This window comes from Peromyscus eremicus, chromosome 16_21, assembly GCF_949786415.1.
Source record: "Peromyscus eremicus chromosome 16_21, PerEre_H2_v1, whole genome shotgun sequence".
NCBI classification, from domain to species: Eukaryota; Metazoa; Chordata; class Mammalia; order Rodentia; family Cricetidae; genus Peromyscus; species Peromyscus eremicus.
The window spans coordinates 11,716,095-11,837,990 of record NC_081432.1 but is presented as its reverse complement, the minus strand read 5'-3'; the positions used below and the strand labels follow the sequence as shown (position 1 = coordinate 11,837,990).

Sequence of the window (121,896 nt, the reverse complement as noted above, 5' to 3'; positions counted from 1 at the left end):
TTTTGTGTTCCCTCATGTGCACTAGCAGTGCCGGTGATGTGCATTTTTCTCAACGGTCGGGTTCATTAAGAGCAAAGTACTCAGCACACTGAAAACAAACACTTCAACCAGAACGGACCTGTTTGCCTGCGAGAGAAAAACCTAGAACGAGGGGCTCCTGCATGGATCACCCGGCAGCCCTTACCTTCCTAAGCAACATCTCGCAGCGCAAAACGCTTGCAGCTACCAAAGTGGCACGGCCGGCTCGCCACCGCGCCTGCGCAGCCCGGAGACAGCGGGCGCCTGCGCAGTGGTGGGCCAGGGTGGCGACACGGCGCGTGCGCAGGGAGTCGTCCGGAGGAGGGGAGGGGGGCGGCGCTGGCCGGCCAGGGGTGGATCAGGGGCGGGCGGAGGGCGGGAGCCGCCAGGGAGACAGGGCGGGCCGAGGGAGCGGCGCCGTGGGGTTGGCTGCTGCCCCGAGGCCGGACTCAACGGATCCGGGCCGCGCCACCGGGCCAGCTCGCCGCCCGGCCCCAGCCCGGAGCCAGCGAGTGAGCGAGGCGGTGCCGCGCGGTAAGAGCCGGGGCAGGGTCTTCTCCGCTTGGGCCGCGGGCACCTCCGTCTCCTCAGCGCCGCCCGCGCGGCCGGGCCCGGGCGGCCCCGCAGACCCTGGGCCCCGCGCCTGCGCTGTCCCCCTTCGCCACCCCCTCTCCACCCCCAGCCATCGGCGCCTGCGCTGTCTCCTTCCCGGCGGACCTCACAGCTTGCGGGGCAGACCCCCCCCCCCCTTCACCCCCGTCCCCCCGAGAGCCCTGGCTGGTGTGGTACCCAGCTAGCTGGGGATCTCATCCTGGCGGAGAGGCTGGGTGCGCCCCTCGTGCTTGGATTCATTCCCTGTGGTGCCGGGGGAGACGGGGCATTCATTCGCCCTGGTTGGTCTCTTGCCCTGGGCTGGGATAGGTTGCCTCCCCGTCTGGAGGATTGAGTGTGGGGAGCAGAGGCGGGGGCGCGGAGGACCCCCGAAGGCTGCGTCCTGTGGTTAGGACCTAGCTGTGTGAAGCTGGCAGTGTTCTTTATTCTTGAGACTTGGCTAACTGTGTCGAGTTGGATGTGTGTTGTTGAAGAAATGCTGCATTTCCAAGCAGTGGTTACACGTTTGAGACATCTGTAGTTCTTTTTTTGGGGCGTGTGTGTGTGTGTGTGTGTGTGTGTGTGTGTGTGTGTTTCTGGGTGGGTTTAGCTATTCACAAACCAAACGAAAATTTCCGTGATCCTTCATATACAGGCAACCTTGATTTGTTCATTGTCTTGAAGATCTGTCCTAAAGTGCAGGTGGGGAGCCACTGGATAAAATGGAAAATGACCTTGTCATGAAAAAGAATCTTAAGCTTTGGCCCACACTTGTAATACTGGTACTCGGGAAGCTGAGGCAGGATGAGCTCGGAGTTGGGCTGTACCTTGTCTCAAAATAAAATAAAAGACAGCTATTGGAGCCCAACAAGGCTTGACACCCAGGAGGCTAAACCTTGAGGTGAATTCAGCTGCGGACCACAGGCAACAGCAGTTCTTTGTAAAGGTTTGGAGGGAGGGACCGGCGTTGTTGCACAGGCAATAATACTAAGGCACTGCCCTTTGTTGGTCTTCCAATACATCAGGAAGAAGTTTGAAAAACAATATGTGTTGAATTCATATAGATTTTATTCTTGTCCTTTCATTGTACTAGCTTAATACAAGAAACTCTTGGCGATTGATGTATACTTGAGGATTAAGTTGTATGTGAATAACTTCATTACCCTGTCTTTGGGATTAAGGGCATGGCGTATGGCTAGATACATACAGCTAAGCTATATCCCCAACTCTGCTAGCCTCTTAACCTTTAATTTGGAGATGGAGGTCAGACCAAGTATCCCAAACTAGCTATATCCCTCTTTTTGTTGCCACACAGGCCGGTAACTTTCAGTCCTGTCTCAGCCTCTGGAGTAGCTGGAATTAATTACAGGCCTACACCGCCCTTCTAGCCTAACTTCATCATTCTGTAAGAGACTCGAGTGTCTGCAGATTTTAGTTATCTCCAGAGAACCTCTAATGCCCCGTGGAACTAGGACAGTTGTAGTTTTTTTCCTAATCAAAAAATAGAAAAGTAGTATGTATGTTGCAAAATAGTCAAACCAATATAGGAGAGGATATGGAGAAAAAGAGTATTGGTCTCATTACATTTTTTCATTTCATTATTGAGAAAGAGCTGATGTCCCCCTTTCCTAGATCCCCCATAAAAATGTGCCATTTTCCCTTTGGGTCTAGTGTACACCAAACAATATCCTAACCCTCAGCAACTTTAGATAGCTTGAGAATATTTTGTATGTTTGCCTATGTGTATCCCAGATATATAAGGATTTCCTTGATGTTTCAGTAAGAAAGTGATTATTATACCGTAGAAAAACTGTATCAAGGTGTCTCTTGGTATCATTCAAAATATCCGTATCTGGACAGTTCAAGTGAAATTTGCTCAGGGTGTGAGCCTACATTTTGCTTTCTTGACAGCATGTGACTTCTGAAGCAGAGGTTCCCTTTCTAACTGACTTGATGTAGCTCATTTGATCAGATGACTCAGGTATTGCAAAGGGTCAAAATTCCTATCAGGGTTGGGTTTTCTGAATGTACAAGACTTGCTAAATAGACATATGCATATTTAAATCCCATGTCTAACTTGCACAGAGTGTTATGCAAGCATCTCACCTTAATAGAGGAGCGGTGACAGGGTCAGGAGGTGTGGCTTTGGCTGTAAGTGAGTTTCTCCATTCTGTGTGCATGCATACAAAGGAGCTTCAGGAGCAACTTTAATATTAAAGAATCCTTGTCTACAGTTTTCAACAAGTGTCTGCATGACACTGGGAAGTGTTTAATTATTTTATCAATACAAATTTGGGAGTCAGATATCAGGGTAAAAATCTGTATGATCGGAGAAGCTGCGGAGAAGCGACCAGTGACAACCTCTCTCTCCTTTCCCATCGAAAAGACCAGAATCTTTGTAAGCCCCTCCCTACTACTTCCTGTGTCTCTCTATATGTCCTGGGTCCTCCAAAAAAACCTCTATGGCTAATTTTGGTCAGCTAGTAGCTAGCTCCGCCCTCTGATTCAAGGTAAACTTTATTGACACTCTCAGGGGTGTCAGAGTGTGATCAAAATATCCCACAACAACACTGTAGTTTCCTTCTCAAAAATTTGGGTGATGAGCCAGGCTATGTAGTAAGGTAGGTGAGAATGAATTTGAGATACTCTGGTGTGAAGGAATATTGAGTAGGCCTTTACGTAATAAGAAAAACAAGGACAGTGTTGGGAGTTTTTATGACACTGAATTTTATCCAATTTAAAGGACCATCATTTCTAAAAAAAACAAAGTAACGAAAAAACATCCAGTTTCTTGGTAATAACATTAAGCATTTAGGGTCTGGAGAGTTGTCTCAATGGTTAAGAGCATTTGTCGCTCTTACAGAGAACCTGTGTTTGATTCCCAGAACCCACATACCATCTGTAACTCCAGATACAAGGGACCCCACACCTTTTAACTTCTGTGGACACCAAGCATGCATGTAGTGCACATAAATACATTCTTTCAAAACACTAATACATATAAATAAATCTAAAGGAATTTTAAAATTCAGCATCTAGTTGGATATGGTTTTACAGGTTTGTAGTTTCAGTTATATTGGAGGCTGGGGTGGAAGGGTTGCTTGAGTCTAGTATCTGAGGCCAGTATGAGCAATATAGGTAGGCCCTATTAAAAAAAGATTAAGCATCATTTATGATGGCGATACCAAATGATGGTGTGTGGTAATTGCATATGGTAAATATAAGACCACTTATTTATTGTGAGTTTAGAAATAATAATGAGAGCATAAAGTCTTGTTTTGCTGTTAGTGAGTTTAAGGAAAAATTTCTGGGCTGTTGTTGCTTTTAAGAAGATTCAAATACAGCTACAGCCCTGAGGAGGCTGAAGCAGGTGGAGCTCCAGGACAGGCAAGACTACATAGAGAGACCCTGTGTTGAAAAACCAAGGGGGGAATATTTAAGTACATTTTGTCTGTTTGTTTGTTTGTTTGTTTGCTTGTTTTTGAGATGGGACCTTCTTTTGTAATTCAGGCTATCTTCGAACCCACTGTGTAGACAATGATGACTTCACACTTTTGATTCTTCTGCCTCCATCTTCTGAATGCTAGAATTATAGGTGTAGCACCATGTCCAGGTTTATGGAGTACTGGAGGATGGAATGTAGGGATCTGTGTATGCTCAGCAAACACTCCATCAACTGAGCTATATTCCTGGGTAGGTCTGAATTACTTTTTGAGAATAAGTATGACTTTGTGATGATTTACCACAGACCACAAAGAATGTAAAAAGCCATTCGATGTGATATGAAGCATTTCCTGTGATTATCCTGGAAATACAGTTCTTGGGCAGGTGGGCCGGGGGTGGAGGGGCTCAGTGGGAGAGGAAAGCTCTTGCTGCACAAGTGTGAGGACCAGAGTTTGAATCCCCAGAATCTGACCAAAGCTGACGAGGTAGTGTGTATCTGTCACCGCAGTACTGCAATGGCAGTTGTGAGGACACAGGAGCATCCCTAAGTGCTCGCTGGCCAGCTAGCTTGTGGTATGCAGTAGCAAACAGGAGACCCTGTCTCAAGATGAAAGGTGAGGACTAGCACCCAGGTGGTTTTCTGACCTCCGCATGTGCTATGTGGCACTGGATGTCGGCATGCAAGAATACGACACAAACACGCTATACACATACACAAAGATCAATATGTGTATTTATTTCCCACATGTTATAAAATGTCAGGAGTTTTTCCCCCTTCCATTTGTGTGTATGTGTGTGTTTATCTGTATATGCATCATGTGCATAAAGCGCCCACTAGTAGAGGTTGACAAGTCCCTGGAATTGTGAGTATGTGCCAACAAAATAATACTAAAGGAAATTCCTGTTGGTTGGAATTGTTAGTACTGAATAGACTAGCTGCAAAGTAAAACACTCCCATCCGCTCAGAAGTTTTTTGTTGTGTTGTTGGTTTTTTTTTTTCTCAGTTGTTTGATCTGAAACAACATGATGATCAAAATGGTCTTGGGGATGTAGTTTAGTGCTCAACATCCCTAGATATCAGGGAAATGCAAATTAAAATTACAGAGATACTGTCTCAGCCTAGTCACTGGCTATTGAGAAATCTGATATGGGGAAAAGGAACTCTTACTCACTGATGGTGGGAGTGTGAATTAATATAGCCATTATGGTAGTCAGTTTGGCGACTCCTCTAGACTGCTCCTGGGCATTTTCCTGAAGATATTCTATCACAGAGATGTTTGCACATCTGTGTTGATTGCTGGTCTATCCACAACAGCAGGGAAATGGAAACAGCCTAAGTATCCATCAGCTGATGATTGGATAATGAAAATGTAGTACATACATACAATGGAATATTATGTAAATATGTATGTATATATATTATGTAAATATATGTAAATAAAATATGAAATCATGAAGTTTCTAGGAAGGTAGATGAACCTGGGAAGCATATTAAGTGAGGTGACCTAAAGTCCAAAAAATCAAACCACATGTTCCCCCTCATACGTAGGTCCCGGTCTGTAATGTGTTCATGTATGTGTATATAAACAGGTGTAAGTGTGGACTAAGTCCACAAGGTAAGGGAGACTATTAGGTGATGAAGAAAATGGGCAAAAGGACACAAGTCATGAGAGAGGACTTCAAACTATTCTCTTCTCTAGTTTTAACTCTGTCATAGGTGGTTTTGTGTGTGTGTGTGTGTGTGTGTGTGTGTGTAGATGTGAATCCAACTTTCTGTATATTAAAATAGCAATAATCATTTTGTTCCAAACGAATCTAGTATGTGTTATTCTTTTGAGGCAGTGATTGTGAAAATCGGGCTTTCCTTTTCATCCCATTTATTAGCACAATATGATGTGATTAGTTGCTGAGTGCATTTGTCTCATTGGCCCACTTAGAAAAAAATGATTAAAACTTTTTGTTGTTGTTCTGGAGGGAGGGGTTCGGTAATTGGAAATTTTTCTGGTTTTTTTTTCATTCTGTTCAAAGCTGTCAAATCATTTTATTACATTTAATGTGTAAATTATATTACACTTTATAAAGTATGGTTTTAAGAAAACTTAAGCTTCGGGTATAGCTTAGTGGTAGAGTACTTGCCTAGCATGTACAAGGTCCTGGGTTCATTCCCCAGCATCACAAAAATAAGTAAATAAGGCTTAAAGAATTGAAGAGGGGAGGGATATTGGGGCAGCTTTGATCCATAGTAATACAGAGGACTTTGATGTTCATGAAGCTTTTACTACATTTCATGGTAGTCTGCTCTGTGCTTATCCTCCAGAAAAGCATACTGTTATAAACACACACTCACACACACACACACACACACACACACACACACACACACACAGAACTATAGCTATGAAATCATACTGCTAAAAAAAAAGCTGTAGAGAAAAGTGAACAAGCAAAAAGATGATAGGGGATCAAAATGTATCAACAGGTATAAATGTTGAAAGCCTTCAAATGAATGTAATACCAAATTTGTCACTGTGGTGTGCACCAGTAATGCCAGCACCCGGGAAGTAGAGGCAGGAGGATCAGGAGATGAAAGTCATCCTCAGCTGCAGTGAGTTTAAGGCCAATCTGAGCTTCATGAGACTCTGTCTTAAAATAAATAACTCAATTAAGAGGTAAAATCTGGGTCTGCAGAGATGGCTGTGTGGTTAAGAGCACTTGTCCTTCAGAGGACTGGGGTTCTACATGAGTTCCTGACAATAGGTGGCATTTAAGAAGGGGGAGAAAAGGCATTTTGAGTTTTTTTTTTTTTTTTTTTTTATTAAGACTTATTTATTTATTATGTATACAGTGTTCTGTTGTCATGTATCCCTGCAGGCCAGAAGAGGGCACCATATCTCATTACAGCTGGTTGTGAGCCACCATGTGGTTGCTGGGAATTGAACTCAGGACCTCTGGAAGAGCAGCCAGTGCTCTTAACTGCTAAGCCATCTCTCCAGCCCAAGCATTTTGAACTTTTAGGAATAGCTGTGACGTGAACATCCCTTTGTTGGGGGAAAGAATTAGCCAAGGGAGGGAAAGGCATACCATAGAGTGGGCATCAATAGGCATCCTTCATGAAAGACCAGGCAGTCAAGGTTTTAGTCATCATAACCGCTAATCACCTCTCAATGTAGTTCAGAATAGCCTTAAACAGTATGTGAAGGAGAGTAACTGGGCTTCAGTAAAAGGTAAGACTTGACAGTGTTTCCTGCTGTGAAATGGTCTAGATTTACTCTCCAGTCCTTCAGTAACATAACAACATAATTTGAGTTTGTGATGGTCTCGATTTGGCTTTCTTATAGAAGTAGTTAAAAGTGTTGAGTTTGGGCCGGGCGGTGGCGCACGCCTTTAATCCCAGCACTTGGGAGGCAGAGCCAGGCGGATCTCTGTGAGTTCGAGGCCAGCCTGGACTACCAAGTGAGTTCCAGGAAAGGCACAAAGCTACACAGAGAAACCCTGTCTCGAAAAACCAAAAAAAAAAAAAAAAAAAAAAAAAAAAGAAGTGTTGAGTTTGTAACTGTTCATTGCTATGGATGGAGATGTAGTTGATTCTTGCACACCAGTCTTGTCCTCAGAGATCTTGCTGTGCTTAGATTACTCAGGAGTGTTTGCAGTAGATTCTGTTGGGTTTTCCATTCGGTTTTACAGTTTTACTTCTTCCTCCTCAATTTGAATACCATTTAGTTTGTGTGTGTGTGTGTGTGTGTGTGTGTGTGTGTGTGTGTGTGTGTGTTTCCTGGCTGGAACCTTTGATACATAGTAAAACAAAGTGAGAGAAATGGGCTTTCTTTCTTTTCTTTCCTCACGAGGGCACCAGATCTCCTGGAACTGGAATTACAGACAGTGGTGAGCTGCCATGTGGGTGCTGGGAATTGGACCCAGATCCCCTGGAAGAACAGCCAGTGTGCTTAACTGCCGAGTCATCTCTGAAGCCCTTCAAATTTTTTCATTCTAGGGTAAAATACTGTTTTATGGCATTCAGCATGACATTAACTATCGGTATTTCATAGAAACTATATACATCAAGTTAAGGAGATTTGTAGTTTTCTTAGGTTGTTTTTTTTCTTATTAAATTCTTTCTCTGAACTAATCCTATAGCTTTTCTTATTTACTTGGTAACATTGAATTTCATTGACTTTTGAATGTTAAACTTTGATTTGTGGATTAAGTGATATTTGTTCTTTTTTTTGTTTTTGTTTTTGTTTTTGTTTTTGTTTTTTCGAGACAGGGTTTCTCTGTGTAGCTTTGGAGCTTGTCCTGGAACTCGCTCTGTAGACCAGTCTGGCCTAGAACTCACAGAGATCTGCCTGGCTCTGCCTCCGGAGAGCTGGGATTAAAGTCGTGTACCACCACCGCCCGACTGACATTTGTTCTTCTTAAAAATTATTTATTCAACCAAAAAAAATAAATTTTAAAAAGCCAGGCAGTGGTGGCACACACCTTTCCCAGCACTCGGGAGGCAGAGGCAGGTGGATCTCTGTGAGTTTGAGCCAGCCTGGAGTACAGAGTGAGTTCCAGAACAGTCAGGGCTACACAGTGAAACCCTGTTTCAAAAAACAACAACAAAATTATTTATTTATTGGTGTGTGTATGTATATGTGAAGTTTATGTGTGTGTGTATATGTGAATGTGTGTGTGTGTGTGTGTGTGTGTGTGTGTGTGTGAGATATACATGCCACAGCACACTAGTGTCAGAGGACAACTTGTAGGAGTTGGTTCAAATCATCAGGTTTGGTGGCGAGTTCCTTAACCCAGCAAGCGGGCTCACTGGAACTCACTGGCCCTCATACACTCGTTGGCTTTGTTTGTTTTCAAGACAGGGTTTCTCTGTGTAGTTCTGGCTGTCCTTGAACTCAGAGATCCACCTGCCTCTCCTTCCTGAGTGCTGGAATTAAAGGCATGGGCCACCTGGCCTGGCCCTGATACTCATTCTTGATATAAAACCTTTGTTTTGGATTGTTGGATTAAATTTACAGATTTTTCTTTTTCTTTTGTGTTGCTAGGACTCAAACCCAGGGCCTCATACATGCTAGGCAAACACTGGTACAATACCCTTAAGTGCTACTTTTGTAAAATTTTGTTTAGAATGTATACATTCATTTTTTTTTTAAAGATTTATTTATTTATGTATACAGTGTTCTATCTGCGCATGCCTGCACGCCAGAAGAGGGCACCAGATCTCACTATAGATGGTTGTGAGCCACCATGTGGTTGCTGGGAATTGAACTCAGGACCTCAGGAAGAACAGGCAGTGCTCTTAACCTCTGAGCCATCTCTCCAGCCCAATGTATACATTCATTTCCTGAAGAAATACTGATTAGTAGAGTGTCTTTTTCTCTGTAATTTTTCCCCTTTTTTTTGGTAATGCTTTTGCCAACAAGCTAACCTGATAAAGTGAACTGGAAAATACGTTGTAGTTTTCTTGAAGAACACGATGATTTGAATGTGTTCCCAAATAAGACTGCTTTGGAAACTCAATCCCCAGTGCTGCAGGGTGAGGTGAGGCTAGGCAGTGCTTGAGTCATGAGGAGTTCACCCCCAAATGGATTAGATGACAGCTGTGAAAGGCTTGAGGCTATGCGTTCAAGCCTTGCTCTCTCACATTGCCCGTCTCTCACCATCTACCACAGGTGATCCACAAGGAGGCCTTGCCAGATGCGGCCCCTCTTCTAGACTTCTCCACTTCTGTGTGCCAACCAAATTCTATTCATATATCACCCAGGCTAAGGGTTCCTACTAGATCAGCTCAGAACAAACTAGCTGCAGACAGTTGATACCAAGAAGTTGGGCCTTTCCTATTATAAATACCTGACAATGTATATGCAGTTTGGGAACTGAGTGGAGGCTAGGTGGCTTTAAAGGAGCAGTCTAGAGAAAGATGTACATTTCTGTGAATGGAACATCACAGTCATGGAGCTATAGAAGAGCCTGGATGTTAGGGATTGGTTAAATGGCTGTCATCGGAATTGCACAAGAAAGACCATTCTAATGAGGTCTCAGGTGGAGCTAAGGACTAGGTACTGGAAACCCTAGCGAAGGCACTGTGGATCCCAGCTACAAAGACCTTAATGGAATACAGAACCTGAGAATAGTGGCAGGTGGGTGGTCAAGGTGCAGGGTGACCTTGCTGGGGGTTGTCTTCAGACGAGAAATGGCGAAGATGGATTAGGTTAACAAGAGAAGTAGAATAGCAAGGTTTGGAAAACGTAGAGACTAACCATTTACAGAAGCCTGGAGCTGATGTAGTGGTGCATGTTTAGAATCCCAGCACGCACATGGTCGATGAACCCTGCAACATAGTGGTACTCTCTCAAAGAACCAAGACAAAGCCAGGTGTGGTGGCTCACAGGTCTGATGACAGCACTTGGGAGGCCGAGGCAGGAAGATTCCTCTGCGTTCAAGGCCGTTTCTGAGCTATGTAGTAAGTTCCAGACTAGCTTGGGCTGCAGAGTAGAACCCCATCTCAGCAAACCAACCCCCCAAAAAATTAAATTTAAAAGTGTGTTAGGGAGATAATACTCAAGGTGTGACCAAGGAAACATTCGCTAAAAGAATTTATACAGATTGAAGGAAGTAGATTATATTTGTGAAGAAATCGGGAGAAAGACCCTGATGACATCCGAGAGACTTTGAGGCAGTCTTTGAGGGTTGTGTTTGCCAGGGAGACACTGTGGGACGTCGTTGGTTGCGGTGTGATACCCCTGGACTCTGCTCCCTGAGTCGCAGTGCAGTGTGTTCCAGCACAGTGTCCCTTTGCCCCAACTGTGACACATGTAGGTCCACGTACTACTCAGGCTGCCACTCTGAAAGTGGAATCAGTAAGCCTTGGTGCTAATTACAGATGATGAGCACAGTGCACGGGCTGTGGGCCATGGGCCGTGGGCCGTGGGCCAAGGGGCTGTGCAGCCTCTTTTGCTTAAAGGATGTGTCAGGCAGCCTAAGGGGCTTAGACAGGAATCTTACAGAGTCTGTCTACCTCAGAGCCTTCCTTCCATATGACACTGTTGAATTGTGGAATTAGGATGCTGTGGAGACTCCAGCACTGTAGAGCGCATGAGAGAAGCAGGCACAAGGCTCCAGCCTGGGAGATCTGTGGCACGGCCAGCGCCTGCAAAGCCTTATGGCCAGTGCTGCTTGATCTGTCCAGAAGGTGGGGTGTGGAATCGAGATTATTGGACCCTATGCATGAAAGAACTTTCCCTGCCAACTTTAAACTCGATGTGAGCAGCTGCTCTACTTCTGCATCTAGTCTCCTTTTTGGCATGCAAATCTCTCTCCTGTGCTTATCCTTACCCTCGCATCCCCCCTTCCTAGTTTCGGTTTTGAAAAGAGGTCTCACTGTGTTGGCTGTATAGCCCCAGGTGGCTTCTAAATCCTCCTCATGCCTCAAGCTCCCTAGTGCTGGTATTACAGGTGTATGCCGCAATGCTCAGGTCAGTGAAATGTTTCCTTCTGATTTCAGTTGTCACTGTATTTCATTCTAGAATTGGAAACAGAATTCTATGAAATGTAGGAAGTGTTCCCAGGTAGGGAAACCTTAACCATAAATTGGACTTCTCCCATAAGTACTGGCCATTCAGGTTATCTACTTTCCGCCCTGAGGCCATCTCTTCTTTTATGAGCTGTTGTATTCTGTGTTTCAAGGGATTTGTTTCATCTGAACTTTTGAACTTGTTGACTTAAAGTGAATCTTAGGTGTTGTACCCATTGGCTTTACACGTTTAGCCCTTCTTTGTTTTGCTTACTTTGATTTTCATTAAAATTTTCAAATTAAATTGATTTATGTAGTGTGTGTGTGTGTGTGTGTGTGTGTGTGTGTGTGTGTGTGTGTGTGTGGTAGAGAGGAGAGAGAATGAGAACGTGTGTGGCTTTGTAGATGTCAGGTTGTTCCCTCCACCCTGTGGGTCCCTGGAATTGAACTCGGTCATCAGGATTGGCAGCAAATACCTTTATCCAGTGAGCCATCTTGCTGGCCCCTTGTCTTTTTCTCATTTTTTGAAGAAGCAGCTGAAGTATTGCTTTGAGTCTTCTTTTTCTAGTGTGTTGTATTGAAATTTCCCTCCCCAAATATTGCTTTAATATTCCCACACATTTTTATGTCATGTTGTTATTTTTATTCAATTAAAAGTATATTCTCATGCCCCATTGCCATTTCTTCCTTCCTTCCTTCCTTCCTTCCTTCCTTCCTTCCTTCCTTCCTTCCTTCCTTCCTTCCTACTATAATTTTAATGTGGAGGGCTTATGTTGCCAAGCTGACCTTGAACTCCTGGGCTCAAGCCATATTCTGCAACCTTTAGAGCTGCTGGGCCCTGAGGCATCCACCACTGTTCCTGGCTAATTCCCCATTTGATTTCTGCTTTGACTCTGATGGGTTAGCAGTATTTGAGGACTTCTTAGAGACCTTTTTGTTATTTTCTAATTAATTAGTAGTCTACTAAAGAAAACAGCCACAGTACCATTACTCCATCTTAAAAAAGCAATAGTTCAGAAAGACAAGAGATCTGTGTTCATCACAGAATTGTGTTCAAAGGCCAGTGAAGTGAGTCAAGGAGGGTGGAGTGAATACTCTGAGAAGAGAAAGGGATGGACAGGTGGACGCCAGGATGTCAAAGAAAAGGTAAATATCAGAAGTGACCCACAGGTGGAGGTTGTGCTGTGGTGGTGAGGGGCAGCAGTGACGGTTGCCCACCAGAGCTCCCCAGGCCTCTCTGTAAGTGAGTGGTGGAAGGAGAGCTGGGCATGTTTCTAGTACCGTAGGGGAATAGAAGGAGTTAGATGTGAGCTTAGAACAAAGGAGAGTTGCCTCACTCACCGTGATGGGGGAAAGAGTTTATCATGTCACATGTACAGCTGTCCCTTGTTAGTTTACACACATGGTTTAATGTGGTCCTCAGATTCTGTGCTCTTTTGCTTTCTAACATACTCAGCTTATGCTGTTTTAGATTCTTAGATCTTTCTCCTGCTACTGAGCTATGAGTAGTTGTAGAGTGAGGTATTGATACCTTATGACAGGTCACAGCTGTAGTGGAGTGACTAAGTGACCTGACTCATTAAGAGTTAGGCATTGATTCTGACTGCATGGATTGGCTCTTCAGATCATAGCTTTGGTTTTCTGTTTCTCAACTGTCTGGTTATAGTTTTCGTATAGTTCCTGAGTGGTGACTCTGGCACATGCTGTTTGCTTCCTGTCTGTGCATTCTAGGAGAGTCCCGTGGGAGAAATGTATGCATAATTGATCTATAATTTCAAAGCCACTGTTTGGGATTCCTCCTGCACCTTAAGCTCAGGTCTGTTTCTCCTACATTAAACCAGCCACTCTGCCAGCCATGCTGCCTGGGTCACACAGGAACTTCCAACTGATATATTAGTCCCTAGCCATAATGTTCCTCATCTTTCGCAGCCAGTCTCAAAGGACTGTTTCCCCCTTCCCCACACCCCATCCCATGCCATCCAACCCGTTATATGAGGTACAACTCAAAGAGCTTTCTTTTCCCAACTCACTGTCTCCCCTCCTCATGAAACCCCAAGTATTTGGGTTTAACTCTTAGCGCTTACCAGCAACCCCCAGTGGCTGTTATGTGTACCACTATACTTAGGTAGAAATGTATTTGACGTAAATTGATGTTCTTAATTAAAGATGGCTTGAGTTAATTGTATGAATACTGTATTGTGTAAGATTGTTACTGTCTGCCAAAAAATCTGAGCATAAAGCCATCATGATTTGATGGGTATCGAATAAAAATTTTCTTTTTGGAAATGCTAAGGAACCTTGGCAGAGGAGGGAATGGCCAGAGGAGACTCACAATTTCTTGGATTCTGTCAGTTTTAACTTTGGGAACTAATTTATTTAGGACTTAATCTGCAAAAATAATTTATGTACTATAGCCAGAAATTCTTTTAGACAATCTCTTTCCAGTCTTGCCACTTTCCTGGAATGCTAAGTATTATCAGCAGTTTAATGGTCTCCTCAGCGGTGCACATTAAAACAGACTGCCAGGCGTTGATTTTATGTCTGTTACACTTTTAAAAGCAGTAATGGGAGAAGAGTATGTAGTTGCAGGTTTGGAAAATTCAGGTTGTTTCTTTTATGCCCAAATCTCAGGAAGCCCCCACCCCTACCCCCAAGACCACCACGGAGACTGAATCCCGTATGTAAAAGCAAAGAGCCTTTATTTCAAGCTCAAGCTTGGTCTCTCTATCTGTCTGATGCAGTGGTGAGAGCAGAGAGCCCCGAGCCTGGGCGGGATAGGGTTTTTATTATAGTAGAGGTTGGGGGTGCCGGGGTTTCCAGGGTTCAGTACCCTGATTTGCTGACATTTGTCTAGGGGTACCTTGGCAAAAGGGGAATAAGTGTGTGCTAGGCTTAGGCATCTGGAGATCTTATCTAATCTTATCTAACGTGGGAATGTTTGGATTGTCAGGTACCTCCCCTTAGATGCTGGCCCTCCCTGGGTGATGTCAGTTTATGGCTTTTCCTCGATCCGGGTGCTGCCTGCCAGTAAACTGAAACTCAGGCCTGCTTTTTAGCTGGTTTTCATGGATCCTGTCATGGCAGTAGTGTAGCCAAGCTGGTGCTTGGGTCACACAGTTTCTACTTGTTTCTCATATTTCAGTGAACTTTTCTGTGCTAAAGCAATGAAATAGAGTTGTGTTGAATGGTCTTTTGAAGACTAACTCATTTCTTCTAGCATCTGCTTAGTTGTGGTTTAATGGAAAGAGCTGACTCTGGGTTGACCAATTGTCACATTCTCTAGCCTCGGTGTCTTCCTCCTCTCCATCCCGGAGAGTGATTGTGGGACTTAAATATTATAGTACTTGTATAGCGTGGGGCTCGCCTTATTAGTTATTTATTTGCTGTCATTTTTAAGTGATGCTAACAAAACCAACCAAGTATCTTGCTGGCTGTGACCCTTTTGAGAATTCTCTAGCTTTTCTTTCCCATTTAGCCTTGATCCAGCTGCAGTCTGATTTGGACACATCCTTCTCTGGTGCTAGCTTGGCTCTGCTTACTGTCATTGACATTCAGTCACCTGACATTGACTAAAGGGCCGTTTGGGCACAGCAGATGAGTGTGCCTTTCTCCCATGCCTTTACCTCCAGACTCCCTTCACTCTGTGGCCAAGTAGGAAGGAGGGAGGTGTGAGGGGAAGAGACTCTTAATATGAAGGTTATTTGCATTTACCATGTTAAATGCATACATGTTAGCAATAATTGCCCCAATTTTAGACCATCGCCCAGCTCCACATTTGCTTTTAAAGTGGTTATTTTTAATGTATTGTCTGAGTATTTGGTATAATTCATAACTGTAATAGCTGTGTGTGCGGTGTGCTGTGGAATAATCCTCTTGTACACTGTAAAGATTTGTCACTCAAATTGATTTAATCAAATGCTGATTGGCCAGTAGCCAGGTAGGAAGTATAGGCAGGGAGACCAAACTAAGGATGATGGGAAGGAGAAGGGTGGAGTCAGAACTCGCCAGCCAGATGCAGAGGAAGCAAGATGAGAATGTTGTACTGAGAAAAGGTACCAAGTCACGTGGCTAAACATAGATAAGAATTATGGGTTAATTTTAATGTAAGAGCTTGTTAGTAATAAGCCTGAGCTATTGACCAAGCATTTATAATTTATATTAAGCCTCTGAATCAGTTATTTGGGAAGCAGCTGCTGGATATTTGGGAACAGGCAGGTGGGAGAGAAACAACCCAGTGGTGGGCTGGAGGATTGGTTTAGTAGTTAAGAACACCTGCTGCTTGTGTCTCATAGTGGAGTCTGTAATTCCAGTTCTAGAGGATCTAATGCCTTCTGGTTTCCATGAACATTGCAAGCATGTGATGCCCTTGCATGCATACAGGCAAAACATTCATACACATAAAATAAATTAATAAGGGCTGGAAAGATGGCTCTGCTGTTAAGATCACTAGCTGCTCTTCTAGAAGACCCAGGTTCCACTCCTAGCACCCATATGGTGACTCACAATGTCTGTAACTCTAGTCCCAGGGTATCTAATGCCCTCTTCTGGCCTCTAAGGGCACTATGCATGTGGTGCTCAGTCATACATGCAGGCAAAACACCCATACACATAAAATAAAGGAAAAAAAATTAAATCTCACGCCTTTAATCCCAGCACTTAGGAGGCAGAGGCAGATGGATCTCTGTGAGTTCAAGGCCAGCCTGGTCTACAGAGTGAGTTCTAGGACAAGCTCCAAAGCTACACAGAGAAAGCCTGTCTCGAAAATTGAAGAATTTAGTATAGAATTTATTGCATTATGATTGACTTAGTAAAACATTTTTTATTGGCTTTTCAAAATTAGTTTGGTTTTTGTAGGTGTGATTTTTATCTGACACTGAGTTACCCATGGCACCTACCATGACTTCAGTTCTCCTTTGACTGTGACTCCTTTCCAGTGTTTAACTCTGTTCTTAGTTAATAATTTTAAGATGATTTTTACATTTTAAATACAGACTTGTGAAACTCTAGAAACTATAGAAAGCTATATTTAGATTGCTTGGGTCAAGACCTTTTGTAGATTTTTTTAAATGGGATAATGCTAGGGATAAAAATCACAATTAATAAGCAATTACATTCCTAAAATATGTTTTGAGCACTCCTTGCTGGTATTATCAAGGCTCACAGAGTTAGCCATTTACAGAATGCCAGACCTGGGATATAATCTAGGTTTCTTGATTACCATTCCTATGGACTCCTTACCATGCATCTGCAGCATTTCCTGATTTGTAATTTTCAGTGGGAAAGATCTAGAAGCTAGTGTTGTTTGACATCTACATGCTAGAGTATGTAATTTAGTATAAGTAGTAAGAGAAACAGTCTTTAGTCATTCCTTGTAAAGGAGTCTCAGCCAGGCATAGTGACATACACCTTTAATCCCAGCATTTAGGAAATAGAGGCTGGTAGGTTCAAGGCCAGCCAGAGCTAAGTGGGACACTGTCTCAGAGGGAGTAGAAGAAAGATTTCTCTTACAGAGTACCTTTTGAATTGCTGCCTTAAAAAAATATTTTTGTTTTATGTGTGTGCGTGTTTTGCTTTTGTGTATTCTGTACACTGCCTGTGTGCCTTGTGTTTGTAGAGGGTGCTGGGTTCCCTAGGACTGTGGTCACAGACAGTTGTGAGCCACCATGTGGGTGCTGAGAATTGAACCTGAACCTGGGTCCTCTGGAAGAGCAGCCCGTGCTCTTACCTGCTAGTCATCTTTCCAGCTCCAAGTTCTGCCTTTTACTTAATTAATTGTTTGTTTGTTTTGAGATGGTCAGGCTGGTCTCACACTTGTTATGCAGCTGAAGATGACCTTGAATTGAGTTTCTCTGCCTCTACCTTTCAAGTGCTGGGTTACAAGGATCCACCACTATTCCCAGCTGCTTTTGTTTTAATAAAGCTTTAGTAATACTTGGGATTTGCAAGATGTTCCTTTATAACTTTTGATAGCTTCTATCTATCTGGTCTTCGTTGTGGGCTGTTACTCTGATAAGCATGCTAGGTTTATTATTTAATTATCTCAACATCCTTATAAAGTACATACTGTTACCAACCCCATTTTATGAACGAAGGAACTAAAATTTCAGGAGTTAAGCAACTAGTCTCTAGATAGATTTGATCTCAAATAGTTACTAGTTTTTAAGACTAAGCATGGAAGATTTTTTTTTTAATCCTCCTCAGCATGGAAGATCTTATGATAGCAGTTAAATTCAATACTTTAAAATATCAGTGCATTTGTTTTGCAGGGGAAAAACGATTATAATGAAGTTAGAGTTTAAAGGAAAAGATAACATTCAGGTGTGATGTAGAAAGCAGTCTTGGGTGCGTTTCCGTAGTGTCAAGAAAGGTTCCTGTCCCTCACTGTTAGTTTGGAGACACCCACCAGCCAGGGAGGGGCTTCAGAGCCCCTCTGGTTTCCAAGACACTCAGTGTCCTTGATCAGGTTGGCTTCTCTTTGATGCAGTGTGCCAGGTAAGATAACTCCATAGGGTTCCATTGGCATTACTTCTAAAACTGTATTGGTCTATCTTTTGTGGGTAGATACTTGGAGAGGGTCGGGCTTCTAAATGGCTCTCTAACATTGGTATGTTGCAACATGTCTCTAACCTTTGAGCCCTGGTGAAATAACTTCTAGAATTAGGCTGTAAAGACTCCCCTCTTACTGGTTTACATGTGTTATTTGTACCAGAAGGTTTTTTTTTTTTTTTTTTTTTTTTTTTTGGTTTTTCAAGACAGGGTTTCTCTGTGTAGCTTTGCGCCTTTCCTGGAACTCACTTGGTAGCCCGGGCTGGCCTCGAACTCACAGAGATCCGCCTGGGTCTGCCTCCCTAGTGCTGGGATTAAAGGCGTGCGGCACCACCGCCCGGCGTTGTACCAGAAGTTTTTAAGCGGACTTTATTAATTCTCTTTTATAAGAGAGGAAATTTATAAAGATAAGTGATTTGCCTCTGGTAACATAACTCATATGGCAAAGCTAGAGCTTGGACCCAGGTCTCCTGACTTTTCTTTTAAAACACTGTTATTATATATATATATATATATATATATATATATATATAGAGAGAGAGAGAGAGAGAGAGAGAGAGAGAGAGAGAGAGAGCGCACACGAGCTCACACATGCACTTACATAGCATAAGGACATGCCACAGGACATGTAAAAGTCAGAGGATAACGTGGGAGTTGGTTCTTTTCTCTACTCAGGTTGTCAGGTTGTGCGATATCTCACCAATTCTATCTTATTTATTATTACTATCTTTTTAAATTAAGAAAATGTTAGACTGAGTCTTGTTATGTAGCTCAGGATGAACTGAAAATCTGTATAGCCTAGCTTGGCAATCTTCATGCCTCATGCTGGAGAGGAATATTGGACTTCATTGCGCCTGAGGCCCAGAGGAGGCCTCTTTGGGTACACCACAGATTGTTGCTTTGTCCCATGTAACATTGTCAGCGATTAGGTGAATATCTTAATTACTTTGCTATTGCTGTGAAGAGACACCATGACCAAGGCAACTTATAAGAGAGCATTTAATTGGGTACTTGCTTACCGTTTCAGAGGGTGAGTCTTTGACTATCATGGCCAGCATTGTGGTGGTTGGCAGGTGTAGAAGGGGGGAAGAAGGGAGGGAGGGAGAGGGTGGAGAGAGAAGAGGAGAGAGAGAGACTGGGTTTGTCTTGGGCTTCACAACTTCTCCAGGAAGGCCACACTTCTTAATCCTTTCCCAAACAGTTCCACCAACTAGGGGCCAAGCACTGAAATATGAATCAGTAGGGGCCGTTCTCATTTAAACAACTACAATGAATGACATTAAATTATGAGGATGCCTTACATAGATTCCTTACAGTGCAACTTCCTTTTCTTAATTGCAGAAGTAATAATAGCATGCTAGTCAAGGATGAAGAGATGAGTGAGCAGTGGCTGATCTTTAAGGGGCCCTGGATTTGATTCCCAGCACTTAGGTGGTGTCTCATAACCATCCTTAACTTCAGTTCCAGGGGATCCAGCACCCTCTTCTGGCCTCCACAGGCACCAAGCACACAAGTGGTGCACAGACATACATGTAGGCAAATCACCCATACACATACAAAAAACTTTAAAAAGGGATACAGGTATGTTCAGAATGGTGCAGGAACTGAAAGGAATGAGCTGGAAAGTTCCTGGTACTGAGCTGCTGGGGGAAGAGCCCACAAAGGCAAGCTCTCTGGCATTCTCAGACACTGAGTGCAGTGGAGTCAGAACAGTACTTTTGAGCGATAGACTTTGAGCTTAGATTAAGGCAGTATAAAGTCGCAGGGAAGGGGATTCCTATTTCATGTTCTCACTCTTATCCCTTATGTCCTGTGACTCTGTCCTTCATAGCAGCCCCAGTCTTATCTTTGGGAGATGCAGATTGATTAGAACATGATTTCTTAAAACTGTGTGTTGCTACCTCTGTGTGGGCCTCAGTGCAAGGGACAACAACTACAGTTTTCAGAGTCACATGTGTTTCTAGCATCACTGACCTGTGTTGCATCCTGTGACTTCACTGCAGCCTTGGCTAAACTGAAAAATTTTGGATTAATTTTGTTGGCAGAGAGATTTCAAGACCACCTAATATTGACTCTGCCCTGTGGTTATTAATGATTACTCTTATGCAGATTTACATTGAGAAAGTGGAAACAGGGCAAAAAGAAAAATATAGAATGTACAGTTCGAGGGGAAAAAAAGCCCAGGAAATTTGATGTTGGAACCAAGGTATGTACTGAAAAAGAAGGAGAAGCCTGATGTGAAATGGAATAAAGGGAGTGGTGCCCTCAGGACAAGATGCCACCCAGCTAATCCTCTGATTTGTGAAAGGAAAAGGTTTGAGGGATTTCCTCTACCTGAAAAGCAACTACAAAGGAACGCTTATGCAAATGTAGTTCAAGGAGGGGCCAGGTTCCGTCCAAAGGAAGTAGTCAGACTTGGCTGCGTCAGCCACATGGTTCTAGCTTTAGAGCCATGAAGGATACAGGAGTAAAGGGGTTGTGGAACTTCCTCCATGGGTAAGGAGAGCTGCAGAGGCTGGGCATGTGGCAGTAGAGTCCCTGCATGGAGGCCCTCCCTGAGAGGCCATTTTGTAGATGTGAAAGTGAAACCTGGATTGTGTTAGAGACCACAAAATGTTGGAGGTGCAAGAGCCTTGGGACCCGTGCCAGGGAAAACTGAATGCAGGGAGTGGAACCGGCCCGAGAGAGGGAAGTGTGTTGTGGTTAGTAAAGCCGGGAGGAAAGAGCCATGTAAGTAAGTAAGCCTTTTGACACTGGACACAGAGCTACAAGATTTGGAGTTTGCCCTGCTGGGTTTCGATATAGAACTAGCCCCCACAGATGTAAGGTGTCTGTCTACTGAATGAGTGAGAGCACATTATAAATCAGTAAATTATTACATTTCAATAATGCGAGTTTAAGGATTTTCAACGTTGTTTTCTGTTGTGACATCTGTCTTTCAGATATTTTTATCATGTGGTGAAATTCTTCAGAAATGATTTCTAAAGAGCTGTTTTCCAGTTTTCTTTTCAACGTGATGCTGTTTCTTCCCACAGGTTTGATTGTAAATGCATCACCAAGAGGCAGCCCAGAATGAAGAAAGCAAACAGGAGTGTTGGCTCAGTGCCTAAGGTGTCTGGGGTAAGCAAACCACAAACCATAGAAAAAAGCAAGCCCGAGAACAGCTCTTCAGCACCCACGGGAGGCAAGCCTGTGAAGCCCGGGACAGCAGCGTCTTTGTCAAAGGTATTAACGTAGCAAGATTTGAATATGCAGTGGGTTTTAGGCATGCATTTTCATATGCTGAATTTATTAAAGGAGTATTATTTGGGGTCCACTCTCTACAAGTACTAGGAACACAAGTCTTGGAAGAGATCTTATAGCAAGGTGGCTGTAATTGGTGTTTTGGTCCATCCTTATGAATGAAACTAATAATAGGCTCTGCATGAAAAAAATAACCAAGTGCCTGCTTTATGTAGGGTGTTGTGTGCAGGTGAGCTGGAGGTAGAGTCTGCCTTCAGGGAGCTTGAGGAGGAAAGGATGGTCATCATGAGATGCAAGCAGGAACAACTGATCTATGGTGAAATGTCAGATGCCCAAGAGACAGACAGTATGGACAGCAGATAATGCTCCTAGTTCAGGAAGGCTTTGAAAAGCACAGGCGAGCTGTGTTAAAGGATGGCTGGGTGTCACGTTCCTGTAACTTACTAACAGTGTTTGTTCCGTCACACACACTCTTATAGCATGAATCTCTTTGCTTGTTTTTGCTTTTGAGACAGGGTTTCTCTCTCTGTGTAGCCTTGTAGTTTTTGACTGTCCTGTAACTCTATCTGTAGACTAGGCTGGCATTGAGCTCAGAGATCCTCCTGCCTCTGCTTCTTCAATAGCTGATCCAGTATTAGTCCTAGTTAGCCTTGAGGGTTTTAGTTCAGTAAAAACATAGTTAATTTTCTTTAGACTGTCTTAGAGACTGGATTAAGTTCTTTTTAGTATAGAATTGTAATTGGACCAGAGACTTTGGGGACAGAGATGAGTACATGACTTCAAAGGACTATGGCCGTAATTAAAAGAGAGATTACAAGTGGACAGCACAGATCAAGGACTTAGTCAGTGACAGGTGGTAGCAGGTTTGCTGGTGTTGTTGGATTTGAATCTTTTAGCCCAGGATGGATTTTGGGATCATAGCAGTTTTCCAGGGTATTCTCACTCTTAGGGTATTGTGTATTGGTTTGGGCTATCCAGGGATTGCTCCATGCCAATCTGTCTGTCTATCTATCTATCTATCTATCTATCTATCTATCTATCTATCTATCTATCTATCTATCTATCTTAGTGTGCACATGAGTGTGCATTTGTATGTGTACTCTCATGCCACAGTGTGGGAGTGGGAGTCATTCTTCCATCTTTGTGTCACAGGGCTTGAACTCAGGTTGTTAGTCTTGGTGTCCCGCATCTTTACCTGCTGAGTCACAGCCATTGTCCTCCACCCCCTCTTTTTAAAATGTCTTCTTTTGTTGTTGTTGAGGTTATGTTCTAAGACAGGAGCTTGCTCTGTAGCCCCGTCTGGCCTCAGACTCCCTGCACTCCTCCTGTCTCAGCTCCCCAAGTGCCCAGATGATAAGTGTGTACCACCGCACCCAACTCCTAGTTCAGTGTTGGATGCCGTTGCATACGGATCCACATGGTCCTCTCCAGCCCTTCCAGTTGAAACGTTATTTCCATACTGGCCTGCTTCCTTGCTTTAGTGCTGGGATGTTTGGGGTAGAAACTGACTCTAGGAGGGGTTCTGCTAGTCTGACAAGGAGAAACCAAGTGTGGTCTAACCTCTAACAACCCTTTATTCAGGCAGAGGGTTTTAGGTTCTGGATTCACTTATTTTAAAAGCACTTCAGAAGAACAACTTGGGATGTCCATGTATGTTCTGAAAGATCTAGTAGGAAATGCTGTTCTGTATTTCAAGGTTGTTAAAACTGAACCTGGGCTGATTCAGTGGGCGTGGAGGGCCCTAATTTTTTCCTTAAAATATTCTTGATGAGTTGCTAGTTGTCATCCTGTGGCCTGGGGGACAGTGCCAGGAAGGACCTTTGCCCTACTCCTGATAGACTGACTCAACACCCTGAAGTGTTTCCTTGGTGGTCGTACTGCCACTCTTTCATGTAAGAGAGATGGCATGTTCTGACCTAACAGGTTACTTAGTTGCCGGGCCATCTTCAGAGTGGAGTACCTGTGTGACAGGTGACCTGTTATTTGTGTGACTGGAAGAACAGGTTGAAGTGTTGTTGTTGGATGATGTGTACCACTGCCTGTCTTCTATGTCCCCTGTGTCAGATTTACTATGGTCTGTGCACTGAGCAGGCATGCCACAGCTGAGGTGTGGGGCTGGAGTTGCTGGGAGTTTGGTCTGGAAGGGTGAGTACTTTTCCACTGTAAAGCAAACCGGTATACTTCTCTTGCCAGCACACACCAGCTGTTCCTCCGTTAGGCTTTGTTACAGTAGCAGATTTGTTTAAGTGTGTGTGCGTTGTGTTGGGGAGTGTGTGGGTAGATTTGTAGTAGGGAGGGTCAGCTGTCATACTCTGGGGACACTTTGCCTGTACTGGGTCAGCTAGAAAACTGTTGTTGATTAGAAAATGAAGAAGAGACAAGAAAGAAAAAGCTAAAATAACCAGAAAAAATGAAAACATTAAAGAGCTTTTGAGAGGCTCAGAATTCAACCCCGTGGCAGAGTGCTTGCCTAGCAGGTGTTATGTCCTGGGTTCCATCTCTAGCACTGTATAAAAGAAGGGGATTGACACCTCTCTGACTTATTTATATTTTGTTTTTCAGAGTTACTGTAGTTCACTGTTCCTCTGGCACAAACCTCCCACAACCTTCATTCCTGTGACTATAATGGAGCATTGATGAGTAGCAGGATAAATGAAGTGTTTTGTTTTCAGTTATTTAGAGTTCATGTGTACATACTTAACCCCATTCATACATTTTTGCCATTGGTCAATTTTCCCATGACCCCTTTCTCATAGGGTAAGGGTAAAAGCACTTGAACTTTTTTAGTATCTCATTTCAGATGCCAACTCTAGTTAAGAGTCCAGAGGATGATCTTTGTGACTTAGAGCTCCAGTCACTCTAGATGGGAGCTGTGGTGGTAGGAAATGAGCAGTCATCGCTCTTGCAGTGAGATTGATGGAGGGAGGTTATTCTCACACTTGTCAGGGGTTGTGCTGATCTGGTTAGGGCTTCAGCTCTTTGTCAGAGTCAATAGCTAAGCTTCGTTTCCATGCTGAGGTGGTCCCTCCGTGCTGGCACCTTCCACTTGGCATGCTGCTCGGTTATTCATAGTACTTGAAGAAGCAGCAGAGTCCCCTTTGTATTGGGAAATGTTTTTTGTAAAAATCGATGGAGGGAACTAATAAGCTTCAGTCAGAACACAAGTAACTGATAGTACTCTGTAATTATTTTGATCATACTTTCCTGCAATTATTATTTTTGTAGTATAAAAGTTTAGTTAACAGGGTTGTAGCTTTGTCATAGGCTGCTTGTACACACATACACACATACACACACACACACACACACACACACACACACACACCCATGCACACAGGCACACAGGTAGAGAGGGTGAGTCGGGGGAAGAGAAAGAAAAAGTTAACAGTGTGGCGGTTCCCCTCTGAAATGTACAATTTGGAAAATAATCCTAAAATTTAGGAAAATACATAGACTAGACTTGACCATGAGGTGTATCTAATACTTTGTGAGATTTCACTCTATATCTGCAATATTTTTGCCAAATTAATTGAATCTTGCATCTGTTGTTAAAGGTTCATTCATAACATGTTCCTTCATCAATTTCATGTTTTGGGATGTTATTGATAGGGAATCATTTATGGGAATGTACATCTATTTATAGAATCATAGCATAATTAGAAGAAATGGAAAAACAGCATTGAACGGACAAGTAGTCTAATGTAAAGGCAAGCTGGAAACTGCAGTGTTGTTTTGAACTTGTTATTATGTTGTACAGATGCATTGGCAGATGCTCTCAAAGTATACACTGAGCTTAGTGAATCCTTGTGCAGTGAATGTACCTGCAGCCACCCCTCAGAGCAGGAAGCAACATTCCTGCTTCTCAGCAGCCTCGCTAGCACCTCCTGAGAAGTAACTACTGCCTCAGTGTTCAGCACCAGAAATTCATTTGCCAGTTTTGATTTTTATACAAGCGTAACTACAAACGCTGTTCTTACTATGTGTGTTGGGTGCCTTACCCATATTGTTGTAAACAACAGAACTTCCTTTGCTGCTGGTTAATATTCCATGTGATTAATAGACCTTAGTTTACTCACCTAGCAGATTGTTGAGTGACTTTCAGACTGCACTGGGAGGTTCTCAAGACCATATTGGTAGGAGCATTCTCACGGACATCTTTATGACCCCTGCATCCTCGTTTCTGTTAGCCCTCTAACCAGAGTGTGGCCACTGTGCTGGATTTTAATAGGCTGGTTAAGTTGTTTCTCAACCATGCATACCAGTTTGCACTCCTGGATGCTTAGCGCCACATTGTTACTTCCTTATTTTAACCATTCAGGGCTGTGTAGGGGGTTGTGTAGGAAGTTAATTTGCATGTGTTGTTTTATGAATGAGATGGAGCACCTTTTGTGTGTGCTTTCTTCCTTGTTTTAGAGACAGTATTCTACTATGTTACTGAGGCTTTGGACTCCTGGTCTCAAAGGCTCACACTACCATGCCTGACTCTACCATGTATTCTTTACTAAGAATCACCACAAACTAACTTTTACTATGGTGTTTTAACATTTTCCTGTATATACATGTGCAAGCATGCATATATATATATACGTATATATATATATATACATATATATATGTATATATATATATATATACACACACACAGAGCTTGTCTTAAACCATTTAATTGTAAATTGTAGACAGTAATGATCCTTTACTGCTGAATATTTATATTTTCAAGAAAACAAACATTCTCTTTTATAGCCATAGTACAATTACAAAAACAGGGCATTATATTACTGTAAAGCTAGTAGCTAGTATATAGGCTCATTAAATTTACTAATGCAATAGAGTTCATTACCTCATTACCACAAATGAGAATTTCTTTTCTCTTTAAAAAAGGTTTGCTTTTTGCTTGGCGGTGGCAGCACATGCCTTTAATCCCAGCACTCGGGAGGCAGAGCCAGGCGGATCTCTGTAAGTTTGAGGCCAGCCTGGTCTACAGAGCGAGGTCCAGGACAGGCACCAAAACTACACAGAGAAACCCTGTCTCGAAAAACCAAAAAAAAAAAAAAAAAAAAAAAAGGTTTGCTCATATTTTGTGTGTGAAAGTGTGTTGCCTGCATGTGTGTCTGTATAGCACATGCATACAGTGCCTGCAGAGGCTGGAAGAAGCGTCAGGTCCCCAGGAACTGGGCTTGCAGAGAACCTCCGTTTAGATCCTTAGTCCATTTTTAAAATTGCCATTGTTTCCTCGACTCTTTGATTTCTGAGTTCTTTGTCTCTGGGTGTTACTTTGTCTCTGGGTGTTACTGGGTCTGGGTGTTACTTTGTCTCTGGGTGTTACTGGGTCTGGGTGTTACTTTGTCTCTGGGTGTTACTGGCAAAGTCTCTCCCACTCACTGGTTCCTTCTTCACTCATGATTGTTTTAGTTTTGTGAAGTCACACTTGTCATTTGTTGACCTGAATTCCTCTACAAATGGGGTCCTCTCAGAGTCCTTTCCTACACCCGGATCTTGTAGACACTGCTGCTGTTTACTCCCAGCAGTTTCAGTGTTTTGGGTTTCACAGTGAGGTCTTTGATCCACTTGGATATAATTTGTGCATGGTAATAGATATAGATCTAATATCATTTGCCTGTGCACATCCAGTTTTCCTAGCACCATTTGTTGAAGATGTAGTTTTTTTATCCAGTGGTTTGGTTTCTCTCTCCCCTCCCTCCCTCCCTCCCTCCTTTCCTTCCTTCCTTCCTTCCTTCCTGGTGTGTGTGTGTGTGTGTGTGTGTGTGTGTGTGTGTGTGTGTATGTATGTATGTATGTATATATGTGTACAGGTCAGGGGACAACTTGTGGGAGTTAGTTCTTTCCACCATATAGGTTGCGAAGGTTAAACTCAGATCTTTGGGCTTGGTGTCAAGTGGGCCATCTCTCGAGCCCGCTATACCACAAAACTGATTGTTTTTTAATAGCTGTGTGCCACACTACGTTGTATACCAATGCAGTTTACACTGTCCTTCCCAAAAGAGTGTATTATCACACTTTTTCTGTTTTTGCCAGCCTGGTCAGTATCAAGTATTTCACTATTTGGTTTCTTTTCTTTCCTTTCTCTTCCTCTTCCTTTTTATTTGTTTGTTTGCTTGTTCATTTATTTCTTTATTTTAACTGTGATGTGTGGTGGTATTGTGTTCCCCAAAATATTGTGTACCCTAATAAACTTATCTGGGGTCAGAGAACAGAAAAGCCACTAGATACTTAGGATAGGCAGTGGTAGCACATGCCTTTAATCCTAGCATTCCAGAGGCAGAAATCCATCTGTTCAAGGATACAGCCAAGCATGGTGACTCATGCCTTTAATCCCAGAAAGCGAGCCATTAATCCTACGGAGTGGTGGTAGAAAGCAGAAAGGTATATAAGGCGTGAGGGCCAGAAACTAGAAGCATTTGGCTGGTTAAGCTTTTAGGTTTTGAGCAGACAGTTCAGCTGAGAGCCATTCAGATATGAGGACACAGAGGCTTCCAGTCTGAGGAAACAGGATCAGCTGAGAAGTTTGCCAGGTGAGGTTAGCTGTGGCCTGTTCTGTCTCTCTGATCTTCCACTGTTCACCCCAGTACCTGGCTCAGGTTTGATTTTATTAATAAGAACTTTGAAGATTCATGCTATAGTGATGAGGGTTTTAAAACTTTTTCTAAACTAAAGTTTTGTCTTAAGATTTTTATTTTTATGTACTTAAGTAGATCGAGTCTTTGTTTCATGATTTCAGTATTTTTGATTGTAGTTAGAACCTTTATTTTTAATGTGGTATAAAACACTTCAAACTCATATTCTTTTTCTACTTTGTGAATACACAGTTTGTTTTCTTGTAAAACCTGTGTCTTCTGAATGACTTTTAAAGCCATAAATAAACTATCTTACTATAGAATTTCTTTATAGAATTTTTTGGTTATTAGTATTTTGGCTTTTTGAGACAAGATTTCTCCATGTAACTGGCTGTCCTGGAACTTGCTACATAGACCAGGCTGGCCTTGAACTCACAGAGATTCACCTGTCTCTGTCTCCTGAGTGCTGGGATTCAAAGTGTGTGCCACCACTCCTGGTTTATTATACTATGATTGTGGTTCTGAGCATATAACCCAGGACCTCACACATGCTGGATAAGAGCTGTCCTGCTGAGCTGCACCCTTGCTTTTGGACTCTTATTTGGCTTCACTGGTTTTTTTTTTTTTTCCTTTTCTGTACTGTGTGATCTGAGTTACAAGTTCAGAGTTTGTGATTTGGTATCCCAGTGTGTGTTTGACTTTGTCATTACCTAAAGGCAAGTTGTAACCAGAGAAGCGTGACTAGGATTAATCTCCCTCTTTGCATGACTTAGAGAATATTTTAGCCTGGTCTGCAGAGGGAGTTCCAGGACAGCCATGGCTACACAGAGAAACTCTGTCTCAGGGGAAGAGAGAGAAGGAAAGAAAAGAATATTTAACATAATGGGGAAGACAAATTAGTTTGAACATAGCTTTTTAAAAAAAACATATAAAAGATGATTTGAAAATATACTTGTTGGTTAAACAGAGCGCTGCTCGTGGCTAGCTGCCGCCATGCCGGCAGAGGAGAGTGCTAATCGGAAGAATCAGAGGCCATGGTTACCTTTTTAAAGCTTTAATGGGAGAGGCGGGGGGAGAGAGAGGGGGGGAGAGAGAGGACAGACAGAAGGAAGGAGCGGAAAAGAAAAGAGAGGGGCATACAGAGGGCCCACCCGCTTTTTAGGCTGGGACGCCATCGCAGGCTGATGATGTAATTAAGGACAGAATCCTTACAACACTATGTTGCTTTTTTATAACTGCTAATGGATGAAGATTGATGGGATAGGGAACTTGAGATTTAGAGGTATTTTGTACCATAGTTGATGGCTCCTTTTTACTAGTAGACAAGTCTTCATGGTTAATGTCATTTCCCCTATTCTCTTTATCCTATGTATTTTAGATGTCAAACAGTATGACAATCCTTAATTATCCGAGTACAATTTTGTAAATGTTTGAAAAACTGATCCCTTTTCCGTCTATTTTTAGTTTTTAATTTAAAAAATATAGTATGAGTGTTTTGCTTGAATGTATGTCTGTACCCTTGTATGTCTGGTGCTCACAGAGGCCAGAAGAAGGCATCAGGTCCCCTGGAATTACAGATGGTTGAGCCACCATGTGGATGCTGGGAGTCAAAGCTGGGTCCTCTGCCAGTACTCTTAACCACTAAGCCATCACTCCAGTCCCCTATTTTTCTTTTTATCTTGGTTTTGGGATCAAACCCAGGTCTGTGAGCATGCTAGATGAGCATTCTATTTCTTAGCCTCATCCCTAAGTCTTCTGAGTCTTAAAATGTTGTTACCTATCTGCACTACTGTAAGACAGCTTTCATAATTGACTGATGAAGGGCAGGTGAGATGGCTCAGTGATTGAAAGGACATACTGCTTTTTCAGAATATCTAGTGTGGCGGTTTGAATAAGAATGGCCCCCATTGACTCCCTTGTTTGAATGCTTGGCCCATAGGGAGTGGCACTGTTAGGAAGTGTGGCATTGTTGAAGGAAGTGTGTCACTGCTGGAGTGGGCTTTGAGGTCTTATATATGCTCAAGCTATGCCCAGTGTGGGACACATTTCACTTCCTGTTGCTTGTTCTTTATCAAGATAAAGAACTCTTAACTCCTTCTTCAGCACCATGTCCCGCTAATGACAATGGGCTACATCTGAAAGTGTAAGCCACCTGAATTAAATGTTTTCCTTTATAAGAGTTGCTGTGGTCATGGTATCTCTTCACAGCAATAGAAACCCTTGTTAAGACACCTAGGTTCGCTATACCCAACACTCATATGTTGACTCACAATCATCTGTAACTCCAGTTCCAGGGGATCCAATGCCCTCTTCTGACCTCTGACTCACAATCATCTGTAACTCCAGGTCCAGGGGATCCAATGCCCTCTCCTGACCTCTGTGGGAACAAATCTCAAATGTGCTGTACAGCCATATATGCAGGCAAAATATCCATACACATTAAATTTTTTATATATATATATAATGATGACAACAGACATTTCCATATGGAATCCCTGGTATTGAAAACTGGAAGAAACTTCAGAGTTTACTCATGTATGAACCATTTTTACTTGTAGAAGTGAATTCGTTATGATTATTTTAAGAGCATTGCTTTAGCCAAAGTTAGTAAATCAGTCAGCTAAAGTGTACTTTCACCTTAAGTGGAGAAAAGCTTTGAGTTCTTTTATTAAAAAGCATTTTTTCTTGGTCTGGAAGATGTTCAGTGGGTAAAGGCATTTGCTGCCGGGCCTGACCACTTGTGTTTGATCCCCAGGATCAATAGAGAATAGATTCCAATAGATTGACCTCTGATCTCCACCTGTGCTCTGTGCAAGAAGGCACATACATGTGTACACACATGTATACACACACTAAATACATAAATACATAATTACTAAAGTAATAGCAAGTACTTTTCCTTTTCTACAGTTTTTTAATTCCTGGTGTTTAAAAAAAGAAGTGAAAATGAGTCTCTCTTAGTCACTTTTCTATTGCTGTGGTAAGACACCATGACCAAGGCAACTTATATTTAAAAAAACAAGGGTTTATTGGGCATACAGTTTCAGAAGGTTAGAGTCCATGGCCATCATGGTGGGGAGCGTGGCAGCAGGCAGGCAGTCGTGATGCAGGAGCAGTAGTTGAGAGCTTAAATCTTGATCCATAAGCGTGAGGCAGAGAGAGCTAACTGGGAATAGTTTGGAAACCTCAAAGCCCACCCCCAGTGACACAGCTACTCGAACAAGGCCACACCTCCTAATATTTCCCAGTCTGTCTACTGGGGACCAAGCATTCACATACATGAGCTGCTGGGAGCCTTTCTTACTCCGACCACCACGGGCTCGTCACTGTTTTTCCTTAAATGATATTTTTAAAGCCATTATCATCACCTATAGTGTGTTTCTTTTAAAAATCCTCATATTTTTAATCATCTTTATAAAGTATGAATGTTACAAAATACACCTTAGTGGTGTGATCATTGGTGTCCCTTGATATCCCGATGAAGTCCCAGTTTTTGTTACACAGGTCTTTAAATTTTTTCAGTTTTTTTGCAAATTTAACACTAGAGGATTAGATAAGCTAAGGTGCATTTCAAAATAGTTTCTTTTAGAATCATGTAAAGTAATGAAGATTTACTTGACTCTTAGTGGCAATTTCTAGAACTTAAAGCAGTCAGTATCGGCTATCCTCATTGTCGCTTGTATAGTTTCATTGAAATGATCCCTGTTCATGAGTCATGTCCTAAATGAAAGTTTAATAAGGAAACACCTTCCTGTCTTTGTCTGAATCGGGTACAAGTAGGCACACAGCAGGCATCCATAAAATCTTTTTTCCTGTGCGCGATTTAGTGTCTTAAGGAGACTGTTGTGATTGCCTGTAACTCTAAAGAGACTTTGTGTCTGAGTTTATAGCCCAGTGGTGAACTGCTTATTTATTAAATGTCAGGAAGTCTTATTAGTATAGTAAAAATCCAGAGCCTTGCTGAGTCTTCACATTAATCTTGCTTTGTTTAGTCAATGTCTCTTTATTTTCCTTTGCTTCCAGACCAAGAGCAATGATGACCTTTTAGCTGGAATGGCTGGAGGAGTAAATGTGTCTAATGGTGTCAAAGCAAAGAAGAGCACCTGTTCATCCGCAGCGCCTTCAGCACCTGCCCCTGCCATGACTGTCGTGGAGAGCAAATCCAAGATTAGCACAGGTATGGCTGGTACTCAGTCCTGTACTCATCTGCTTTGGCTGTCCAACTCATAATCAGCCCGGCACCTTCATATCCACCCTCCTCCGGGGGGGCGGGGGAGAGAGAGAATGAGAGAATGTGTGTGTGTGTAAGAATGTTTTACTTGTTTATGTGTATATGGTTTTAAGGCTGACCACTTTGTATTGGGTAACCAGTTAGGGGGCTGACCCTGGGAGAGGTTAACTTTCTTTCTCCCAGCAGTCATCGTTTGCTGGAGTGGGACCCTTTGAGATGATCCTCCCCCCCCCCTTTAGCCTGTCTATTTATAATGCTATTATTGTTTCTGTCTTGTTTGTGCAGTTGCTTCTAGAGGAGACAGTCTTATAGGAGACTTCCTGGTACCTGGTTCTTACAGTCTTTTTGCCTCCTCTTCTGTGATGCTCCCTGAGTCCAGATGCAGGAGCTGTGATGTAAATGTATCCGTTGCAGCTGGGTTCCCTACAACTGGTTGATCTTTGCATTGTGTCCAGTTGGGATTTTCTGTAATGGCTTCAGTGTTTTGTAGAGAGGCTTTGTTGATAAGAAGTGATGGCCACACTTGTCTGTGGTGGTACAGCGATAAGATTTAGAGTGAAGTAAGGAATTAGGCTGGTCTAGCAGAGTGGTGGTAGAAGTCTCTTAGGCCTAGGTAATTCAGTAGATTTCTAGTACCAGGCATAATTTCTTTCCCATTGAGTGGGCCTCAGTCTAACTAGACAGCTGTTGGTTACCACCAACATGTGAGTGCCACTTTATTGCACCTTTAGGATAGCTTGCTTGATGGGTATTGATGTGGATAGTAGTCACAGCTGGGTGGGACTAATAATTGCTTCCCTCCCTTGGCAGTTTGCATAGTACTTCCTGGTACTGTGGAAGCTAGACTGCAAGAGACAGATGGCTTTTAGGTTAGACCCAGCTTCAGTCATGGAGTCCAGTGTACTATGTGTGTGATTTCTTCAGCAGTAGGGGCTTACCCTCAACTCTGATCGGAAACCAAGAACAACAGCCGTAGCCGGTATAGTTTTGGGAATCACTTAGACTACCCTGACCAACCACTCAAAAGGATGTTTCTTGTTTCTGCTACTGGGGTTTTTGTTAGTCTGTGGTTCTTATGGGGAAGATTGTCAGCCCAAGTGGCATTTAAGACACACACACACACACACACACACACACACACATATATACTTAAGTGTGTCTTATATAATTTTAGGTGAATATTAAATATGATTACTTAAGGCTTTATCAATCTTAGTATATTTGTCCCTCTTCCCTTCTATTTAGCTGTTTTTAGACTAATAATATTAATCTAATGATTTATATTATAATAAAACTAATCTAATAAATAAAGTTAATAAATGAACTTAGAAAATCTTACAGTCTAAGGAGGAATATTACCATATTTTACTTCTTATAGTTACAGGAAAAAACCCTTCAAAACCAACAGTGAATATAAGATCATGTGGTGAAACCCCTAATTTGTACAATTAATATGTACTAATAAGTAATTATAAAACATGAAAATGTCACATTATGTGATAAGGCATATGAAAGAAAAGCCAATTGGCCACTGGTATAGCGGCCCCTCTTCAGTCATCAGGTAGCCATCAGCCCCTTTGTGTTAGACTTTCCTAGCCCAGGTTCTGACTGTCCCCTTACCCCTTTGAACTTCTGCAATTTCTTCTTACATTCCAGATCACGCTCCACTGTTCATTTTAATGGTAGTGTGGTATGATTAACAAGAGGGAATGATTCCATCCTTACTTTCTATAAGCATTATTTTATTTGATCCTCACTGTGGCTTTTGAAGTACAGACTCTGTTTTCTTCATTGTAGACAGGAGATAACCATACTGAAGCTTAGCTTAATAGTCTTGCCCAAGGCCATCCTTTTGTTTACTTGATAGATGTTTCTTGGGAACTCGTGCTGTACCAGGCTGTATAAGGTACAGACCTGCTAGTGAAGCGAGGTTTGAATCTTCAGTGTCTTTCTCCCAAGCTGGAGGTCAACACATTTAATGTCCTGCTCATAGGGCAAGCGTGTTGAGATGAAATACTCTGTTGCCACCTCCTCTTTGTGACTGCTAGAGCTGAGCAGGGGGACATTCCAGTGTACACATGTGGTTTCCTGTTGATGGTTACACCTGACCTCAGGATTCATTTATTACCTCCTAGGATTAGGTACTCTAGTTCAGATTGGTATGTCTGTTAGTCTCCTAGTACACCGTAATACAATACCACAGACTGAGTGGTTTACACAACAGACATTTATTTTATTCTAATGTGGCCTGTAAAGCAAAGTATTGGCATTATGGCTTCTCCTGAGGCCTCCTTGGCTATTTGGCTGCTTTCTCACTGTGTCCCCACAATGTGTCCCTCTGCTTCTGTCCTAATCTCCTCTTTTTGTAGACACAAATCACACTGGATAAGGGCCACTCTTACAGTTTGTCTTAGTCAGTGTTCTGTTGCTGTGAAGAGATATCATGACCATGACAACTTTTATAAAAGAAAACATTTAAATTGGGACTTGCTTACAGTTTCAGTGGTATAGTCCATTGTCAGCATGGAGGGAAGCATGGCGACATGCAGGCAGACATGGTGCTGGAGCAATAGCTGAGAGGTCTACGTCTAGATCTGCAGGCAATAGAAAGAGACACTGGGCCAAACTTGGGTTTTGAAACCTCAGAGCCCTCCCCCAGTGACACACTTTCTTCAACAAGGTCACACTTCCTCTAACAAGACCACACCTCCTAATCCTTCCAAATAGTGCCACTCCCTAAGCATTTAAATATTTGAACCTATGGGGGCTGCCATTATTCAAACCAGTCACAGCTCTGTCTGAATTTAATTGACTGATTGAATTACCCTGTCTACAGATACAGTCACATTCTAGGGAGCAGGCATGGCTTTAACATGCACAGTTCTGGGGACATGGTTCAGCCCCAGCAGCATCCTTACTCTTCAGTTCATTGGCTGTCTTGTGATTTTACTGCTTTAGTAGAAGTAGCTTGGATGGCAGGGCCGCACACCCCCAGGCCCAAACAATCAGTGCATTTTTAAAGAACTACCATTTTCTGTAGTGGACAGCAAGGCTATAGAGGTGGTGTAGGAAGAAGATGGTTACTTGTGTGGGGGCTGCTGGTGTGTTCTAAAGCAGCTCTGCAACTGTAAAGTTAGAATGAAGATACCATTTACCTCAAAGTTTTGATGAGTCTTCTATAAATTAATGCCTGTAAATTTGTTCCTCTCCCTGTGTTGTGGTTCTAATGATTGAACCCAGAGCCTTGCACATGCTACACAAATACTCTGCTTTCCTCTTGACCTACTCTGAGATTTTACTGTGTGTACATGGAATAAACCTAAAAGTTCTAGTTCCGCTTAGAGCTTTTGTTACTATTTATGTGGCATTTTGTGATTGGAAACTTGTTTGCATTTCCTTTGGTTGTCATTTTTCTGTGTCTTGTAGGTTGCCTAGACTGGGTGTATTCTGAGGCTAGCTTTCCCTTCATGCTGTTCTGTGATGTCCCTTCACTCTGTTTCCTGTAGTTCATCACCTGACTGGTTGATCTTAGGGCCCATCCTAACTGAGCTTGCCCTAGAATATTGCATTCCAACCAGTATTCTGGCCCTGCTATATCTTTATAACAGATTTATTGAGATATAGTTCATAGTCCATAAAATTTATCCTTCTAATGTATAAAAGGAAATTGACTTTGAAGATGACCAATTACAGGTCTCTGTCAGTGTAGCCGCCCCGCTTTCATTTCAGTAGTTCTGGGCTCTGAACACATGCATTTTTGCTGCTAATAATTTTTTCTTAAATTCTTTGTTTTGAACATGTAGGCACCAGTTCCTCAGCCAAACGGAGTACTTCAGCCGGAAATAAAGAATCCAGTTCTACTAGAGAAAGACTACGTGAACGCACACGGCTAAACCAGAGCAAAAAACTGCCTTCTGTGAGCCAGGGCGCTAACGATGTGGCACTGGCCAAACGCTCTCGCAGTCGCACCGCTACAGAGTGTGACATCCGAATGAGCAAGTCTAAGTCGGACAATCAGATCAGCGACAAAGCTGCTTTGGAAGCCAAGGTGAAAGATCTCCTCACACTGGCCAAAACCAAGGATGTAGAAATTTTACATTTGAGGAACGAACTCCGAGACATGCGTGCTCAGCTGGGCATTAACGAGGAGCCTTCTGAAGGGGATGAACAGTCTGAAGAGAAGGAAACCATGATCGCTCACCAGCCAACTGACGTGGAGTCTACTTTGCTGCAGCTGCAGGAACAGAACACAGCCATCCGCGAGGAGCTCAACCAGCTGAAGAATGAGAACAGAATGCTCAAGGACAGGTTGAATGCACTGGGCTTTTCCCTAGAGCAGAGGCTGGACAACTCTGAAAAACTGTTTGGCTATCAGTCCCTGAGCCCAGAGATCACCGCTGGTAACCAGAGTGATGGAGGAGGAACTCTGACATCTTCAGTAGAAGGTTCTGCCCCTGGCTCAGTGGAAGATCTCCTGAGTCAGGATGAAAATACACTCATGGACCATCAGCACAGTAACTCTATGGACAACCTAGACAGTGAGTGCAGCGAGGTCTACCAGCCCCTCACGTCAAGTGATGATGCTCTGGATGCCCCCTCGTCTTCAGAGTCGGAGGGCATCCCGAGCATAGAGCGCTCTCGGAAGGGGAGCAGTGGGAATGCGAGCGAGGTCTCCGTGGCTTGCCTGACAGAACGGATTCACCAGATGGAAGAGAACCAGCACAGTACCAGCGAGGAGCTTCAGGCGACTCTGCAAGAGTTGGCCGACCTCCAGCAGATTACCCAAGAACTCAACAGTGAGAACGAACGGCTGGGAGAGGAGAAGGTCATTCTGATGGAGTCACTGTGTCAGCAGAGTGATAAGCTGGAACACTTTGGCCGACAGATTGAGTATTTCCGTTCCCTTCTAGATGAGCATCACATTTCTTATGTCATAGATGAAGACGTAAAGAGTGGGCGCTACATGGAACTGGAGCAGCGTTACATGGATTTGGCTGAGAACGCCCGTTTTGAGCGAGAGCAGCTTCTAGGTGTCCAGCAGCATTTAAGCAACACTCTGAAGATGGCCGAGCAAGACAACAAGGAAGCCCAGGAGATGATAGGTGCGCTCAAAGAGCGCAGCCACCACATGGAGCGGATTATTGAGTCTGAGCAGAAGGGCAAGGCGGCCCTGGCAGCCACACTGGAGGAGTACAAAGCTACTGTGGCCAGTGACCAGATAGAGATGAATCGCCTGAAGGCCCAGCTGGAGAACGAAAAGCAGAAAGTGGCCGAGCTGTACTCCATCCATAACTCTGGAGACAAATCTGATATCCAGGACCTCCTGGAGAGCGTTAGGTTGGACAAGGAAAAGGCAGAGACTTTGGCCAGCAGCCTGCAGGAAGATCTGGCTCATACCCGGAATGATGCCAATCGGTTACAGGACACCATTGCTAAGGTATTACCCAAGCAAAGATGTTCTCATTTAGTGTCACACAGCTGCCATATATAGCATGCTTGTTGAAAAACAGAAGTGCTTGCTTAATGCGCCATTGCCTTTTATTTACAGTCATTCTCAAGTTTTCAAATGTGCTACCTTAAATAGAGTAAAATTCTCTTATAATATTACCATTTTCCTCCCAGATGGTCTATAGTTAAAATGAATTCATGCCTCCTCCTGGGCAGTAGAGAACTTTATATCCTCATCTTTAATACACTGGGGCACAGGCTAGATGCTGAGTCAGGATGCCCGTCTTCAGGGCTTGGCGATGTCTGCTGCCTTTTGTCTTGCTGTAGTTGTAGATTTTTCAGATAGCGTTTTCTTGTGAGGTAGTTCTAGTTTAGAGTACAGCTGCTCCTATTTCCTGAAGATGTAGGAATTACTGCTGGCAGAGAGAGCTTAGAGATGATTCTTCTAGTCTCTCGTTTTACAGGTGTTCAGTGTAATAGTTCTGCCTTAGTTAGGGTTTCTGTTGCTGTGAAGAAGCACCAGGCCCACGGCAGCTCTTATAAAGGAAAACATGTAATTGAGGTGGCGGCTTACAGTTCAGAGCTTGAGTCCACGATCATCATGGTGGGAGATGGTGGCGTGCAGGCAGACATGGTGCTGGAGAGGTAGCCGTTTTCAGGCAACAGGAAGTGAACTGAACATCTGGCGGTATCCTGAGCATAGGAGACCTCAAAGCACACCTCCACCAGTGACACACTTCCTCCAACAAGGCCACACCTAACAGTGCCACTCCCTTTGGGGGCCATTTTCTTTCAGACCACCAGAAATAGTGAAGACTCACTCAGTCTGAGTTAGGTTCCTGGTGTTCTGACCAGGGTTCTTTATCGAGAGATTGTTGAAGTGAGTGTTTTTGTACAAGAATATCTATTCTGTCCCACAGTTTGTTTCTTTTTTAATGTGTATGTGTGCTTGTGTTAATTCATGGCATGTGTGTATGTGCCCACAGAGGCCAGAGAAGGGTGCTGGATCTCTTGAAGCTGGAGTTACAAGCTGTTGAGACTCCTGACGTGGGTGCTGGGAACTGAACTAGAGTTGTCTAGAAGAGCAGAAAATGCTCTTGATTGCTGAGATCTCCCCTGCCCAAGTGCCATGAGTTTTAAAGAGAGAAGTTTTAGCTGGGCGGTGGTGGTGCACGCCTTTAATCCAGCACTTGGAAGGCAGAGCCAGGCAGATCTCTGTGAGTTTGAGACCAGCCTGGTCTACAGAGCAAGATCCAGGACAGGCACCAAAACTATACAGAGAAACCCTGTCTTGAAAAAAAAAAAAAAAAGAAGAGGAGAGAAGTTTTAGTGCATCTTTGTTTAAAACCTGAATAACTTATATTTTAACTATTTTCTTGATCCCTTTTTAAAAAATCATTTCCCATTTATTTCAGAGGTGGGAGGGATAGAATATGTGCATGTTGCTGGAGGGCGTCAGTCAGGACAACTTGTGGGAATTGGTTTTCTCCTTCTCTCATGTGAGTGCCAAGGATTGGACTCAGGTCATCAATTTTTGGCAGCAAGTGCCCTTACCTCCTGAGCCATCTTGCCAATCTGTTTGTTAGTGATCACTTTTAGAGATATAATTCAGGAGATACGTGTTGAGGGGCACTATGAACTAATACTTTGATAAAGACTATTAGAAATGAAAAATTCATGTTTTATTTATTTTTTGTATGTGTGTGTCTATGTGACTAGGCTGTGAGTCATGTGAGGAGGATAACTTATTGGGATGTGTTTTCTTCCTCCACCATGTGGGTCAGGGGATTGAACTCAGGTCTTCAGGCTGAGTAGTACTCTACCAACCGAGCCATCTTGCTAGTCTTAATTTTTTTTTAATGGTTTCATATTTAATTTGAGTTCTTTTTTTCTGTCATAAGTACTGTATTTTTTTTAATGGTAGGAGAACATGTTGATCATTCATCAAATGCACACTTTATACCGAAACCGGAAAAGAGAGAAAATGTCCCCAAAATGCTTCATAAATAATCTAGTTAAGTTCAGTAATACATCATTGTTATTTCGGTCAGTGATTTAGCGGAGTTGTGCTTAGACATATCACATGATAATCTTGCTGTAGTGCTGTTCCTCATGTTGTGTTTAGCCAGGTTTTCAGTCTGTCCGTAGACAGTAAATACTTTAGTTGTAGAGGTTGTCTCGAGCTGTCATCCTTCCTTCAGGTAGAAGATGAGTACCGGGCTTTCCAGGAAGAAGCCAAGAAGCAGATTGAAGACTTGAATCTGACGTTGGAAAAAGTGAGATCAGAGCTGGAGGAAAAGGAGACAGAGAGGAGTGACATGAAGGAAACTATCTTTGAACTTGAAGATGAAGTAGAGCAACATCGAGCTGTGAAGCTTCACGACAACCTCATCATTTCTGATTTAGAGAGTGAGTAACGGAGGACTTTCCGTTCCCTTCTGTTCAACCCTTTGCACGCTCGTGTTCAATGGTGAAAATAGTAATCTGACTGGACTGGCACACAGTCTGGACACAGTAGCACAGCTGACTTACAGAAATGCACATTTGACAGAAGTGTGCTTCCCGCGTTGGGAAAACTTGGAGTCTCTATGGTTTGTTCTCAGATGTTCAGTAGAAGCATCACTTGAAAACTGCATCTAATTTAAGCAAAATCACTTACGTGAAAAGCCAATGGAGTCAGTTATTTTCTAGACCATAAGAAAAGCCATTTATTTACTTTCAGTGATTGCAAGTGTACAGAATTTAAAAAAAAAAAAAAAAAAGAAAGAAAGAAAATACGAATCCTGTAGCATCCTAATCATGGAGCACTGGTTTTTGTTTTTGTTTTTAAGTTTATTTGACTTTTCTGATTACTCTGAAGATCTTGTATTATGGTAGAATGAAACCTCCGTTTTCAAGTTTCATTGTGCTTTGCATGATAGATTTTTAAACTTTATTTTGAAGTTATTTTGGATTTGTAAGAAAGTTAAAAAATCAGATTTTCATATGAACCTAATCTATTATCTTATAAATTGTTTATTAGTTACAAATGAGAAAAAAGAAAAACAACTGCTTAGGCAGTGTGGAAAGTTGAGCACTACTTTGGGTTTTCCTATGGGTGATGGAGGCCCATAGATCCGAGGCATAGCACACGTGAGATACATTCTGACTGAGGCAAATACTGACCTTAGAGAAACATCAGACAAACAAGATGATGTGTGTCTGATAGTGGAAGTGTGGAGGGTGCTGCAGCCCTAGAAACATTAGTATTGTGAAAGAGAAAGGCTGTGGAAATGTCCCAGACAAAAGAAGATTCAGGAGACATGATAATTAGGTGTAATGCCCATGTCTAGACAGGTTCATTACTACAGGGGAAAATGATATAAAGGCACTAATCAAAAATTGAGTTGTGGCTAAGAGATTAAAGATATGTTAATAATACATTTAGGAAGTTGATAATTACACTATGTTTACATAAAATATCCCTGTTCTTAGAAACCACACACTGAGTTTTCCAGGTGAAGGGCTGTGATTACTATACCCTCGAGGAGTTCTGGGAAAAATTAGGTTGATGGGTAGATAGAGAAATGAGGGACAGAGGTTGATAGAACAAATGAGCACACTGCTGACACCAGGGAGGGCCGTCGGAGTCCATGAACCCATCTACTGTCTGCCACTTCTTGTGAGTTTAAATGATTTCAAACAGTACGTTTCAAACACTCTCGTCTGGAGCTTTCATCTAGATCCATACGTTATTAACAAGTCTTACGTTGTATTACTCCTGCCTGCTTTTGTGATGCTGGAGATGAAGCTCAGGAACTTGTCCATGTGAATGTCACTTTCGTACCACTGAACTACATCCTCTCATTTGTGCACTTTCTTTTATATTACAGGGCTGCAGGGAATGGGGTAGCTTTTTCTGATGCATTAAAGTCTTTAAATTATTGGGCGTATGCAATATTCCTTTGGACACTGTCAATTTATAATTCCTTGACAGTGTTGATTAGCAAATACAGCATTGGGCCTATCAATAGGTTGGTGGGGACATTTGAGATACTGTCAAAGAAGAACAGGTCATTTGTGGAAAATTGTCAGAGATTCTGAGCTCTGGTTAGCCAGACCCTGAATCTGTTTATTGACCAAGGTTTTGTTAAAACATTCTGAAGCTTTTCTATTGAAATAGCCAATGATGAGACTGAATCTTTTTGAGATGATGTTGTGACTGTGTACTGGCTGGTTTTGTGTGTCAGTTTAACACAAACTAGAGTCACAGTTGAGGCTCCATGAGATCCATCTGTAGGACATTTTCTCAATTTGTGGTCAATGGGGAGGGCCCAGCCCATTGTGGGCAGTGCCATCCCTGGGCTCATGACCCTGGGTTCTGTAAGAAAGCAGGTTGAGTAAGCCAGAGGAAGCAAGCCAGTATCATCCCTCCGTGGCCTCTGCCTCAGCTCCTGCCTCCAGGTTCCTGCTCTGCTTCAGTTCCTGTCCTGATTTCCTTCAGTGATGGACTGTGATCTGGAAGTCTAAGCCAAATAAATATTTTATCCTTCCAGCTTGTTCTTTGGTCATGGCATTTTGCTGCAGTAATAGAAACCCTAACTAAGACAGGCTGCCATGAACTTTCTCACCTACAACTTAGAAACCCTTTAGCATGATCTTAGTGACGTGTCTGTGACTCAGTGCTCAGTAGTGATTGATTAGAGTGCTAAGCCGTCCTCAGCTACTGCAGTCAGATCTGTCACAGAACCAAAAAAAAAAAAAAAAAAAAAAAAAGTCAAAGGACTTTCAAGCATTTATTTTTTGTTTTTGTTTTTTTAAAGATTCATTTTTACTTTCTAAACTGTGTATGTGTTTGCATGTCTGTGTGTGGGTCTGTGCATATGTGAGGCCAGTGTCCAGGAGTCCAGAGGAGGATGTCAGAGCCCTGGAGCTCTGATCCAGGTGTTTGTGAGTGGTCTGACATGCACCGGTGCTGGGACTGAACCAGGTCCTCTGGAAGAACAGCCAGTAATCTGAACCACTGAGCCATCTCATCAGCCCTAGATTAAGTTTGTATGTTGTATTTGAGAGAATTTATTTAATTCTGCTTCTTTCTTACTACATATGTTCAAGTTTTTATTAGCATATATTAATTTTACATAAGAACGTTGCTTTTTGATATTTTATGTGTATATAATATATTGTGATCATATTCATCTCTTTACTCCACTGTCTGTCTCCTGCTGATCTCGTCCTCTCCAGCTAGTGTGTGAGCCAGTGAGTGTCATTAGGGTTTCTTACAGGAATGTGGGTGGATTTTTTTTAAAATCAGTGTTATTTATAGGCACATAGGCAAGCCACCAGTGTTTTACACTGCTGTGTGCACCCCCAAACAGTAGCTGTTTATAAATCCTCAGAGGGGCGGGTAATTTTGCTTCTTGCATGTAAGAAGTTTTTCAGTTTTCCTGATTACTTTTGGGAGTTCATTCAGTGTCCTGTCCCTTTAGTAAGCCGGTGCTACCCTTTTTCTCAGGCAGTCCTTTGGGCTTTGAACATGGGAAGAGTGACATCTTGTGGTAACTGGAGCATTAGCTAGAAAATCATTCATTTTCAACATGTGGAATTTAACTAGAAAATGACTAAAACTCCTGAGTAATTAAAAAAAAAAAAATCCATACAGCTTCTTTCCCAACTTTTCGAGATGAAAAGTTCAAATCTGTGTCAATTAGAAGAGTGCTTATTACTTACTCAGTGCTCACATCCGACAGTCGTTGCCACTTTCCATTGCGTGTGTGTGTGTGTGTGTGTGTGTGTGTGTGTGTGTGTGTGTGTTGAACTACGTAGTCAGTTCCACCCTGTGATGTTTAACTCTTAAATTTGTCTGCGTGGGACTCTAAGAGAAGAAAGAGGTCCTGGGCACGTCTACTAAAGGCATTCTTACTTTCCTTCTGTCATGGACTGGTAACCTGCAGTTAGATTTTTTCAGTTGTCATCAAAAGGTGTCTTGATAGCTTTGTTTACTCCCCAGCTTCTAGTAATTTTTAAGATAATGCCACAGATTCATCCCAGGACCTCATGGATGCTAGGCAAGCTGTATGTATTCATGTATTTGGGATTTTATTTGTCTTAGACCAACTGCAAACTCCTGACATTTCTGCCTCTGAGTTTCCACAGTTATAAGATTATAGGTGTGTGCTGCCACACTCTCCTCTCTGTCTCTCTCTTTCTCTCTCTCAAATGATAACCACTGTCCAAACTAATTTTCTACTTTATGTTAGATCTCTAGAGTTTGATGGCAGTCAAGTTTTTTCTCTAGAAAATTCTCACATTTGGAGTTAACTCATCACATATCACATGCTACATGAATTTGATGATAAAGAATTGTTATTTGAGAAAGCAAGATTTCCTCTGTAGAATTTTTTAACAAGCATCATCACAATTCATCAGCTCCCCCCCCCCAAATAAGCCTTGTATTCAATAGCAATTACTCCCCAGTCACCCCAAGATAAACCCTGTCTTCGATAGTTGTTGCTCCTCAGTACTGTTAGCATTCAGACCCACTCCTTGGGGACTCGGCCAGTAAGCAGTTGGCATCCTGACAACATCATCTTATGTAAAGTCCTCTTTAAGAGAACCCCCTCTTCCTCTCTCTTGCCACAAGGTAGTGCACACCTCCTCTTTTCCTTTCTTCCCCTTTATTTTTCTCTTTTTCTCTCAGCCCCAACCACTTGCCCCCTCTTCCCGTCTCCTTTCCCCCAATAAAACTTTCCACGTGAGTGTTATCGCATGGTGTGAGTGACTTTTGACTGTGCTCGTTAGCCCCCACCCGCCAAGGCCACCCCGGCACTGTTTTTAAAATACAACAAGTATCCCAAGATAAATTCCTGTATTCAATAGTAGTGGGTCCCCAGTTACCCCAAGAAAAACCTCATATTAAATAGAAGTTGCTCCTCAGTCACTGCAACATAAATTCCTGACCTCAGAATTGGTACATAGGGTTTTACAACAGCTCCTGGACTCAAGAATGTGGAGGAACATATGCTCAGAATGAAAGGACAAGTGGAAAACTGCAGGGAAATAAAAACTATGAAACAGAACAGGTAGGCATTCTAGAACTCCTAATTTAACGTGTATTATAAAAAACTTCCAGTCATTTAAACATCAAACTAAATGAACAGAGCAGTGAACTTGAGGGTTAATCTGGTCATTCTGCAGGAGGAGGTACAGAGAGAAAACAGTTGAAGAAAATGAATAGAGATTAATGACCTATGAAATCATCTCAAATTTACAGCACATTTAGAGTCCCAGGAGACTCCCAGATCATACCAGCACCATACAGTGTATACCTGACCTTCAGTGCTCTAGTCAGTGGCTGTAGCATCTAAGCCAGAAGACATGATATAAACTCCCAACTTCCAATTCAGAACAAGGCTTCAGATCACCATGTCCTTCCTTTCTCAAAAAACCCAGTATGAATGAAATATAAAAGCCTCAGTGAAGCTAACGCTGAGATAGAAAACAGTTGGCTTGTGCCAGTAGACAGTCATTTTGAGTAATTCCTGGAATATGGAAAGCAGATAGAATCAGGGGTATGTAGAAAGAAAACAATAGAAAAACTGCAGACCAGGAGGACCATGAGTGAGACTCAGAGTAATGATGTTCCCAGAAAGCTCTGGGTGGCAGGGGAGCGAATGACTAAAACCGCCTGCTCAGGGCCGGGCACTGTCCTGAGACACCCCCCCCACCCCCACCCCCACCCCCCCGACTTAGCTGTCTCCACCTCTGCTGATTTGCTTCTGGGCTGAGAGTCTTGGAGATACAGGAGTAGAACGGGGTACCGGGGCTCTTCTCATGACCCTGGTGTCAGTAAGGAGAGTGGATGGTGGCTGCAGAACTGCAGGCTACCATGGGTCTAGGAGAGAGCATACAGAGGGAAAAGAAAGCAGTGTGAGCCCGCCGTGAAATGGATGTACCAGCCAGCACCTTGGTTGGAGTCCAGTCCTCTCGGTGATGTCTGCCATCTAGTTGATGTCTAGCCTTTACTAGTTGCTGTGCTGTGAGTGAGAGGCCTGAGGGTACAACAGTGACTCCTGCAGTTGTTAAGAAGTGTGTATATGTCACTAATACTTATTCATGTTCCTTATAAATAAGAACTACCAACCAGAACTTCCTGGGCATTTTATATCTTAAAAAAGAAACAGCTGACTAAAAATCAACTAAAGATCACCCCAGATAAAGCTAGGGACTTCACCAGGCGGTGGTGGCGCACGCCTTTAATCCCAGCACTCGGGAGGCAGAGCCAGGTGGATCTCTGTGAGTTCGAGGCCAGCCTGGGCTTCAGAGCGAGTTCCAGGACAGGCTCTAAAGCTACACAGAGAAAACCTGTCTCGAAAAACCAAAAAAAAAAAAAAAAGCTAGGGACTTCATCACCAGTCTATAGCTGACTTCTGTTCTGGGTGTGGTGGCACAGCATGCCTTTAACCCCACCCACTGTAGGCTGGTGATTTCTATGAGTTTAAGACAAGCCTGGTCTGAATAAAGAGTTCCAGGCCAGCCAAGGCTACATAGTGAGACCCTGTCTCAAAATGGTGATGATGAGGAGGAGGTGGAGGAGGAGGAGCAGGAGGAGCATCATGGTCTCAGATTGAGAGAGAGCTGGCTCAGTGGGTAAGAGAACTTATTCTGTAAGCATGAGGACCTGATTTGAATCCCAGCAATCACATAGAAAGCTGGGCATGGCTATGTATGCTTGAGAGCTCACTGGCCAGCCAGGCTAACTGAAATAGCAAGCTTTGGTTCTGTGAGAGACTCTGTCTCAAGGAAATAAGACAGAGGGTAATGGAGATATACATATATGTATATGTATATATATGTATATATGTGTGTGTGGGTGGGTTAATACATACATATACATATATATACGTATAGTGTATATAATATATATTGAAGTAAAAGTATATGAAAATACAAATCAGAAAAAGACAAAAAAAAAAGATACTTGGCATGGAAAAGAAAATAAAACGCAAAACAAGATGCCAGTATTCATTGAGCAAATGTGAAAAATTAAAAAGCTTGATCACATGCAAGAGGAGAGAGCAATATTCTTATGTGCAGTTAAGAGGAGTATGATCATTGTAGCTTTCTTAGGATGTTGATAAAACCTTTATTAAAAGACTTAGCAGTCGGCTTCGAGGAACCCCTCCTTAGGAACAGCATTACAGGTTTGCAGATGTGCTTGTGGGTGCTTGCCGCAGGACCGCTTGTTAGCACAAAATTTGGAAATAGTCTATTATATTTTTTAAAGATTTATTTTATTTTATGTGTAGAGTTTTTGCCTGTATGTATGTAAGTGCACTGTGTATGTGTCTTGTGCCCTGAAAGTTCAGAAGAGGGTGCTGAATCCCCTGGAACTGGGTTACAGATGGTTCTAAGTTGCCATATTGGTTCTGGAAACTGGAACTGGATCCTTTCCAAGTGCATCTAGTGCTCTTAACTGGTGAGCCATCTCTCCAGTCCCACAACTACAGTTGTAATCTAGTAAACAGCTTATGTACACAGTTCTCATTGCCATTTTGCTAGTAAGGATGAAAAAGGCAGAGCTGAATCTATTGCTGGAAGAACTAATAGAAACAGAACCAGCCATAGTCTACTTTTGTAGTTAGAACTTCAAGTTTAAAATGTAACATGGAAATGAACCAGACACAATAGTGTCTTTTTTAAAAATGCTGATTTGACTGTACTCTACTAATCCATAAATAAATTAGTGACTTTTCAAAAAGACTAAAACAAACCCAAAAAAACTAACATTATACTCTTGAGGTAGACCCCTCTGGTATACACTGAACTAGCTCATGTTGCTACTTGTAAGTGGTCCTTCATCATTTCTACTTTTGGAACTTTCCTCCAAGTAATGTCTAAACAATTTTGTAAAGACATTTGCTGTATTTATAACAAAAAGTTGGGGCTATGTTATGTAGGCTGAGTTTTCCTATCGCAACCACCTCCTCCCAAATAATCAGCAACTGCTTCCCAAGTAACTGACCCAGAGACTTAATATTATTTATAAATAAATGCTCAGCTGATAGCTCAGACTTGTTACTAGCTAGCTCTTACATTAAAATTAACCCATATTTCTTTTCTTTTTGGTTTTTTGAGACAGGGTTTCTCTGTGTAGCTTTGGAGCTTGTCCTGGAACTCACTCTGTAGACCAGGCTGGCCTCGAACTCGCAGAGATTCGCCTGGCTCTGCCTCCCCAGTGCTGGGATTAAAGGCGTGTGCCACCACCGCCCGGATAACCCATATTTCTTTTTTTTGTTGTTGGTTTTTTGAGACGGTTTCTCTGAGTAGCCCTGGCTGTCCTGGAACTCTCTTTGTGGACCAGGCTGGCCTCAAACTCCCTGAGATCCGCCTGCCTCTGCCTCCCCAGTGCTGGGATTAAAGGTATGTGCCACCACTGCCCAGCCTGACCCATATTTTCTTACTTATGCTTTGCCACATGTCTCTACCTTTATTAGCATGGCACCTTCATCTCCTGCTCCTTCTGCATCTGGCTGGTGACTCTCTTGACTCTGCCCTTCTTAATCCCAGAATTCTCAGTTTGGGTCTCTTGCCTAACCTTATCCTGTTCAGCTGTTGGCCAGTCAGCTTCTTTATTAACCAGTGAGAGTAATACATATTCACAGTGTACAGAAGGATTATTCCACAGCAATGTTAACTCTGTAAATAGCATATTTTGAAAACAAATTCTGGTAGTTCCAATGATACTCTGGGGCCATCTAGCTGGTGCTATACATCTGGATTTACTGATAATGGATTCCATTATTTACTACAGGCTTGTGAAGCAATACAAACATAATCTTGTTGTGCTTAAAACAGAAAAAGCTGGCCAGATATGGTAGTGCATCTTTTGTCCCAAGAGGTAGGAAGGATATCTTGAGCCTCTGCTGGAATTTAAGGCCTACTTGGGCAACACAGTAAGACCAAGTTCAAACAAAAAACCAAACCAAAACTATACAGATTCATGAAGTATAGAAGGATGTAAGTCAAATGCAAATAAAGGTAATCTTGTGTGTGTGTGTGTGTGTGTGTGTGTGTGTGTGTGTTTCTTTGATTGTTTTGTTTTTTGTTTTTTTTTCGAGACAGGATTTCTCTGTGTAGTTTTGGTGCTTTTCCTGGAACTCACTCTGTAGCCCAGGCTGGCCTTGAACTCACAGAGTTCCACCTGGCTCTGCCTCCCGAGTGCTGGGATTAAAGGCGTGTGCCACCACCACCTGGCAGAGGTAATCTTATTTTGTTACAGTTTCTGTTTTCCTATCTTTTTATTTCAAACATATCTTACTTTTAGAATTAAGAAAAATGTTATAACCACTTTTTTTGGAGGAGGGGAGAATAAAGATTTGAGCAAAATTTACAAATAAAGTAAAACCATATATAGTTCACTTGAAAATCATTTATGTCCTCTTTCAGTTTCTGTGCACATTGCCTGAGTCTTTTAACAGATTGTTTACTCTTGACTTTTCCTTTTCTCTGAGAATCACACTTAGTTAATTCACTGGGAATTGCTGAACCAGATGGAAGCAACTGATGGTAGTACCCAGAGAGCTTCCTGGGCTTTGGAAGCTAGCAAGGTTGCTATGGATGTTGATGATTTTAATAAGTCCTCAGGAGTACCATAGCTGGAGCCTGGGTCCATGGTAACTGCCCGGTAACATCTGCGTGATTGGTGGACATGTAACCAGAGCTAGCATGAATTACTCTTGATTTGTCAGGGGCAACAGGTCATTGGTGGCGAGACAATTATGGAGCCATTACTAAACAGGAAGGGCAGTGCCCAAAACTGTTCAGAACAAAGTTAGATGGAATAATAATGCAACAGCAATTTATCTGATTTCTGAAACAAAAATAGCACCATAAAAATAGAGGTTTAATCTGTAATTTAAAAACAAGGAGATAATAGTTCTGCTTTTTGGTAGAATTTGGATTGAAGACAGTAGGTGGCAGTGTTGCTCACGCTAGGGAAACTGGAGAGGAAGGAAGCACGTTTGAAGGTTCCTGAGTAGGGGGGAATGCTTCCTTGTCCTCTGACCCTCGATTGTGCTAGGTAGCAGTAGTCTCTAAAAATAGAACTTAGAAACTCCTCCGATATCGGGAAGGAAAAGCATGTTGCCATTTCTTAACTTTTTATCTCAGAGGAAAAGTACAAACATGATCATAAAGTTTAAATCACATCCCCAAAGACCGTTGAGTACAGTTTATGCTGTTTAAACATGTCCTCTCTCTGGCAGCTTTCCTTCTGTTTAAAAGGACTAATAACAGGACAGTAATTCATGTGTAGTACCAGCAGCAACAAATGTCCTTGTTAAGAACGATTGTGTGAAGTCTGTGGACATTGAGTGTAGAGGTCGATGAAGAAAAGGCCAGAACAAAAGGAGCCGATGAAATTGGAATTTTATAACCAGTCTAAGATGCACATTGGAGTTTAATGTGCCCTAAGAATCAAGATGGCAGGCACTAAAAGTGAGCTGTAATACAATTGACTGTCTTGTGAAATGTGTGTGATGATGTCCTTTGTGACCAGAAGAAAAGGAAAACAAATTTTTAAATTTTAATTTTGTTTGTCTATGAGTGTTTTACCTGTGTGGATATGTCTTGGATACCCTGGAGCTGGAGTTGCAGACAGTTGTGCAGTGCCATATGGGTGCTGGGAACTGAACCTGGGTCGTGTGGAAGAATAGCTAGTGCCCTTAACCACTGACCCAATTCTCTAGCCCCCTGGAAAATGTTTGTTAGCCAGTTTGAAGAGAATTTTTTTGTTTGACTGTTTTTCTTATGAAATATCTTGGGCAGGTGACTCTCTGGGAGTTCAAGGCCAGTCTAGTCTACATAGCAAGTTCCAGGCAAGCAAGGACTAAAATGGGGAGGCACCGTCGAATCAAACAGAACAATAAGCAACCCTTGTACATTAGTGGACTGAGTGTAGAAAAGGCAGAATCTCTAGAGTCTTTCGTCCTTTGTCTGTGTCCGAGTGTCCAGATTCAGCCATGCGAGCTGACGAGGAAGAGGTTTCCTTGCTGGTTTCAGAGTCAGCAGAGAACAGGGCCATGGATTTGCCCACTTGCCTTGTTCACTTTACCTTGATTGGACCGGGTGCCTGTCCGGCCTCAGTGTCCCGGTTAAAGGAGGTTTGAAGTAGCTTTCAGTTGAGACAGCCTCTAAAGTTCAATCTCTTGAAGATGAAGTCATCCTGCTTCACTAACTCAGTGCAGTGGCGGCGTTAACTTTTTTTAGATCTCTAAGAAGGTGGAAACTATATGTTTTTTTGTTTATATCTTCATTATCTAGAAAACACCCTGATTCATAGTTTATACTTACAAGATGATGGTTGAGTTAATGAATAAATTTTGAACATTTGATTTCCTGGGTCCTGACTTTACTAAATAACTGTGGGGAAATGTCTCTTAGTGGAGACATTAACTATTGGCTGCCAACATTAGGCTGTCCATCCGTCCGTCCCCTGCTATCTCATTTTATTCTGTCCTCTCCATTGTTTTGCCTCATTTTATCCAACTTTAGAAGATATTACGTGCTTCTAATAATAGTTCGTACCAATATTTTATTACTAAAGTTAATTCATGTCATTTAAAAAGATATCACGGGCTTGTGAGAGACTGGGCAGAAGTGTTTGCCATGCTTGACTGATTAATTTGAGCTCAGTCCTGCCACCCAAGGTGGAGGAGAAGAGGTAACTCTTAAGGTGTCCCTTGACCTGTACACCTGTGCTCACTCGAGTACGTAAACTAACTCTCTCTCTCTCTTTCTCTCTCTCTCTCTCTCTCTCTCTCTCTCTCTCTCTCTCTCTCTCTCTCTGTCATACACACACACACACACACTCTGATTTTAAAAAAGCTGAATGTGGTGGCACACACCTTTTAATCCCAGCACTCAGGAGGCAGAGGCAGGCGGATCTCTGAGTTAGAGGCCAGCCTGGTCTCCATAGTGAGTTCTAGGACAGCCAGGGCATAATGAGACCCTGTCTCAAAAACAAACAAAAAAGTTAACACACACACATACACACACACACACACACACACACACACACACACACACATCATGGCTGGGATGTAGTTCAGTGGTTGAAAACATATACATATCATATATGAAGACTTGGATTTGAAAGATTGATTTATTTTCATTTTATGTATATGTGGGACCAGGAAGAGAGAAAATAGGAATGAGAATGGCGAGGGAACTGTAGCATCAATAGGCAAATTTTTAGTAAAGGATTATTACCATACACAAGAGCCTTTACTAGTGCATGGCCGAGAAGTAATTTATTCCCGAGCTGTCAGGGTGCCGAGTGGGGCAGCTGTTCAGAAGGACAGTTACAGCATGGTGCCCTTCTGAGGTATTTCTCTTTGTGCATGGCCTTTAAGGCAGAACTTCCTTCCAACCAAACAGTATGTGATTTCCTATTGTATTTACTGCTTCTGTTCCATAGATTAATTGGTAGCTCTCTGGATATTACAATTAGTTGTATAAATAATTTTACTGATTTCATTTTTCTGGAATTTATTCCAGTGTATAAAGGGAGTTATGCTTGCATGGCTTAGAGTGGTAAGTTCCGTGATTAAAAGTTGACATTTTAATAGCATTCGATGTTGTTTTGATTGGCTTTCTGCCAATATGTATGTTTATAACAATTGCTTTCAGTTTACTTAGGAAGTGATGCAAAAAACGATAATCTTGGATTGACTATTCTTTCATGCTTTTAAGTTTTATGATGAAAGTAAACAAGTCTTTGTGCAGGAACACTATTTTGATGATCAAATTTTAGCACCTCTTTTATATCATTTCTTTTGAACATGTAAGATCATTAAGAGCATTAGGTTTAAGGAGAAATATTTAATCTTTGTAATCTTTTCAGATACTGTTAAAAAACTCCAGGACCAAAAGCATGACATGGAGAGAGAAATCAAGACACTTCACAGGAGACTTCGGGTAGGATGAGTCTGCATGTGCTGTCTCGATAGAAAGCACGGTTTTCTGGAACTAGCACCATGACTTTAATCCCTAGATTAGGGGTGTCGGCCACACTGGGCTTTGGGCTGAATTCAAGCAGGTGCTGTTCTTTCAAGTGGGCCCTGATACTGGATTTCAGGTAGGAGGATGTACTGGTAGTGATTTATGGGCAGTCATTTTAGGGATATAGTAAAGAAATGTATTACATTTTGAAAAGAAAGTTTACTAACTTGATTTTAAAATCACAAGTGAGGCTGTTTTTATGTGAGATTTCTGCATTCTCTGGGTTGGGTTGGGTTCGCTGCCAGCACCCAGGCTGCTGAGATGTGAAGGGAGAGAGTGCTAATCGTAGACCATGAGTCCTGACACAGTTGTTCTGGCTGCTTTCATGGTATTAGACAATCACTTTGAGGTTGAGAGGGCTCATGCAAGGCCAGCTGTGGCTCTGGGGGAAGTGAAGCCCCCGGGGAGACTTCTCCACCCAGCCACACCCGCATCCTTCTTGTCTGTGGGAAGCGGCAGACCACTCAGTTCCTTACAGCCTCTTTGTATGATTGTGTCTGCCTATATTGAGTTTAGTTTTTCTTCTGGCTTCCTCTTCCTTTTCCTTTACTTTAGTTTTTTTTTTTTTCCTGCTAGTTTTTGATGTTAGGGTATTTATAGTTTTTCACAGTATGGCTCACATACCATTTATACACCCTTACATATCACTTATATACTTTCACATACCATTCATATACCCTTACATACCATTTATGTACCTTCATATACCACTTATATACTTTCACATACCACTTACATACCTTCACATACCCTTCATATATCTTCACATACCCTTTATATACCTTCACATACCCTTTATATATCTTCACATACCCTTTATATATCTTCACATACCCTTTATATACCTTCACAAGAGTTCCAGAGATAAAGCTCTAAATTTTTGATGATATTTGTTTTCATAAGACTTGGCTTTGAAACTTGATGAAGAAGGGAAGTCTAACATTTTTCCTCATTAATATTTATTGAGCACTCTGAATACTTGATAGCTCAGTGGGAAGACCAGATGGCACATCTTTCCTTCATTAGGTACAAGTTCACTGATAAGAGCTGCTTTGTCTGTTAAAAGTAGATAACAACAGCAACTCTTGGGATTAAAAGAAAAGTCACCGTTCAAGAATGTGACTTGCTAGGGCAAACTAATCATCAACAAATTTTACTGCTTTAAATCTGCATTGCTCTCCTTTGGAAGTGAAAAGTTAATTTTTGACTGTAGGAAGAATCTGCGGAATGGCGGCAGTTTCAGGCTGATCTCCAGACGGCGGTGGTCATCGCAAATGACATCAAATCCGAAGCCCAAGAAGAGATTGGTGACCTAAAGCGGCGGTTACACGAGGCTCAAGAGAAAAATGAGAAACTCACAAAAGAATTGGAGGAAATAAAGTCACGCAAGTATGTTCTGAGACTCCAACTGTGTGTTTCAGTAAAGAACAGTTAAGCCTCATTTTAGTGATGCGCCACAAGTGCTATTTTTGTCCCGACGCTCACAGTCCAGCACTCTTATTTCTCTTTAGACTGTAGGTCTGGAAGTAGACAGAATCGGCTTCCATCTGACCCTACCCCTTAGAAGATATGTGATCTCAGTTAACAATCCTGCCTTCCCTGTGCCTGGGTTCACTCCCTCTAACATGAAGGCAATATGAGGTGCTCTGTAGTGTTGTAATGAGTAAATGAACTGATGCTTGCAAAGGGATTGGCCAGTGAACGTGAGTGACTGGTTTTGGGAAAACAACTGATAGATACAGTGTAAGTTTCTTCCCATCACTCATTTGCAGAATTTCCGTTTTTCAATGACCTCCAAAATAGTACCCTCCACATCTAACACATACATCGTTGGAAACCCATAAAAATGACCATAGGAGGTGATACCTGTGATATGCTGAGACTCCATCTGAGTGGCGGAGAGAATTTATGTGTTTGATGTTATTATTAAGAATTTGATTTTACTTCACTTTGAATAATTCTTAATTAGGTATAGGGAAAAGCAGTATTTCTTTGAAAGGCTTTTATTTAATTACTGCTTACTCCTACTGTGTTGCTGTGTTATCCATTGGCATCCTTAGGTAGAATTTGGAATGAGGCCTAATGAATCCCCACTGGTATAAAGCTGGCATTACTCTTTATATTATACTCTGTATATTATTAAATAAATAGCTTAGCAGAAATGTCTCATTTGATAGTTAACCCTGAGTGACTGAAGTTGGTTCTGTCTGTCCATCCATCCATCGTGCTGGGGATAAACTCAGGGCCTTACACATGCCAGGCAAGTACTTTCTCACCAGGCCCTAAAATTCAGTTCTTGAAGGATCATTCCATTGGATCCTGAATGTAAACTAGTCTTTATATTTCAAAGAAATGCCTGCTAATAGAGGCAGCATCTTAGGGCTGGAGAGGTAGCTAAGTGGTTAGGAGTACTTCTGCTCTTCCCAGAGGATCTGAGTTTGCGTCCAGCACCCTTGTCAGGTGACTCAAGACTACTTGTAACTCCAGTTCTAGGGGACATGTTGTTCTCTTGTGGCCTCTGTGTGCGGCCCCCCCCCCCCCCCCCCCCGCACACACGCACTATTAAAAAAAGGGGCAGCATCTTACACAGCAGTGCTTGTCAGAGTGATCCTGCCAGGACCCCTTGCACTTAGTCATCAGAGTAATACCAACAGGTTGTTGACTATTTTCACTGTGCTGATTTTTGCATTGAGAGTGAAGAGCAAATGTCAACTTGACGAACCAAGGCCTTATATCAAATTACACTTGTTGTCACAATCTCATTACAATACATAATAACAATCTTTTAAGTGGAAAACTACCTAAATGAAACAAAACATGGGCTTCACTTAAGAATACCTTTCTTCAAGGGGAAAAGTATTACTTTTACCAAATCTCAGTCTTGGAGTGCCCTATTTTCAACCTTTCGTGTGACAAAATGGGAAGTATGAGCGGGCACTTCCCCTTAAAACTGTGTTTCCTGGTGTGAGGTTGCCTTGAGGTGAACACTGACAGTTTCAGTCTGAGCTTTGTTCTTCTCATGGAATGGCATTTGTATTTGAGAACGACTGGGAGAGAAACTCGCTAATAAACTCTGACATTTGACTGCAAGTTCCTTGATAACGATTAGGAGCCTGTCCCATCAAGGAAAAAAATCTGATGGTATTTGTTGTTGATGAAATGTAGATATTCAAGGGAGCATTAGAATTTTGGAAAAACGTATCTGCCATTGCAAGATGAAAATTTAAAAAGTTCTTTAATTACAGTTATTTATTTTGTGTGTGCTCCATTCCGTACATGTGGAAATGAGGAGGCAACTTGTGGAAGCTGATTTTCTCCTCCTACCATGTGTATTCTGAGCATCAAACTCAGGGTGTCAGGCTTGGTCGTAAGCACCTTTACCTGCTGCACCATCTCACTGCCCTAAAGTTTTTTGATGCTGTCGTTAGTAATAGCAAATATGACTTAAGTGTACTGTATGATTAAAGGCATTTGAAAAACCCGTATAATGCCAGTATTTTTTTTATGATCAATATATGATGTTACAGAATCAGATGGGTACAAGATTCTTTCAAAGTATTTAATAGACCAGTGGATTTTAGCGGACAGGGTAGGAGAAGTTTATGTTCATGGCTTCATTTTCTGCATGGTAGCTACCTTTCATCTTCTCAGAGTGCTGGTTCTCAGACAGAGCTTCGTTCATGCTCCACAGGTGCTTTAGTACTGCACCATGTCTCCAGTCTGCAGCTAAGTGTTCCCCCCGGGGTACTGCCGATTTAACCTGGGGCCTTTTGCATGTTTAGGCAGGGGCTCCGGGCTAAGTTACTTGCCTAGCCTAGCAAAAATTTAGTAACTACCCATTGATGCATTTTAGTGTATATCATAGAATAGCTATAATTATCTGAATAGGTTATTAAAATAGTCTTCCTTATTCCAAATACACATTTGTTTGAGATCTGCATTTTTTTATATCTCAATAGATTGAATACAGAAGAAATGATAATATAGTTGCCTTCTAAGCACTTAAATACATATTTCATTTCTATTTATTTATTTTGAGACAAGGCCTGTGTAATCCTGGCTATAGCTCACTATATATAGTTCAGGCTGGCTTTGAACTCACAGAGATCCCCCTGCTTCTGCCTCCTGAGTGCTGGGATTAAAGGCATGTACCACCACACTTGGCTAAATACATATTTTTAAAAATGTAATACATTGTTACTTTCTTAGCAATTTTTTGAATTTGGAAAATAAAATTCTTTATAAAATATTCTTAGATTTTTATTTACTTATCTATTTTTTTTTTTTTTTTTTGGTATAGCCTTTGCTGGTCTAGAACTCCGTATGTAGACCAGACTAGCCTAGAACTCACAGAGCTGAATAAAATATTTTGTGGTCTTCATTAATTTAATGAGCTTTTCCAGTCCTTTGCAGGGATTCTCTTTGAAGACTGTGGCAGTTTTGCCTTGTTCCTAGGGAGCTGGAGCTTTTGGTTCCGTTCCTTTGTATGCCCCTATGTGAGCACAGTGCATCAGCTGGAAACAGCTGCTCGTGAATTCCCAGGTGCCTGAGAAGGCCTGCATCTTCCTGGCAGCACAGAGCCAGAGATTCCCAGTTGAGCCAGGCTGCGGCCAGGCTGCCTCCCGATTTCCTGCTAATTGATTACTGGTGTCCTCACCTGACACTTAATGAAAATGGAACTGATGGCTATTTAACCTGCTTAGGATAACCTGATAGGAGCATTTCAGTATCATTTCCTGCTGTTTACCAGGCAAAGAATATTAGGTCAGGCAATTGCTGTGCTCAACTGGTACAATTTAAAAAAACAAAAAACAAACCCTAATACCTTTTACTGCTTTTCAGTCAGTAATTTAAAAATGTGTATTTTTTTTCATACATGCAAATGCCTTATTTCACTGTTTTTTAGGCAAGAGGAGGAGCGAGGCCGGGTCTACAACTACATGAACGCTGTGGAAAGAGATCTGGCAGCCTTGCGGCAAGGGATGGGACTGAGTAGAAGGTCCTCAACTTCTTCAGAGCCCACTCCTACAGTAAAAACCCTCATCAAGTCTTTTGACAGTGCATCTCAAGGTAATTCGGTTACTTCCTTGTCTGTGGTTCCCAAGGCTTGTGCTTCTGTCCCCTTGACTTACCCTCCTGATCTAGTTTGGTGTTCTGTATCACTTCACTCTCAGTGCATGTAGTGTGCAGTATCGTGTAGTGTCATGAGTTAAGGCAAGTTTTACAGGCCTTTGAAATGTACTCTGCTTTAGAGATCCTGGTCTCAGCTGCACACTCTACTTCTCATGCTGAGCAGTATCTTTTCTCCCTAAATGGATCACACTCATTCCTGTGATTTCTCGTATCTTCTTTATGTGCAGACTTCTGGAGACACAACTCTAACTCCTAACCTTCCTCCGAATTTCTCAATTCTGTATACCAAGTACCTCATTGACATTGACACTTGAGCATCTCTAGGCATCCTGTGTTCAGACCAGACCGCATTTTCCAGCTTCATCATTCCCAAAACCTAGTGCAAGCACAGTTTTCCTCAGTCATTGGAACCAGAAACCTAGGACTCTACTTAACCCTTTTCCTCACTGTCTGACTTCCAACGTGGACTCCTTTGTTTTGTTCCCTGTCTTCACTTTTAGGGACATAGACTTTAGTTCAAGCCAGTAAACTTCTACTCTCCTTGCCATTGAGAGAGTTTTCTTATTTAAAATGCTGTAGTTATCTTATAATTGGAATGGAGTTCAGATCAAGGTTCTGTAACTGCTGGGCTGCTCTTCTTTTACTTTGTACAGCCCAACAACACTGCACTTCAGGGTCAGAAACAAGCTAGGCTCCTGATGAGGTAGCTCTCACAGCACTAACCCTGCAGACATCTGCTGTCTTATGTGTTGGTGTGCCTTTGTATTGTTTATTGAGACAGGGTCCTGCTGGGCAGCCCAGGTTGACCAGAATAGTCGCTAAGTAGCTCAGTCTGGTCTCAACTTGTTATCCTTCTGCCTCAGCCTCTGAAGTACTGAGATTACAGGTGTTCACTGCCATGTCTGCCTCTTACTCTGTTTCTTAAAACTACGTAATGATGCTGGGGATGGAACCCGGAGCCTCATGCGTGCTACAAGTGCTCTACCACTGAGCTATGCCCCATCCCTCTTGTTTTCTTTCTTTAGATTTCATTGATTGATGGAGTATTTTAGCCATGTGATTAAATAGCAAAAATGAAGTACTGGCTGGCCCAGAAAGCAAACCATTCGTCTGGTAGGAGAAGAAATACCTGTGTCATAGGCTCTGCCTGTGAGTATTCAGCATAGGCTAGGCATTGTCCACAGCATATAGTTTGCAGGGAATTAGGAGCATTGGCTAATAGGAGAATTCTTCCATGGAGATGATAGGAGACTACCCTTGCACCATGATGGGTTTAATCATTAACTTTCTCATTTGCTATTTTTGTAGTACCAAATGCTGCTGCAGCTGCAATTCCTCGAACTCCTCTGAGTCCAAGTCCCATGAAAACCCCTCCTGCAGCTGCTGTTTCCCCCATGCAGGTGAGTGCCTGAGATCACTGAAGGCTCAGAAAGGTTAAATTTGCATGGTAGATCCTCTTTTTCAGCCATGCACATGTCTCAAGTGGGCGAATGGGCTGCTTCAGAAGAGTTATTTGTTAAGATTAGCTTGGTAAATTACCATGAGTATCCTTAATCGAGGCAAATTATAAATTGTTATGCTGTTCTGGCAAACATTGATTCTGAGTATGTAGCTGGCATATTTTATCTTGCTGTCTAGCAGATCACTTCAAAACTTACAAACTTGATGGATGGAGAGATGGCCGAGCACTTAGGAGAGCTTACTGCTCTTGCGGAGGACCCAGGTTCAGACCCCAGCACACATGTGAGACAGCTCACAGTAGCCTGGAACTGCAGCTCCAGGGGTAGTTCTGACACCCTTTCCTGGGTCTCCTTGGATACCTGAGCTCAAGTCTACATATTGCTCACTTGCAAATACACAACCCAGAATTAAATGTGGATCTACATAGGCATGAATTGAGAGAAGAGTTGTTCATGGTCGCAGTCGAGCTCAAGGATCTGACATTGCTGATCCATTGTAAATGACTTTCAGAGTTGCTGTTCTTTGCCATTGTTAGAGTGCAGCCAGAAGCAAGGCAAAAGGCTGTTTTCTGTGGAGCTCAGACCTTCTTGTTATGCCCTTTGCCCGGACACTTTCAGAGTGTGGCTGGAGTGAAATACTTTAACATGGGTGAGCGTAGCCAAAGGAAAGATGACCCCTGAACTAGTAGTGTTCTGTGATAAGGATAGCTGTGACTACCGTTCACCCTAAAATGGGGCTGGGGCATTTTCTTTTTGAGTTCTATATTGGGTTAATGATTGGCCCTATAATTTATGAGTGGACTTTTAAAGTCTAGGATAAGTGCAGTTTCTCAGCCAGTGGCTTTGCTTTTTCATGTTTATGTAAGATGTGTCTTAATTTAAAAGGAAGGCAAGGAAACTCCATGTTTTGCCTGCAGCTTTAATGTGTTTTTGATGTTCTCTATTAATCAGGCTTTTAAAAGAAAACCTGAAGGTACCAAGCAGGATACCAAGTAAATCAAACCTCAAATAGACAGAGTAAGACGAAGCTTCTCTAGCATCTATCTGTTGTGTTTCATGTCTAAGACATCATTTTGTAACATCTTTTTGAAGATAGGAGGATTAAAAATATCTGTAGCTAGAAACAAAACTCATTTATAATGCTCTTTAATACATGGTTAGTCTGTCCAGTGTCTCTCAAGCCTAGCTGCACAGAAAACTACATGAAGAGTTTAGAAACAGATTCCTAGACGTCATCTTTGTGACTAGAATCACTGGGACAGCACCAAGGTTGGGTGTGTTAGTTTCTTAAAAACTCTATGGGCAGGAATACTTCTTGCGATGTGGAATAGTAGGAGTTGTCACAAACAAATGGAAAGCTGGACAAAATGTAGGGAACATTGTTTTCAGACATTGCACCACTGTGGTCCCTGACAAAAATACCAACAGATGAGGGAAGTCCTACTGTGGCTCACATTGTTTTTCCGGAGGCAGTTTCTAGTTGGTGGTTTAGGAACCAACTTAGAACAGAGAAGGACAAACCAGTTAGATCTGAGGATACAAATCAACATTCAAGGAAAATGAGACCCATTATGTTTCACTGAAGAGAGATCAGAAAGTGGAAAGAGTCCTGGGGTAGATTAGCTGATTTTCAGCACAAATGTCAGGATTATTTAGTATGAGGATAGGAATAGTCTACATAGGATTCTGATTAACTAGATATGTATATTACATACTGTCAGGTTTATTTAGTATGAGGGTAGGTATAGATTCGGAGTATGACATACTGAAGTTGACCAGTAGACCCAAATGATAACAATATATATATATAAAGCTTATGGACAGAAACATTAGTGAAAATCTTTGTGTTCTTGAGCATGCAAAGGCTTCTTATTTAGGACACAAAAATAACATGAGTCATAAAAGCAACTGATACATGGGCATCAGGATTTTTAAAGTTTGACCCTAAAGTATAAAAGCAAAGGTATACTATATATAGGAGATTATATTAAAAATATTTACTTGTCTTAGAGAAGTATGCAATAACTTGAAGACAACATATAGTAAAGGGCAAACAATTTATATGTAAGCATATGAGAAGGTGTTCAGCATCATTAGTCATCAGGGAAATGGAAATGAAATTAACAGTAAGGTGTCAGTCCATATCATGGCCAAAATTAATGGTTAACAGTGTAAAGATGTAGAAAGCCGGGCCTTTTGCATAGGTCTTTTGGGAGAGTGAAATAAGTAGTTAGAAATTACCTAGGTTTTAAAAAAAAATATGGCTGGGGTTGGGGTGTGGAGGCAGAGGCAGGTGAATCTATGTGAGTTTGAGGGCAGTCAAGTCTACATAGCAAGTTCCAGGACAGCCAGGACTATATAGTGAGATCTTGTCTTTAGGGGTGTGTGTGTGTATGTGTTTGTAAAGCTGGAGAAAAGCCAAGGAAATGCAAGTATAAGGAAGACGTGTGGGCGACCTGTTACGTATATTATGGATTAAAGTAATAGTGGTGGGTATTTCAGGCTGCTGTATATGCCTTCATCAGGGGATAAGGAAACACCTAATACTGCTGTTGGCAGGGGTGCTGAGTTAAAGACCACCAGCCATACCAGGGCAATTATCAAATTATCAAGTGGGAGACAGGGTTGAGGTCTGTTTGGAACCAGGACAAGAAAAACCAATAAAACCACAATAGAAACACATCCATATTTCGGTTTGGAACCTAATTTTGTGTTCAGCACACTGTCATATGGTAGTTCAAGCATTCTCTTTAAACAGAACAATAAAATTGTATTCAGAGTGCCAGAGGCTGTCTGGGTCAGTGGTATGCATAACTATAAAGGGCCCAAAGAAGCATCCTTGTGGAGAGGAAGTGTCCTGTGTCTTGACTGTGTCAGTATTCTAGTTGTGATGTTTTAATATAGAATTATAAGGAAACCAAGTGAAGAGGATGCTGGCTTTTAAGACTGCATAGGAATATATATTTTCCTTATAATGAGTTTATTTACTTTTAAAAATGATTTATTTTTATTTTATATGTGTTTTGCTTGCATGTTTGTCTGTGTGGGGGTGTCAGATCCCCTGGAACTGGAGTTGCAGACAGTTGTGAGCTCCCATGTGGATTCGAGGAATTGAATCCAGGTCCTCTGGAAGAGCAGCCAGTGTTCTTAACTACTGAGCCATCTCTTCAGCCCCCAAGTTTATTTTTTTTTAAGAGTACTGATCACCCATTATATGTGTGTGTCTATTATGTGTTTACATCCTCACTATAGCAGAACAAAGGAATTATGCATTGTTTGTAACTAAATATCTACTCTCTGAAGCATTTGTTTTCTCTGTGAGTTTCAATACTAGATTTGACATAACTGCTTTTATTTCAGAGACATTCCATAAGTGGACCAATCTCAGCATCCAAACCTCTGACAGCCCTATCAGATAAGAGATCAAACTATGGAGAAATTCCTGTACAAGGTACAGCTAACATGTCCTTAACATTTCACTTTTTTGTTAATTTTTAGATTCTTTGGCTAATTAGCTTATTGTGTTGGTGCTGACATTATGCTTGACAACCTGGTGTATGTCTTTATCAAAAGTTTTTACTAATATGTCTTAACCGCAAGTAGGGAAATAAGTTATTAGTAAATAAAGCTTTCATGACAAATGTATTTTTTTCTTTTGTTCTGAGACAAAGTCTTAGCCTTGAGCTGAGTTCTGGGTCTTCCTGCCTGATATCTAGAGTGTAGTGTTATAAGTGTGTGCCACCTTCCAGGCTGATGCCTTTTAAATTATAATAATAATACAGAGTGCATGTCACTGCAGGGCACTGTTTCACAGTTCTTCACAGAAAGTGTATTACTTTCACCCCCATTTTACAGACATAAAAAAAAGTTAAGACCCAACAACATGCTTTTAAAAACCCACACTTTAATATATAGGCACAGATAAAAGCAAAACAAAGGAAAAGGTTTACCATGCAAAGCCAAATATGGCAGCACATGCCTGTGATCCTAGTACTCAGGTAGGCAAGGCGGGAAGACTGAGTTCTAGGCAAGCCTGGGCTACCCAGTCAGACCCTATTTCAGTGTGTCTGTAAGTTTAGACTGTTCAGTGTTAATGTGCTTGCTGCTGTGTCTGAGCTGAAGCCTGCCATCCTGACAGGTGTTCTCCACTTGCCTCGTCCTGTTCTTTCCCCTGCTTTCTCTTGAGTCCGTTCACCATTTTTTTACTGCTCTACTCTAGGTCCTCTGTTAACATCCAGTTTTTAACTTGAAAATTTTTGTTGGGACTTGAAAGATGACTCAGTGATGAAGAACACTTGCTGTTCTTGCAGAGGACGTGGGATTGGTCCCTAACTAGTTCCAGGGCACCCAGAACACTCTTCTGGCTTCTGTGGGCTCACATGCAGTTGTAAATTCGTGCATGCAGGCAAAAACCACATACTCATAAATAAAAATAAATCTTTTAAAAACTTATTGGTTATTACAAGGTTTGTCAACCTTGGCTCTATTGATATTTTGGGCTATGTAGATCTTGGTTTTTAGGGGTTGTGAAGGGTAGGGTGTTCAACAGTGTCCGTGACCTCCGCACACTGAAGGGTAAGCACCCACTAAGATAGTAGTAGTACTCACATAATCCCTCTGGGCAGCAAAATGTTTTTTGGTTGAGGGAATCTTGGAGCATGACTTTCACAGTTTTTCTTACTTTTTCTGATTTCTGTGGATAGGTGGAAAGTATAAGAAAATAAACTAGGAGAGCCTAGCTGATACTCCCCTTTTTTTTTTTTAACCATTCCCATTAGATACTTAATAGGTTAATTATGTTTTAAATGCCCTGTCAGATAGCTAAAAATCAGTACCATATCTGAAACTGATCTTTTTTATTTTCTTTCTTTAAAAAAATTATCTTCTGTCTTGGAGTAGAGGGCTGGATATATTGGTGTTTTTCCTTGCCCCTTTTAAAAAAAAAAAAAATTTTCCTTATCTAGCCCAGCGTGGCTTCAGACATTCAGATGATCTTGTGTGTGTGTGTGTGTGTGTGTGTGTATGTGACAGACTGCTTATGGAGGTCAGAGGTCAGCCAGCTCTTTGGAATTTGGTTCTCTTTCCTCCTTCCGTGTAGTTTCTGGGGATGGAACTTAAGTGTGGTCAGGCTTGTATGACAGAGCCCTTTACCACTGAAACATCTTGCCAGTCATGGTCTCAGATTTTTAATCCCCCTGTGTCAGCCTCCTGTGTGTTAGGATTATAGGTATAATCACATGCCCAGCCTTTTATCTTCGTATTTTTCTAGTTCTCTGTTGAAAGTTGAACATCTGTGAAAAGACCGATTTCTTTTTTTCTTTCATGCCTTTGGATGAGCACTTGCCTTGCACTAGGTTTTTGTTCTGGGAGTGTGAGTTCTCTACACAGGAGCTAGACGGCACTGGGGACTTACTGCTGTGGTGGTCGTCTCCATCTAGAACGGCTTCCACCTCTTCAGGTTGTGCTTGGAGTTGAAAGCAAGAGCTGGTTTTCCAGAATCCCTTTCGAAAACAACTTTTTCAATGAATTCTTTGAAAGTGTCGTACAGTTTAGGTTCACCATATTCAACTCCAGCTCTTCCCCTAACTTCCTCCAGGACCCCCCCCCTCCCACCTTCAGCTTCACACATTCTCCTCCTTTGTTTGAAATTTAATAACCATCACCTCGAGTTTGTCCTGTCCATGCACTGCTGGGTCTGTGGCCACCCACTGGAGCATGGTTGATGTACCAGGAGCGACACCCTTAAAAACTTGGCTCCCTCCATCTTCATCGCCCCTCTCTGGTTTTCTTTTTTGAGACAAGGTCTCATAATAGCCCAGGATGACCTGGAAGTCACCATGCATCTGAGGACTTAAATTCTTCATCCTCTCTGCTTCCTAGGTGCTAGGGTCATTGGAGTGTGCTAGTGTGTCGGGCTGATAGAACCTCTGTTGGCTCCCCCTGCCAACAGGAGGAAGTCCAGACTCCTTGAATGAGTTTGCCTGTCTTTCTCTCCTGTGGAGCCTCCTCACCTGCTCCTTTTCCCTTTGCACTTTCAGCATTGCTGGTCTGCTGGGCGTTAAGCCAGGAGTATATTCCCTTCTGCGTTTTCTTTTTCCTGTGTAAAAACTATTACTTATCGTTCTGATTTCAACCTCACTGTTACTGAAATGAGTAAGCTCAGTGTTTTTACAAAGGAACACATGAACAAAATGAAAGTAATTTAGCAAGGCACTTTCTCTGTTTTCAGAAGGGTCATCAGAACTTAAACAGGTCTAGTGAATGCTTCCACCAGAATAGCTTGTCTTTTATCTGTGCTATAGGTGGCATCTCGTCCCATTGGTGGGAGGTCAGCTTCACAATTTGATGCGATCGGTTAATGAGGATGCAAAAGAGGGGCAAGGGTTCTTGTTGGACTAATTATTTTTGATAGAAAAAGTTCCTCACAATTCTCTCCCTTTCTTATACAATTTCTTTTTATCACCCACGTCCCTTCTGAAAAGGTCAACCTAACTGCTCCTATGGAATTGGGGCAATGACCGATCTGGCTTCTTCTAGCTGGATGGGTTAATTGGGCATGGCAATCAGGGTCTACCCTTCCAGGAGCAGTCTAAAAGGCCCTATGGGCACATTAGTAGTTAGTTTTATTTCTGTAGCAGCCAGGTATAGGGAGAAATGAAGTCATTGATTGGTGCCTGGACAAGGTGTGCGGAGAGCTAAACAGAGTTATTGGCAGCACGAGTCCTCAGCCGCAAACCAGGAGAAGCCAGAACGGAGGAGCGTTTTCAGATGTTCAACTTAAAGTGTTTCGGTGCGCTCACAGGAGCATCCATCAGTTGGGCTCCTCTTCCTTTTCCTTTGGCCTCTAAGGCTGCTCTCCGGAGCACCGAATCCAGAGTTTGTTTGCAGGTACTTTGATAACCTTGCAGGTACTTTGATAATGGCTAGTCATAGTGTGAGGTCCTTCCATCATGGCTCCTAGTGAGGGAGAGTGAGAAATTTAACTGTAACTTTATTTTTAGGTCGAAACAGTAGTGGGCCTGTCTTGTAGGTAGGCAGGTACTGCAGTGTTGAATTGAGCCAAGGTCTGAAATCTTATATCTGAGTAGCATTTTTCTTATCAAGAGGGAAATCACTGCTGAAATATTGTTGTCTAAATAAAGCTCATATGGATTTCAGTTTAATATCTAGTGAGTGCAGTGCCTTGAACTGTTAAACATACTAGTCGTTTTAGTTTCTGGTTATTCTTTTCTGTTGGGTGTTTAAGATTATAGTGTGTGTGTGTGTGTGTGTGTGTGTGTGTGTGTGTGTGTGTGTGTGTGTGTGTGTTTGTAGGGCAGTTGGGGGTTCTGGTCCTCAGGGATCACTTGGGTTTTGGAGGAGACCTTCCTTTTGTTCCATCCTCAGAGGCCTTGCATGACTGTGACTTCACTTGGAATTATAGAGAAAAGCATTTCTATGTTTACCCCTTCTCTTTGTAGACTATACACGTGTACATACTGTTGAACTATGGGGCTTTGTACATTCCCAGGTAAACCTTATAAAAAACACAAGACAGTCTTTATACAGCACATAGATCGATCTACCATAACTGTGCTGTTTGTTTTGGATGAGCATAAGTAGCAGGTAGAAACACCTGATACATAATAAAGCATCATTAAGTTGATTATTTGTATCATCCAGAAGAATCCAGCTAAGGAAGCCCTGTTAAAGCTGTGACACTGGAGTTAAAAGAACTTAGGAAGACATAGTACCAGCCTGTTCTGTTTCTTTGGCCTCTCCATATACCTGTACTGGGAAAGTAAAAACAAATGCCAGGATTCCCAGGGCTCCATGGAGCAAAAACAGAATCAAAAAACTATCATGGATGCTCAAGAAAAGAAAGAATACTCTGTTTTGGTTAGAGAAAAGCAGCCTTGAAAACTCTGGGCAGAAAGAGCAGGCATTACGAGCCGGCATGGCCTGTATCTCCAGCCTTCCACTCAAACAGGCTGATCTCTTTGTCACCAGCTGTTGTAGCTGCCGGTCCTCGGCAGCTTGTCGAGCACCTGGCTATCCATCCATCGGGTCCTGGTTGGGATTTGTGCTCTCCCTAGTTCTCCTTAGGCGGTTGCAAATTCCCATGACCTTTCTGAGTCTAGTCATTTTGATATCAGTTCTCTTTGACAGTTGGCTAGCATTGGAAGCACATGGCTGGGAAAACACTTAATCCCATCTGGACATTAGTGAATACATCATATAAAACAGTGTGTTAAATTAAAACAAAAAAATTAAAACAACAATGTAGGGGTCTGGGTTACCTCCTTAGTCTGATATAAAAAGTGTTGACCTTATCACTTGGCAGTTCAGCCCGTATTGGAGTCTCCTCTGTCTTTTCCCTCTGGTGGGTGATGGAAGACTGCGTCTTCCCATTGTTGGGCACTCAACTTCACAGTCTGACATACTGGCTAATGAAGTAAAGGGGGAAGAGGTAGGCCCTTCTCAGGCTGCTTTTGATAGAAAACAGACCAGTCAGCCTGTTTCTCACAAGTGCTGTCGGTCTCCGTCGTCTTTTCTAGACTCCTCAGACCCATCTCCTCAGCTGTTGGGTCCCAGAGCCATGGCCTCTCCTCCCTTGTCTGCTTTATTCACAGAGCAGTTGTCTGATGGCTGCTCTAGACTCCAGGGTCCGTGAGGGCAAGTTTTTGTCTCCTTTCTTTGACCTGCGCACTAAGCTGCGTGCCCAGCAAGTGGTAGATGCCCAGATGATTTTTGTTTAGTGAATAAGATAAAGATAAGGCCGGTGGGGTTTCCCGTCAGGTAAAGATGCCTGCCCCCAAGTCTGGGGATCCAATTTCAGTACCTGGAACCTGCATGATGGAAGGAGAGAACCAACTTCCCTAAGTTATCCTGGGACTTGCACATGTGGAAGAATTGAAGACTACTAAAAACAACAACAACAACAACAACACAGGGACAGGAGTAGCTCCAGAGGTCAACATGGTAGAATCTCTTACCATAAAATATAATACAATAATCCTATTTCCTGAAGAGGGCTAACCCAACACTTTACCTGAAGATGGAGAGCAGCCTGCTTACTACAGACATAACTGGACCTCTGTGCTTACTGTGGCAGATGTGTCTTAGCTTGGGGTTTGGAGTGAAATACTTTAAGAAATGCCAATAGACAGCTTTATGACCGTTGAGTTACTACAGATGATTTTGCTTTTTGTACTGGGGATGGAGCCTGGGGTCTTTCTTAACCTGTCAATTACCACAGTGGAGCTATGCCTCTTGCCCTACTGCACATCATCATCATAAGAGTGACTTAGCCAAGTGTGGTGCTGCATGCCTGTAAACCTGGGACTTGGGCAGCTGATGCAGGAGAACAGAGTTTAAGACCATTCTGGGCCATATAGTGAGCTCCTGCCTCAAAAATTAAAGAGAGAGAGAGAGAGAGAGAGAGAGAGAGAGAGAGAGAGAGAGAGAGAGAGAGAGAGAGAGAGAGAGAGATTAGTTTTCGGTACATTTTTAGAAAGGGCAGCTGGGTTGTGGCAGGACCACATGCGAAATGAGACACAGGTATGGACCTTGGACATCAGCATGAAAAAGACAAGTGGGAGGAAGTGTCAGACCCTCAGTTTCATGGACATTGTGTACCCAGCTGTGTACATGAAGGGTAAGATTGAATATGGGGTCACACAGGGAGTGACCACGCTGTGAACCGCCACCCATACATAACCGACACTCCTTGTTTTGCAGTTTGAGATGGGGTTGTATTGTACAGCTGGCCTGGGACTCTCTATTTAGACCAAGCTAACCTTGAACTCACAGAGACTCATCTGCCCTGCTGAAATTATGTGTGCACACCACACCTGGCTAGACACTACTTGTTTTGTCTTTATGACTTTTGCCTTACTTTCTTAATTTGCTATGTTGTTCCTCGGGAGACAAGATTTATAAGGAAATAATCCTTCAGTTCATAATTGACTTAATTTAAAATATTGATTAGGGGACTAGAGTTCAGTTGGTAAAATACTCTCTGTGCAAGTCTGACGTCTTCAATTCGACCCCCAGCACGCATGTGAGAAACTGAGCATGGTGGTGTGTACACTTTAAGCCCAGCATTGGGGAGGCAAAGACAGGCAGATCCTTGGGGCTTACTGACCAGCCAGCCACACAGTGGCAAGACCCAGGTACCAGGGAGAGATCCTGTCTCCAAAACCAATGTGGATGGCTCCTGAGGAACCATACCTGATGGTGACCTCTGGCCTCCATGTTTGTGTACAGACACACACACACACACACACAATTAAAAATACAATATATTTTTAAAAAGAAAATCATTTGAAAACAATGCTATATGCCATTACTTTTCACATTATGATGTTTTGTTTTGTTTTGCCTTGTTTTTTTCGAGACAGGGTTTTTCTGTGTAGTTTTGGTGCCTGTCCTGGATCTTGCTCTGTAGACCAGGCTGGCCTGGAACTCACAGAGATCTACCTGGCTCTGCCCACGCCCCATGCCCCCCACCCAGTGCTGGGATTAAAGGCATGTGCCACCACCACCCAGCACATTATGATGTTTTAAGAGAGCTGTCATTTAAATTGGTAATTCCTTTTGTTTTCCCTGTTTGTTTTTGGTTTTTGGTTGTTGTTGCCAATCATTGAACCCAGGGCCTCATGCATGTTAAAACAAGCTTTGTCGTTGACCTGCTTTTTTAGCCACTAAATAGTTAATATGTTTAAAAAAAGAAATGGGTGGGCATCCTTGGAAAGCAAGGCTAATAATAGTCTTTATTAAATACAGGCATTATTGTTTAGTTTTACACTAGTCATTCATCCCTAGCAAATCAGTTCTTGGCTAGACAGAACACATGCATTCATGTCTGCTAGCCCAAGAACAGCCTGTTGGGTTTGTAGTCCTAGATAAGACGTGTGCAGGAAGAGAGAAAAGCAGGGACAGAAAGATTGCCCCTAAACTGAAGAGACTCCTAAGACAGCTTGTGTTCAAGAACCAAGCTGAAGCCACAATAGAGACAGCACCGATTGTGTCCCTCCAGCTGCTCAGGAGAGAAGACTAGACTACCCCTCATACTAGAGCCCACAGGCAGTAAAGACTCTCAGACACCATCCTCCTCCCTGGGGGAGCCCCGTCCCTCATGCCCTGTTGTCCATGTACCCCATATCTTACCAAACTAAGCTTACTTTTTCTTCTAATTTGTGTCTTTTCTCCTATTATTATGTGGCTGAAATACAGTTCCCAACCCTTTTTTTTTGCTAGTAAGGCCCAGCTTAATACCATTCTGTTTTTCAATCCCTGTCTCTTCCTTCTATGGCTGCATAGTGTGTTGCTATTATGGAATTCTATCTATACCATCCGGGTCTGTCTATGGATACATGTAATGTGTGATGTCCCCTTTAACTAGGCACAGAAGGGCAAGGTTTATTTAGTTTGTTCCTTAGGCCCATATGAGAAGTGACCTCTTAATTTTGATTGATTGGCTTTGAAGACCCAAGTGGCACAAAATGATTTAGAAACAGTCACCTGTGTAGCATGTCTCACTGTCATCTCTAGAAATACATTATTGACTTGGAGTGTTTTATATGGTCCTTGTCTAGGGAGGTTATGTTTTAATAAACGTGCTGTTTGGGGGTTGGAGGGGTCTTGGATTAGGAAGAGGGATGGGCCTCAAGGTTAAGAAAGTAGAAGTCACCTTTCTTGTTCTTCTACCACCTCAGTGGTCATAGTTCTTTGTTGTGCCCTTCCCACTTTGTGCAGAGCATCTATTAAGAACATCTTCAACTAGCCGACCTGCTTCTCTACCAAGAGTTCCTGCTATGGAAAGTGCCAAGACCATCTCAGGTAATGACTTTTATCTGTAAATTATTTTAAAAAACTCCTCTAAGCCAGGCAGTGGTGGTGCACACCTTTAATCCCAGCACTCGGGAGGCAGAGCCAGGCAGATCTCTGTGAGTTCAAGGCCAGCCTGGTCTACAGAGCGAGACCCGGAAAAGGCACCAAAGCTAAACAGAGAAACCCTGTCTCAAAACGCAAACAAAAACAAACAAACAAAAACTCCTAGAAGTTTTCAGTTGCCTACATTGTGGTAGATGACACGTTGAAGGCACATCTTTGTGAAAGTTGATGGAGTCAGGTGTGCAATGACTGGTTTGAAGAGTTAGTCAAAACACACCAACAATGTATAATAAAGCCACCCTACAGCTCTGACATTGAAGGCTTACTGTGTTTTTGTTCTGGGATAACTTTTCTGTTTTTCAGTTATTCATACTATTTTCCCTTGTGGTCCTTTCAATTGTACCTGGAAAGGAAACTCCTGATAGCCATGGTATGGCTAATGTCCTCCATTACATGGAGTGTGTTCGTACACCTGCTTTCTTTCTGCTCGCCCTCGTTCCCGGCTTACTATAAATGAAGGCTTTCATCACTTACATAAAATGTTGATCTCGTCCCAGAGTCTTAGCATATCACTTTAAACACTTACTGATTTAAGACAAAATACTTGGGGGGCAAAAAAAGAATAGCCTTAAAATTTTGCTTAAAAACATGTAAGTATGTTATGTCATTTAATAGGAGAAAGCATCTGCCCCGTCTGGATCTTTAAGGAAACACTAATTACTAATGCTGCCTGTGTTTGTCCTGAATTCGCCCAGACCTTGTTAGCCAGAGTGGGTGTGGCAGCCAGAGTGGGTGTGGCAGCCAGAGTGGGTGTGGCAGCATACCCCGTGCTCACTTGCAGAGGCTGAGACAGGAAGGCTGCAGAGTTCCAGGGCAGTATTTTGTTTTTCTTGTGTCAGACTTGCAAAATTAAAGATGATTGACTTGGTAACTTGTAGTTTTCTGTCTTACTGGTGTGTGTTTGACGCTATAGCCTGGCCTAGAACTGGGTCCAGCTCTGTGGATAACCGTCTTTCCTCTGCCCCTTTAGCAGTGTTAAGCTCCATTTAGAAGGGGTGTGTGTATTTTAATTGTGAATGCTGGGTAGGGGTGAGTAGTTGCAAACATCGCTCTGGCTTTTGGTTGTGTTTGTATAGTACCCATTGTGTACCTGGTAGACCCTGCAAATGCTACATGGTAACAAGGCACTTGTTCACAAAGATGTGGTCCAGTGTGTGTTTCCACTACCAACCTTTTCACAGATTTTCATTTTTTATGATAATGTCTCACTCTGTAGCCCAGACTGACCTCAGGTTCATGGTAGTCCTCCTGCCTCAGTTTTGAAAGTACAGGGATTCTAGATATAAATCCTCATCTGTATAAGTGGGTTTTTTTTGGTTTTTTTTTTTTTTTTTTTTTTTTTTTTTTTTTTTTTCCCGAGACAGGGTTTCTCTGTGTAGCTTTGCGCCTTTCCTGGGACTCACTTGGTAGCCCAGGCTGGCCTCGAACTCACAGAGATCCACCTGGCTCTGCCTCCCGAGTGCTGAGATTAAAGGCGTGCGCCACCACCGCCCGGCCTGTATCAGTGTTTTAAGTGAAAAGTAGATACTGTCCAGTTATCAGTAAGATCAAGTATTAGTTCTTCCTCCCACAATATTTGTTCTTTAGGAATCTTCAAAAGAAAATCTCAAGAACTTAAACTAAGAAAATTTAAAACATGTATATCACTTTATACTTCTTAAAGATGTATAATTATAATTTTTCAATATATACACTACATTTAAAACATTTGATAAGGCATTCTGGCTTTTTCTCTAAGAAAAACATCTGGATGTCAAAAAATAAAATAACTCAATCTTTCTGAGATATTTTCTTCCCAGAGTTGTCATACCTTTTTTTTATTGAAATAGATTTCATACAGTATGTTCGGATTCGATTTCATGTACTATATTCTGATACTCCCCTGCTCCAACTCCTCTCTGATCCTCCCTACTTCCCCACCCACCCAAATCCACACCCTTCCTTTCTCTCACATTAGAAAACAAACAGGCATCAGTAATAATAATAATTAAATATAAAATAAAAACAAACCAGAATAAGGCAAAACAAACAGGAAATAAAGAGTCAAGAGAAGGCACGAGAAACACATACAGAAGCTGAGACACATACATTCTCACACACAGAAACCTTCTGTGTTTATTCATTGCACATGATACCATGTTTCATAAGGATTTCATTCAACTATAAGTTGATCATATCCCCCTCTTCCTCCAGTTCCCTTTCTTTGTTTCCCTTTAGCTGTTTGTCCCCTAGACAGTTTGTTTCATGTCATGTGTAATGCAATGTGATTTATGACCTGTATAGCATCTAGAAACCGCAAGTGAGAGGAAACATATATTAGTTTTTGTGAGACTGACTTAATTTGTGTAAATAATATAAAATGTTTCGAGATCATCTTACCTAGAGTCTAACCTTTCCCTGCAAATGATGGAACTTTGTTCTTTTTGGCTGGGAAAAGAAATCCTGTGTATATACACTACAGCTGCTTTACCCCTTCCTCTGTGGTTAGACACCTGGGTTGGTTCCATAGCTCAGCTAATGTGACTAGTGCTGCAGTCCACGTTGACATACAAGTAACTGTGATATGTTGATTTGAACAGCTATTAGTTGTAGCTTTAGTTTGGTGTGAAGCCTCCATAGTGAGCTCTCCAGTGGCTGGACTGGTTTATATTCATGGTGACTCTCTCACAGTGTCTCGACGAAGTAGTGAAGAAATGAAACGGGACATCTCTGCATCTGAGGGAGCATCACCAGCCTCTCTCATGGCTATGGGCACCACGTCACCCCAGCTCTCCCTCTCTTCCTCTCCCACGGCGTCAGTCACTCCAAGTACCCGGAGCCGAATAAGGTAAGAACTGTCCTGTTTATCTTTCCTGGCCTTTCAGAGTGAAGGATTGGCTTAGAGTGCTGTCTGAGCTCTCCCCGTTCTCATGTTGTGTTATTCAGAGTCGACTTTTGTTTTGTTTTGAACTAGAAATGTAAGTGTAGGACATGTCATTTTGAGTACCAGCATGAAGGTCAGAATGTTTCAAACTTTCGATTTTCAAATTAGAGATGTTCTACTGGTAAATTCTTTGTAAATATCCCGGTGCTTGCTTTTGGGGAGGGTGTAGCTCAGTGGTCACATACTTGTTTAGCATGTGTAAAGGCCTTGGGTTCGATTCCCAGTGTCATAAGTAAAGAAATGAGGTTAAGGGAGGAGGAAGAAAAAGAAGCCATACATGTGGATTCAGGGCATGCCTACAGTCTCAGCATTCAGAGGACAGAGGCAAAAAGACTATACATATGAGGCCAACCTTGACTACATAGTGAGACTCTGTCTAAAAAACATTAAATAAAAACAAGCTGAAAAAGCTCTGAAATCTGAAATGCTTTCCAACCATGTGTTATGAAGTTGAACCTCGGGCATCCTGGTAGAATATTAGAGAAGGCTTGTTAGGGCCTGAGGTAGAACCTGGGTGAAGGCTTGAGGATTGTGGATAGCGACATCATTGGCAGGATAAATAACATAAATAAACGTAGGAAGGGGATGAATAAGCATGAAGTCAGGGCATGTGATCCGTGGGAGATGCTGTGCTGGTTCAGGGGATAGACACAGAAAGTCACAAAACGATGTCTCTACTGTCTCAGGGTGGAGAAGAAGATGTGATTAGGTAGCTAGCTGATAGACCTTTTTAAAGTCAGACTTTAAAGTCAGACCGGGTCACTTTGGTGTGATTCAAGGTAATAAGTGGAGTGAATGAATTGTGTGAGGAATGCAGGTGTAGCAGATATGAGAGGCAGCTCTGATTGTTCAGACTGGACATTAGACACCAGGATGTTATGTTAATCATTGTCAGCAGGACATGAAAATAAATGTGAGTTTATGTTTGTTTCTGTTCTTTCTGGCAGAAGCTACCCAAGTAAGTAAGAGTTCAGAGGTGTGCAGGAATGGTACACACAAACACAGGAGACAGGCAGGTACCTCCGGGAGTTCGAAGCCAACCAGGACAGATAATGAGACCTTTTTTTTCTACACACACAAAAAAAGTTTAAAGAGAAAAGATAATATCAGGAATCTAGCATACACTGTTTGTAGGAATGAGGAAAAGCTGTCTACAGGTGTAAGATTAAGAAAAAGAGAAGAAGGAAAGGGTTTCAGAAACTTATCTATATATAGTTTTAGGTTTAGGTTTAAATTATGAACTTTTTAAAAGATTATAATGTTGTAGAGACAGGATCTTCCTTCATAGCCTAAGCTGGCCTTGAACTTTAGATTCTCGTACCTCAGTTTCCCAGGTGCTGGGATTATAGGCTTATGTCACCATGCCTGGTATATGAGCTTACTTTTATTTGTATTTATTTATTTTAAAAATAGCCTTTATTTTTATTTTGTGTGTTGCTTGTATGTCTGCGAACCATGTGTATGTAGTACCCACAGAGGCCAGAAGAGGGCATTGGATCCCCAGGGCTGTCATGTGGGTGCTGGGAATCAAACTTGGGTCCTCATACAGAACAGCCAGTGCTCCAAACCTCTGAGTCATCTCTCCAGGCCCGTGAGCTAACTTTTAAAGCCATACCTCTTAGGTGACCAACCTCTGAGAAATGTGCGCCCATAGCGTACATTTTGTGAGTAAGTAGATAGTTAAGGACAAGCCAAGGACTTGCTAGGCACAGTGGAGCACACCTGTATCTTAGCACTCAGGGAGAGGAGGCCGAAGGGCTGAGCTCAGGAGTTTGAGCCCAGTCTGGGACATAGTGAGCTTTCTTCTCAAAAATTAGGGCATACAGTTTAGTAGTAAACACGTGAGATATTTTTGAGAAGTGATACATGTTTTTGTTTGTTTTGTTTGCAATGCTAGGGACTGAGCTATGGCCCTGTTCATTCTAGGCAAGCACTCTGGCACCGAACAGCAGCTTTAGCATTTTCATTTTTATTGTTAGGTTAGTTTTTGTTGTTTGTGTTGGTGGTTTTTTGAGACAAGGTTACCCTAATTACCCAGGCTAGCCTAGAACTTTGACCAAAGCCTACATAGGCCTTGAGCTTGAAGCCTTCCTGCCTCCGCTCAGAAGTGGTGGGATTACAGGATTCCCCACAGGCTGGGCTTGGGCTTGTGGTACATATGGTTTTGGTTCTAGGGTGTGTGTGTGTGTGTGTGTGTGTGTGTGTGTGTGTGTGTGTGTGTGATTGTTCTTGTTTTGTCTCATGAACTCTCTATGTAGACCAGGCTGGCCTTGAACTTAACAGAGCTCTCTCTGCCTCTGCTCCCGGAGTGCCACCACATACAATATAATATGTGTTTTCAATGTTTATTGCTGCCTCTTCCCCCCCATACCTTTAAAAGGTATAGTAAAATTATTTTTATTATTTTACTTTTTGTGTATGAGTGTTTTGCCTGATTGCATATCTGTGCACTGCATGCATACATGGAGTCTGTGGAGGCCAGAGGGAAAGACATTGGATCCCCTCAAACTGGAGTTACAGACACTTGTGAGCTCCTGTGTAGGTGCTGGGAATTGAACCTGGGTCCTCTGGAAGGGCAGTCAGCACTCTTAACCACTGAGCCATCTCCAGCCCTATCGCTGTCTCTTTTCTGTTTTATTTGTCTAATTTTGAGCTCCATAAAGGCTGTGTTTTAGAATTTTTCATCTCATAGAACATAGAACCTTGTCCTTTACACTTATAATAAGTGGTTTTGAAGTTCATGAGAGAATTAAGGACATAAGGGGATAAAAAGAAGTGAAATAAATCAAAGCATGCTATGGAATTGAGCAAGCTGTTGAATAAAAGACCTGGAACAGTTTTAGGTGTCAGCAGTATCACGTTGAGTACCCCGGAGTGCATCCTATCACTTCTGAATGCACTTGATACAGAATCTTTGTTGCCATGTGGATGGGGAGTGGAGTTCCTCCTTCTAGCCTTGATAGCTGTAGGTCTGTGGAACCACAAACTAAAAACTGATTGTGAAATTAAATCAAAAGCTGTGTCTTACCATAAAACAGCCATAGTTTTGTGCACTTATCTATTCAAAAGTGCAATTAGTGCTGTGCTCTTACTGTGGTACTCAAATATTTCAATTTGGGGTTCCTTATTTTCACAATTAGGGAGGAACGGAAAGACCCCCTCTCAGCTTTGGCACGAGAATATGGAGGCTCTAAGAGGAACGCCTTGTTGAAGTGGTGTCAGAAGAAAACAGAAGGTTATCAGGTAAGGGTGGGTTCCTCTCCTCCCGTGTGAGTGAGTGCTCAACAAGCATCAGCTGCCATGACTGACTTCGTATCTCAAAATGATTCTTATCCCAAGTTTTAGGAATACATTCTCAAAGTCCATACTGAACTTGGTTGAGTGCCCCTGCGACGAAATAAGTTTCTTATGTTTGCAAAGTAACCAGTTTTCCAGGACTGTTGATGAGCACCTTTAAAAAACCTTCCTTGCTTTGTGTTTGTGAGTGTGCGTGGGTGTGCATGCCACAGCGTGCATGTGGAGATTGCGAACAGCCTTTGGGAGTTGTTTCTCTCCATCCACTGTGGGTTCCAGGCTAGTTCAGGTTGTCAGGTTTGTGCTGTAGGCACTTTTACCCACTGAGGACTTTCACCGGCCCCTACAGCACTTCTTAAATCCAGCAAAGTGCTTCTGTTGAGATAACATCCAGATTAAGACTGAAACATACAGATTTCACTTAAAATAGTGTAGACATTTGGTGTCTGTCTTTGTTTTCATAGCCTTTTGTAATTGATGGCTCATTGTTTCCTGTCTGGACTGTTAGAATATCCTGCTGCTTCTTCCTCTCTTTCTTCCAGAATTTTATTCAGGTTTTATTTGACATGATATTAAATATGATTGTGAAGCAGAGATCTAATTCCACACAAATTAAATGTATTTATTATACTGCTAAAAAATGCGATTTAGATTTACCCAGGGGCCTCACATAGGATTTAAATTACAGAGACTTTTTCCAGATTGCAACTGATGTTCCTCATAAAGGTGCAAGGGAGTGCCACAATGTGATTGGAGTTCTATATTCCTGGGCTCATGCCAACAAAATGACCAAAAAAGAACTAACTATATTTGCAGAAGATTTTTCTGTGAAAGAAATAACAAAGTAGTACAGGAATCTGTGAACAAGACCTACCATTAAGAAGCTTCCTGACTTCAAGCAGTGATTGTCAGTTCATTTAGGATTAATGAGCCAAGTCTATGCAGGAGATGTAGGAGAACGAAGTAGTCACTGAGCATCTGCCAGTAGTCTGCCCGTTTCCAGCTCTCGTTAGCTAAAGTGGAGATTAGAGTGAGGGTGTGAATAGGGAGCTATGCATTGTTAGACAAAATGTAAAGTGTTATAACTGCCATGGGAAATAATTTAGCAATCCTTAAAAACATTCAGAATTACCATATTACCTGACAGTTATATCTCTGGATATATAAACAGAAGAATTGAAAACAAGGATCCAAAGAGACAACTTAGGTATTCCCATGTCCATAGCACCATAATTCACAGAGGCCAAAAAGTGGGAAGTACAAGTATCCCAGTGACCATTGGCAAATGAGTGAGTAATATGAGATCTCTGCCTACAGCAGAATGTTGTATGTGTATAATGAAAACATTCTGATACACATTACAATGTAAATGAACCTTCAAGGCTAGAGGAACAAATGCTCTACGAAAGGACCGATTCTGTATGACTCTGCTTATGTAAATACCCACAACAGTAACATAATGCACACAGACAGTAGAACCGTCTTTGTGTGGGGCTAGAAGAAGGAGGGAGGGACAGGAGTTACTGTTTAGTAGTTGCAAGATGAGACGGCAGGTGGTGATGGAAGTATAATAGTGCAAATTTCTCATACCACTGTAGCTAGAGTTTTCCTGCCTGGCCCACAGTCAGGACAAATCTCTGTCACCCGCCAGTCCCGCAGCCGCTCAGACCCAACCAAGTAAACACAGAGACTTATATTGCTTACAAATTGTATGGCCGTGGCAGGCTTCTTGCTAACTGTTCTTATAGCTTAAATTAATCCATTTCTATAAATCTATACCTTGCCACATGGCTTGTGGCTTACCGGCATCTTCACATGCTGCTTGTCATGGCGGCGGCTGGCAGTGTCTCCCTGCCTCAGCCTTCCACTTCCCAGGATTCTCCTCTCTCCTTGTCCCGCATACTTCCTGCCTGGCCACTGCCAATCAGTGTTTTATTTGTTGACCAATCAGAGCAATTTGACATGCAGACCATCCCACAGCATGCCACTGATGGTTACAGTTGTAAATTGTATGTGCACCTCATCAAATAAGAAAATTTCTTTTAAAGAAAGCAGAGGGTTGTTACCCCAAGATAGATTTTTAAGGCTATTGTGAAAGGTATTGTTCTCCTGATTCTTCATCAGTTTGTTTTTCCTTTGTCTATAAGAAAGCTACTAATTTTTATGTGCTAATTTTGTATCCTGCTACTTTGCTGAAAATGTTTATCAGCTATAGAAGTTTCCTGGTGGAGATCTTAGCATTATTTATGTATAAAATCACATCGTCTGCAAATAAAGGTACTTTGACTTCTTCCTTTCCATCCATCTCCCCTGGATCTCCTTCCTTCGTCTGGTTGCTCCAGCTATGACATCATGTACCATACTGAATAGGTATGGAGAGAGTGGACATCCTTGTCTTGTTCTGATTTTAGTGGAAATGCTTGAGTTTCTCTCTGTTTAGGTTGATTGGCTCTGGGCTTGGTGTAGATTGCCTTTATTATGTTGAGGTATATCCCTTATATCCCTAGTCTTGCAGGACTTTTATCATGAAAGTATGTTGGCTTTTGTCAAAGGCCTTTTCTGCACTTCATGAAGTGATCATGTGGGTTTTGTCTTCTAGTATGCTTACGAGGTTTATTTCATTTCTTGATTTATGTATGTTGAATCATCCCTGCAGCCAACTTGGTTATGGTGGAAATTATATTTGATGTGTTCTTGGATCCAGATTGCAAGTATTTTATTGAGAACTTTTGCATCTGTGTTCATAAAGGAAATTGATCTGTGCCTTAGTTGGGGTTTCTATTGCTGTGAAGAGACACCATGACCATGGCAACATTTATAAAGGAAAACATTTAATTGGGTGGCTTACAGTTTAAGAGGTTCAGTCCATTATCGTCATGGTGGGACATAGTGGCGTGCAGGTAGACATGGTGCTGGAGAGGGAGCTGAGAATTCTACATCTTTGGTCTTTTGGCAACAGGAAGTGAACTGAGACACTGGATGTGGCTTGAGCATATATGACACCCCAAAGCCCACTCCCATGGTGACATACTTCCTCCAACAAGGCCATACTACTCTAACAGAGCCGTACCTCCTAATAGTGCCACTCCCTATGAGCTTATGTGGGCCAATTACATTCAAACTACCATGCTGTAATTTTCTTTTTTTGTTGGGTCTTTGTGTGGTTTTGGAATCAGGATAATTGTTGCCTTGTATAAAGAATTAAGAAGTATTCCTTAGGTTTCTAATTTGTGGAATAATTTTACAAGTTTTGCCATTAATTATCCTTCAAAGTTCTGGTAGAATTCTATGCTGAATCCATCTGACCCATCTGACTTTTTTTTCCTCTTTTTTTTTTTTTCTGATTGTTGTTTGTTTGATTGGGAGACTTTTAATTATTGCTTCTCTTTCATTAGGGGCAATGGGTCTGTTTAAGTTGCTTATTTGTTCTTGACTTAAATTTAGTAGATTGTATACATCAAGAAATTCATCCATTTCTTTCATGTTTTTCAGTTTGGTGAAGATTTTTTAAAGTTTGTCTTTATGATTCTCTGAATTTCCTTAGTGTCAGTTGTAAAACACCCCCTTTCATCTCTGATTTTATTAATTTGGATCTTCTGTCGTCTTCTTTTATTCAGTTTGGCTAAGTATTTGTCAATCTTCTTTTTTCTCTAAGAACCACCTCTTCATTTCATTGTTTCTTTGTGTTTGTTTTTTTATTTCATTGATTTCAGCCTTGAGTTTGATTATTTTTTGCCATCTACTCTTTTTGAACCAGTCAACTTTTATTGGATGTTAGTTCTCAGTCAGGATTTGGAGATTCAGCCACAGTTGAATTCTTCATAGATAGGAGCTGGCAGCTCGTTGTACTCAGGTGTTTAGTGCCCTCCATGCTCATCTCTCTTTGGGGGTACTTACACACCCCTCATGTTTGAGTTCCTTGTAAGAAATGCAGTAGCTGAAAACCAGATAGGCCACCAGTGCCATGTTAAACCCTGAGATGCTGCCTTTCCAGACGTCGGTGTACTTGTGTTGCTGGCTGTAACCTCTGAAAGGCTCCCACAGTGCCCCTGCAGCTGAAATTCTGCATCAGCAGCATCTTGGCAGCTCTCCATGTTTAACCTCTGTGAGCTTCAGTGGCACGAGTGACACCGTCATACAGTCCTGATGTCCCAAACAGTGTGCATGCTGGGAACTGATTTCAGGTCCTTTGCAAGAACAGTACGTGCTCTTGACAGCTGAGCCATCTCGTCAGCCCCTACCATAATCTTTTTAAACTAAAAGGCTGATCTGTTAGAGCTCTTTAATGTGTCAGATGCCACGTAAGAAGTGCCAGAGCCCCTTTCCAGACTGGCTGTGCATATGGGTGAGCATGTATCCTTAGACTCCCGCAGTGGGTTCAGGCCTTTGGTCTCTGCCGCCTCACAGGTCTCTGTTCAGAAAGGACACGATGTGACACTTGACTGTTTAGTGGAGCAGGAGCAGTTACGTGACACTTAGTATGCACTGTTTTCACAGACCCCCAAATGAACCATAGATGCTTTATGTCATAGAAGCTGTCTCATCGATGGAGATGGATTCCCTGATGCTCATATCTTTTTTCCTTAACTCTTTTAAATGGCATCCTCAGATTACTGTGCTGATCACTGTAATCTTATTAACCATCCATTACAAAATAAGCCATTGTAAATACACCTTTTATCTAACAAATACTTTTGTCTCCTTTAAATTGTGCCCCGCCATTTATTAAGCACGGCAGTTTTAGACCACGAGAGTTAGCATTGGAAGGACCTTGATGTTCTGTTTTATTGGGGGAGAGAAACCCCCTGAAAGATAAAGGACTGTTATATTGTGATTCCACAAGCAACTTCTAGAAGTACCGCATTAAGGACTGAACCTTGGTTTGGTTGTGTTTTTTCTTTGGGCAGCAACGCTTTACTGTGTTGGGCATGGAACTCAGGGCCTAGCATTCTTAACCACTTGACTGCACCCCCAGTCCCCACAATTATGCTTTAAATTTTCATTTAAATATGGAATTTAGTCCAACAAATATTCTTTCTTTTAATAAATTTTCTAAGTTATTTGAGAATTTTATACAGTGTGTTTTGATCATTTTCGCACCCATCTCCCATCTCCTCCCAGATCTACCCTCCCCCTTCCCTATTTACTTCACTTAGTGTCTTCTTTTTTATACAACAACGACAACAACAGATATCAAGTCAGATTTGTGCTATTCATGTACGCTTACATGTGTGGCCTTCCAGTGAAGGGTGGTTGATTCCAGGGGCCACAAAAGGACACCGACTCCTACTTCTCCCTCGTCTGTCAGTCGCCTGTAGCTCCTCAGCTTAGGGCTGGGATTCTGTGTTCATCTCCCTTCTCCACCTTGAGCTTGTACACGTCCTGTGTGTGTTGTCGCAACTGCTGTGAGCTCCTGTGTGCTACCTTTCTGGCTGTGCCTTTCCTCCCCCTCTTCCACAAGGATCCCTTGGCTTTGGGTGGGGGTGGGGGGGCATGGTATAGACGTCCTGTTTAGGGCTGTTCACTCTGCAGACTCTTATTCTCTGCTCCTCAGCCAGATTTGGGTCTGTGTTAATTGTCATCTTGGATGAGTGTTAAAAGACACACTAATCTATGGGTATAATGATAAGTCATTAGAAATCAACTTAATAATATGTCATATTAGCAGAGTAATAGTGGTCGGTTCTCCCCAAGGCCCAAGACCCATGGCGCCTCCTGCTTCTGCTTCCCCAGAGACAAGAGGGAATCCAAATTCTGGTCCTCATGCTTGTACAGACAAACACTCTACCCCTAGAGCCAGCTTCCCAGCCTGAGGGCTTCGTTTTAGATGAAAATACTCAGTTTCTGATAAAACACCACATTTAGAAATGAATTAGCTAAATCTAAAGGATAATGAAATCAATTAATTTAGTACAAAACAGTTCAATAAACACAGATTTGAGTCCTGCTTGAGGTCCTTGAATTTTTATTGAGAGATGTGCTCCATTAATATGTAGACAATATCAGACATTTCTTTTTTTATTTATTATTTTATTTTATTTTACAATATAATTTAGTTCTACATATCAGCCACGGATTCCCTTGTTCTCCCCCCTCCCACCCCCCTTCCCTTCCCCCCAGCCCACTCCCCATTCCCACCTCTTCCAGGGCAAAGCCTCCCCCGAGGATTGAGATCAACCTGGTAGACTCAGTCCAGGTAGGTCCAGTCCCCTCCTCCCAGGCCGAGCCAAGGGACCCTGCATAGGCCCCAGGTTTCAAACAGCCGACTCATGCAATGAGCACAGGACCCGGTCCCACTGCCTGGATGCCTCCCAAACAGATCAAGCCAATCAACTGTCTCACCCATTCAGAGGGCCTGATCCAGTTGAGGGGCCCTCAGCCATTGGTTCATAGTTCATGTGTTTCCATTTGTTTGGCTATTTGTCCCTGTGCTTTATCCAACCTTGGTCTCAACAATTCTCGCTCATATAAACCCTCCTCTTTCTCGCTAACTGGACTCCCAGAGATCCACCCGGGGCCTAGTCATGGATCTCTGCATCCAGATCCCTCAGTAGTTGGATGAGCTTTCTAGCACGACAATTAGGGTATTTGGCCATCCCATCACCAGAGTAGGTCAGTTCGGGCTGTCTCTTGACCATTGCCAGTAGTCTATTGTGGGAGTATCTTTGTGGATTTCTATGGGCCTCTCTAGCACTTTGTTTCTTCCTATTCTCATGTGGCCTTAGTGGAGAATTTATGGACTCATATGGCTTCATCACTCTATTTTTTTTTTTTTTCTTTCTTTTTAGAGCTGAGGACCGAACCTAGGGCCTTGCACTTGCTAGGCAAGCGCTCTGCCACTGAGCTAAATCCCCAGCCCATCACTTACGTTTGTTTTGTTGTTGTTGTGTTTTGTTTTTTTGAGACAGGGTTTCTCTGTATAGCTTTGGCTGTCCTGGTACTCACTCTGTAGACCAGGCTGGCCTCGAACTCAGAGAGATCCACCTGCCTCTGCCTCCCAAGTGCAGGGATTAGAGGTGTGCGTCACTACCACCCAGCCCATCACTCATGTTTTTAAGGGCAATGCTTTATCTGCATTGTAATATTTTCTTCTAATATAAAAATTAGTAGTGAGCTCTGTGCTGGGACTTCTGCTGAGTATAGAGGTAGAAGTCAGGGAACAAAAGTGAAGGTAGTGTTGTCAGGAATCTGTGGTAAGTACATAACAGTCAGTAAGTACATATCAGCCTTAACCGTCAGTGGGGACTTCTGTTTAGTTACAGTTCAGTAATAGGCCCAGGCCTCTCCCGAGACAAACAAGCAAACAAAAGTATCTTCAAACAAACAAACAAGAAGTACCTTCAAAGGCAACTAACCAAGACAGCTCTTCCAAACTTGTAAAGAAGAAAGCACCTGGAATTGAGTACCATATTTACCCGTATTTGTTTATTTACATAATTTTTTTTGCTTGGTGATATCAATAAGTAAAGTTTCCTTTTATTGCTACTTTGCTGAGGATTTCTTTTTTAAAAAAAGAAATATCAAGAATGAGCCAGGTATAGTAGTGTATGGCTTTAATCCCAGCACTCAAGAGGCAGAGGATCTCTATGACATAGTGAGTTTGAGGACAGCCAAGGCTATGTAGTAGGACCCTATCTCAAAAAGGGGGAGGGGTTGGAGAGATGGCTCGGGGCTTAAGAGCAATGGCTGCTCTTCCAGAGGACCTAGGTTCAGTTTCCAGTACCTACATGACAGTTCAAAAGTGTCTGTAACTCCAGTTCCAGAGAATCAGATGTCCTTTTCTGGCTTCTGTAGGCATGAATGTGGTGTATACAGTATATAAAATAATGAATAAATAATCCCTCCACCCATCCACCCCTCCAAAAAACACCCAAAACCATGTCTACAGAGCGAGATCCAGGAAAGGCGCAAAGCTACACAGAGAAACCCTGTCTCGAAAAAACCAAAAAAAAAAAAAAAAAAAAAAAAAAAAAAACACCCAAAACCAAGAATGAATGTTGTGTTTTGTCAGATGTTTTATCTGTGTCTGTTGAGTTGATCCTATGGTTTTTCTTTTTGGTTTGTTGACAGAGGAAATTAAATCACTCAGTTTTGAATATTAAATCATTTGTATTTCAAGGACAAATATTAATGGTTAATGGAGTATTATATTTTCTCTTTATTGTTAGAACCTATTAAGAATATATTTAGAAGTTACATCGCTTTGTTTTTGTATACTTTGTCAGTATACGGCATCAAGATATGTTGACTTCCTCGAATAAATAGTTAGGAATTACCTCTTTCGGGTCTGTGGAGATATTTGTGAATAACTGGCATGATTTTTTTTTTAATGTATTTGGTAGAATTTCCCAGTGAAACCTCTGGACTTGGGGTTTTCTTTGTGGGGAAGTTTTTAACTAAAAAAATCTGATTTCTTTAATGGATACAGACTGTTTATCTCTTTATCTATGAATGAGCTTAGTTTTAAGAAATCTGAGTTGACAAAGGTATTCAGAGTATCTGTAGGATTCCTTTTATATATAATAGTGTAGTGGTTTTTTTTGTTTGTTTTTTTGTTTTTTGTTTTGTTTTTTTTTTTTTTTGGTTTTTTTGAGACAGCGTTTCTCTGTGTAGTTTTGCGCCTTTCCTGGAACTCGCTTTGGAGACCAGGCTGGCCTCGAACTCACAGAGATCCACCTGCCTCTGCCTCCCGAGTGCTGGGATTAAAGGCGTGCGCCACCACCGCCCGGCCATAATAGTGTAGTTTTTATAGTCTTTTTTTCTCAGATTAATCTGCCTAGAAGTTTATCAAATATATTTGTCTTACCGAAGAATTGGTGTTTGGTTTTGGTTTTGATAGTCTCTGTTATTTTTAGTTTCTCTTTCATCAATCCCACTGTAATTGTTATTGTTTCTTTCTTGCTCCTTTGAGTTCCATTTGGTTTTGTTTTTGAAGGAGGAACAACTTATTTTGTCTCACGTTTCCAGAAGGTCAGTGCTTGGTCACTCAGACCCACGGACTTGGGCAGAATGGCGTGGGTGCAGGGGCGTGTGTAGAGGGGCTGTGGGGCAGGTGGGACCGAGGAAGGCTAACTTGCTTTTCAGTTCCTTAGGGTGAAGAAAGTTGATACCTTGAGTTGAAGCTTTTCATCTTATCAGTTAACATTCTATAAGTTTTGATGTGTTCTATTTTAATCCCAAATACTCTTTAACATTTCTTTTCATTTCTTTCTGTTTTATTTTTTACATAATTTTATTTTGAAACAGTGTGCTGCGTTGCTTAGGCCTTGCACTCCTGGACTCAAGCCATCCTCCTGTTGTAGTCTGTCAAGTAGGTGACTGATTTAGGGTTTTGACCCATGGGCTACTTAGAGAGTGTTGTTTGGTTTCTAAATATTTGAGGATTTTTCCAGAGATCTAAATGTTTCTAGTTTAATTCCATTGTGCACAGAGAATCCTTTCAAATGTATTAAGACTCAGTTGAGGACTCGGACTGTGGTCTGGAGTGTTCAGAGGATGCTCATCTGCTGTTGCTGGAGGGATGCTTTGTAGATGCTGGTTCAGTTTCATTGTGAGAGTCGTGTCCATGGCTCCCCAGCCTTAGTTTTGTGAAGGACACTGAGGAGGACATTAGAATCTCTTGGCAACAGTTACACATTTCTCTACCTGTAATTCTCACGGTTCGGGGCACTTTGCTGGTTTCTCTCTGTATCTGAGACTGGCCTAGAACGTGAGGCCTTTCTCTTGCTCCAGGCTCCCACATCTTGGGATGGCTGGTGTGCACTAGCTTGCCTAGCTCCAGAAACTTACTGGATCCGTAGATGTTTATGATTCTTTCTCTTGAGAAATTTGCTTCTGTTGTTATGAAATGACTTTTTCATCCCTGGTGATATCTTTTATTCTTAATTTTACTTTTTCTGATAATAATATATATATACTTTCACTTTCTTCTATTCATTCAGCATGGTATGTGTATTTTTGTGTGTCTTGAGTATACACAGGTGTGTGTCTGCATGTGCCTGTGCTTCCTACTTCTGTACTTATGCATGTGGAGTTGGAAGTCAACCTTGGCCATTGTTCCTTATATTGCCCACCTTCTTTGTTATATTTTTATTTTTAATTATGTGTCTATGTGTGTGGGTATGTGCATACATGCAGGTACCCTTAGAGTCCAGAAGAGTCTGTTAGGTCTCTTGGAGCTGGAGTTACAGGCAGTTGTGAGCCATCTGACCTGGGTGCTAGGAACTGAACTTTGGTCTTCTGGAGGAGCACTGTACTCTCTTAACCACTTCTCCAGCCCCTTCCCTCCCTCCCTTCCTCTTTCCTCCTCTTTTTGTAGAGTCTCTCCATGGCTTGAGCTTGCTGAGTAAGTTAGGCTGACTGACCAGCCTAATTTGATCCTCCCCCAACCCTGGGGTACAAGCACTGCCCCTGGGGCCCTCACGCTTGCATCACAGGTCCTTTTCCAACTGAGTGATCTGCCTAGCTCCTCTTGTGCTTCTTTTCGGTGGCAGATAATTCATTAGTATCTTTATTTTAGTACTGATTTTTCTAAGATCTCTCCTGTAAATTCTGTCATAATTACTTAAAGTTTGTCTTAATTACCTTAAGAAAGGAAAGACAGGATAGCAGCCTTGCCCCGGTGTAGTCTGGTTTCTTTCTTTGCACTGTCAGTCTCGTGTATGTGTCTCACGTGCTACAAACCTGAGTGTAGCATGCAGAGGAGACCAGAAGAGCTGGTTTTAGCAGGGCCACACACTCCTGCTATTCTTACCTCAGGTTTTTGTAGCCACTTTTCATGAATAATAAGGTTATTTGCCTTGAGTTGATTTCCAGTGTTCGAAATGGTTATTTTTGAAAATTTTTGTGTTGTTTTTGAATTTGCTTTTTAGGGGAAGTATTTGTCTATCTTTTGCTCTACCACAGTCAAAAATTTCCTAGCATGCTTTATTTTGGTATTCTCTCCCCTAACCTCAGTCCTCTTTTGACTAAGCAAAATCAAAGGCAGGACCTTAATATTCATTCTTTCAAGGGTGTGTCTCCATGGTTTAGAGTCAGCGTAGTCAGAAATAGTTAGGAGATAAACCTTCCCAACATCCTTTGTGACAGTAGAGCATTCACAGACAAGCAGGGGAAAAGGAGGTTCTTTCATAGAGTGTATGAAGTGACTGTGCTCGACTCTCCAGCTTGTGAGTTGTGTGTGTACAGATGACTCTTTCTGCCTAAGGAGACTGCCTTCAGAGCTTAGGTTCCTCCATTCTTGCCGGGTCCACATGCTGGAGCAGAGGAGGACGCAGCAGGAGTAGGGAAGCCTCTTCAGCTGACCCATCCCATGTTCTTGTTCCTTTCATCCCTTCTGGTTTTCGAAGAGGACTGGAGTATTTTTCAGAGAGATGGGACAGTGTGCACACACACACACCCCATTCTCCTTTTTCTCCTTTCTCTTCCTACGGCTGCGCTCGCTCCATGATTAGAATTAGGACCAGGCCAGAGAGGGTGGAATGAGAAAGGGTAGGCAGACTGGAGTCCTGCTGGAGACACCAGTTACAACAACATGTTATAATTCATTTCCTCTTCTATAACTAACCTCTCAGGTCACAGGAATGACTTCCCAGAGCTAAATTAAAAAGGTGCAAGTATAGATAAGGTTTTGATCTGAATCAAATCTAAGTTGGAAGTCTAAATCTCTTCATTTTTCTTTGTGTTTTACATGGAAACTGAGTATGTGAAACGATTTTATTGTTTGTAAATATTACTGTGTTCCAGGGGTTAAAAATACTTGAACAAAGGGGAGAAAGAATAGCCCGATTTGTAGCCCCACCCATTCTTTCTGTGGTGTGTGCCCACTAAAATGTGGCACAGTGCAGCAGAAAAATGGCCAGCATGTAGCATCCTCTGCCTTGATGGCAAGAGGTCGTCATCTGGAGAGCAGCGGACAGACAGGAGCTTCACATTTCTCCAGGGCGCCACCAGGGAATAGGAAAGCTCAGGGCTTCTCCTGGGCTCTGGGCTCTGTGTGCTGCAGAGGTTAGATGGTGGCTTTGTGGTCACGGTGGAGAGAAAGAGCTGTTTCCTGTTTTCAGGGGATTCCTTTTAATGCCAAACATAGCAGCTGGGAAACAAAGTTTTCCCAGAAGCAAGTGTACTTACTGCATTTTGTCTAAACATGATTTTGACAGCATCTATTAACATCTATTTCCAGAAATGTCAGCGCTATAATTTTAAAAAGTTAATTCTTAGTACTGTTACATAAATTACTTTGATCTGTGTCTTGAGTCTTTGTTTTTGAGAAAAGAGCTCTCACATTGTAGCCCAGGCTGTCCCCAAACTTGCAGTCTCCCAAGTGCTAGAGTTCAGGTGTGAGCCATCATCCCTTGCCAGCTTGTTGTAGCACACAGGAGGTGAGACTACTCAGTCACCTCTCCCCCTCCCTGGCTGACACAATTTGACTTTCCTGCATAGGTGAGGAAGCAGAGAAATGACAAGACCAATTCTTAAATGCCAGCTTTGAACTTCTTCCTTGTAAGTATTTTTAGATCTACAGCCAAAAGCCATAGATTTGGGGAGCTGTTTGATAATGATGCCCTTCCAGCCACCTGGCAGTCCTGCCCTGCTTACAGCAAGAATAGCTGCATGGAAATAAGTATTATTACTTCACCAACACGGTGGGCTCTGAAAGCCCCAAAGAGACTGGCCTGAAGAGTTTGAATGGATTTCTAGATCCTTGTCTTTCCACTGGATGCAGAAGTTCTGTTCATTTTCTGTGCATTTTGCCTCCATGTAGCTTCTACCCATGATGTAGAAAAACCTGCTGAGTGTAGTAACATGTTTAGTTTCCAGTGTTCTTGGTTACCTTTAAAATAATTGTCTTAAGGATGAATTTCCTTAGATGAAAAGCAAGACACTAAACCCACACATGATGGTATATGTCTATAAATCCTAGTATTTGGGAGGCAGAGGCAGGAGGATCAAGAGTTAAGTTTTATCCTCCAATTCGAAATGAGTTTAAGGCCAGCCTGGGCTACATAGCTACATTGGAAGATCTTATCCCAAAAGACAAAGAAAAAAGAAGGAGGTAAATACTGAGTCAGCACCTCAAATTCTAGTCTCAGAAGTTGGAGACTTGTAGGTTCAGGCAGGGGGATCCTGAGTTTGAGGCTAGCCTGAGGCTAGACACTGAGACACTAACTCAAGTGAAGGTGGAGAGGAAGGAAGGAATATAGCTATCTCCAGTCTGACCTAGCGTACGCAGACTGGGCCTTTAATTTCTTAGGATATGGAACCTGCAGATGAGAGACAAAACATGCGTGTCTGTGACTTTACAACTGGGTCTCCAAGCTCTCAGCTACTCACTCTTTATATATTATGCTACCCACCCCCCACGCCCCCAGCAGCATTCTGATTCTTCAGTAAGTTTCCATAAGTAGGTATTTTTATTATGAGCAATGCTAAGAACTAGAAGAGAGACCAGCTAAGTAACATTTTCAAGATCTGCTTAATTATTTTATTTAAAGCAGAATCATTAAATTGTCTGATTCAAATAGTTTTTAAAAATTCATTGTAAATAAATGTGTGCAGTCCCCTTTCCTGTGTTTCATCTGGTTCAGGATGCTAGCTCCATGGTGTGGCAGCTACAGAGGAGCTGAAGTTTGACCCGTTGATTTCATTATATAGATGATTGCCTTGGATTTCATAAATGAGTTTAGCCTGAGGGCATCCTGCTATTTCAGGTGACCTCTCCATTTGTAGAAGCAGCTTACTTATGAAGACCGCCACCTCCTGATAAATCATTCTGGAAAGGACGCTCAGCCATTACACTGTCAGGAGCGAGGAAAGAGGGGGAGGTTTCTTTTCTGAATGGGCTTTTTAGGTCTGAGAGAAAGAAGGCTGGCCTGCTCATCTACAAGCACCATCCAGAACTTAATGGCTTCAGATAATGACTTCATCTGTTTAGCTCATCACTCTGCAGTCTGGGTGGGGCATAATGGGTATATCTCTCCTTCATTTAGTTTCCTCAGAGGTGGCTCAGTACTGCCTGCAGCTGGAATCATCTCTTGGCTATCTCCCTCAGGACTGGTGGTTGGTGGCTAATGGCTATGACAGAGCCTCTATACATAGCCTCTCCTAGCGACACCTGCCTTCTAGGGCCACATGTCATGAGAGAGACAGGTCAAAGTGTCTCTCCTTCTGTGATCTGGTCTTGGTCATGTCCTTTCTGCCACACTGGTTTTCAGGCAGTGATGAAGCTATGCCTGTTCACAGGGGGCAGGAAAACAGGTAGCACGTCTTGAGGGAGTTGTGACAAGTTCTAAAGAGAATGTGGTCCAGAAAGATTGCTGCAGCTATATGCCCCGAGAAGCTAGTAATATGACACAGGCTGGACACAGCCTTATACTCTTTTTAAAAATAAACTCTCCTTCCCAAGAAGGAGCAATCTGGGGGAGTAAAGCAATATGAAGGCAAGAATAAGTGACAGTCTAGGGACGCATCCACACTATTCAATCCGATGTGTCTGCAGGACTTGGAAGATGATCACCTAAGATGTAGCTTGTATGCTGGAACACATAAGGAGATGAGCCCTGCCCCTCAGCAGCCATCCAGGTTGTCTTTCATCAGATGTCACCTTTTTACCAGAGGTACTTGGGCTGTGTCTGTGCTGACCATAGTCCCTCCTACTTAGGTCTCCAGGCCCTGGGGTACAGGTGCACATCAACACAGTGGGCACAGCTCTGAAAATGAAAACGGAGGATTTCTGGGTTCCTGAATGTTGCTTGTTTGTAGACCTGGAATGCCTTTTAAAAAATAGATGTATTAAGGCATAATTGATAAGTATTAGTAAGCTGCATATAAGTTTTTAATTTAGTAACTGATGACATTTATATACTTGTTAGACTGTAACCACAGGTGACAGACACATAAGTACATGAAGGTCCTCATGCACTTTGTACTTCTGCGGGCGCTGTGTATCATGTGTACAGTTTTTAACTTGATGTAAGTGGAAATAATTTACACAGTGGGAATCGCCTCTTTCACTTAGGATTATTTTGAGAATCAGTTCTGTTGTACATGTCAGTAATTCATTTCCCTTTCTTCTGAGTAGTAGCCTGTGTTATAGGTGTATCACAGTGTGTCTGTCCATCTTCTCACTAGCATTTGGATTATTTCCAGTTACTGCTACTATAAGTAAAACTTCTAGGTACCTTCATGTGCATGTGTTTATGTGATAGTTTAGCTTAGCTGCTCTTACAAAGTATCATAGATAAACAGAGTATCATATAAACACATGCACATGAAGGTACCTAGGAGTTTTACTTACATTTACAAATAGAAATAATTCTTTTAGGTCTGGAGACAAGAGCTGGAGTCTGAGATCAGGGTTTCCAGTGGTCAAATTTTGTGAGGTCCATGCCCCAGGTTACAACTTGCCATCTTATATCTTCACATGGTAGAAAAAACAGAACTATCTGGACTGTTTTGTTTATGCTTGGTTTTGAGATAGTCTGTGTATCCCCATCAGGCCTGGAACACACTGGGTCAACCAGACTGGTGTTGAGCTTTCACTGATCTCCTGTGGCTGCCTCTCAAGTGCCAGGGTTGCAGATATGCACTGCTCTATCTGGCTTGGAATTTTTTTTTCCATTATTATTAATTTTCTTCTTCCTTCTCTTCCTCCTCCTCTTTCTCCTTCTCCTCCTTCTTCTCTCTTCTTGGAGACATACGGACTCAAGCAAATTCCTGCCTAGTGTACCACCCCACCCACCCCCAACACACACACACATATTTGAAGTCACAGGCATGCACCACTGTATCTGGCTTGAAATCCTTTAGGACACTAATGCCATTCAGTGGGTCTCTACTCTCATGACTTGATCACTTGCCCAAACCCTGGCTCTTTATACTTCACTGTAGAAGTTCAGGTTTGAACGTGTGGGTTTGGGAGGGACAAGAGCATTGTCTGCGTATCTTAAATGCACGCGTGAAGAGAGGATCTGAGGTGAGTTAAAGCAGCTTAAGAAGCTGCCAAGTTGTCTGTGGGAGGGGCCACATCACTTTTCTTTCCACTAGTGTTGGAGGGCTCTGGTTCTTTCCTCTCCTGGGCAGCTCAAGGCCTCAGAGAGTGTGATGTGCAGCTTCCTTGTGGTTTAGTTCTTATAGCATCTTTCCATAGTCGTGTTTGCTACCATATAATTGTTGTTCTGCTTATTCTCTTATTCTGTGTTGTTTGTCGACTTTTAGGATTTCTTTAAATATTTTGATTTCAAGTCCTTCATAAAATGCCTGGCTTTCAAACACTTCCTCACTTTCTATTACTTGCCATTTTTGCTCTTAATATTTTTTAAAGACACAAGTTTTTGATTTTAATAGCATCTAATTTATGAAATTATTTTTTAGGGAAATCTTTTATGGATGCTTTGGTGTTACATATAAATGTTTGACTACCCCAAGATCTCAAAGAATTGTTCCTTCTTTTCTTTGGAAAGTTTCTGCATTTAGGTCTGAGTTCATCTCTGCATATGGTTTAAGACATAAATTGAGGTGAGCTTTGTAGCCTGTGGGCTCTTAAGTTGGGGAGGATTGTTTGTGATAGATTCAAAAGCATCTTAAGGACAGAGTACATGGTCACACTGATTCATACAGGATGTCCCATAATATCAGAGTTGGAGTAACATGAAGCAAAGAGCACAGACCTTTCCAAAGAGAAGGATGTCTCACCGGGTTTAGAATGGCAGCTCTAGAAAGGATGGAGGGAAAAGTGTGTGGAAGCGGGTTCTAGGTCATGGGCTTTTGAGTTTCTACTGTTTCAGTGCCCTGTGTTTTCATCCCCACACTCTTCAGAAGAAATTAAGTGTAGAGAAAACAAAGTCTGTGACCTTGTTGAGCTAAGTGTCAAGTGGGATGAGGTGTTGCTCTCAGTGGCAGTGGTACTTTGGGGTTACGCCTGCTAAGTGGGGTGCTTGTTAGGAGCACCTCTGTAATGCCGACTCCTTCAAGTGTCTCAACTTGTGAAGAACTGTTTTCTGTTTCTGTTCTAAACCATGAACTGTGTACATAACCACTGACCATGGGCAGCCGGAGGGTAATTAAATACAAGTAGGAACAGTTTGTAATCTAGAGCATGACCTTTGTCCTCGGGAACTTTCAAATTATTTCTGAAACTATCATTTCCAAGCCTTTTAGAACTGTGCCTTTTCCTGGGCATAATGTAACCGTTTTTTAATGACTCAGATTCATCATTGCAGATATTTTTTAGTTACATCAACATGGAGTTTTTTGTACCCTTTGTATTTCTGTTGCCTTTGCTTTTCCCTTACGGTCCTCAACCCTTTATATCTTGTTGCATCCTGTGTTGTATACCAAGAAAACAGCAAGAAAAACTGGTAATGAACTCATTTGCAAAATACAATCAGAAACGATGGAGTCAGGAATGAAGTGTCATACATAGGGCAGCGGTGGTGGAGTACATGTTCCCCTCTAAGGCCTGGTCAGCTCTGTCCATCATAACAGTGGTGTCTGTTACATCCTGGTCCACAGTAAAATCTCCTATGGTTTCTCTTAACAATCTGCTGTAGTAAAGGAAAGTGAATTGTGGGGTTTGGGGCTTAGAGGAAGCAAGAGTGGCAGCACACTGCCACCTTTCCAGAGGTTTTTACCATTTCCTTCTGCTAGAACTACCTGGTAGGTGTACAGAGTAACACTCACGGGATTAAGAGAACAACTCGGTTGCTGCTGCAGACAACAAAAGAGGTTCATCGTAAGGTGAGCATGCTATGAAGAGCGTCTCTTTCCTGAGATCATTTCCTTTCCGAGCTCCTGTGAGACCACAGCATTTCACATCCAGGATGTCTGCACTTGGATGGCCTGGGTGTGCTCGGTCAGGCTAAATACATGACCCGAATTTCAGAACTAGGACAAACTATGCCAGGAAAGACCAGGGGTCCTTCCAACTCTCCTGTGCCATCTCAGTGTGAGGGAGTGAGGCAGACAGGTAAGCTTCCTGAATGTGAGTTCCAAGACAGAAGTGATGTGTCCAGGTGTGTGGAGGGGTTCGCCATCAGTACAGTGGTCCAGATCTTCTCACTGTATATTGATTAGTAGGATGCTGTGGTTTTAGGGATATATTCAACCTGTCTGTGCTTTCAGATGCTCTGGACTTTGTTTCTGGATTTGTACTTCTCTTGGTGTTTTCTTATGCCTGCATATTATTCATCAAGTCATGGCTGACACTAGAAAGCCATCAGATTCTCTGCTTAAGTCCTTAGGTAGGATGAAGCCCACTTTTGAAGAGTCTCTTTGGGAAGCAAGGTCATGCAAGTGCAATTCTCTGAATGTACGCTCTGAAGGCCCATGATAGAGGCTTTCTTCATCTCTGGGCGTGGCTAGAGAAGAGGAATTTGAAACCACTGTGGCTATCTTTTGGTACCCAGAAGCCTCTCCCGAGGGTGAGGAAGCAGTGTTTTACATGTGTTTTATGTTTTTGGTTGAATCAACACTGTCTTGTGGTCAGGAGTAAGGAAGGCAAGAGAAAGCACAGTGTGCCAGCTCCAGTAAGAGGAGCTGCCTGCTTTACCAACTGTCCTATTGATCCTCATACGTGGTTATTGTTTCCATTTGCATGTGAGAAGAGTGGGACTCACACGAGTGAAAAGCCACGTGTCATCAAGATCTTCTAGCTAGAGCAAAGTGGCACCAACATCAAAGGCCCTGCCTGTAGAAGTCTGAAACTCCTGACGCTCTGACCTCGCTTGCCCTTCTCAGTATTGTTCTACTGAGAAGGTATTTTCAAATCCATATGCAATACTTGCCTTGATTTACAGTAGAGAGTAGTTACTCTCTAGACTAAAGAGGCGCATCCCTTAAGCAAAGTTCTAGCATGGATCAAAGAGCCTTTGTGGAGAAGGTACTAGAACAAGGTTTCTGTGTTGGTTGCATGGGGTGCCTTGGTAGAATTCACATCCTACACTTTCAGATCCACAAAATTGATAGCTTTTTTTTTTCTAAGAGTAAACTGAAAAAGGGCCCCCAGGGATATTTTGTAATGCTTAATTTTCGTCCCCTCAAACATACCTATTCTCTTATGCGTTTGGGACAGGCAACGCTTCCACACAGTCACACTCCCATCTTGCTTTGCCAAGCCTGTCCCAGAGCACACACCAGGGCAGATGTTTGAGAGTTACTGTGTGTGCCCTCTGAAGTCAGAATTACAACTTGGTTTTTAATAACCCCTGGCATAGCAAAGCTAAATCTGTGGAAGTATCAAATCTATAGAAATGTTAATTAAGAAAAACAAAACTAATTCGTAAGCTGCTAATAAAACCGCTTACAGCATGCCCTTAGTTCATCATTGGCTGCAGCGCAGTCACCAGCTTTGGACAAGCACTCATCTCCTCCCAGGAACTCCTGAGTCTTCAGGACTGTTGCTATCCAGGTGTTTATATGAACATCTGTGTTGAGTTCTTCTAAGCCTTTACTATGGGAGTACCATCATTAGTTATATGGTGGCCATGTTTGACTGGCTGAGGACTTGTGAGGCTCCTCAGTGGCTCCAGTGACTGTCATTTTTCTTTGGAGTTTGGTGGTGAGGATGAAACCCAGAGCTCTGCATGTAACAAGCATACACTGGACCATTGAACTGCATCCCTAGCCTATTCTCCTTTGCTGTTTTGAAATGTCAGCCATCTTAACGGGTGTGAAGTGGCATTTCATGGTGGCTTCAAACATGTTTTCCGGATGATTAGCGGTGTGGAACACCTTTTCATAAGTGTACTGGCCACTTCAATGCCTTCTTTGGAGAAATGCCTGTCATGTTCTGGCCCATTTAAATTTGGGCAGATAGGCAGGTTTGTTTGTCATGGGAATAAAATGCGTTCTTGTATACTCCTTCCAACCACCGCCTGGAGGACTCTAAAGCCTCTCTAGCCATTCAGTTTCATTGTAGCTGAGAATATACTGATTTGCTTGAATTAAGATGCACATAAAGTTCCACATTGTATTTGGATGGCATGTCCTTTTTCAAAATTTATGTCTATAAAGTCCTTCTTCTTTTCCTTGAGGTTTCCTATCAAAGGAACTATGTCATGTGTGCTGTGTCCACATTCTAGATGCTTCTCACCAATCCTGGTGCTTCTGTCCCAGGTCACATTCTGTGAACCAATCGGAGGGAGGGCAGATCTGATCCCAGGTCACATTCTGACAGAAACTGGCTTGAGGAGCTGTGTGCAGTAGGAATGATTGTCTTTCTGTGGTGTCACTGCAGGTCGTTGTTACGCCTATTCTTTCTGAATACTGTCCCTGTAACTCTGGGGTCACCAGACCATTAGTGTAAAACCTCTTTATAGGGAAATTCTTGTCAGCTGTTTGGTTGGCTTGATCCCGTTTTGGTCAGGAAAGTCCTGTTGGGTTCATTGTCTTCCTTGATTTCCCAGCTTCCAGGCTGGGCTGGGTGTGTCCCCTGCCTGTCCTCGAACTTAAGGATTTCATGTTATGGACAGTCTTGCCCATTACTGCCTCATCTTGGTCCTCTCTCACATCCCCTAAAGAAAAGGTGTAAAGAAAACGATGCCCTGACCTTCTCTAGACAGTTGGATCAACAGCTTTAGGGTTGAGCCAGTATCTTAGCTGGGGTTTCTATTGCCGTGAAGAGACACCATGACCATGGCAACATTTATAAAGGAAAACATTTAATTGGGGTGCTTACAGTTCAGAGGTTCAGCTTATTATCATAATGGCGGCATGCAGTCAGGCATGGTGCTGGAGAGGTAGCTGCAAGTCCTACATCTTACAAGCAACAGGAAGTGATGTGTCTCACTGAGCAGTATCTTCAGCATATATGCGACCTCGGAGCCCACCCCCACAGTGACATACTTCCTCCAACAAGGCCACACCTCCTAATAGTACCACTCCCTATAAGCTTGTGGGAGCCAATCACATTCAAAACTTGGCAGGTGATTGTGGTATGCAGGGGGGGATTAAGGGTCTCCAGTAAGACCGGGCCCTGCCTTTGGAGGCTTACCAGCTCTGCCCTGCTGCCTGACAGGAACTTAAGGAGGAAAGATTTTTGCTAATGGTTTCATGGCTACTTGGCCCCAGGTGTTTGAGCAGAAGGTCAGGCAGCTGAGTGTGTGGTGGAGAGGACTGTTTAGTCCTAGTGATGAGGGGTCACAGATGTAACAAGAAGGAGCCAGGGATAATATGCCTCAGGTGCCCACTCCCAGTGGACCTCCTGACTCCAGGTAGGCCCTACCTCCTAAAGTTTCCACAGCCTTCCCAAATAGTGCCACAGTTCCTATTCAAACTGTGACAGCAGGTCCCAGCGTCTGGACTTCGTGGTGTGTCATCTTTCTCCTAACTTACATCTCCTTGGTCAACTTCAGGAAGAAAGGGCATGGTGCCACGGGACTCCCACATCTCTCCTCTGGGCCTTTTAACAGCACTGAGAGAGAGATTTAAAGAAGAGTTTATTTTCAATTTATTTATTTATTTATTTTAAATTGCACCCCCCCCCCCCCAGCATATCATACCCAGGCTCCCAAACAACTTCCAAGCCCTACCCCCTGGCAAGAAGGTAGGCACCTGGAGTAACTCGCTCCTGCCTATTAGGTTTCTTTTTCACTTTACATCACAAAACTGGTTCTTAATGAAGATAGCTGTACCATGTGTGGTCTGCAGACTCTGCTTTCCATAGCCAAGGGCATACGGAAGTAGATGATGAAACATGAGTCATGCCCCCTGGCTTCTTGCCAGATACCCATAAAATGGCATTTCCTTAAATAGATCAGAACTTTAATAGCTATTTAAAGAACATGTGGTCTTTAGAGGTGATTTGGTGGCCCTTAATTAAGTTTCAGACAAATTCAAACGTTTTTAGATGTGTGTGTTATGTGTATGTACGTGCTTGTTTGTGTGTACCTCTGCACACGCATATGGGGGCTAACGGTCTGTGCCAGACATCTTCCTTAATTGCTTTCCACCGTATTGTTTTGAAACAGGGTTTCTCACTGAACCTGGAACTCAACAATTAGACTAGATCGCCTGGTCAGCAAGCCCCAGGGATCCTTCTCTATCTATCTCCCCAGTGCTGGGGTTACAGGCATGTGCCACTGCCCCCAGCTTTGTGTGGGGGTGCCAGGACCGTAGCATAGGCCCTCAGGTTCACATGGCAAGCACTTTACTAACTGAGCCGTCCTCCCAGTCCCCATTTTTAGATATTTTGTGGCGTTTTCAATATATATTGAGATTTCTGTACATCTTAGCTTTCATGTCCCACCCCTAAACTCCCAGTGCTTTCAAGGGAATAGAAGTCAGGCCCATCTGATGGCCATTGACAGACGCTCATCCCTCAGAAAATTAAAGGTGCGGGGGACTAAGGTTCTCTGCTCTAGGCCCTCCAAGGTAAGTGTCACAGGTGACATCACATTTAACGGATGAAAAGGTACTTTATGTATTCGGCATATGTCTTAGGGTTTCTGTTGCCGTGAGGAGACACCATGACCACAGCAGCTCTTAAAAGGAAAACATTTCATTGAGGTGGCAGCTTACAGTTTCAGAGGTTCAGTTCATTATCGACATGGTACTGGCAAAGGAGATGAGAGTGCTATATCCTTCAGGCAACAGGAAATGGTCTGAAAATCACACTGAGGGAAGCTTGAGCAAAAGAGATCTCAGAGTCCGCCCCCACAGTGACACACTTCCTCCAACAAGGCCACGCCTCCTAATAGTGCCACTCCCTTTGGGGGCCATTTTCTTTCAAATCACCACCGTACATTATTGTAGACATTTCCTGACTGACACTGTCTGGCTTCTTAAAGACGTAGTTTCACTATTTAGCCCAGGCTGGCCTTAAATTCTGGATCCTTCTTCCTTGGCTTCCTGAATGCTAGGAGCATGGGCCTGTGCCACTACACTTGAGTTCTTATTGGATATTTCTTGCACCCCTGTTTTCTTTCCTTTTTTTTTTAACATTTTATTTATAAAACCCAGTTAAATTTTAAATTTTTTTTTTAAAGATTTGTTTATTTATTATGTATACAGTGTTCTGTCTGCACATATCCCTGCAGGCCAGAAGAGGGTGCCAGATCTCATTACAGATGGTTGTGAGCCACCATGTGGTTGCTGGGAATTGAACTCAGGACCTTTGGAAGAACAAACAGTGCTCTTAACCTCTGAGCCATCTCTCCAGCCTCCAAATTTTAAAATTTTTATTTTATTCTTCTCTCATGCAATACATCCCAACTGCAGGTTCCCCTCCTCCCAAACCCTCCCCCTACCTGCCCTTTCCCCATATCCATGCTTCTCCATTTCCCTTCAGAAAAGAGCAGGCCTCCAAGTGATACCAACCAAACTCGGTATAATAAGATGGAGTAAGTCTAGGTAAAAAGCCTCCTATCAAGGTTGGACCCGGCAACCCAGTAGGAGGAGCACTCCTGTTTTCACAAACATCACAAAACCTTTGTTTCTGTGTCCTGTGCCAGGCAGAACTAACTGGTCTTTTGGGTAGAAAAGCCCAAAACTGATGTGAAAACTAAATGCGAAGTGAGAACTCAGCACTAAAGAACTGGAACTACAATTACTAGTATATCTTTAGCTCCCTGTTTGTTTGTTTTAGAAACAGAGTCTCATTATGTTGCCCAGGCTGGCCTCAAACTCAGAATCTTCTTGCCTCAGAGTACTGGAATTGCGTTTTGGTGTGTGTCACCTTGCCCAGCCCCTTCTTCTTGTTGTTTTGGTTCTTAAAGTGATTATTTCTTAAGATTTAATTTACCTTTTTATTTTTAATTATGTGTGTCTGTGTATGGGATATGCACACTTGAGTGCAGATGTGGATAGAGGCCAGCAGCATTGGAATCACAGGCAATTGTAAGCGGCCTAATGTGGGTGCTGGGAACCAAACTTGGGTCCTTTAGAAGAACAGTATATGCCCTTAAAAGCTGAGCCATCTCTCCAACCCCCAGATTTATTTTAATTTTAATTATGTGTATGTGTGTGGCTATGTGCATTGACTGCTAGAAGAAACCAGAAGAGAGGTGCCCAGGGAGTTGTGAGCCACCTGATGTGAGTGATAGGAACCTACCAAGTGACTGTCAACATTGCCTGCCAACAGTAGAAAGAAATTCTATACAGAAATTGGTATACATTTCTTTCTCCAGAAAAGTGAGTTTGGGACTAATGACATGGTTCAGTGGGTAGAAAGAAGCATTTGCTGCCAAGCCTGAGTTTGGGTCTTATGACCTGAGATTTACATGGTGGAAGGAGAGAACTAACTCCTACAAGCTGTCTTCAGCTTGCACACACACACACACACACACACACACACACACACACACACACTCACACATGGGATCAGCTGGCCAGCATGGCAGCTGCCCTGTAGGAGTTAGGAAGTGACACTCTCAGCCTGTAACCTTAATCTGCAGTGTAGAGGTGCCCCTGGGGAGAGCCCTGCAAGATTGAGATCTGCCTGTGCACCAAAGGCTACTTGTAAAAACTAGTGTCCATTGTAGGTCTTGTGACTGAAAGTGTGGTCCTATTACTATTGTAGGGTGTGGCCTTCGTGCGTGCTCTCCTCCTAAGTGGCCATTGCTCACTGTCACTTCAGAGTTCTTTGTGTCCTCTAGGCCTCTGAGCAGCAGCACTGCTACATTGGCCTCTCTTTCTCCCGGCTGTCATTTCCACTCATCGTGTGGTGCTGGGGATTACACCTGGGCCTCCTCTCCTGCAATGGTGGGAACGTTCCTACCGCTGAGCTGCACCACAGCCCTTATCTTTGGAACACTCTCTTCCTTTGCGTACTAGTTCCTCTTCCCTTCTTTGCTCCTCTTTATTCCCCATTAAGGGTTCTTTTCTTCAGCGTGGCCACTGCTTTGGGGAGTTCCAAGACCTCCTTTCTCCTGACTGCTCCTCTGCACCATCCCTGGGTGACTAGGGCACCGATAGTCCCATATTTTCTCTTTCACTGAATTCTCAGTGCTACTAGGCCCCTCTCTGTTTACAAAATACCTTCGAGTTAACACATCTAAAAATGTACCTCCTGTGTGCTCAAACCCTGTTTCCAGTGAGTTCTACTTCTGGGAAGGTCACTATGGGTGTTTGGTTATTCTTGGGCCTACATGCACTTCCCCTTCATGCATCTAACCTGTCACCAAACGGATTTGCTTTAGCTCTCAATTACGTCTATAGCCTACCTTCCTTTCCCCTCCTGCTACAGACCTCTGCAGTCAGCAGGGCACCCCACCCCACCCCACCCCAACCCCACAGCCCCAGCCTCCCAACTCCCATTGACTCTTCTGAGTCCCTTTTGATTCCTGTTCAACCACACTTCCCTTTGCAGCCTTCTTTTGACCCTGGACTGTGTCAGATCCACATGTGGGCTTGTTTTACTAGTCAGCCACCCCTGAGTGCCAAGGCCTGACCCCAGGGCCTGGCCTTGGGTGAGGATCTATCAGATGGGCAAATGATCCTCAGAAAGAAGAACTCTGCCCCACACCTTTCCTCTCTTGTCATCCCCCCAGGTTCAATTCCCCTCTCCCAGGCGGTCCTAGGTGACCATATTTAGACACAGACCTGAGGTGGTCACTGTCTCCTCGGGGGACTCTGGGCCCTTTATTCCTTGCTTGTTTAGTTCTTGGAGAATTTTATACAAGGTGTTTTCATCATAACCGCCCCCCACAACTCCTTCCAGATCCACTTCCCTCCCCATCCACTTTGTGTCTTCTTTTTTTCCCTCTTGTTTTTATGGTGATCTCCTAGAGTCTTGCTTATGTCTGCAGAAAACAGATCCATTTGAGGAGGCAGTGCTAGTCTTGCTGTTTGAAGCAAATGATGATAGATTGGGTGTCTTAGTGTCTGCCTTCTTCACAGTGAATAGACAACTCAGGACTCTTCAGGTGTCCCCTGGAGGCTTAACAATTCATCACCATGGTGGACTGACACTCTATATCTACTTTACTGAAGCCAGGGACAGCTGCTATCACCTATGTGTCCAGGAAGTGTGAGCCCTGGCCCTCCCCCATCCACAAGCTTCACACAGTGCTGCTGATTTGGGGTTTTTCTGAGTCACAAAAAGTTTAAGTTTTTACCAGTTGCCAAGAAAACCGAAGGGTGACATTTATTTGAACCTTGTGGGCAAGTAAAGTGACAAAGATTGTCCCCAGGCCAGCCCATCTGTCTTTGCTGTTGGCCTCAGGGGGGTGTTTATCCTTGAACTTGGAGAGACAGAACTTTAGGCTGCACCTGCTTCCCTGAGGAGGCCAGACTGAGAGAAACAGGAAGAAGCTGGCTCTGGTGGCAGTGGACTTGCTGAGGGCCCGGGATTTCCCACCCATCCTGGCAGCCTGGAGCCCACTCAGCAGGCCGATTTTGGGAACAGGTGGTAGCCTCTGCAGGGTGGGGCACTTGGACATTCACTGGGTGGTGCAGGGAAAAGCTGGTTCTCTGGTACCTTGGTCTGACTTTTTATTATCCAGCATGTTTCTTTTCCGTCTCTTCACCGGTCCTGTCGTTCTATCTGTCACTGTACTGTAATAAGCACGTGGCGAAGAGCTTCACACGTGGGCAGGGTTTCCTCTCTGACTTTTCTAGCACTGAGCTCTTTTTTTTTTTTCCTTTGCAAGCCAGCTTGGTGTTTGCAGACCTTTGTAAGTCCAGCTGACATTATTTTATTAGTAGCAAGACTTTCAGCCTTGACCATTAAAAAGAATAAACTATCTGGAGTGGCTGGGGCAAGAGACCTGCTCTCTGGAGCTCACAGGCTTCTTCCCACTTTCCAAGGAGCACTCCTCTGTCCAGGCCTGGCAGCCTTCCCTGCTGAGTGTTTTGGGAGCAGATCTGGGCAGAGGCTAAACTGGTACTTAGGGTTCCTTTGGGTTCAGTGCTTAATAGCCTCATAGTCCTCATATTCCTCCCAAATAGCTCACCTCCCACCACCAGGGGGTTGGGAGCTCAAGACTCAGCCAGCTTATCTAGGTTTGGGCTTTATTTTGATCTGAAATGTTATCATCAAGTATCAGACAAAAGTACCTCTCACCTGGAACCCCCAGGATCCTTGGTCAAGCCCAGGCGCTGCTGTATCCTGTGTCTGTTTCGAGGGGAGGAGCGGGGTGAGGAGGCACAGGGACAGCAACAGCAGCTTCTCCCACAATAGGGTGGGGTTTGTCTGGAGGAAGCAGGCCTTAGCAGGCAGCTGAGGTGCAGGAGCCTCTGCTGTGAGGCGTAGTGAAGTTAGGCACGTCCACAACCCTGTGAGAACTGCCTCTGTCCCCGGGAGCAAAAGGGGGCACCGACACAGGAAGAAGGGGTTTGTCTTTTTCCAGCAGTGAGTGACCTCAAGTGAGATACTGCCACTGGTCTTGCATAGAACTCTGTGTCACTAAAAAACTTCCTGCTTGTCTGTACAAAGCCTGTGCCTTAGCTTCTACATCAGTCACTTAGATGCAGGTCCTGAAAGAATGGAAAGGGTTTGTCTTTTTTCTTTTCATTTTAGTGTCATTAGTGAGCTTTCCTCTTTGGCATTTTGTAAACCAGAGACCTTTCCTGTTCTTTTATACTGGACCTTGCATACCATGTCATTCATCAGTCCTGGCCCATTCAGTTCTCTTGTGTACCTCATTTTTAATCTCCTTTCTGTGCCCAAGTCTGGACTTACTTTGTAAATACATCACTTCCTCAGATCGTGGGTCTTTACTCAGATACCATCTGAGCAAGTTCCCTACCAGTGAGAACTAACTCCGAGAGCCACCACACTCTTTTTAAGACTCGTCCAGAATGGGCTGCCCCTGTGGTAGAGTACTAACCTAGCATTTGTGGGAACCCCCCATCCCAGCACTGCAAAAATGATGGTGACAGAAAACTCCAGCTAAGCAAGATTTAGATGCTTCTTGTTTAGTGTTTGAAACAAAGGCTCAGTCCCTGTCATCACTACTGCTGCAGAGAACCTTGGGCATATGTTTCATCTCCCAGGTCCCAGGTCCCTCAGATGGAGCTGGCTACTTTGGATGTCTACTTCCTAAGATTCAGATGAGAAAAGGGACAGTCAACTGCACATGAGTGTATGCCTGCACCTCATATACATCTGGGAGGGGAGGTGTCTTCTGTTGGCAATAACTGTTGTGCACCATTTATTTCAAGGTGACTAGAACATCATCAGAAACCCCTTGGGGGTGGTAGCTATTAGCCAGAGTGGAGACTCTTGGGGAGGGGAGGGGAAAAGAATGACCAGGGAAAGCTGATCCAGTATGGTACCAAGACAGAGGCTTCTGATCAGACTCAGGCATCTGGGGGAGGGTGATACCAGTGAACACTATATGGTAACACCCTTCTGCTGTGGAATAATCCTCTTGTATACTGTAAAGATTTGTCACTCGCATTGGTTTAATAAAACGCTGATTGGCCAGTAGCCAGGCAGGAAGTATAGGCAGGGCAACCAAACTAAGGATGATGGGAAGAAGGGCAGAGTCAAGAGGTATGCCAGCCAGCCACTGAGCAAGCAAGACGTGTAGAAAATGAGTTACAAGCCATGAGCCAGGCGGCAAAGCAAAAATAGAAATATGGGTTAACTTAAATATAAGCATTAGCTAGTAACAAGCCTGAGCTATTGGCTGATCATTTATAATTTTTTTTTTTTTTTTTTTTTTTTGGTTTTTCAAGACAGGGTTTCTCTGTGTAGCTTTGCGCCTTTCCTGAGACTCACTTGGTAGCCTAGGCTGGCCTCGAACTCACAGAGATCCACCTGGCTCTGCCTCCCGAGTACTGGGATTAAAGGCGTGCGCCACCACCGCCCGGCTGATCATTTATAATTTTTTTTTTTTTTTTTTGGTTTTTCGAGACAGGGTTTCTCTGTGTAGCTTTGCGCCTTTACTGGAACTCACTTGGTAGTCCAGGCTGGCCTCGAACTCACAGAGATCCGCCTGGCTCTGCCTCCCGAGTGCTGGGATTAAAGGCGTGCGCCACCACCGCCCGGCAACTTTTTTTTTTTTTTTTTTTTTTTTTTTTGGTTTTTCGAATCATTTATAATTTATACTAAGTCTCCGAGTCAGTTATTGGGGAAGCAGCTGCCGGGACAAGGAGCAGGCAGTTGGGACAGGAAAACTTCCATTTACACCCTTCAGTTCCTAAGTCAGGTGGAGCACTTTGGCCACCACTAATTTATGTCACCTATCCCTCCAAGTCCAGTCAGGTCACCATCCTTTTGTTTTTTAATCTGCCTTCCTTCTCTGTACAAGTTTATGAAAGTGTTGAAGTCAGATGGGAGAAGCAGGAAGCAACAGTTATCAGGTTACCTATTGCTCCTGGAGCCATTGCACTCAGCAAGGCGTACTTGGTGAAGGTGCTTCCAGAGGGCAGTGTTCTGTGCACACACTGTCAGGGGCAAGAAAATGCACTTGGTAGTGAAGCTGATGGCCTCGTACTGCTCCGTGAAGGGACCACCTAGATCTGTAGACAGTAGCCAGCTTGGACACAGCCTCCCAGCTCAGAGCTTGGTCTCTACTACTTTCAGGATCTGCCATTTTATAAAGCGGAGTGAAAGTGGTAAAGGGCCTTATCAACTGTAAAACTACAGCCCCTTGCAGCTTTGAACAGTGTTGGGTTACTCTGGGGACCTCTCGTTCCTGGAGGAGTCTCCAAGGGTGGGTGGTTTGCCTTACATAGTGAGATTGGACTTTCTTACCTCAGGAGGCAGGCTCTTGATGCAGTTGAAGGTGTAGCATGCAATAAACCGAGGTGTGAAACGAGGTGTTGAGGAGCTGTTGATCAAGTATGTGCCAGAGCCTGGTGCACTTGGGGTGCTTTTCACCTTCAGTGCACGTGTCAGCCCCTGAGCAGAGCGTGTCTTCTCATGTGCATGCGTGCTTCTGAGGTGCATAGTGGCCGAAAGGATGGGGGTTTTGTTGTTACTAATGTCCCTTCCCTTAAGCAAACAAGTGAGTTTACTGGAGTTCCTCAGAGGAGTGGGAGGGCCTCCTTACAGGAGCATAGGTTATTCAAAGGCAGCAGTATCCATCGAGATTAGTCACGAACGCCAAATCTCTGTAGCTCCCTACACAACTTGCAGGCAGATAGGAGTCTCCTCAGTGTTACTGGTGTTTGTAACAGAGTCTCTCTCAGTGTCTGTATGTCTCAAGATGGCTTTGAACTACTAGGATTACTAGGTGTGTCTCACAATGCCTAGCTTGAAAATCTTTGAAATGCTTTAATAAGTAATGAGGAACCTCATTGGTTGTCACTCACACCTGGCAGGCAGTCTGTATTGTTACCATAGCAGGCCTTGGAGAGGCCTTTTCATGTGTGGAACAGCCTGTAGATCATGTCTCAGGCCCAGGCCTCACCAGCAGGAACACCAGTCTGCAGCTGGCAGGTAGGTGGGATGGGTGATCCATAAACGGCCTGGTGATGGTCACAGGGTAACTTCTGGGACATGGCCCACAGCACACTCTGGTTCCTCCAAAGTGAAGTCACATGATGGGAGGCCGCTATGTCCTCCGTACACAGCATTCCTCCGGAGAAGATCAGAGAATACACTACATCCCTCTTTTTCTTTTCCCTCAGAATATCGACATCACAAACTTCAGCAGTAGCTGGAACGACGGGCTGGCTTTCTGTGCACTGCTTCACACCTATCTCCCAGCCCACATACCCTACCAAGAACTCAACAGCCAAGATAAGGTGAGCACATAGAGGTGGTGCCTTGTTAGTGGGGCGCTCCCTCCAGCCTTGCCGCGCAGCAGCCTGTCCAGTCCTTGGTCTACCCAGAATGCCCTGTAACATCATTCCTAGTGGGAGTAGTTGGTTCTTCTTGGGTGACAACTTTTAGGATCCAGGGCTTTAAGACATGCCAGAGAAAGCTGACCGTGGCATGAGCAGTCAGGGCAGTGCCAGCTAGCCTGGGCTAACCTGTAACCAGCACTTTTGCTCACAGCCTCTTCTCCACCATGGGTCTCAGAAATGACAAGGCAACCATTCTTCCAGTCCAGGCTGTGGTTGAGGTATCCACAGGGGAGAAGAGCCTTTCAGCAGGCATGTGCTTTAGCTCTTGGGGAACTGTACCCGGTTAGCTGAGGCCCTTGTGCTCAACTTTCTGAGCAAGGAAAGAGAAGGTAGCTGGCTGGGGAGGAGGGTGTCAAGGCCCATGAGGTCTTGTCTGCCCTCATGACCTGCCACTGTCGATACACTGCACTGACATGATTTCTTTTACAGAAAAGGAACTTCACCCTGGCTTTCCAGGCAGCTGAAAGCGTTGGAATCAAATCCACCCTGGTAAGCCCACAACTTACTGAGGAGTTGCTGACAGTGCCTTCTGCCTAGGAAAAGTGGTCACAGGTGGGCTGGGTTGAGGGTGTTGAGTGCTCGTGGGATCTCAGCTGCTGCACCAAATGCTTCCCTGAGGAAGCATCCAAGGGGTGGGTAGCTCGTGATCACGGTCCCAGCAGCCCTCGTGTGGGGCTAACCTCATGATTATCTGTTCCTTAGCAGACTCTCTGGGTTCGGGGGAAAGTGTCACTGTGAAATGCATTTTGCACAGGGCTCTGTAGCTTTTGTTGGTCTGGAGGGTGAGGGCCAGGAGCATCCTGAGTCCAGAAGATGTTCTGGAAGTGGCACAGCCCTGCCCATAGTTCCTCACAGGGGCCATAGGAAGGTGCTGAAAATACTGCTCCTGATGCAGAACACGAGTGGTAGAAAATGAAGGTCCTTTCTTAGGCTTCTGCCCTGCCCCAGCTGAGCTCACACAGACAGGCACCTGGCAGGAGCTCCTGCTGTCCTCCACAAACCTGTCGATTCCAGATGCAAAGGGATGCTTCAACACCTAGAGAGACAGTGCCCAGACCTTCTCCTGCTCAGGGCCGTGCACAAAAGAAAGGACCCTGTGGCACCAGAACGTTCTTAGGACCCTACAGTACCTGCAGGTCTCCAGGTCTGCCTCCTCAGCCATGGGTACCCATTACCTTGACTTGCAACGCCTTCATGGGCCTTGAAGGAGTATTTACATTCATAGTTATACTGAATATATAACGTGTCTTCTGAATTCATAGAAGCAGGCTTGCTATGAGTAGCTTCTATCCAGCTGTGTAGGAAGAGATCAGGTGCATATTGCAGTAGGACATTTCATACCAAGTACGAAGTGTTCTCGCGCATGAAAAGTGGTTAGGTGTTTTAGCCTTAAAGGGAATCTCATAGTCAAGATTCATTCACTAAGCCTTATTTTCTGAGTCTTGAGTTGCTCAGGGTAGCCCTTCTCACCCCACATGCTCAGGGACACTTCTAGGTTTCTCCACTGTGAACAAGCCCCCAGACTACCATTTTGGTTGCAGCAGGCACTTGTGACAGGTGCTGAGACACTGGGGCCAGGAGCAGTCACTTTCCACACCACAGGTCACAAGTACTCTGCTGAAGGCAACTGAAAGAGAAAGTCTTCGGTAACTTCTGACACACGATGGTACTGTGACCTCCAAGTGTCTCCAGAACCAAGGGAAGTCCTTCCAGCCTTGGCAAGCTATGCCTGGGGCAGAGAGGAGACCCTGGTGGCACAGGAGTGTGACTTGGGATCCTGATAGGAAGGGGTGCTCACCGGGGCCGTTGGTGGAGGTAGAGCAGGTACTCAAGGCCAGTCCTCTGAAAGAGGTAGGAAGCCTTAGACTAAAAGCTGTCTACTGCTTGCTGGGACTAGAAGCCCGTGGGATGGCCTGGGATGGCCTGGGAAAATAGATGAATCCTAACCGAACCTCTTCTCTACCAGGACATCAATGAGATGGCACGTACCGAACGACCCGACTGGCAGAATGTAATGCTGTATGTCACAGCCATCTACAAGTACTTTGAAACCTGAACACACAGGAGGAGCTGCTGCTACCAGCTAAAGACCTCTGCAGTCACCAAGTGACACCAACACCATTAGCTAGAACCCCTAAAGCTTTCAGCGACTCTGGGCCTCCCTGCAGGGAGTGTGCCCAGCTCTAGGCCTCTGCATCGGAACTGGAACTGCAGACCAGGGCTCTTCCATATGGCCATCCTCAGGAGCAGGAAGCACAGCACACAGCCAGCTTACTTCCAGAGACCGTGAAGCTCCATCAGTGCCCTGAAGTCTGAAAAAACAGGAAGGCTTGTGGCCGGCTTGTCTTGGGAAATGGGATTAAATTGTGGGAACCAGGGGTTAGTGAAAGCTTAGCCATCGCACTTCTTGACTGTCGTCCATGTGGTTCCCAGTGCTGGGACAGAGCTGGCCTTGGTCCCTTTGTGTGGGCCTGCGTTCTAGGAGTGTGTCAGAGAAGAGAGTCATTATCCTTTCCATGTAACAGGACCGTCTTAACCACTGCAGTTTAACTTAGAAGTGTCAGAAACCCAGCTCACAGGCCCACAGCCAGCTGAGTCTACACTACCACCAAGCAGACTTTTGTCACCAAGAAGCAGGTGGCACACTCAGTGGGTGCTTAGCCACTTGCCCCTGGCCCCGGGGAAAAGACTGGTCACAAGGAGTTCTCCTAGTTGGAGTTGGTGTTTTATTATAAGCAATATTGGGAAAATAGCTCCGATTCTGTTAGTACCAAAGTCAGTTGTTTTAGTACAAATAGAAATTAAACACAAAATGTGGGTATTAGCATGGTGAAGGTGAGGATTCATGCAGTACGGAAAAGGAGGAGGCGCTTGAGGGAGCCAGAGATTCACGCCATTGATGGCTGCCCCTCCAGGGCAGGAGTTAAGACAGTGCCTTAGCCCTGCACCAGGACAGCTGAGCCCACACCTACAGGAGTATCCTGCATGTTGGTGGGGACTCTGGTAGAGGTGGCTCCATGCTGTGCCTGGGGTATGGGGCCTACATCACGAGCCAAGGCCTTACTCAATTCTGTTGATTTCTGGCTGGAATTTAGCAGCCCCTTTTCAAGAATAGGAAGCCCTTATCTCATGTGCCTGACACAGAAGTTGTTGTTTGAACAATGTCAAGACCTGTTACTTCCAGGATACACTCATTTGCCACCTGCAAGATACCATGAAGACCAGCCATCAGTAGAAATGGGGCCACAGCCTCAATAACTAGATGGATGCTGGGAATGTCTCCCAGGAGGCAAGCCCCGTTCAGTCACGGACCGAGTGAGGTTCTATGTTCAAGCATAATGCTTTATCCTGGGACTTTGGTGTGTCTATGGAACCTAGAGAAGAAAGCAGTTATTAGGAAGTGGGCTATGTCTGTATGCGTTGCCATCAGACAGACAGCCTCTCCATCCACCCCACCTAAATGTCTACATCTAGCAGCTTATGCTGCACAGTGTACCGGAAGCCCCCTGTTACTCTGGCTGGCCCAGTCTCTGGTCTCCCTTGGCCCGGTTCTGTTCTTGCTCTTGTTCTCTGATGAGACCTGTCAGGGTGACTGACTGTCCCTGTCAGAACCACTGTTTGCTGATGGGTCTCCACTAAACTTCTCCGAGCTTCCCGTCTCTGCTGTCATCTGCCTTCACTGAGGCCTGTCCACTGTGCACCAGGGTGTTGGATCTGAGGCCAGGCTTTATTTATTATGTCATGAAGAAGGGTTGTCTTGTTAAAGAGACTTTCCTGGGCTTACAGTTCACAACTTCTGTCCCTCGCTGGCTATAATGAGCCTAGCCTCATGCCAGAGTAGAAGTTGCCAGAGTTTTCGGAAAGTATTTAGAGTAAGTTGGCTGCTGCTGAAGGAGTATGTCCATATTGAGATAATGTTTCTGTTCTGGAATCTGTGGACTTGGGATAGGCCTGGAGCCAGTAGCCGGGACAGGTGGTGGGCTGCCTCCCAACCCCCAGACTCGGGGCAGTCATCACAGACAGGGCCAGGCTGCCCATGTTTGTGTGAGGGCCCACAAGTCTACAGGTAACTCCAGACCATTGCTTTTTGCCTTCTCTAATAGGCCCCTAAAAGAGCACTGTTGGCCCTGTGGGCAAGCTTGTAGATGGCCATGTGTTTTTAAAAGTAGTATTTGGGAGTTGGTAGAGTACCTGTCTACAATGCATGAAGCCCTGAGTCGAACCCCAATACCACATCAACTGGGTGTGGTGGTGTATACTTGTAATTCCAGTACTTGGGAAGTGGAGGCAAGTGGAAGATCAGGAGTTCAGTGTACTGTTGACTACATGATGAGTTTGATGCCAGCCTTGGCATGTGAGACCCTTTCCCCAAAATAGGTGATATTTGGAGGTTCTCTCATTCTAGGGCTGCTTCCTGGGAAGCTCCAGGATGTAAGCTTGCCTCTCTTCCCTACAGCACAAGGTTCACTACAAAAGGGCCAGTTACCTTCCTACTTTTCTCAGTCACAGGCTTCTGCTGATGAATGATACTTTGTCATTTTGTTCTAGTAAATACTCTTGAATGTATTCAATTGTCATGCTTTGAGTTTCTAGTTTGTTCTACCTCTCGCTGCCTCTCTGACCTTATGCAGGCCAGAACTGGAGGAGAAGGCATGGGTGCACCCTCCTCAGGTTCACCAGCTGTAGCACCCTGAAGGCAGCTCTGGACAGAGGGTGGAGGAAATGGATGAGCCCAGGGGTTCTGGCCTGCCCTGAAGCCACATGGTATCTGTGGCCCGTCTCAAGATCCCATCTTAGAGTTAGCATGTGCCACAGGGTAGTCCCTGCCTGAGTGAAGCCTCCCGAATAGCCCACACATTGGATCAGGATGTCCCAAAGGTTTTTGTATGGTTGTCTTTTCTCTTTATAAATGTTAACTTCTAGAGATGGATGTCAGGATGTATAAAATTACAGGGGTGGAGCATTCTACCTAGTGGGATGTATAAAATTACAGGGGTGGGGCATTCTACCTAGCGGCAGCCAGCTAGGTGGTTTTTCCCTGTGCATCTCTTTTATTGCTGGGGTTCGAACTCAGCAGGACCTTGCATGTCCTATACAAGTTCTGTGCTTCCAAGCTGCACCCCAGCTCCTTGTGTGCATCCTGTGTGTGGTATTTTCGAATCCAGTGTGGTCAGGTTGGACAACACTTTCTTTCCACTTTGCACATGTCACATGCAGAAGAGATCTGTGGGCTTACCATCTGTATACAGGGTACCCCATGATGAGCATCCTGCCTGGGCATGATACCTTCCAGGATTTGGGGTCCCAGAGAGGCCAAGACTCTATCTGGCATGAGTTTGGATATGTCGTCAGAGTGCCCACAAGCCATGACCTCCAGTGGAGCCAACACTTCAGGTGCCCTGAACAACCCACGTGACCCTAACTCAAGCCTAGAGTAAGAAGGCCCTATGCTGAACGTTTGGAGCTGTCGTGGGGGGGCCGGACCAGGACTGCTCCAGCACTTGCTCATTGTCTGAACACAGGACTTGTGTCCTACTAAGCAGGACAGCAGGAACCTGTCGCATGGCAAGAGGAGAGCTGAGCCTGCCTATGGCACGTTGATGTGTCCCTGAGACAGCATGGGCTTCTCCAAAGAAGGGCATTCCTTGGCCCTGCCCACTGCATGTTGTATGCGGACCCCGAGGGGCTTCTGTGTAACCAAGTTTATCTGCCAGGAGTCCCTCAGTGATGGTATCCTTCTTTATCATGACCTGGTATTGCCTATCCCAGCCAGTACCTTGAGAGGGGAGGTTCAGCGCTGTGAGGGGCACCTCTATCAGAAAAGGAAAATAAGTTCCTGGGAAGAAAGAGGTAAATAGAACGTTTTCCAGCCCCCTATGTCTACAGCCTCTGGAAGCCAGGGCACCCAGTGGCCAGCTCTTGCCCTATCCTGACAGGGTTAGCTAACACTTCCCAAAGTCTCGGAGGGGCTACACTGAGTTGGTTCCTCCAGCGGGAAGTGATCAGACATGAATGGTCTCAGGGTGTGGCCACTCTGCTCCAGTTTGAGTGGTGAAGGTGGAGTCCCAGACTGCCGTGACTCCAGTCTGGTGGAACTCTGACAGCAGCAGGTTGGATTCCCCAGGAGGAGGCCAGGTAGGGATAGGAGAGGAAGCCACAGTTGGGGCTGAACTGCTAGAGGGTGGGTCAGAGGCATGTGGTTTGCCTGTGACCACCACCAGGCCCAAAGCAGCCTGAGAGGACTGGTCTTTGTCACCAAAAGTTCCTAGAGGGTGTCTGCATGGCCCTGTGTGTGAGGAGGGGCCATCAGGGTCTCTGCAGTTTGGGAGCTGAGTCCTAGGAAGAGAGAGAATGAGATCTTGGAATGGCCATGAGCAGGTGTGCCCTCAATGCTATTCTTGTGTGGGCTGGACCCTAGGGTCTTCCCCAAGGTGGATATGCTGGAGCTGTCCCGACCTCCGCAGGCTCCTAATGCCAGGCATCCTTTAATGCGAGAGAGGCCTGGTGCGTCCTAGGGCTGGGGGTGCAGAGAGCACAGGGAGGTGGCTTAGGGCCATCCTTGGGGATGGTAAAGGTCAAACCCTGGCATAAGGAGCTGTAGAGCAGTCACTTCCCACCATGGGGCCAAGACAAGGCTGCACACACCTGCTGGCCTGTCTACACTACTGCACCAGATTAGCTCCGGGGTTGGACTCCTGGTCAGCTGCTCTCCGTCCCAATGGTAAGAAGTAGATACAGGATGGAGAATTTTCCCACAAGGCTATAGGTTGGGAGGGAGTTGCCCTCCTGTCTGCCATGCTTGAACAACCTGGGCTGCTTCCGCTCCCATTTTGCCTTTTCAGGGGTTGTCCCTCTGAGGATGAACTTAGCCTCTTGCTCACAGGAAGAAAATTGAGCACTTGGGGTGGCCTGGGGTTCTCAAGGGACTTGGCCCAGAGCCTACTAGGCCCATAGTCCCCAGTCTTGGCGTGTCTTGTTCCCTGATGTGGCCCAGCTGGCCCTAGAGCAAACAATGAGGGTCAGAGGCCACACAGGTGCATCCTGGGCAGGAACAAAGAGCTGGGGGTAGGGTGGAGGAGTGGTCTGAGAGTGGAATTCTGGAACATGACGGAGCCCAGCTGGCCCCACGGTTGGGACTGAGGAACTGGGACCTGGACATAAGGAAGGGTGGGCAGCTGTAACCTTCAAACACTGCCTGGGACTACGAAGAGAAACCAGAGCCCAGAACTAGAAACCAAGTGGGCTGTCAGGGCAGGATCCGCTAGAAACAGGCCTATACCCTCCTCCTTTGAAGCCTTTTCAGGAAAACCCAGGCTCCTGATTGGTCTCAGCACCCATGAAAAGCCCACACCTGGGAAGGGAGTCAGGCCAAGACCAAAGTGAACCTTTATTGTCTGGGAAGGCCTGAGCCAGCCTCTCGTGGCTTGGCACAGCTCTTCATGGCCATGTGGGCCTCTGGAGCTGAAACCATCCGGGCGCTGCCTGGTCATGGTGGCCTTAGGAAACAGTTTTTGTGGTAGGATGCTACCCATCAGAACTTAAGGGTGAACTGCAAGGGCCACCGGCTTTGCTTTCCTGAGGGCCAGTATTGGAAAGGAGGTCTTCCTCCCTGGGTACCAGGCAAGCCCCTCTAGAGCAGTGGTTCCCAATCTTCCTAATGCTGCAACCCTTTAATACAGTTCTTCGTGCTGTGGTGACCCCCAACCATAGAATTATTTTCGTTATTCATAACTAAATTGTGCCACTGTTAAGAATCAATGTAAATATCTGCTATGTCCGATAATCTTAGGCGACCCCTGTGAAAGGATCATTGGACCCACAAAAGGGTCACAGCCCACAGGTTGAGAACCATTTCTCTAGGGGGCTCCTGGAGAAAGGTGCTGGGCTTTGAAATTGGAGTGACTGAGAAGCATCAGGAAGAAGGAGGGACCCCCAGAACTGGGCAAGTGTTGGCTTCTACTTCCTGAGTCCCCATAGCGCCTTCGGGGGATTATCAAGATAGTGTTCCCAGGACACGAGTCGGACATGAACAGGAAGGATGGTACTGCTCCTGCATGAGGAGGCGAGGCCCAGGAGCAAGGTGCAGTCAACAGCCTGAGAATAGGTCCCAGCTTGGTTGTGTCCCCATCCTTGACCCCATGGTACTAGTTGCTGGCAAGTTCCAGGAGGTGGGTAAACAGAAATAACCACATCCCTGGAAGGCATATGGTGATGCATGGCAGTGCATGGCAGTGCATGGCAGTGCCAGGGTTGCCCGGAGCTAGTCCTGCTTGATGATTATAGGCTTCTTCACCTGGGGATTGAAGCTAGGATGGCAGTACCTCAGTCACATGTGCTCCTCCAGGGGGGGTCTCAGGTTTAATTCTAATTGCATGCGGGTCCCTATTCTAACCAGATCCACACATGTGAGCACATGCGCACACATGCACGCATGCCCGCCCTCGACCCTACAGATGCTGTAACACTGGGCTGGGCTCATCAGATGGAACAGGAGGCCAAACTTAGGAGGGGTGAAGCCAGGGAGGCTGCCAGGCCATCAAAGTCAAGCCCTGGAAAGTGACAATCACCACCACTTCAAAGGCAGGCATTTGCCTTCTCCGAGGGCTAGGCACCTGCATGCTCACTGCCCACCGGCTTCTGTGACAGAGCAAAGGGCAGCTTACGGAGTTATTCCTTCCCATCGACACCTCAGGCCTGGGGTCTAGCCTGGTTCTCAGCAGGCCTCTCCATGCTTGCCTCTAGACGGCAGCCTGTAGGCTCCAGGAAGGCCTTGGCCCTCAATGCCTGGGTGTATGAAGGGCTTCTTCTGCTGTGAACAGAAGGAGATTTGCAAATCCATCCAGAGACCCGAGTCCAAGGCGGGCTTCGCCATCCGGCCACCTCCAGAGCTAGGGTAGTGAGAGTAGGGGATTCCCAGTCCAGACTTCTGAGAGTCCTAGTTAGTCTGTGGTGCAGATGCAACTCCCCCCTTGCTCTATAGTTCAGAGAAGCGGGGGCCGGGGGGAGGAGTCACGGTCCCACAGGCATCAGGAGTGTAAGAACAGAAAAGGACCCGGGTCTAAAGTCGGATGTGGAGCGGTAGAGAGAGTAACATAGCACCAGGGCAGCCTAACTCCGATAAAGGGCAGAGCTGGGAACACCAGAGTGGCACAGACAGCCTGATGCCTTGTGGAGGAGCCACCGGAGAGGGGTGGGGCGCCAAGGCTTCATGGGTGGGGGCACCCGGGTGGGTGTGGGAGTGGCGCTGGAGGAGGCGGTCAGGACGCGTGGACCAGAAGCGCCCACGTTGGGGAAAGGGGTGCTTTGCTGCCAGACCCATCACGGCCTAGCCCTTCCAGGGCCATTTCCTCTGATTCCCGCCTCCCGGCCTCGGTTTCCCCCAGCGGCGGGGCGGGGCGGGAGCAGCGCTGGTTTCAAAGCTGCCTGCAGGGTGCGCCCATGAGCGGCGCGGCCGGAGCTGGAGCCCGGAGCGGCCTCTGAGACGGTGGGAGCCAGCGCAAGAGGCAGGTCAGCCGGGGCCTGGGTCTGGGGAACCGTGAGGGGTCCCGGGCGGGCGTCTTGGCGATCGTGGCCGTCGGATTCTGCGGGGCCGGGAGGTCTGAGCGGATCAGGACCCTCCCGCCCTTCGGAGCGCACGCCGCTCCCTCGGACCCTTCCTTCCTGCTGTCGGGAGGGGAGTCCGCGGGTGTCAGGGTCCGAGCCTGCCCTGGCTGCCTCGGGAGTGGTCGCAGCTGGGTTCCTCGGCGCGGGTCACATCCCCAAGTGCCGTGCCCCTCGGGGCGGTCCTCCGCGACCGGAAGGTGAGCCAGGGCAGGTAGCACGGAAGGGGCTCGAGTGAGGCAGGGCGGCGGGATGCCTTACAGTCAGTCGTCTAGACCTGCAGGCGACGCGCCGCTACGACCGTCGATTTGTCCGCTCGGAGGACTGAACCTGCTCCCAAGTCCCTTTAGGGCGCGTCCCTGCCAAAGCTAGGCTGCGGACGTCGAGGCGCGGCCGGAGGTAGGCGGGTCAGACTCCCGGGTTAGGGGTTCAGGAGGGCACCAGCTTGCATCCAGGAAGGCACGGAGAAAGCAGGGGAGTTTGGAACCCGGGGGAGGGGAGCATCCTGTTGACAGTGGTAGCGGCAACCCGACTTAGGAGACTGTGGAGAAGCCAGAGGACAACAGGGTGGGTGAGCGTCTGGGGCTGCCCGAAGTAGGGACAGAAATGGCGGGAACGGTGGCAACTCTCAAGGGTTTGGCAGAAGATGGGCAAGGGCTCTGCCTTGGGAACATTTAGACTAATTTTGCTAGTCAACACAAAGGGAGGAGCAGGGATTCACAGTGGTCCAGAGCAACAGAAGCAGCTGGCCGGTGGTCGCCAGGACTCCTCCCCACGACTAGGGCAGGCAGAACATGTATTCTCCTGATGGCTGGGGAGTCTTTTGGACCCCTGTCCTTGCCCACCCAGAGGCCGCATCTTGTCTCCCGGAGAAGGGAGCCTGCTTTCTGTCCTTCTACCTGGAACGCTCCGCCTCTGCTGCCCCGCTCCCTCTGGACTCCGTGTGCCTTTCAGAAGACTGTCACATCCAACCAATTTTGCCCTTTAGGATGATGGTGGAGCTCTTTTAGGAAACACGGGTTTGGGAAGGCCTGCTTGTTTGGGTCTTCAAGGGCTCCTCAAAAACCGGTGGGTCCCGAGACTATGGTGTCAAGATCTCAAAACCCAGCCCTTGCGTTCTGGGACTTCCCGGGTTTTCTCAGGTTCTGGTGTCTCTTGGGCACACCCTAGCCAGTGTGCATTCTCTCGGAGCTGACCATGACTGTTGTGGGCTGGGGTGGCCTCCCTGTCCATGGCTTGAAGTTAGGCTAAGGGCAGTCCACACATGTAGTAAGAGACAAACTTTGGTCCAGGCAGAAGAAGCAGTGGCTGATCTCTAGGGACCTACAGAGGGACCACAGATTTTGGTGTCCCAACTTAGGCTTTGATCTTGTCCCCTAGATGCACACTAAGTGGCCTTGGGAAGGTCACTGCCCTGGGAATCCATTTTCTGATCTGTAAAGTAATGGTGTTCTTAGCAATGCTAGCCCATAGAGGTATAGAGGAAGGGGAGAGGGAGATACTCTTTGGCTGAGTGTGCGGATAGGTTCAGGGTAAGGGGTGGTGGCAGTGGGAGTTGTGCCAGAGGCCAGGTCAGGGGGCTCTGTGCTTAGGCTGGGTAACCCTGGAGAAAGAGGCAAGGATTGCTAGGAGTGGAGGAAGTGTGGACAAGAGTTAGCTTGGGAGCAAGCACGTGGCTTCAAGATATCAGATTCTGCAAAGTCCAGGACCTGTAAGTGGGACCACAGCCCCTGGTTACTCAGCTGTTGCCTGAAATCAGCAGCTCTGGCCTCTAAGCTGCCCGTTCCTGAGCTACCTCACCTCATAGAAGCTACAGTCACCATCTCAGTGTCCTTTTGATACAATCCAACCTGGGCCCTGCGTGGTGTGTGCATATCAGAGTAGAGGAAGAGAAAGCTGGGCAGATAGATAGATAGATAGATAGATAGATAGATAGATAGATAGATAGATGGATGATAAATGATAGATATAAATAGATGATAGATATAAATAGATGGATGATAGATGATAGATAAATAGATAATAGATATAAATAGATTATAGATAAATAGATGATAGATAGATAGATAGATAGATAGATAGATGATAAATGATAGATAGATGATAAATAGATGATAGATATAGATGATAGATGAATGATAGATGATAGATAGGTAGATAGATAAATAGATAATAGCTATTAATAGATGATAGATAGATAGATAGATAGATAGATAGATAGATAGATAGATAAATAGATAGATAGATGATAGGCAGGCACAGGTAGAAAGGGTTTTGATAAATGTGATGAAGGAGCTGAGAGATGGGAATTTACAAGTGAGGATGTTGTTATAGGCAGGTACTGAGCTGGTAAAAGAGAATATCCCTAACTACCCTGGAAGAATCTTGTCCCTGGGACATACTGGGGACCACAGAAGGGTAGATCGTGACCTGGGGCACTCAGAGGAAGAAAGTAGTGGGGAGATTGGAGGGAGCAGATGTGGTATGGTACTTGAGAACAGGCCCTAGGTCCATACTGGGCCCTCAGTAGTAGCAAAAGATTAGGGGTAAAGACAGGGGCCCCTGAAGACTGCTCATGTCCAGAGCAAGACCCAGACCCCACAGCGGGTAAGAAGGAGCCATGTGGGGCAGAGAAGACGGTCCCAGCCCCCTGAATCTGGAAGCCATGAGATCCTGCCAGGTGCCAAGCAGGGATGGAATGGGGAGAAAGAGCAGCCACCCTCACTCTAGGCCTGGGAAAGGGTTAGATGCTAGGAGGGCAGGACTTGTGTACTTTTCCAGGGCTACCTCTAACTTTATGTACCCGGTCTCTATCCAGAGGCTCTAGCTAACGGGGAGTCTTGACTTTCGACCTCACAATGGCCTCTGGGAGCCATGAGCCAGTCTGGGTGGAAGCGCTGATGGGCAGAGGGCAGTGACGGGGTTCAGGTGGATCATACTCAGGTTAGTCCAGTGCACCCCACTCTTTCCCTTCGTCCTCTATGGCTGCATCATCACACCCATATCCTAAAGAGCTGAGCAGTGGGTGTGCACCCCTCCTTTCTAGTGTCCAGGCCAGCCTCCTGCCAGGGTTCCACCCAGAGGTCCCTTGTTCTCTCGTCAGGAGGCACAGCACCTGTCATCCACTATGTATGGCCGGCACAGGGGCTCAGCCTTTCATGTGATGCTCTCACCATGGCTTGTGCGCATGGGAGAAGCCAAGGCTCGCAGGGGGGGTCTGTGATAGACATGGCATGGACCCTACTTGGGCTGCTCCTGTCACAGGCTGCGCCTCAAGCACCTCCATGAGGCCTGGATCCCGGGAGGGGCTAGATCTACAGAAGCAGCCTGCAATGGGTGAGTGGCACCTGAGGTGAGGACTGGGGACCGATGGTCTTTCTGGGTACCAGACCTGGACAAGTGGGCATGTCAGGGTCCATTCTAGGACTCTCAGTGTGAGATAAGGGAGATGGTAGCCTAGGTCCTAGCTGGTGACAGAAGTTGTTTAGAAAGGCAAGCTAGTGCCCCGGCCTCCATCTGCAGAGAGCTGGTTCTCCCTTCCTGCCCACATCCTGTCCCCAGGAACACAACAGCAGCCACAAACGCATGGTTGGTAGGGGAAGGACATACTGGCCACCTGCTTATGTACTTGGGGCCCAGCCTTTACCAGGTATTAGAATTTGGGTGGCTGTGCCACTCTGGAGGGACCCCGGAAGGGAAGGGAGACCCAGACCACGCAGCATTAGGCCGTCTCAGAAGGCACCTGTCTTGTTGACTGATGCGTTAGGGAGGGCTCAGTGGGCTTGGGGTCTTCCCGCAAGCCCAGCTGCTGCTGAGCCACTGCAGGACGGTGCTTTGGGTGTGAGAGGTACCAGCCCATCCCGCTGGGACTCTTGCTTGGTGTCATTCCACATATCAACTGCTTCCCAAGGACAGATGTGGGATCTCCCCAATCTAGACTTTGTCTCTGGTTCCCGGAAGAATTCCTCGGTGTTCTCTTCCATCCACCACGGCCTTGGTCCTCAACTGGTTGTAAGCCTGAAGACTGTCTCGTACAACATGTTCTTTATTTTGACCCCTGTTTTTCCTGTCTGGGATTTTATGCTTCTTGCTTGTATTTGCTCTCGTGTGTCCATGAGTTTGCTAGTTTGACACTTCTATTTTTCTTTCACGGGATTTTTTTTTTTTTT

At 44.0% G+C, this 121,896-nt stretch overlaps 1 protein-coding gene across 1 annotated transcript; it reads left to right on the top strand.

Annotated features, from left to right (window-relative positions):
* Positions 1-386: 386 nt before the first annotated feature.
* Specc1l (sperm antigen with calponin homology and coiled-coil domains 1 like) lies at positions 387-112,693 on the top strand. Its single transcript, XM_059281650.1, has 16 exons — positions 387-552; positions 21,142-21,331; positions 31,948-32,101; positions 35,959-37,592; positions 39,805-40,012; positions 52,488-52,561; positions 53,859-54,034; positions 57,552-57,715; positions 59,087-59,178; positions 62,599-62,689; positions 70,978-71,061; positions 73,846-74,002; positions 77,239-77,341; positions 107,909-108,025; positions 108,557-108,616; positions 110,094-112,693. The coding sequence occupies exons 2-16, from the start codon at positions 21,179-21,181 to the stop codon at positions 110,181-110,183; spliced, it is 3,357 nt and encodes a 1,118-aa protein (XP_059137633.1). The 5' UTR covers positions 387-552; positions 21,142-21,178; the 3' UTR covers positions 110,184-112,693.
* The last annotated feature ends 9,203 nt before the right edge of the window (positions 112,694-121,896 follow it).

Bases quoted from the DNA above. Each gene is read 5' to 3' on its own strand.
- Specc1l (XM_059281650.1), top strand. From the start codon at position 21,179: ATGAAGAAAGCAAACAGGAGTGTTGGCTCAGTGCCTAAGGTGTCTGGG. The intron at 77,342-107,908 runs GTAAGGGTGGGT...CTTTTCCCTCAG, and splicing joins AGAAAACAGAAGGTTATCAG to AATATCGACATCACAAACTT. The intron at 108,026-108,556 runs GTGAGCACATAG...TTTCTTTTACAG, and splicing joins AACTCAACAGCCAAGATAAG to AAAAGGAACTTCACCCTGGC.